The sequence below is a fragment of the Rutidosis leptorrhynchoides genome, chromosome 7 (genome assembly GCF_046630445.1).
Source record: "Rutidosis leptorrhynchoides isolate AG116_Rl617_1_P2 chromosome 7, CSIRO_AGI_Rlap_v1, whole genome shotgun sequence".
Classification (NCBI taxonomy): Eukaryota; Viridiplantae; Streptophyta; class Magnoliopsida; order Asterales; family Asteraceae; genus Rutidosis; species Rutidosis leptorrhynchoides.
Genome location: NC_092339.1, coordinates 379,101,174 through 379,245,352, shown reverse-complemented (window position 1 = coordinate 379,245,352; position 144,179 = coordinate 379,101,174). Strand labels below are relative to the sequence as shown.

The 144,179-nt window shown below is 33.2% G+C and overlaps 1 protein-coding gene across 1 annotated transcript; it reads right to left on the bottom strand.

Annotated features, from left to right (window-relative positions):
* Positions 1-57,506: 57,506 nt before the first annotated feature.
* LOC139860556 (uncharacterized) lies at positions 57,507-106,674 on the bottom strand. Its single transcript, XM_071849306.1, has 3 exons — positions 106,110-106,674; positions 58,045-58,368; positions 57,507-57,940 (listed from the first exon to the last, which is right to left on the bottom strand). The coding sequence occupies exons 1-3, from the start codon at positions 106,672-106,674 to the stop codon at positions 57,507-57,509; spliced, it is 1,323 nt and encodes a 440-aa protein (XP_071705407.1).
* Positions 106,675-144,179: the final 37,505 nt, after the last annotated feature.

Below are 144,179 nucleotides of genomic sequence, written 5' to 3'. Positions count from 1 at the left end.
CCGTACCCGATTAAGCGTATGTGGTTATATATAGATATGTCAAATTGTAACCTTTATATTAAATTAACGAGGTATCGTTTAGTTAATATAAAGCCCATTAATAGCCCATAGTCTAGTTTCCACAAGTGTCGATCTTTTGTCCAAACCCCAATTATGGTACAAAGCCCAATTACCCCGTCTTAATATTTAGCCCAAAATCACAATTACTTCAGCTTAAATAAGCATAATAATAATTTAGCTACGAGACATTAATTTAAAAAGGTTGAACATAACTTACAATGAGTATTAATCGTGTAGTGTTACACGGACATAATTTCGACTTACAAACATAAAACATTCGCTAACATAACCTTATTATTATTAAACTTAAATTAAAATTATAATTAAAATATAAATATAAATATATATATTTGAGAGATAGAGAGTAGATGGATATATATTGTGTACTAAACTTGTCCGAAAAATGCTGAATTTATAGGCCTGGCCAAACTTTTGGGGCCATGCGATCGCATGGGCTTCCTTTGCATTTTCCATGCGATCGCATGGAGTCTTGGGATAGCTCACAACCTTTTTTTTTCTTGTTTGCCGACGGTTTTTATTTTAATATATAAATATAATTTATATATAATTTATAGAATTATTTATATATTATATTATATTCATGTGCATAGTTGACTTGTAATTTTAGCTCCGTTGCATCACGCGTTGATAGTTGGTTCATGTCCCGGTTCCGGATTTTCGAACGTCCTTTCGTATGATTTAATATCTTGTACTTTGCGTTTCACGGCTTGTACTCTTGTAATTTCTAGACGTTTCTCATCAATAAATTGAACCTCTTAGATTGTACTTTGTACTCTTTAGCGTTTTGGTCGTTTGCGTCTTCAAATCGTTGAATCTGTCTTTTGTCTTCACCTTTTATTATTTAAACGAATATCACTTGTAAATAGAACAACTTCAACTAAAAGCTTGTCTTTCTTGAAGGATAATGCTATGAAATATGTGTTCGTATTTAGCATTATCAATAGCACACAATAACTTTGATACAAAATAGTTGTGACAACAATCCTAGTTAATACGCAAGTCGTTCAGCAAAGGCAATAAAAACACGTAATTCATAAGTCCAGAAACAAGTCATGCATTCTGGTTTTACTAAGACTACTTCCCATCCTTGGTCTTGTGGAACATAACCGTTGTGTCCGTTGACAAGACAGCATGTTGTAACGTTGTCAAAGGGACGAGGGTTTCGTAATGCCCAACAACCCCGTCATAATCTAAAAACCTTGTTTATCACCCCAAATACTGAATCCGTCCCTTGTGGGAAGGTTTTATTTAAAAGTTGTAATTCGATGTTCTTTTTCTCACTTTGGTGAGAAGCGAACATCACTAACCCGTAAGCATAACATGCTTCTTTAAGTTGCATGTTAGAAGCTCTTTCTAACTCACGAAGTCCTACATTAGGATATGTTGAGTCAAAATAGGTTTTTAACCCGTAGCGTAAAATTGCATTTGGGTTCCCCGTATTTAACGCTTTAAAGAAAACACGGCGTAACTTACGGTGTCCCCAATGTGATATACCCTATCTTTTAAATGAAAGCCTTTTATAAACTAAGGCATGCCTGGAACGTTCTTCAAATGTTCTACAAACTTATTTTGCCATAAATAATTGTACCGACGAATTCTGACCGACTTTAGACAAGATTTCATCAATCATGTCCCCGGGTAGGTCTTCTAAAATTTTTGGTTGTCTATCCTTAACGTCCATTGTGTTTTTATACTGTAAAAACAGACGAGAATTAGATTTGTAAAAGATAATTATCAAATAATACAATAAATTTTCACATACAACAAGAAAAGTACAAGCACACTTATTTTACATATTTTACACCTCATGATTACAACTCTTTATTCCGACTCACTAGTTTCTTCCTCTTCGGACCTGTTTCGTTTTGCTAATTTTATAGGGATATATGATGTTCCTCTGATACGAGCCGTTGTTTTCACAAATGGTTTAGAAAAACCTGGTGGCTTAGAGGTTCCCGGGTTATTGTTACAACTTAAGAAATACGGGTGTTGACGATACATATAAAGTTCATCGGGGTTGGAATCAGGTTCCTCTATTTTGATGCCCTTTCCCTTATTATTTTATTTTGCTTTTTCAAATTGGGTCGAGGTAATTTCTATAACATCATCATAATCCTCATCGGGATCGGATTCATCGAAAAATTGGTAATCTTCCCAATATTTTGCTTCCTCGGTGGAAACACCATTGACCATTATTAATTTTGGTCCATTCGTTGAGGGTTTTCTTTTACTTATATGTTTTTCTGTGGTTCTTAATATTTCCTCCTCCGGAACCTCTTCTTCTTCCAGTTCCTCTTCTTCCGGTTCCTCTTCGGGAATTTGTGAATCTTCCCAATATATATTCGATTCTTCATTATTATTAGGTGAGTCGATGGGATTTGTACTAGAGGTAGACATCTATCACACAATATCAAACATGTTAAGAGATTAATATATCACATAATATTTACATGTTACAATTTGTAGTTTCCAACAAAAAAAATATTAAGCAATCATTTTTAAAGAAAACACGGTCGAAGTCCAGATTCACTAATGCATCCTAACAAACTTAATAAGACACACTAATGCAAATTTTCTGGTTCTCTAAGACCAACGCTCGGATACCAACTGAAATGTCCCGTTCATATTGATTATAAACGTTCCATATTAATTGATTTTGTCGCGAGGTTTTGACCTCTATATGAGACGTTTTTTAAAGACTGCATTCATTTTTAAAACAACCATAACCTTTATTTTATCGATAAAGGTTTTTAAAAATTTTTTTACATAGATTATCAAATAATGATAATCTAAAATATACTGTTTACACACGACCATTACATAATGGTTTACAATAAAAATATATTACATCGAAATAAGTTTCTTGAATGCAGTTTTTACACAATATCATACAATCATGGACTCCAAATCTTATCCTTATTTTAGTATGCAACAGCGGAAGCTCTGAATAATCACCTAAGAATAAACATGCTTAAAACGTCAACAAAAAATGTTGGTGAGTTATAGGTTTAACCTATATATTATCAAATTAATATAATAGACCACAAGATTTCATTTATTCAATAATCTTACACTCGCAAGTGTATAAAAATCATTCTATGATGAACAGCTGGTAACCGACATTAACATAATGCATATAGAATATTCCCCGCATACTCGCAAGTATGTCATAAATTGGCAATCGCAATCACCATATAAATCGAAGTATTAAGGCATTCCAAATTCCAGAATGGGGTTTGTTAGGCCCATAGATCTATCTTTAGGATTCACGTCAATTAGGGGTCATTTCCCTAATTCTTAGGCTACCAGACTTGAAGGGCCAATATTCGTTTTAATAATCCAACCATAGAATGTAGTTTCGCATACTTGTGTCTATTTTGTAAAACATTTATAAAGCTGCATGTATTCTCATCCCAAAAATATTAGATTTTAAAAGTGGGACTATAACTCACTTTCACAGATTTTTCCTTCGTTGGAAATAAGACTTGGCCACTGGTCGATTCACGAACCTATAACAAATATGTACATATATATCAAAGTATGATTTAAATATATTCACATCATTTTTTATTACGTTTTTATGATTTAAGTTTGTTAAGTTGGCAGTCCTCGTTAGTAACCAACAACTAGTTGTCCACAGTGAGATGTACTGAAATAAATCAATATATATTATCTTGAATCAATCCACGACCCAGTGTATACAAGTCTCAGGCTAGATCACAACTCAAAGTATATATATTATTTTGGAATCAACCTCAACCCTGTATAGCTAACTCAAACATTACTGCATATAGAGTGTCTATGGTTGTTCCGAAATATATATATAGATGGGTCGATATGATATGTTAAAATATTGTATACGTGTCTATGGTATCCCAAGATTACATAATATGTATAATATAATATAAATTAGTTAGGATATGTTTAGTCTAGATTTGTTACAAAATTTTCGTAGCTAAAACTAGCAAATTTATCCAATTTTGTTTTACCCGTCATTTCTTCGTTTCAAATCCGTTTTGAGTGATTCAAGTTGCTATAGTTTCATAATGAACTGACATTTATGAAACTAAATAAAAAAAGTATAAGTTTATAGTCGAAAATACAGGTTACAAGTCATTTTTTAAAGAGGTAGTCATTTCCGTCGAAAGAACGACATCTTGATGACCATTTTGATAAACATACTTCCACGTTGAGTTTAACCATGATTTTTGGATATAGTTTCATGTTCATAAGAAAAATCATTTTCCCAGAAGAACAACTTTTAAATCAAAGTTTATAATAGTCTTTAATAATCAAACCCAAAACAACCCGCGGTGTTACTAAAACGGCGTATGTCCGATTTTACGGTGTTTTACGTGTTTCCAGGTTTTAAATCATTAAGTTAGCATATCATATAGATATAGAACATGTGTTTAGTTGATTTTAAAAGTCAAGTTAGAAGGATTAACTTTATTTGCAAACAAGTTTAGAATTAACTAAACTATTTCTAGTGATTACATGTTCAAATGTTCGAATAAGATAGTTTTATATATATGAACCGAATGATGTTATGAACATCATTACTACCTTAAGTTTAGTAGGTAAACCAACTGGAAGTGAAAAAAATTGATCTAGCTTCAAAGGATTCTTGGATGGCTTGAAAGTTCTTGAAGTAGAATCATGACACGAAAACAAGTTCAAGTAAGATTATCACTCGAAATAAGATTGTTATAGTTATAGAAATTGAACCAAAGTTTGAATATGAGTATTACCTTGAATTATAAAGATATATTACTGTAAATAAGAAAGATTTCTTGAGATTGGATGATCACTTGAAATGGATTAGAAAGCTTGGAAGTAGACTTGTAAACTTGAGAGTATTCTTGATTTTATGAAACTAGAACTTATAGAATTTATGAAGAACACTTAGAACTTGAAGATAGAACTTGAGAGAGATCAATTAGATGAAGAAAATGGAAGAATGAAAGTATTTGTAGGTGTTTTTGGTCGTTTGTATATGGATTAGATATAAAGGATGTGTAAGTTTGTTTTCATGTAAATAATTCATGAATGATTTATAATATTTTTTGTAATTTTGTGAGATATTTCATACTAGTTTCCAAATGATGGTTCCCACATCTTTAATGACTCACATGGGCTACTAAGTAGCTCATCATTGAAGTATATATACCAATAGTATATACATCTAGAAGCTGTGTATTGTACGAGTACGAATACAGGTGCATACGAGTAGAATTGTTGATGAAAATGAATGAGGATGTAATTGTAAGCATTTTTGTTAAGTAGAAGTACTTTGATATGTGTCTTGAAGTCTTTCAAAAGTGTATAAATACATCTTAATACACTACATGTATATACATTTTAACTGAGTCGTTAAGTCATCGTTAGTCGTTACATGTAAGTGTTGTTTTGAAACCTTTAAGTTAACGATCTCATTTAATGTTGTTAACCCATTGTTTATTATATCTAATGAGATGTTAAATTATTACATTATAATGATATTATGATGTATGAATATATCTTAATATGATATATATACATTAAAATGTCGTTACAACGATAATCGTTACATATATGTCTCGTTTCGAAATCCTTAAGTTAGTAGTCTTGTTTTTACATATGTAGTTCATTGTTAACACACTTAATGATATACTTAATTATCATTTTATCATGTTAAACATAGTGTATCTATATCTTAATATGATTCATATGTATTTAGTAAGACGTTGTTATAACGATAAACGTTATATATATCGTTTCAAGTTTCTTAATTCAATAATCTCATTTTTATGTATATCACTCATTGTTAATACACTTAGTAAGATACTTACTTATCATAATCTCATGTTAACCATATATATATATATATATATATATATATATATATATATATATATATATATATATATATATATATATATATATATATATATATATATCATGTAGTTTTTACAAGTTTTTAACGTTCGTGAATCGCCGGTCAACTTGGGTGGTCAATTGTCTATATGAAACTCATTTCAATTAATCAAGTCTTAACAAGTTTGATTTCTTAACATGTTCGAAACATTTAATCATGTAAATATAGTTTTCGTTTAATATATATCATGGAAAAGTTTGGGTCACTACACATCGTGAGTATTGGGCGTTATGTCATAAGATTATGACTTATTGAGGATATGGGTGAACAGAACTACAAATCAATAGTGTCTCGTTAGGTGACTCACAAGTCGGTGACTCCTCATGGTGGTTCCCAAGGCGGTAACCCCTTTAGTATTTCGTTAGTAGACTCACAAGTCGGTGACACCTTTGGAGGTTTACAAGTCGGTGTCCTCGTATGTAATGGAGGGTGTTTCACAAGTCAGTGACACCCTATAGTGCTTCACAAGTTGGTGACACTTCATAGTGTTCACAAGTCTGTGACACTAGATGGTGAATCACAAGTCGGTGAAACCATAAGTCGGAGAAGTGATTCACGAGTCGGTGACATTTCGTAGTGCTCACAAGCCGGTGACATTAGGTGGTTCTTCAAGAGTCGGTGACGCCACATGGCATTCACAAGTCGGTGACCTATAAGTATTAGTGGGTAGTTCACAAGTCGGTGACACCCTTTGGTGATTCACAAGTCGGTGACACCTTATGATGATCAACAAGTTGGTGATATCATACGAGTGAGACTCGACGTTATTGATTGTCTACAAGTCGGTAGTGCCATAGCGGGGAACGGTTTGGTATGTTTGTGCATTGTATTGATTTAGTATATTATTGTGTTGAGTTATATACTAACGTTGTTGATTGTTATATGCGGGAATGCTAGATTGCTTATACATTTCATACGTGTTGTGTGTTGGGGTATACGCGTAGGTAAATTACATATGTATATGTATAAGTATTGCATTCACTAAGTATTAGCTTACCCTCTCGTTGTTTACATTTTTAGGTTCGGAAGCAGATTCGGTAAGGGTATGCTCGGGATTTAGTTGATCTCCCATTTTGATGCTTGCCTGGATTACTTTTGCATTCAACCTAGGATTGAGTAGTTTATCCCCAAACATCATGCTCGTAGTTGTTTGGAACTTAAACTCATTTGATTAAGATTGTTATTATTATTATATTTACCATTATCATTAATATTAGTAATTTTAATCTAATATATTTATTAATATCATTGTTATAAGTATCATAATTTTTTTTATGCTAGTACATTTACAAAATTATTATTTATATCATCATTATTAATATTAGTGTTTCTATTTTTATTATTAGTATCTCTATTATTATTATTAGTATTTTTATATAATCAGTATTAATATTACCAGTATATTTATTTAATTATTATTAATAATAAATAATATATATATATATATATATATATATATATATATATATATATATAAAGAAAAGAGTACCAGTTTGTTGCATGTAACTATCATTACTGTGTTTAAATTTGTTTCCTGTCTGATTTTGTTATACGTCCATATCAATCCATCTAATTGATCAATGATACTCTGATTATATATACTAATTTTTGTAAATCATAAGAGAAACCAAAAAGAAACCCAGAAAATAAGCTCAACACTCTGTACATTCATCTTTTGCACCATATTTTGATCTATAACAAATTTTTAAAATGTAATAATGCAGTCTTGTTAGGAATCGTCTATCTAAACTATCTGTAAGTTTTCAATCCTCAATTCTTTCTATTAATTTCTAATTTGAGAGTCAAAGTTTTGGTTTTCGAAGTCAACTAAGTGTTCTTGAATCAAATTCGAGTTTGTTTTGATATCTTCAGTTAATTTGATGATCCATAAAGATTATAGGAATAATTTGCAACACAATTCATGTTGTAATCATAACCTATAACACTCTTAATCTAAAAATCAATTTTTGAGTTCTTGAGTTCTTCACAGTGATATACACTAACATGAATTCGAAACAAATTTCAAAAACTAAAAATGTAGAGTTGTTAGGAATCATTTACTTAAACTTCCTGCAAAATCCCAAATTCCAATTCTTGATAACGAATTCGAATTTGCGAGTCAAAGTTAATTTGTCAAAAGTCAACTGCTTTGTTCTTGGAGAAATTAGAGCTTGTTTTGATGTTTTAAGTTCAATTGACGATTCCAGTAGTTTATAGATATAATTTGCAAACTATTTCTTGAAGAAAGCGAGTCCTAAAACCAACTAAAAATCGAAAACATTTATTTTTTTTAAAAAAATGACGAGCAGCAGCTGTAGGCTTTTTTTTAATTTTTTTTTATTTAAAAACACTCTTTTTCTAGTTTAGATGTTGTCTACAAGTCCTTAGTTCAAAACCTTGTGGATTGTTTTTAGTAATTCGCCTCCGTTTGATTTTAATTCATGGATGAAGAAGATGATGAACATGGTTTTAGGAAGTATTAGATAAGTATATTGTAGTGACCCGAACTTTTCCATGTTTATATATATTAATTGAGATTGATATTTACATGATTAAATGTTTCCAACATGTTAAGCAATCAAACTTGTTAAGACTTGATTAATTGAAATATGTTTCATATAGACAATTGACCACCCAAGTTGACCGGTGATTCACGAACGTTAAAACTTGTAAAAACTATACGATGATATATATATGGATATATATATATATATATATAGTTAACATGATACTATGATAAGTAAACATATCATTAAGTATATTAACAATGAACTACATATGTAAAAACAAGACTACTAACTTAATGATTTTTAAACGAGACATATATGTATCCATTATCGTTGTAAAGACATTTAATGTATATATATCATATTAAGAGATATTCATACATGATAATATCATGATAATATAATAATTTAAAATCTCATTTGATATTATAAACATTGGGTTAACAACATTTAACAAGATCGTTAACCTAAAGGTTTCAAAACAACACTTACATGTAACTACTAACGATGACTTAACGACTCAGTTAAAATGTATATACATGTAGTGTTTTAATATGTATTTATACACTTTTGAAAGACTTCAATACACTTATCAAAATACTTCTACTTAACAAAAATGCTTACAATTACATCCTCGTTCAGTTTCATCAACAATTCTACTCGTATGCACCCGTATTCGTACTCGTACAATACACAGCTTTTAGATGTATGTACTATTGGTATATACACTCCAATGATCAGCTCTTAGCAGCCCATGTGAGTCACCTAACACATGTGGGAACCATCATTTGGCAACTAGCATGAAATATCTCATAAAATTACAAAAATATGAGTAATCATTCATGACTTATTTACATGAAAACAAAATTACATATCATTTATATCTAATCCATACACCAACGACCAAAAACACCTACAAACACTTTAATTCTTCAATTTTCTTCATCTAATTGATCTCTCTCAAGTTCTATCTTCAAGTTCTAAGTGTTCTTCATATATTCTACAAGTTCTAGTTACATAAAATCAAGAATACTTTCAAGTTTGCTAGCTCACTTCCAATCTTGTAAGGTGATCATCCAACCTCAAGAAATCTTTGTTTCTTATAGTAGGTTATCATTCTAATACAAGGTAATAATCATATTCAAACTTTGGTTCAATTTCTATAACTATAACAATGTTATTTCAAGTGATGATCTTACTTGAACTTGTTTTCGTGTCATGATTCTGCTTCAAGAACTTCGAGCCATCCAAGGATCCGTTGAAGCTAGATCCATTTTTCTATTTTCCAGTAGGTTTATCCAAGGAACTTAAGGTAGTAATGATGTTCATAACATCATTCGATTCATATACATAAAGCTATCTTATTCGAAGGTTTAAACTTGTAATCACTAGAATATAGTTTAGTTAATTCTAAACTTGTTCGCAAACAAAAGTTAATCCTTCTAACTTGACTTTTAAAATCAACTAAACACATGTTCTATATCTATATGATATGCTAACTTAATGATTTAAAACCTGGAAACACGAAAAACACCGTAAAACCGGATTTACGCCGTCGTAGTAACACCGCGGGCTGTTTTGGGTTAGTTAATTAAAAACTATGATAAACTTTGATTTAAAAGTTGTTATTCTGAGAAAATGATTTTTATTATGAACATGAAACTATATCCAAAAATTATGGTTAAACTCAAAGTGGAAGTATGTTTTCTAAAATGGTCATCTAGACGTCGTTCTTTCGACTGAAATGACTACCTTTACAAAAATGACTTGTAACTTATTTTTCCGACTATAAACCTATACTTTTTATATTTAGATTCATAAAATAGAGTTCAATATGAAACCATAGCAATTTGATTCACTCAAAACGGATTTAAAATGAAGAAGTTATGGGTAAAACAAGATTGGATAATTTTTCTCATTTTAGCTACGTGAAAATTGGTAACAAATCTATTCCAACCATAACTTAATCAACTTGTATTGTATATTATGTAATCTTGAGATACCATAGACACGTATACAATGTTTCGACCTATCATGTCGACACATCTATATATATTTCGGAACAACCATAGACACTCTATATGTGAATGTTGGAGTTAGCTATACAGGGTTGAGGTTGATTCCAAAATATATATAGTTTGAGTTGTGATCAATACTGAGATACGTATACACTGGGTCGTGGATTGATTCAAGATAATATTTATCGATTTATTTCTGTACATCTAACTGTGGACAACTAGTTGTAGGTTACTAACGAGGACAGCTGACTTAATAAACTTAAAACATCAAAATATATTAAAAGTGTTGTAAATATATTTTGAACATACTTTGATATATATGTATATATTGTTATAGGTTCGTGAATCAACCAGTGGCCAAGTCTTACTTCCCGACGAAGTAAAAATCTGTGAAAGTGAGTTATAGTCCCACTTTTAAAATCTAATATTTTTGGGATGAGAATACATGCAGGTTTTATAAATGATTTACAAAATAGACACAAGTACGTGAAACTACATTCTATGGATGAATTATCGAAATCGAATATGCCCCTTTTTATTAAGTCTGGTAATCTAAGAATTAGGGAACAGACACCCTAATTGACGCGAATCCTAAAGATAGATCTATTGGGCCTAACAAACCCCATCCAAAGTACCGGATGCTTTAGTACTTCGAAATTTATATCATATCCGAAGGGTGTCCCAGAATGATGGGGATATTCTTATATATGCATCTTGTTAATGTCGATTACCAGGTGTTCACCATATGAATGATTTTTATCTCTATGTATGGGATGTGTATTGAAATATGAAATCTTGTGGTCTATTATTATGATTTGATATATATAGGTTAAACCTATAACTCACCAACATTTTTGTTGACGTTTTAAGCATGTTTATTCTCAGGTGATTATTAAGAGCTTCCGCTGTCATATACTTAAATAAGGACGAGATTTGGAGTCTATGCTTGTATGATATTGTGTAAAAACTGCATTCAAGAAACTTATTTTGTTGTAACATATTTGTATTGTAAACCATTATGTAATGGTCGTGTGTAAACAGGATATTTTAGATTATCATTATTTGATAATCTACGTAAAGCTTTTTAAAACCTTTATCTATGAAATAAAGGTTATGGTTTGTTTTAAAAATGAATGCAGTCTTTGAAAAATGTCTCATATAGAGATCAAAACCTCGCAACGAAATCAATTAATATGGAACGTTTTTAATCAATAAGAACGGGACATTTCATATATATCGGTTGCATAATAAGTAAGAAAGACAAGGCAGAGGGAATGGTTAAGTGTGTTAGTGCGTGGACGAGAGGTCTCGGGTTCGAGCCCTGTTCGGGGCATTCTTTTTATAAAAGCTTCTAAGGTAGGTTTACTTTTTTTTTAAAAATCATCATATTTATTATTGTTATTATAATTATTAGTGTTATTGTATTATTATTATTATTATTATTATTATTATTATTATTATTATTATTATTATTATTATTATTATTATTTTTATTATTAGTATTATAATTATCGTTATTACTACTAATATAAGTAACATGAGAAAAATTATCATTTACTATTTTTTTATGATTATAGCTACAAACATATTATTGTTATGAAATTGGTTATAACTTTAAGTTATAGGAACTATAGATATAGATTACAAATTTAACACGAGGATTATGATAAAACTCATTATTACTAACACTTTTATTATTATTATCATTATATTATCAAAGTAAAGTATCATTATTATCAAAGTTATTATTTTTATTAAAACTATCATTTTTATCTTAATATTAAAACTACCATTTCTATTACCATTATTACTATCATAATTATTATTATTTTTACCAATATCAGTATTATTACAAATAGCCACTTTTATATAAAAAAATACATTACAATAGAATTAATAATACATATCACTATATTCTTATTACTAAAATGATATTAATTAAGTTATAAAAGATATCAGTTAATAGATAAATATATATTTTTATCATGTATAAATCCTAAAATAAATTGTTATATTAGCTATATAAAATATATAAACTAAATATATTAAATTTATCTATATAACATATGAGATAACAAATATATTATTAATAATAAATATATATAAACTTGTTCGATTACGATTATATGTTTTAATAGATATACAAATGATATATGTTCGTGAATCCAAGGCCAACCCTACATTGTTCAAATGTCGTCATATATATTTTTACTACAAAATACAGTATAGTGAGTTTCATTTGCTCCCTTTTTAAATGCTTTTGCACTATATATTTTTGGGGCTGAGAATACATGCTCTGATTTTATAAATGTTTGACGAAATAGACACAAGTACTTTAAACTACATTGTATGGTTGGATTACTATACCGAATATAGCCCCTTCAAGTCTGGTAGCCTAAGAATTAAGGAAATCGCCCCTAATTAACACAAATCATAAAGATAGATCTATGGGCCTAACAAACCCCATTCTGGAATTTGGAATGTTTTAGTACTTCGATTTAAATGGTGATTGCGATTGCCAATATTTATGGCATACTTGCAAGTATGCGGGGGATATTCTATATGCATTATGTTAATGTCGGTTACCAGGTGTTCATCATACGAATGATTTTTATACACTTGCGAGTGTAATGTTATTTATGAAAAATGAAATCTTGTGGTCTATTAAAATGATGGAAATGAATGTTTATGATAAACTAATGAACTCACCAACCTTTTGGTTGACACTTGAAAGCATGTTTATTCTCAGGTATGAAAGAAATCTTCCACTGCACATTTGCTCATTCTAGAGATACTACTTGGAGTCATTCATGACATATTTCAAAAGACGTTGCATTCGAGTCGTTGAGTTCATCAAGATTATTATTAAGTCAATTATAGTTGGATATATTATGAAATGGTATGCATGGCATCAACTTTCGATGTAATGAAAGTTTGTCTTTTAAAAATGAATGCAATGTTTGTAAAATGTATCATATAGAGGTCAAGTACCTCGCGATGTAACCAAATGTAATGTATTCATCTAGATGGATTAGGATGGGTCATTAGAGTTGGTATCAGAGCAGTGGTCTTAGCGAACCAGGTCTGCATTAGTGTGTCTAACTAATAAGTCGTTAGGATGCATTAGTGAGTTTGGACTTCGACCGTGTCTTCATGTCAAAAGTTTTGCTTATCATTTTGTGTGGAAAATTACCTGCTTATCATTCTTAGGGAATCATTTGCTTATCATTCTTAGTCTAGACACATCTTACTGCATTGATTGCATAAATAGTGTATAGACAAAATTCATATCTTAGCGTATCTGTTACTGTAAACTTTGCCTGACATATTCCGTAAATCCCTCCGTAATCTACGAAATCTTTTGCTCTATATATATAGATATTCTATGTAATTAGAATACCATCCGACATCCGAAAATCATTTTAAATCGAAAAATCCTTTATTCAATTGTACGAAATGGAATTCGTCGTTAGTTCAAGTCCCTCGGATTCCGAAAGGGAATCCCACTCAAGCTCCGAAAGCAGTGTGACCGGAATGGATCAACCAATCAGTCATCATCTATTCTGGATGAATTGGGGATGGGTTCATAGCCTCCTCAATCATTGGAGACAAGAAGAAGGTAATCCCTTCCATCCACCACATTGTCCTCTTGGCGAAGAACCTGAAGAACTTACCGGCGAACCTGTCCGAAACACCATTTTCTCTCTCATTTCTAGAGTATCTCGTCATGATTATATACTATACCAAATTCTAGATTTTATTTATCCGCTCGTCCGAACCGACAATCACCCCGGTGTAATAGAAGAAGTCAACGAACTTCGTGCTCGGGTAGTGGCTTTGGAGAATATGGTGCAAAGGTTACAAGCACCAGCAACAGCACCGAAAGCAACAGTACCACCAGCAACAATGCCAACAGTACCATCACCACCACCAACAGCAACATCCGCATCCCACACCTCGACATCACAATCTGTACCTCGAGCATCAACATCGTACTTACCATAGATACCAAGGAGTACTAATAAGAATCAACGATGAAGTATTGATTCATAACTTCATTGGAGAACTATTAGGCGGTGATTATGTAATCTCTAAAGTCTTAGAGATTATTTATTTTAGCTCAAACCAAAAAGCAAATGAGATTAATATCATATTAACTCATAAATCCATGATTACATCTGAAGAAAATATACATGTATATATGTTTTCATAAGGATTGTAATTAAAAATTCTTTTGTACAAACTGTTAATGGTAAAAATATTTTAACGGGTAGGTAATACTCGAGGAATATTTAGATTTCACATTAATAAGTTACACTGTACATTCTTCGAATCTGATTCAACAGTCATTTACTATCCTACTTACATCCACAGATATACGAATCCGTTCACCACAGAATAACCAATTTCATTCAATTTCATATTTGGATTTTGACTTATCAGAATCTAACAAGTGGCATAATGAAGAAAAACATTGGACAAAATAAAAAAATTTTAGAAACAAACAAATTAACTATGAGAAAAATTTTGTTAAGAATCCACGCTAACTGTTCCTAGCTAACTGTTCCTAGCTAACTGATTACATTTTATTTATCTCAAATTATTTATCGCAATTTATATTCTCGTAATTTTATTTATCGTCATTTAATTTCTGTTATTTATTTTACGCACTTTAAATATCGGGACACGTATACAAGGTTTTGACATATCATATCGACGCATCTATATATATTATTTGGAATAACCATAGACACTCTATATGCAGTAATGATAGAGTTAGCTATACAGGGTTGAGGTTGATTCTTCAATAATATATATACTTTGAGTTGTGATCGAGTCTGAGACATGTACACAGGTCACGATACGTATTAATTAATTCGAATATTATATATTAAACTATATATGAATTATTGGACTGTTAACTGTGGACTATCGACTGTGGACTAATAACATTGGACAATTAAAATGAATTAAAATATTGATTATAACATATGAAACTAAACATTTCTTCAAGTTTGCCACTTGATTTCATCTTAAACCTCATTTGTATCATGACGATTACAATTTGTGTTCAAACCTTTCATGATTCTTGAAAACACCTCAATCGAGAGGATGAACCAACTGCACTTCATCTACGGAAAGAAAATATTGATGCATATATTCATGCACCTGAAAACACTCGGAACCTGAGTAAACGTTTAACACGTAGCTATGTTAATTCCTTTAGCATTATTATTATCCAAGATAACTTTACAATTCCTTTCTAAAGTAGCCAATTTTATTACAGCTCCAGCAAATCAACTTTGACTTTCATTCAAATTAAACTTATTATAACTTTGATATATAAGCTTACCTTTCGTCATTGTTATCGAGAAAACCGATTATATTCCACCACATTAGCAGTAAACTTACCAACAACTTCATTGATCTTTGAATTTCCGAAAAATCATTGTATTTATCGAAATCCTATCATATACTCATTCGCATCTTATAACGAGAATTTCCATACCAATTATCGAGAACTAGCAATCGGTATTTTGAAATCTCGCAGCATTACTACATCAACAGTTATATATATACATATAACCTTTATCTCTTAGAATTATGATCTTCCATTCTGAAATTCTGATAAGCTCCTAGTCTACGAATCAATACTTGGAAAATTTGAAAAGTTGAATGAAGCAACAAAAACTGTAAACGACCTTAACCGTCAGAAGTTTGATGATAAAGAATAGTATGTTGGCAAAGATGAGAAATTTGGTATTGAAAAATAGATTGAGCAAACCATGAAGGAGACCAAGTCCAAATACAAGGACCATACCATATATTCAAAGAATCCAGGTAATTCTGGATCCGATGAAACCTTCAACCAATATCTTGCTCCGTACTCATGTTAAAATCTTGCGGAAAATCTTTCTTCATCAACCATCGAACTTAGAAATTCCAAAATATCATCATAAATATCTTCGATATTTCTGAAGATATTTTCATAAATATTCTCGTCCAAAATTATATACCTTTTTGCGCTATCTGTGTTACATCGTAAAAGAAACTGTTTTAGTTTCTAAATTCTGGACCCTTCGAATTTAAAACATGAATGATTTTGAAGTAGTGTTGGAAATTGATGCATGAGTTAGTATAATATAATGACACTTGATTTACGTGATTATATTACAGTAAGTCATGCTGAGTTTCTAATGGAACGTGATGATTCACAGACCATAACGTCATCATGTGCCATGTTACACGACTCTTACATTCTATCTAGTCTCCAAACATATCAAGAACATATTTTCTTGATAGTCCCATCTTTTCCCTTGAATTCTGGTAATTTGACAAATCAAAATCGTGCCATTACGATTTTCTTCTTAGAACATTAACTAAGTTCATTCCAAATTTCATATCTACAAATTCTTGACCATTATTCGCTTGACTTAGAGTCGAGAAGAGAATAAAAAGGCAAATAGCTCCAAAATATAAAGGAGAATATAAAGCCCAATAACAACACATAAATTACAAACCGTGTATATCGATGTTTATCGCAACATAAAGACACGGGAGAATTAAAAACACTATAACCCCAAGGGCGAAGTAGAAGAAAACAGATTCCTCCAGTGGAAGTTGGAAAAGGAGAATGATTGTTGCGATAGTAAGGATAAGGACAAGGATCAGAACTGGATTAAGCATTTTCACAATCTTTTGAATTTGGGAATTGAGTATAGGAGTGATAAAAGTAATGGGACGGAAGAAGTTAATTTATAGTGAAATATCTGATAAAGAAATCAAGGCAGAAAATCGCATTTAATTAAAGAGATTTTATTCACCAAAGAATCAAATCTTTCAGATCTCAACGATTTTCTCTAAATCCCTTGAATTCCGAAAATCAACCATATCTACGTCAAAAGATTTGACGAAACAATATTTACTCATCTCACTCTTTTGTGATAGCTTCACTCATACGCTTCGAGTAATCGAATCATTTTATCCATATTACAATACGGTAATAAAATTCTATTTTATCAACTCATATTCGTCAGGAAAACATATTTATTATCAGCCATGACCATCTAGATCAAATTTCGGGACGAAATTTCTTTAACGAGTAGGTACTGTGACGACCCAGAAATTTCCAACCAAATTTAAACTTAATCTTTGTATGATTTCGACACGATAAGCAAAGTCTATTAAACCGAATCTCAAAAAATTTTGAACTATTTACATGATTTAGTTGACCTTCGACTATTTCCGACGATTCACGAACAATAGTTTATGACTAGATGTGTATATATATATAATAACTTGCAAGACTATAACAAAGTATTAAATGTTATATTCTTAGATTATTTGTTTCAATACGTATATAATTAATATAATTATTTACTATATATATATATATATATATATATATATAAATATATATATATATATATTCATTGTATGAATATTATAATGTATAAATATTAAATATTCAACATGAGATAGTATATAAATGTTACATAAGTATTAATAGGTAAAAAATAATAATTTAAATTTAATTACAAGTTAAACTATTGTTGTTATATTAATATTATTATTACATTCATTATTATTATAAATATTAATATTAATAATAATATCAATATTATTAATATTGATATCTAAATTATTATGATATTATTATTACTAATATTATTACTATCATTATTAATATCATTAATATATTATAATGAGTAGTACAATTTTGATTAAGATTGTTATTATTATTATATTTACCATTATCATTAATATTAGTAATTTTAATCTAATATATTTATTAATATCATTGTTATAAGTATCATAATTTTTTTTATGCTAGTATATTTAAAAAATTATTATTTATATCATCATTATTAATATTAGTGTTTCTATTTTTATTATTAGTATCTCTATTATTATTATTATTATTAGTATTTTTATATAATTAGTATTAATATTACCAGTATATTTATTTAATTATTATTAATAATAAATAATTTATATATATATATATATATATATATATAATATTATTATTACATTCATTATTATTATAAATATTAATATTAATAATAATATCAATATTATTAATATTGATATCTAAATTATTATGATATTATTATTACTAATATTATTACTATCATTATTAATATCATTAATATATTATAATGAGTAGTAAAATTTTGATTAAGATTTTTATTATTATTATATTTACCATTATCATTAATATTAGTAATTTTAATCTAATATATTTATTAATATCATTGTTATAAGTATCATAATTTTTTTTATGCTAGTATATTTACAAAATTATTATTTATTTCATCATTATTAATATTAGTGTTTCTATTTTTATTATTAGTATTTTTATATAATCAGTATTAATATTACCAGTATATTTATTTAATTATTATTAATAATAAATAATTTATATATATATATACATATATATATATATATATAAAGAAAAGAGTACCAGTTTGTTACATGTAACTATCATTACTGTGTTTAAATTTGTTTCATGTCTGATTTTGTTATACGTCCATATCAATCCATCTAATTGATCAATGATACTCTGATTATATATACTAATTTCTGTAAATCATAAGAGAAACCAAAAAGAAACCCAGAAAATAAGCTCGATACTCTGTACATTCATCTTTTGCACCATATTTTGATCTATAACAAATTTTCAAAATGTAATAATGCAGTCTTGTTAGGAATCGTCTATCTAAACTATCTGTAAGTTTTCAATCCTCAATTCTTTCTATTAATTTCTAATTTGAGAGTCAAAGTTTTGGTTTTCAAAGTCAACTAAGTGTTCTTGAATCAAATTCGAGTTTATTTTGATATCTTCAGTTAATTTGATGATCCATAAAGATTATAGGAATGATTTGCAACACAATTCATGTTGTAATCATAACCTATAACACTCTTAATCTAAAAATTAATTTTTGAGTTCTTGAGTTCTTCACAGTGATATAGACTAACATGAATTCGAAACAAATTTCAAAAACTAAAAATGTAGAGTTGTTAGGAATCATTTACTTAAACTTCCTGCAAAATCCCAAATTCCAATTCTTGATAACGAATTCGAATTTGCGAGTCAAAGTTAATTTGTCAAAAGTCAACTGTTTTGTTCTTGGAGAAATTAGAGCTTGTTTTAATGTTTTAAGTTCAATTGACGATTCCAATAGTTTATAGATATAATTTGCAAACTATTTCGTGAAGAAAGCGAGTCCTAAAACCAACTAAAAATCGAAAACAATTATTTTTTTTAAAAAAAATGACGAGCAGCAGCTGTAGGCTGTTTCTTATTTTTTTTAAATTTTTTTATTTAAAAACACTCTTTTTCTAGTTTAGATGTTGTCTACAAGTCCTTAGTTCAAAACCTTGTCGATTGTTTTTAGTAATTCGCCTCTATTTGATTTTAATTCATGGATGAAGAAGATGATGAACATGGTTTTAGGAAATATTAGATAAGTATATATCGGTTGCATAATAAGTAAGAAAGACAAGGCAGAGGGAATGGTTAAGTGTGTTATGCGTGGACGAGAGGTCTCTGAAAGGATCCGAAACTAATCGTCCGGACGTTGTCCATATTGATTACAAACGAATTACAATAGTTGATAACATTGCGAGGTACTTGCCCTCAATATGATACATCTTACAAACGTTGCATTTATTCTTAAAAGGCAATCTATGGTTACATCCATAATTGACATATTCGCCTGACATTTCATAATATTCAAATGACTTAAACCGCCATTTACTTAATAATAGTCTCTATGAATTTCAATGACTCGAATGCAACGCCTTATGATATAAGTCCTTAATGGCCTCAAGTAGTATCCTTAGTACGAGATAATGCACAGCGGAAGACTTAATTCATACCTGAGAATAACATGCTTTAAAATGTCAACATAAAGTTGGTGAGATATAGGTTTAATGTCGACAGCGATATAAATATAGACCACAAGATTTCATATATAAACATTTTAATAAAAATATTCTAAGTGGTTGAGCACTTGGTAACCATACTTAACAATTAATCACGTCACATATTCCCTTTAATATGAAATCTTACTACACTGTACCAAGTGTAGTCACGAAACGAAGTACTGTGCAACCGTTGAATACTGGTCGTCCAGTCCGGTTGGGGTTGTCAGGCCCGATAGATCTATCAACAGGATTCGCGTTTACAATACCGCTGTAAATATTAGTTACCAAGCTATAGGGAAGTATGCCAGTGGTACAACTCAACGTAGAATATATTTTTCAGTTACTTGTGTCCATAACGTAAAACATAAAATACATGTATTCTCATCCCGAAATATTTAGAGTTTAAAAGTGGGACTATATACTCACTTTCGTCTTGAAGATATATATAATTTGACTTGGTCTCCGGTTGATATCACGAACCTATCCATATATAATATATCAATACCTTTTCTTTTTAAACAAACGTCACATATATATACTTGTTATACTTTTAATACTTAGAATAATTCCTTAGTCCGTAGTTAGCAGCTCGATGTTAGTAATTCAATTTTAATGGTTCATTTTTAGATGTTTAATATACCCGCAATGAAATAAATAAAACCCCCAACGAAATAAATAAAACCCCATCGTATATGTATTGGTCGAGATTAATCTTGACCCACGGTACCGGTGTTGTCAAATGACGTGTTGCGTACATAAAGTACCGGTGTTGTCAAATGACGTGTTGCGTACAAACATGGGATCTTATGATTAATCTTCTCGTGTTGTTTACGGGTGATCCTGAACCATATAAAATTGAATTATAAGTACATATATATAAAATATCATGTTATCTTAGAAATATGTGATTTATTTAATTTTTCCCAATTAATCCCGAAGTTAAACAAGTCTAGGATAACCAATTTTGTTTCGGTCATAGTTTCTTCGTTACAAATCCGTTTTCGTTGATTCAACTTGCCATCTCCTTGGATCGAGTCCCTCTTTAAGACTATGAACTGAAAATACCTTGGTTTGTATTCAAAATCACACGGCATAGGTGAAACTTTAGTGAAACTTATGAAGTTAAACATTTTTGTTACAAAAAAAATAACACTTAATGACCATTTTTCTAAAAATACTTATACTTTGAATTAAATCATGAAATTTTTATGTGTTAACATATTTATAGTAAAAATCATTTTTCCAGAACATAAACCTCCAATTCAAAGTTTAAGATAGTTTTTAATTATCCAACCCAAAACAGTCCCCGGTTACACTCTGACGTCGTAAAAACAGTTTTTAAGATATTCTTTGAAAAACCAAGTTATACCTTGTTAAGTTAGCATATATTTAAGTTATATTACAGGTCTTGAAGTATTTTAAAAGTTAAGTTAGAAGGATCTATTTAGTTTGCAAACAAGTTTGAAAACTTTCAAACTATGTTCTTGTTGTTAAAATTGTATACCACAAAATATGATAGCTATATATATATGAATCGAATAAGGTTATGAACATAGATACTACCTCAAGTTCCTTGGACAAGGTTGCTGTAAAATAGGAGTAAAAAGCTAGAACCAAAAGGGTGATGGAATTGGATGAAAGATTGGAAGTAAGTTTGTGTTCTTGGAAGGATTTCTTGAAGTGTTTTTGTATGGTTTTCTTATGGTGTTTAAGTAAGGTTTTTGAAGCTAAATGATGGGGAAAATGCTTGGAGATGATCAAGTATGAAGTTAAGAGTATTTTGAGAGAGAAATGGAAGTGTAAGTATGAGAAAATGGGGTGAAGAAATGGTGTGCATGCATAAAAACGTTTTTAGGTTATAAAGGAAAAAAAAGATACCTAACTTTGTTTTCTTGCTAAATAATTCATGCTACTTGACAAATGGTTGGTTCCACATGTTTCTTAATCATTTAAGGCTGCTAAGGAGCAGATTTTTATTGGTATATACCAATAGTAAATACATCTAGAAGCTGCGTATGATACGGGTACATATACCCTAGGTATACGTATAGAAATCTTTGAGAAAACGGAACGAGGATTCAAATATAGCTATCTTTTGTAAATATACTTATATTGTTTTATGTATTTAAGTCTTTAAAAGTGATTAAATACATTACTTATACGATATATGTATAAACATTATAGGTCATAAGTATTTAAGTCAAATAACGTTACGTATGGTTATCGTTTTGAAAACTTAAGTTAGTAGTTTCAAAATATACTTATAACTTATTGTTATTAATACAAAATGAGATATTAAAACATTCTTAGATCATGTTAAATATGTATATATATATATATATACACAAACGTATAATTATCATATATTGTATAGTTCGTGATATCATCGGTCAAACTAGACGGTCAAACGTTGTGTAAAACTCTTTTCGAAAACATAAGTCTCAACAATTTGGATTGCTTATCATGTTGGTAAGGTTTAATTTATGTAAATATTAATCTTATAAGTATAGAACGATCGAAAAAGTGCGGGTCAACTTTAGGGTTTTTGCTTATCGTGTCGGAACCATATAGAGATTAGAGTTTAAATTTGGTCGGAAATTTCCGGGTCGTTACAGTACCCACCCGTTAAAGAAATTTCGTCCTCGAAATTTGGTAGAGGTTGTCATAAATAACAATAGGAATGTTTTCATGACGAATATGAGGTAATAATGAAATTTTATCATTATTGAAAGATTTAGATAAAACGATTCGGTTATGTGAGACGCACGAGCGAAGCTATCACAAAAGAGTGAAATGAGTAAATATAGAATTGTTGTAACCGATGACGTGATTATGATCGATTTCCGGGATTTAAGGGTTTTAAAGAAAATCTTATGTAATAAGATTTAGTTTTGCGGCGATCAGGTTCTTCTTTGATTTAACGCGGCAATCTGTTTTGATTTCTTTGTCGAATATTTCACTATAAATTTACCTCCTTCCCTTTCTTTCTTCCCACATCTTCTATTCTTTCTCTTTAGTTCCTACTTTAAGGCATTCACTAATATGCTCCATCCCATTCTAATCCTTGTTATATTTCTAACTTTCATATCTTTCATTCTTCTTTTTCATCTATCACCAGAAGAATCTATTCTCTTTTATCCTTTCCTTGGAATTATAATTTTTTTAATTCTCCCGTGCCTTTACGTTGCAATACGTATTGATATGCAAGGTTTGTAGTTTCGGGGTTGTTGTTAGGTTTTATACCTTCCCTTATATATCGATGTTCCTACTCCCGTCCCTTAAAATCATTGTCATCCACAGTTAATGCTCTCTCTTATTTGCTGTGGTTTATGTTCCTATTTCTATTCTGATGTTTTGTCCCTTCGTTTCTTCTTCCTGTCCTCGAGCCAAGCGAACAATGGTCCGAAATTCGTAGGTAGGAAATTTGGAATGAACCTAGCTATTGGTTTTAGAATGAAATTGTAATGGCACGATCTTGATTCGTTAAATTACTCGAATATTCCGGAAAAATAGAACTATCAAGGTGATACGTTCTAATATGTTTGGAGACTTGATAGAATGTAAGAGCCGTGTAACATGGCACATGATGACGGTACTGTGAATCATCACATTCCATTAGAAACTTAACATGACTTACTGTAATATAATGAAGTTGATCAAGTTTCATTATATTATACTAATTCATGCATCAGTTCCCAACACTACTTCAAATCATTTATATTTTAATCTCGGAGGTTTCAGAATTTAGAAATTAACACAGTTTCTTTTATATTGTAACGCAGATGTTACGGAGAGATAAATGATCGCAGATAGGAATAGTTGTAAAAATATCTCCAGAAATATGAAAAATATGTATAACGAATGATATGAAGATATCTTATAATATCTAAGATAAGATGATGATGAAAAATATCATCCGGGCAGGGTTTTGAATAAAGAGTAGGGTTCTTACTGACGGTTTCAGCAGGTACGGAATCGTTTGTATTCTTTGAGAGCAGGTTCAGTCCCTGTGATTTATCCACAGCCTCTTTCATACTTTGCTTCATCCGTTTTCTAGTTCCAAACTTTTTTTATTTTTCAGCTTTACCACCTTACTATTCTTTGTCATCAAACTTTTGACCGTTAAAGTCGTTTACAGTTTTTGCTGCTTCGTTAGCATTTCAAGAACTATTTCATAGTCCCGGGTGTTTTTCAGAAACTTCACGTTCAGATTATGAAATTCTTAGGGATAGACATTATAGATATGATGGAAGAAGTTCCGCGAGATTTTCAAAATACTGATTGTTGATTTCGCCAAAAGGATAACGATCTGCTGGTGCACCTGTTGATGTTGTCGAGGGATATAAAAGGTTTTCCGGTAATGATGGCGAAAGGACAAGGTATAAATATCATGATTATAATAGAAATAATCTCACTGAAAAGTCGAAGTGGAGCTGTGACAAAATTAGCTTCTTGAAAAGGAATTGTAGGGTTGTTCTTGCTAATAAATGGCAAAGGATTCAATACGTTATGTGTTAAATTATGAATTTGGGTTCGAGAGTTCTTCAGGTGTATAACTGTATGTATAATCTTCATTCCGTAGGCGAGGTGCGGCGGGTTCAACTTCTCGGTCGAGGTGTTTTCAGGAATCATGAAAGGATTTGAATGCGAATTGTAATCGTCAAGTTACGAATGAGGTTTAAGATAAAATCAAGTGGCAAGCTTGAAGAATTGTTTAGCTTCATATGTTACAATCAACATTTTAATTCATTTTAATTGTCCAGAGTTAGCCGGAACAGTTAGCGTGGAATCCTTAATAGATTTTTAATTAGTTAAATCGTGTGTTTCTAACAATTTTTTTTTTATTTTGTCCAATGTTTTCTTCTTTATGCCACTTGTTTGATTCTGGTAGGTCAAAATCCGAATATGAAATTTGATTGAAAATGGTTATTCTGGGGTGAGCGGATACGAATATCGGTGGTTGTAAGTAAGATAATAGATAACCGTTGAATCAGATTCAAGAATGTACAATATAACTTATTAATGTGAATTCTAAATATTCCTCGGGTACTACCCACCCGTTAAAATATTTTCATCATTAATAGTTTGTACGAAGGAATTTTTAATTACTATCTTTATGAAAATATACTTGCATATATATTTTCTTCAGAGATAATCATAGATTTAATGAGTCAATAAGATATTAAACTCATTTGATTTATCATTAATTCTAGATTACATAATCTCTAAGACTTTAGAAATTACATAATTGTCATACGATACGTAAAGCGAAGATAATCGATGTAGAACGATATATAGAACGAAGATCATACTCGAAGTATAGATATTGAGTCGTGTGATGTTGATATTCGAGATACAGATTGTGATGTTGAGATTTAAGGCGCGGTTGTGATTGGGGTGATAAAGGTACTGTCGACGTTGACGATGGTAGTACGGATTATGCTGCTGGTGCTGCTGTTGGTGTTTGTAACCTTCGCACCATATTCTCCAAAACCACTACCCGAGCACGGAGTTCGTTGACTTCTTCTATTATACCGGGATGATTGACGGTTGGAACGAGCGAATGAACAAGATTTGAAATATGGGATAGTATGTAATCATGACGAGATACTCTAGAAATGAGCGAGAAAATGGTGTTTCGAATAGGTTCGCCGGTAAGTGCTTCAGGTTCATCGTTAAGAGGACAATCTGGTGGATGGAATGGATCACCTTCTTCTTGCCTCCAGAAATTTAGTATATTACGAACCCATCCCCAATTCATCCAGAATAGATGATGGGAAATTGGTTGATCCATTCCGGTAACGCTGTTCTCGGAGCTCGAATGGAAATCCATATCGGCGAAGCTATCGAAGTCGGAGGAATTTGAGCTGGATGAAGAATCCATCTTGTATGGTCGGAGAAATGAATTTTTGGTTTGGAATAGATTATAGGAGTTGGGTTTGGTACTCTTCAATACATAATTTACATATGTATATATAATATCAAAATCCCATGAATTACGGAGAATCTTTGAAATACGTCAGGCAATGTCTATAGTAACAGATACGCTAGGATGTGAATTTTGTCTATACACTATCGATGCACTAAATGCAGTAAGACGTGTCTAGACTTAAGAATGATAAGCAGGCAGTTCCCTAAGAACGATAAGCAGATGATTTCCGACTAGGATTGATAAGCAAAACTTTTGACAGGCAGACAAGGTCAAAGTCCAGACTCACTTAATGTATCCTAACAACTACTAGTTAGACACACTAATGCAAGGCCTGGTTCGCTAAGACCAACGCTCTGATACCAACTGAAAGGATCCGAAACTAATCGTCCGGACGTTGTCCATATTGATTACAAACGAATTACAATAGTTGATAACATTGCGAGGTACTTGCCCTCAATATGATACATCTTACAAACGTTGCATTTATTCTTAAAAGGCAATCTATGGTTACATCCATAATTGACATATTCGCCTGACATTTCATAATATTCAAATGACTTAAACCGCCATTTACTTAATAATAGTCTCTATGAACTTCAATGACTCGAATGCAACGCCTTATGATATAAGTCCTTAATGGCCTCAAGTAGTATCCTTAGTACGAGATAATGCACAGCGGAAGACTTAATTCATACCTGAGAATAACATGCTTTAAAATGTCAACATAAAGTTGGTGAGATATAGGTTTAATGTCGACAGCGATATAAATATAGACCACAAGATTTCATATATAAACATTTTAATAAAAATATTCTAAGTGGTTGAGCACTTGGTAACCATACTTAACAATTAATCACGTCGCATATTCCCTTTAATATGAAATCTTACTACACTGTACCAAGTGTAGTCACGAAACGAAGTACTGTGCAACCGTTGAATATTGGTCGTCCAGTCCGGTTGGGGTTGTCAGGCCCGATAGATCTATCAACAGGATTCGCGTTTACAATACCGCTGTAAATATTAGTTACCAAGCTACAGGGAAGTATGCCAGTGGTACAACTCAACGTAGAATATATTTTTCAGTTACTTGTGTCCATAACGTAAAACATAAAATACATGTATTCTCATCCCGAAATATTTAGAGTTTAAAAGTGGGACTATATACTCACTTTCGTCTTGAAGATATATATAATTTGACTTGGTCTCCGGTTGATATCACGAACCTATCCATATATAATATATCAATACCTTTTCTTTTTAAACAAACGTCACATATATATACTTGTTATACTTTTAATACTTAGAATAATTCCTTAGTCCGTAGTTAGCAGCTCGATGTTAGTAATTCAATTTTAATGGTTCATTTTTAGATGTTTAATAAACCCGCAATGAAATAAATAAAACCCCCAACGAAATAAATAAAACCCCATCGTATATGTATTGGTCGAGATTAATCTTGACCCACGGTACCGGTGTTGTCAAATGACGTGTTGCGTACATAAAGTACCGGTGTTGTCAAATGACGTGTTGCGTACAAACATGGGATCTTATGATTAATCTTCTCGTGTTGTTTACGGGTGATCCTGAACCATATAAAATTGAATTATAAGTACATATATATAAAATATCATGTTATCTTAGAAATATGTGATTTATTTAATTTTTCCCAATTAATCCCGAAGTTAAACAAGTCTAGGATAACCAATTTTGTTTCGGTCATAGTTTCTTCGTTACAAATCCGTTTTCGTTGATTCAACTTGCCATCTCCTTGGATCGAGTCCCTCTTTAAGACTATGAACTGAAAATACCTTGGTTTGTATTCAAAATCACACGGCATAGGTGAAACTTTAGTGAAACTTATGAAGTTAAACATTTTTGTTACAAAAAAAATAACACTTAATGACCATTTTTCTAAAAATACTTATACTTTGAATTAAATCATGAAATTTTTATGTGTTAACATATTTATAGTAAAAATCATTTTTCCAGAACATAAACCTCCAATTCAAAGTTTAAGATAGTTTTTAATTATCCAACCCAAAACAGTCCCCGGTTACACTCCGACGTCGTAAAAACAGTTTTTAAGATATTCTTTGAAAAACCAAGTTATACCTTGTTAAGTTAGCATATATTTAAGTTATATTACAGGTCTTGAAGTATTTTAAAAGTTAAGTTAGAAGGATCTATTTAGTTTGCAAACAAGTTTGAAAACTTTCAAACTATGTTCTTGTTGTTAAAATTGTATACCACAAAATATGATAGCTATATATATATATGAATCGAATAAGGTTATGAACATAGATACTACCTCAAGTTCCTTGGACAAGGTTGCTGTAAAAGAGGAGTAAAAAGCTAGAACCAAAAGGGTGATGGAATTGGATGAAAGATTGGAAGTAAGTTTGTGTTCTTGGAAGGATTTCTTGAAGTGTTTTTGTATGGTTTTCTTATGGTGTTTAAGTAAGGTTTTTGAAGCTAAATGATGGGGAAAATGCTTGGAGATGATCAAGTATGAAGTTAAGAGTATTTTGAGAGAGAAATGGAAGTGTAAGTATGAGAAAATGGGGTGAAGAAATGGTGTGCATGCATAAAAACGTTTTTAGGTTATAAAGGAAAAAAAAGATACCTAACTTTGTTTTCTTGCTAAATAATTCATGCTACTTGACAAATGGTTGGTTCCACATGTTTCTTAATCATTTAAGGCTGCTAAGGAGCAGATTTTTATTGGTATATACCAATAGTAAATACATCTAGAAGCTGCGTATGATACGGGTACATATACCCTAGGTATACGTATAGAAATCTTTGAGAAAACGGAACGAGGATTCAAATATAGCTATCTTTTGTAAATATACTTATATTGTTTTATGTATTTAAGTCTTTAAAAGTGATTAAATATATTACTTATACGATATATGTATAAACATTATAGGTCATAAGTATTTAAGTCAAATAACGTTACGTATGGTTATCGTTTTGAAAACTTAAGTTAGTAGTTTCAAAATATACTTATAACTTATTGTTATTAATACAAAATGAGATATTAAAACATTCTTAGATCATGTTAAATATGTATATATACATATATATACACAAACGTATAATTATCATATATTGTATAGTTCGTGATATCATCGGTCAAACTAGACGGTCAAACGTTGTGTAAAACTCTTTTCGAAAACATAAGTCTCAACAATTTGGATTGCTTATCATGTTGGTAAGGTTTAATTTATGTAAATATTAATCTTATAAGTATAGAACGATCGAAAAAGTGCGGGTCAACTTTAGGGTTTTTGCTTATCGTGTCGGAACCATATAGAGATTAGAGTTTAAATTTGGTCGGAAATTTCCGGGTCGTTACAGTCTCGGGTTCGAGCCCTGTTCGGGGCATTCTTTTTATAAAAGCTTTTAAGGTAGTTTTACTTTTTTTTTTAAATCATCATAATTATTATTATTATTATTATTATTATTATTATTATTGTTATTATAATTATTAGTGTTATTGTATTATTATTATTATTATTATTATTATTATTATTATTATTATTATTATTATTATTATTATTATTATTATTATTATTAGTATTGTAATTATCGTTATTACTACTAATATAAGTAACATGAGAAAAATTATCATTTACTATTTTTTTTATGATTATAGCTACAAACATATTATTGTAATGAAATTGGTTATAACTTTAAGTTATAGGAACTATAGATATAGATTACAAATTTAACACGAGGATTATGATAAAACTCATTATTACTAACACTTTTATTATTATTATCATTATATTATCAAAGTAAAGTATCATTATTATCAAAGTTATTATTTTTATTAAAACTATCATTTTTATCTTAATATTAAAACTACCATTTCTATTACCATTATTACTATCATAATTATTATTATTTTTACCAATATCAGTATTATTACAAATAGCCACTTTTATATAAAAAAAATACATTACAATAGAATTAATAATACATATCACTATATTCTTATTACTAAAATGATATTAATTAAGTTATAAAAGATATCAGTTAATAGATAAATATATATTTTTATCATGTATAAATCCTAAAATAAATTGTTATATTAGCTATATAAAATATATAAACTAAATATATTAAATTTATCTATATAACATATGAGATAACAAATATATTATTAATAATAAATATATATAAACTTGTTCGATTACGATTATATGTTTTAATAGATATACAAATGATATATGTTCGTGAATCCAAGGCCAACCCTACATTGTTCAAATGTCGTCATATATATTTTTACTACAAAATACAGTATAGTGAGTTTCATTTGCTCCCTTTTTAAATGCTTTTGCACTATATATTTTTGGGGCTGAGAATACATGCTCTGATTTTATAAATGTTTGACGAAATAGACACAAGTACTTGAAACTACATTATATGATTGGATTACTGATGTGCTGAGACTATACCTTTATTTATGAACGGATTTGAGTTATTTTGTTACACGAATTGATTTATTGTATGTATAGTGTTTTAATGAATTCGGGTTAATTTCACACATATATAGGCAACTAGTCCTATCCGTGTAGTTTAGTTTTATAGGTAAATCTGATTCGTTCCACAGGGAGATGGAGTGTTTAATGGTTTTTAATAGTCTTTGAAGTAAAACTTAATTAAAGAGGGTTTTGGATTAGGATTATATAATATAATAATGAAAAATAACTTAATTAAACTAACTTACTTGATAAATAAAATTACAAGATTACAGAATTTATAATCATTAAATTATAAGTGAACTAAATGAAATTATATTATTTGTGATAAAACAATTGTATTACTGAATGGTAATAAGTAAAACAATAACTTGCAATAAAACTAAATGATTAGGAATTTGTTTTAACCAATAAAATAAAATACAAATTATTTAAATTAACTAAATAATAAGTTTTAATTAAATTAAAGATAAAAGAAAGGAAATTATAGTAATTAAACTAGTTATAAATTAAATACTTTAAAGTAATAATAAATATTACTTTAATTAAAACTTGGAATTAAACAAAATTCGTAACAGTACTGTATTTATATGCACGCGTTTCGCGTGTATATATACGCGTTCCGCGTATGTTTTGCAGATACGCGTTTCATGTGGAAGTATACACGATCCGCGTATGTTATATCCGATGTGACAAAACAGTACATATTAAGACTGAAGGAGGTTGATTTTATTTTAATTTTTCTGAATAATAATACATAAAAATAATAATAATAATTTGCAATATATAGATGGGAGTGTTCACTTAAATGTTTCACCTCTAGATTCATGGATTGTTTTGAATTTAAGCCCTATTAAAATGTTTTAATATACAACTTAATATTTTCTTTCGAATATATAAAGTTTCAACTAACTAAATTAAATCTAATTTTCATTTGATCTTATTTAGATAGTTACTATTCCCAAAGTATCTAAATTGAGACCTAACCTAGTTTTGACTTTCGCCAAAACCTAAATCGTAAAGGTTTCCCTTTTTACAATTTCACTATTATATAACTAATGATATTACCCAAACCACCGAACTTTATTTCTAAATTAGTGTTAATAACTTATCCATAAGTTCGTCTAAATCACTTTTAGTGTTAAAGCTTAATTTATATTAATAGAAATAACTTTCGCTATTTATATCTAACAAATTAAGTGATAAGGATTAAATATCTAATCGTATAACAATGGTTCTTTTGACTAAGCTCAATGTTAAAAATACTTAAGCTACATTTTAATATTTACAAAAGATAACAATCCATTTCACTAGGGCTCTACATCTAAGTAAACACTATGGAAACTTAGCTACTCATTATACTAGGGTAAACATAAAAATATAAGTATACAAACATAATAATAACGATAAAAATTGATAACGATAATTTTAATAGAATAAACTTACGAAAATCTTCACTTTCATTAACTTCAAATGGTAGAAAATTACAATAACAACACCCTTGCACTCGAACAATAATACCCTTAATCACGAACAATACACCTTTAATATTGAAACTATCCTAAATCTTGAACCTTAAAATTAATATGGAATGATACAGAAACTGAGTACTCGAAAATAAATTAAAACAGTAGATAAATAATGATAAGTGGTGATGTGTGTTGACTGTGATATTCTCTGTATATCTTCTATATTATTGTGTAATGTCTCTCTGTGTCTCCTTAGTACTCCGTATTATATCCTTAAGAATTGAAAAAGAGGCACCAATTGTTTAGTCCCCTTGGTAACTGTCCTTGATAAAGAATACATATTAAATTTGAGGCGAGCTAGTAGATTCATATAATAACTTAAAAGTGGCCGTCCCATGTGAATTTTGGATCTGAATCTGGTCTCAACATTATGTGTTTCGCGTAGTAGTTCACACGTTCCGCGTAAGAGTAAACTGAAATCTGGATTTATGTCACAACATTACGTGTTTCGCGTAAGGTATTACGCGATCCGCGTAAGAGTAAACCGCAGTTTTTTTAATTTTTGTTTTCTGTTGACCCATTGTAGACGTGTACTATCTTGGACGATTTGTTTTAACTCTTTTTCTTCGGTCTTCTTCGATCATCTTGAACTTGCATATTTTTCGTCTTTTATTCTTGATTTCGGATAGACGTTTTCTCGATATATAATTGGTTTAAATTCGTCGTTTATCGTCGTTCCTTTAACTTTAAGCTCGTGTTTACTTTAGTCATTTTTCTCGTGAATTATGCATTGAATGTCTTCGTAAACGGTAAAAACCTATGAAATATAAATGATATTGCGTCGAAATATATGTATGTTTAAAGCAATATCAAAATACCCCACACTTACAGTTTTTAATAATAATCGAAATGTTTGTAATACAACATTCCACATGAATCACACATTTTTTTTCGCACACACACCACACGAATTGAAAACACACGCTTTATGAGATAAATTGGAAACACTACACAATATTTATTGGATCACACGCACACTACACGAAATAAAATTCTGACAACAGAAACAAAGTTGAAACTCGTGATTAAGGTTTAAAAATTTGGATCCTAAGGGAAAATTGGACCTTGTGAAAAACGTTTTATGATTTTTATAAAATGTCATGCTAGTTTTTACACTAGACACGTTTTCCGGTTTTAACCTCAAATTCCGGTTGAGGGTAACTGAAAACCGTAGTCTCAGTCAGTGATTAGCAAGCTATCCGCCCCCATGATTGTAGTATCATGGAACTCTTAACCGGACGCCCCCTGACACGATATTTCTATCGGTCTTTTACGACAATTTGTACAATTTAATTCAAGGGTTAAAACTGCGGAGACTGAGCTATCGCACGGGACAGATCCTGCTCCAGCTTATACACCGTAATCGGTTTTACACTGGAAAGCTCCTTAGATTTACCCTACCAAGTTTATTTTCGGGTTTGAAAGTTCAAGACTTTCTCTTTCCACGGTACTTTTATATCGTGATATGATATTAGTATGAAATGATATAGTTTAGGAAGTATGCTATACCAAGTAAAACGACATTCGGAAGACTTTACTTCCTTAAAGGATGGACTTGATTCATCCTTTATTACTCGCATCAATGGGATACTCAGGTTTATACATTCCAAAGCAATGATATCTGCAATAAACTTCATAGAAACACGTGATAAATGGTTCTAAACATATGGGTTTATGAATTCTGTTATACTTAGTTTTCTTTTATATGTTTTAATCAAATAAACTTATGTATTTTTAATGTATGGAGACAATAATTTCGGTTTTTTTTTTACACCTAATCTTTAATTTCTCGTAATTACCTTAAAAATTGACTAGATATATTTGTTTAAAAATTTTCAAAATTTTCATAAAAACCACCAAGTTATAAGTTCTCGAGAATTTATATCCCCACCCCACACTTAAGATTATGTAATGCCCTCATTACATAAAATCAGATAATAATGTATAAATTTGAGAGGATAAAAAGTGTAAAGGTAGTTAGAACTTCCTTGGTTAAAAATTGGAGATCGTAAAATACTTATCGTATGAATATATCCAATCCCTTAATTACAATATAAATCTGGTGTTTCGTTATGTCAAATGCATCATCATCATAAGTACCTGTCAACAACATGTTAATCACACACAAGATGGGGTTGTACTTCAATAGTACAAAAATTTTACCCCACACTTAAAATTTTTGTATATATAAAAACAAAAAAATGAAAGTAAGAGTAAATACTTAACAAAAACCATAAAAATCATTTTTTTTTACAAACAATATAAAAAAACAAATTGTTTTAAAACTAAAAACTAGAAAAAAGGCCATATTGGCCTCCTTGATTTTCCTCTTCATGTTGCTGTTGCTGCCGCTGTTCATTTTAGCGTTATTGTTCATAAAAACACCGATAAGCATCCTGACTTGCAGCTAGAGCGGCATTGGGGTCATAAGGTGGAGGGAGAGGATCATCGTGTGCTGCCATGGGGTGTATGAAGGAAAGACTGAGGGTGCGTAATTCTGTGGGTTAGCTGCGTATAGATATGCCTGATGATGTGCCCACTCAAGTTGTACTCCCTGGCCCCTTTGATCATATCAGATGTTTTCTAAAATATTACCCTGATCTAGTTAGGTTTGCCTCACGTCCCCTAATTGCCGAGACAAACTAGTGTACTGGTTTTCTGATCTCTGTCCCCAATTTTCATATGAGTTCCTTACATCTAAACTCAATGAATTAAACGAATTTTGTAACATATCGAAATCAGAAGTACCTACATTAGACGAACTAGCCTGATATGGCTATCTCCGTCTTCTCCTAGTTTCTCGATCAGGTTCATCATCTTCCTCCATAGGAGCGGGAGCAACAATTTCTTGTCGTCTTAAACTACGTACCCCACCCCTCACTTGTATTTCTTTTGCCGTTTTATAAACATCCAATCCTAAACTTCTAACACCTTGATCTACAGGTATGATAGGTGGTACGGATTCACTCGGGTCGAGTCCTTTAGGGGCCAGGGAATGATCGGTAAAAACAATCGTTTTGGATAACACAAGATATGATCTAAATTTATCAAAAGGAAATACAATTGCAAGGAGTTCTTTTTCGGTAGTTGTATAGTTGAATTGTGCTCCTGTTAGTGTTTTACTTGCATAATATATTAGTTGAAATTTGTTATCTTGGCCTTGTCCTAAAACGGCTCCTAGTGCGAAATCACTAGCATCACACATTAGTTCAAATGGTTTGGACCAATCGGGAGATACTATGATAGGTGCATTCGTAAGTTTATCTTTTAGAATGGAGAAAGCTTGTAAGCATTCGTCATTGAAATCGAATGTACTATCTTTCTCAAGAAGTTTAGTCATGGGTCGAGCGATTTTGGAAAAGTCCTTTATGAATCGTCGATAGAATCCCGCATAACCTAAGAAACTACGAATTCCTTTAACGTTAATTGGAGGAGGAAGCTTTAAGATTACATCGATCTTAGCTTTGTCTACTTCCATTCCATCTCGAAAAATCTTGTGTCCTAAAACAATGCCTTCCTTCACCATGAAGTGGCATTTTTCCCAATTTAAAACAAGATTTAATTCCTCACAACGAATTGACATTCGTTCGAGGTTTGAAAGGCATGAATCGAAGGAGTCTCCAAAAATAGAGAAATCGTCCATAAAGACTTCCATACTTCGTTCTATCATGTCATGAAATATTGCCATCATACACCTTTGAACGGTGCCTGGCACGTTGCATAATCCGAACGGCATTCATCGGTATGCGAATGTACCAAATGGACAAGTAAAAGTTGTCTTGTCTTGGTCTTTTGGATCAATGGGAATTTGAAAATAACCGGAGAATCCATCAAGGAAACAATAGTACACTTTTCCCGCTAAATGTTCTATCACTTGGTCAATATAGGAAAGCGGGAAATGATCTTTCCTTGTGGCATCGTTTAAACGACGGTAGTCTATACAGACTCTCCAACCAGTGACTGTTCTTGTAGGAACAAGTTCATTCTTATCATTAAGGATGACAATTGAACCCCTTTCTTGGGTACTACTTGAACAGGACTAACCCACGGGCTATCGGATATAGGGTATATTAACCCAGCATCAAGTAACTTGATAACCTCCTTCTTGACAACTTCTTTCATGTTAGGGTTTAACCTTCGTTGCCTTTGTACCACGGGTTTAAAATCTTCTTCCATAAAAATCTTATGAGTACAATAAGCTGGGTTAATCCCTGGAATATCGGTAGTTTTCCAAGCAATTGCCCTTTTGTGAGTTTTTAGAACGGACATTAACCTACTCTTTTCGTTATCGGAGAGTTTTGATGAAATTATAACAGGTAATTGTGACGTACCTTGGAGATAAGCATACTCCAAATGTTCTGGGAGTTCTTTAAGTTCCAAGATGGGTGGTTCTTCCAAGGAAGATTTTATCCAGAACCTGTTACCATCGGTAATTTCTTCAAAGGGTTCATCTTCCTTGGAAATTTCTTCCTCAACGCAATCTTCATCGATGACTACTTTCAACAATTCGTCAAGTTCAAGCTCTACATCAAATTCATTACTTTCACTCATTGGGGTGAAGTTCAAGGTGTCTACATTTAGTAATTCTTGCAATTCTTTTTCAACACAACAATCAACAATGTCTACCTTATAACATTCGTCATCGGAGGAGATAGGTTGTTTCATAGCTTTATCTATGTTTAAGGTAACTGTATCTTTCCCTACACCTAGACTAAGTTTTTTATCTTTAACACGCACAATCGCGTCGGCGGTATTTAGAAAAGGTCGCCGTAGAATTAGGGGAACCTTGCTATCTTCTTCCATTTCAAGGACAACGAAATCGGTAGGAAAGATTAAATGATTAACTTTAATCGGTAGGTTTTCGGCAATACCAATAGGATAGTTAAAAGTTCTATCGGCTAGGTGTATACACATCCTAGTTGGTTTTAGATCACCTAGGTTTAGTTCTAAGTACAAGGAGTGTGGCATAAGATTGATACTTGCGCCTAAGTCAGCTAATGCATCGTACATTACTGAATCTCCCATCAGACATGGAATAATGAAACTACCAGGATCTCCGAGTTTCGGTGGCATCTTTTTCTTTTGCAAAATTGCTTAGCATTCCTCATTGAGGAATGTGGTTAAAACTTCTTCATATTTACCTTTATCGGCTATGAGATCCTTGATAAACCTTCCATAATTTGGCATACCCGCAAGAACATCTACAAGTGGTACATTGACACACATTTGCTTAATCATTTCGGCAAACTTGTTGTACTGTGCTTGTAATTTATCTTTCTTCAAACGTTGTGGGTATGGAATTGGATGTTTGTATTCTTTTAATGGCGGTTGAGTTTTAGGTGCACTTGTGGTTGGCACTTTATCCTCTTCCACGGAAGAATCTTTTTAATTTGGAATTGGATTAGAAATAGGAACATGAGGCTTTAGAACATCGAGGTTAATAGTTAACCCACTTCTCGTGGTTATGGAATTTACTTGCTCATTCCTTGTGTGACTGTTGTTGGGATTCACTTGAGTATTTGAGGGGAGAGCGCCTGGTGGTCTCTCTGCTAGTAACTGTGAGATCCTTCCAACATCTCTTTCTAAATTCTGTATCGTAGCTTGTTGATTTCGAATTTACTGAGTTTGAAGTTCCGCAGTTTGCTCGTGCTTAACCATAAAATCTATCAAAAGATCTTCTAAACCGGATTTCTTCTCGGGTTGTGGTTGTATAGGTGCTTGTGGTTGTGGTTGTGGTTGTGGTTGATTGTGTTGGAAATTATTTTGGTAATTTCGTTGAGGTTGATTTCGGTTGTTTAGGTGATTGTAACCCGGTGGTGCATTTCTTTGATTTTGATTTGAGAAATTCCGGTTATTTTGGCAAACCGGATTTCCTCCTTGGTAATTATTGTTTAAACCTAAAGGTCCTCCTATTTGGTAACTGTTGATAGGAGGATATTTCCGGTTCATTGCTTCAACCGCCGGAAAATCGTTGAAATTCATTTCACCTTTTCGCAAGTAACCTAAGAAATTCGCTTGCTCTTCCATTGTTGTTTGATCACAATCTCTAGTAAGGTGAGGACCTTGGCACAATTCACACCCTACCCTAATAGCATGCATTTCCTTGGTCACCTTATCAATTTACCTTCCTTGATTTGCCAATTGAACTTTTTAAGCAGCGATTTCATCGTTGCTTTCGCAACAGTTGTTGACCTAGAGGACTCCATCTCTTGACGCCAATTATGAGAATGTGCTGCTATATTGGCAATGATTGTGTGAGCTTCTTCGGGCATTTTTTCATGATTGATCCTGATTGATCCTCCTGCTGCAACATCAATATCCTTTCGAGTAGCCACATTGACTCCTTTATAGAATATTTGGACCTTTTGGAATGTATTCAACCCGTGTTGAGGACATACCCTAAGCATTTTATTGAATCGGGTCCAAACTTCATAAAGAGTCTCATTAGGCTTTTGCTTGAAGTGATTTATATCACTTTGCAATTTTACTGCTTTTGAAGCAGGGAAGAACTCTGACAAAAAATTGTCCATCATATCATTCCAATCTTCGATATAACCTTCTGGTAATGAGTCTAGCCAATCTCTTGCATCATCCTTTAATGACCATGGAAAGATTTTTAAACATGCGATATCATCGGTGACATCTTTGATCTTGAATAGCTTGCAAATGCTTACAAACTTACGAATATGCTCGTTAGCATCCTCATTTGGAACTCCACCGAATTGGCATGTATTAGTCACCATGTAGAGAAATTGACCCTTTATTTCAAACCCGTCAGTCATCGTAGGTTGAATAATTGTGTGGCCTTGACCTGTTCTTGTTGCCTTCATTAATGCATCCATCGTTTGATTTGTAGCAGCCATCTCTTCTTCTTCTTCTTTAATAACTGGCTCTATGATTTGTTGCATAACTGGTTCAGAGTTAGAATTTAATGAAAGTGATTCTAAACCCTCAGCGAGAGACTCTACTTCTTGAGCTCTTAAGCATTCGTGAAATTCCCTTTCGGGTTCAGGATATGAAGGAGTTAAATCAGTATTGGAAGAACGTAAATTCATGCATTAATTTCTATTGTGCAATCACAACACCAAAAGCTTTTCTAAGAATTAAATTCCTACAAAAGGATCGAATAACATAAAAACAATGATAAAAACCTTTAAACAAACAGATTTTCCTTCTGATTTTGCTCACGTTTCGAATAGCCAAAAGATGCAGCAGAGGGGCAGGATTCGTTTGGTCCCAATATAATTGGGTACTGTTTGGCTCCAATAACCCAGTCCACGTACAAATCCAACTACTACTACAAATCAGAAAAATTATCTATTTATTTAACTACCAACTCCCCGGCAGCGGCGCCAAAAAGTTGATGTGCTGAGACTATACCTTTATTTATGAACGGATTTGAGTTATTTTGTTACACGAATTGATTTATTGTATGTATAGTGTTTTAATGAATTCGGGTTGATTTCACACATATATAGGCAACTAGTCCTATCCGTGTAGTTTAGTTTTATAGGTAAATCCGATTTGTTCCACAGGGAGATGGAGTATTTAATGGTTTTTAATAGTCTTTGAAGTTAAACTTAATTAAAGAGGGTTTTGGATTAGGAATTATATAATATAATAATGAAAAATAACTTAATTAAACTAACTTACTTGATAAATAAAATTACAAGATTACAGGATTTATAATCATTAAATTATAAGTGAACTAAATGAAATTATACTATTTATGATAAAACAATTGTATTACTGAATGGTAATAAGTAAAACAATAACTTGCAATAAAACTAAATGATTAGGAATTTGTTTTAATCAATAAAATAAAATACAAATTATTTAAATTAACTAAATAATAAGTTTTAATTAAATTAAAGATGAAAGAAAGGAAATTATAGTAATTAAACTAGTTATAAATTAAATACTTTAAAGTAATAATAAATATTACTTTAATTAAAACTTGGAATTAAACAAAATTCGTAACAGTACTGTATTTATACGTACGCGTTTCGCGTGTATATATACGCGTTCCGCGTATGTTTTGCAGATACGCGTTTCGTGTGGAAGTATACACGATCCGCGTATGTTATATTCGATGTGACAAAACAGTACATATTAAGACTGGAGGAGGTTGATTTATATTTTAATTTTTCTGAATAATAATACGTAAAAATAATAATAATAATTTGCAATATATACATGGGAGTGTTCACTTAAATGTTTCACCATTATATCCATGGATTGTTTTGAATTTAAGCCCTATTAAAATGTTTTAATATACAACTTAATATTTTCTTTCGAATATATAAAGTTTCAACTAACTAAATTAAATCTAATTTTCATTTGATCTTATTTAGATAGTTACTATTCCCAAAGTATCTAAATTGAGACCTAACCTAGTTTTGACTTTCGCCAAAACCTAAATCGTAACGGTTTCCCTTTTTACAATTTCACTATTATATAACTAATGATATTACCCAAACCACCGAACTTTATTTCTAAATTAGTGTTAATAACTTATCCATAAGTTCATCTAAATCACTTTTAGTGTTAAAGCTTAATTTATATTAATAGAAATAACTTTCGCTATTTATATCTAACAAATTAAGTGATAAGGATTAAATATCTAATCGTATAACAATGGTTCTTTTGACTAAGCTCAATGTTAAAAATACTTAAGCTACACTTTAATATTTACAAAAGATAACAATCCATTTCACTAGGGCTCTACATCTAAGTAAACACTATGGAAACTTAGCTACTCATTATACTAGGGTAAACATAAAAATATAAGTATACAAACATAATAATAACGATAAAAATTGATAACGATAATTTTAATAGAATAAACTTACGAAAATCTTCACTTTCATTAACTTCAAATGGTAGAAAATTACAATAACAACACCCTTGCACTCGAACAATAATACCCTTAATTACGAACAATACACCCTTAATATTGAAACTATCCTAAATCTTGAACCTTAAAATTAATATGGAATGATACAGAAACTGAGTACTCGAAAATAAATTAAAACAGTAGATAAATAATGATAAGTGGTGATGTGTGTTGACTGTGATATTCTCTGTATATCTTCTATATTGTTGTGTAATGTCTCTCTGTGTCTCATTAGTACTCCGTATTATATCCTTGAGAATTGAAAAAGAGGCACCAATTGTTTAGTCCCCTTGGTAACTGTCCTTGATAAAGAATACATATTAAATTTGAGGCATGCTAGTTGATTCATATAATAACTTAAAAGTGGCCGTCCCATGTGAATTTTGGATCTGAATCTGGTCTCAACATTACGCGTTTCGCGTAGTAATTCACACGTTCTACATAAGAGTAAACTGAAATCTGGATTTATGTCACAACATTACGCGTTTCGCGTAAGGTATTAGATCCGCGTTAGAGTAAACGGTAGTTTTTTTAATTTTTGTTTTCTGTTGACCCATTGTAGACGTGTACTATCTTGGACGATTTGTTTTAACTCTTTTTCTTCGGTCTTCTTCGATCATCTTGAACTTGCATATTTTTCATCTTTTATTCTTGATTTCGGATTGACGTTTTCTCGATATATAATTGGTTTAAATTCGTCGTTTATCATCGTTCCTTTAACTTTAAGCTCGTGTTTACTTTAGTCATTTTTCTCGTGAATTATGCATTGAATGTCTTAGTAAACGGTAAAAACCTATGAAATATAAATGATATTGCTTCGAAATATATGTATGTTTAAATCAATATCAATTACTATACCGAATATAGCCCCTTCAAGTCTGGTAGCCTAAGAATTAGAGAAATGGCCCCTAATTGACGCGAATCCTAAAGATAGATCTATGGGCCTAACAAACCCCATTCTGGAATTTGGAATGCTTTAGTACTTCGATTTAAATGGTGATTGTGATTGCCAATATTTATGGCATACTTGCGAGTATGCGGGGGATATTCTATATGCATTAAGTTAATGTCGGTTACCAGGTGTTCATCATACGAATGATTTTTATACACTTGCGAGTGTAATGTTATTTATGAAAAATGTAATCTTGTGGTCTATTAAAATGATGGAAATGAATGTTTATGATAAACTAATGAACTCACCAACCTTTTGGTTGACACTTGAAAGCATGTTTATTCTCAGGTATGAAAGAAATCTCCCGCTGTACATTTACTCATTCTAGAGATACTACTTGGAGTCATTCATGACATATTTCAAAAGACGTTGCATTCGAGTCGTTGAGTTCATCAAGATTATTATTAAGTCAATTATAGTTGGATATATTATGAAATGGTATGAATGCCGTCAACTTTCGATGTAATGAAAGTTTGTCTTTTAAAAACGAATGCAATGTTTATAAAATGTATCATATAGAGGTCAAGTACCTCGCGATGTAACCAAATGTAATGTATTCATCCAGATGGATTAGTACGGGCCATTAGAATTTTCAGATAGTTAGGTTTGAGTAGATGACTTTTTGTTTAAGACTCACCTAAATCCAATATACGGTTTAGGATTTATAGCCTTCCGAAAATCACTACGCCTTCGTAATGACGTGCTGAAATTTCTGACCTACTCGCGCTTGAACCGTCACCACGGTCAAACGATATCGAGTTAGGATCTGAAAACTGGAGAGCGGTAAGAGGACTCACAAACGGAGCCTTGGCCACTGGCCACGCGTCATTTCAGTTTGTATAGAGGTCGTAGCAGCTTTCCGAAGTCAGCCCTTTGTTTCAATCTCTATTCTTGTTGAAAACTTACTTTATCTTTTACGTAAGATGATGATAATGATGATGCTTATGACTTAACTTATTTACTTTGAAACCTTTTGGAACGATTTACTAACTTAGCAACCATTGACCTAGGTTGAGGACCTTTTGGATCGACCAACTTACTTGTTTGGACCGACTTACTACTTGCTTACGTTTTCGTATCGATTTTACCGCACATTCACTGTGAGTTATAGCTCCATTTTTACTTTAACTATTTTTGGGACTGAGAATACATGCGCTTTTTATGTTTTTACATACCAGATACGAGTACTTAAACTTTATATATGTGTGGGTGATATAACGGCACAAATATTCCCCTTAGCACGGTAACGTTTAACTATTGGTTTATGAACCGGTAGACGTGAATCTTAGATATGGATCCATCGTGTTTGACATCCCCACTCGGGCTAGTCGCGCTAGCATTTAACGGGTGTTTAATACTTCGAGAACATACGCACTCGCCAAGTGTACTTTTAGGGGGTGATATATTATTTTACGTTAAGTTAGTTACCGAGTGCCCACGGATAAGCATATACTTTACCATACGGATTTGAGATACTGTTTTGAATACGAAATCTCGTGGTCTACATTACATTGTTGCTTACAATCAAACTATAACTAACCAACATTCGTGTTGACTTTTTAAAGCATGTATTTCTCAGGTGCTTAGACGTTGTTGCTTCCGCTGTTAGACTTGCTGTTATAGTCTTGGTGTTATAGACTTGCTATTACAGACTCGCTGTGTTAGACTTTCGCTGCATTGTTTAGAGATGTCTCAATCATGGAACTTTTACTTTGCATTCATAACTTATGTTTCAATTGAACAATGGTTTTGTAATGACCTTTGTGTCACGTACTTATGTTAATGCTTTCTTTTCGTAGAAGCACGTTATCCTTATAAAACATTTGACGTTGGTAAAGACGTCATCTTTTGTAAAACATTTGACTTTGGTAAAGATGTCATCTTTTGTAAAACATTTGACGTTGGTAAAGACGTTATCTTTTCATGAATGCAAAACTTGTTTTTAAACAGCATATAGTGTTGTAACCGTGTAAAGATCTTGTTGTTGATGATCCGTACACGTTGATTTTGTATGGTGCGTCACATTTGGTATCAGAGCATTGGTTGTAGGGAATTAGGTTGCATTAGTGTGTCTTGACCGAGTCGGGTAGGATTCACTAATAGGACTAATCTATAACTTGCTCGTTTACTTGTTTCTGCGAAACTGCTGCATGCTACTGTTATATATTACTGCATGTTACTGCTTATTACTACTGCATGCTACTGGTTACCTGATACTACTGCATGACACTACGATCTACTACAGTTTTGTGTACTGCAATAGACTACCTAGATTATTGTTGATGTTGTTTCTTGCTACATGTATGCTATTCGCTGTACCGACTTGGAAAATTTATCTTTCCTAGTTCAGATGTTTTTCTGAATCCTTTTCCCACTCGTCTAATCCTAAGGACTAGTATTGTAATCTACCTGTTACTACCGTTCCACCGTTCCAGAGATCAAAACATTAATTCACGAAATCTAGGAAGAGTACCCCTCGGATTACACGCCCACTAAAGTTGATCCTCGGAGGAGGAGATATGTGAGGACTTGTTGGAGTAACCTTACCTCGCCCCACCCCCCGAGCTTACCCTAATTAGCCACGTACAACGTATGAACATTAGAAGGTTGTTCAGTTTCCACAAGTTGACCCTTATCCCGTACGCTTTCATGACCGTCACTTATCTCTTTCATTCTTCACCACTACTCGACGATCTAACGACACTTCTGGACTTAGGTCCCTAGTACTCTTAGGCATTGGAGAATTCGGGAAGGCATCTCCTTTCACAAGGTCAGAGTGTCTTCTACTGATGCTCATCCATACCCAAAGACTTGGGAGTCGTCTCAAGACAAATCGTATTACTACTTCCTACACGTATAACTCAACACGAGACCCAGATTGAATTTCTAGAAAGGAACCTAACGACATTACCTGAACCCGAACATTTTGAAGAAAATTGTGGGACATTTAGGCATTGATGCATGACCTATGGAACCTACGCACCCACACCGAGGAATCATTATCTCATCTATGGAGACTCACATGGATCCTGATTTTAGTTAGGGTACGTTTAGTCACAACGTTTTATTATCTCGAAGTTGTTTAATACTAGAGCAATAGAGACCTTATATCTAAGAACCTTAGTGTTATGACTAATAAGCCATTAATAACCATGAGAGTTAAGTATTCTATAGGATAAGTTAATGGTAAGCTGGCAGAGATAGAGGAGTAATTTAAGGTAGTACCTTAAAATTTACAGGAGGGTCATTTGGAGATGACCTCATGTCAACAAAACTTGGAAGTTTTAAAGTAATAGTTGGAAAGGATTAGTTACCTACGCACAAGCAGATGTTATTTGAGAAGACTGATAGAATTTTGCACGGTAGTATAATAAGATTTGGTTGGAATGAACCTTATGATTAACCTAACACCCATCAATTTGAGAAGCTTGATGTAATAGTTGGAATGGACTTTAGGATTAACCTAATACTCGTCAAGTTAGGAAGCTTTGATGTAATAGTTGGAATGGACTGGCTTTCAAGGATGAAAGCGAAAGTTATTTATAGTAAGAAGATTATTCGTATACCTCGCGAGAATGGTGAGCCATTAATAGTTTACGGGGAGAGGAGTAGCCTGAAGCTGAACCTTATTAGTTGCATGAAGGCATAAAAGGTCATGAGAAAAGGGCATTTTGCTATTTTGGCACATGTGAAGAAGTTGGAGACTGAGGAGAATATTGCTCAAGAACGCTTGAACATTCTCGTCTCTCGATTCGAGGTTAAAGAGACCAGACTCCGATATTTCGTAGGAAGAATTTAGGTACCTAGTTGTGAGGATTTACGAGGCCTTATTCTAGACGAGACCCATAAGTCACGGTATTCGATTCATCCCGGAGCTGGTAAGATGTACCACGATCTCAAGGAACAATATTGTTGGCCGAACCTTAAAAAGGACATTGCTACTTTTGTTGAGAAGTGTCTGACTTGTTCCAAGGTCAAAGCCGAATGCCAAAAGCCATCTGGGTTACTTCAACAACCCGAAATCCCACAATGGAAATGAGAAGGAATAACAATGGATTTCATCACGAAGATACCTAAAACGGTAGGCGGTTATGACACTATCTGGGTTATTGTTGACCGTCTCACCAAAACTGATCACTTTCTAGCCACAAAGAAACCGACAAAATGGACAAACTTGCACAACGATACATGAAGGAAATTGTATCCCGTCACTTCAGCGATTCAAATTCTATATTAAAGACTACCCAAGAATTTTATTTGATACTCATTCTTACCGACTCTAAATCCTAACTTATTCCGAGAGATTTCTTATTTGATGATAATCACACCATCACCCTTCTTACTTCGATATTAGTGATACCAGTTCAAAAATTTTCCAAAATCAATGGGTGGTTAATTCTCATCCTCATACTCTCCCATTCGTATCTCATTTATAAGCAACAGCTTCACACTTAAGCATTTTTGGTCGAAGGACTTATGCCCTACTAATAGTCATCAACCACATTTAAAATCAATAGTTTTCATTTCCTCGTAACATTGTTGCTCAAATATCACCGGAAGTTTTCAAAAATCTTTTACTCGATCCTCATCAATCTTTTTCCAACTTGTAACCTCCGTTATATGAAAATTTTGTTTGCCAAAATTTTTCACACACCATTTTACTGTGCGATCCTCTCAAAGTTTATAAAAATAAATTTATTTCATTGCCATTCGTACAAATTTTAGAAATCGTATATGTTATATATAATAAAGTAAATAATTACTTATTTTCGACTAGTACATATGAAATTTTACTTTCACTTTTACAAATCAATTCTCTTTTATTCAAAAGATATTTTACTTAGAATAGTACATGTTGTACATAACCCTAGTTTACTAAGAACTACTTTTCTTTTCTTACATTGTCACCTTAAACGATTTCTATAAAATTTTCGTTGCTTGTTATATAAAATTTTTCGTGTTATTCGTATCCAAGTCATCATGAAGACTTTACAACCGTCGAAATCGAGAGATTCATGTGTGTGTGTGTGTGTGTGATAAAGGCACTTACTACCACGTCATGCGGAGCCTTTGGGCATTCACTAACACTTAAACCATTCAAAATTATTGTGTTACCCCAGGGATCTTATTTGCCACACCTGTTGGAGCGATGCTCTTTCTTACATAATTCTAAGGCCTGACTTATTTCAAGAGATTCTCATTTAGTGATATTAACACCATTAGTATTCCGACTTTAATATTAGCCATAACCTGTTTGGCATTTTACAAAGTCAAGAAGCGATTAACTTCTTGTCCTCATGCTCTATCCTTCATACCTCACTTTTTAGCAAAGGCTTCGCACGTAAACATTTTTGGCTCAAAGACTTATGTCCTGATAATTATCAAAACTACATTTAATTCATTAGTTTTCATTACCTAGTAACATGTCACCCGATGATTCAAAGATTTTTCACTCGATCTTTTTCAACTCGTAACCTCTGAAATACGAAACACTATGTTTATTAAAATTTTTACACGTTGTTTATTTGTGCGGTCCTCGCGAGATTTATGGACAAATGAAAGTAATAAAATTTTTCTGTCACTTATGCGATTTATAGAATCATATATGTATGTATATAATTAAATTAATAAATTTACCCTTACTTATTTTGGTTAGTACATACTAAGTTATACCTTCAAATTATTTAAAAATCGCTCCTTTATTGAGTTGTTTAACTTAAGTCAAATAGTTTTGTGCAAAATGGTACTCGTTGTACATACTTCTAAATTTACCAGGAACTTCGTTCTGTTTATGTTGTCACATCAAACGTTTAAAGGTTTTTCAAAACTTCCTTGGTTGATTTTATTAAAGGTTTTCGTATTAGTCTACACCATGTATGGATCGCATTTCTTCTCATCCTCCGTTTAGGGATGAAGCTTACCATTAAGATCTTTGTTAAAAACTCTTGAGCCACTTTGGATGGCAGTCTTATAAAATTTGTTAGGAAGTCTTTGCGCTCATAAAATGTTCCTGTTAAGGTTAGACATGGCAAAAACGCGAGCCGATAAATCAGTTTTCTGAGGTACACTCAGTGGTCACCCTATTGTAGGAAAGGTACTAGGTAGGTTTCTACTCTCAATATTTCACGGCTAATTATCCAGTATGATCTAGTATGTTGAGGTACAAGATATCATTTTTGAGATTCTTTTCACTTGGAGTAAACCATTCTTTATGACCAAGGGTTCACATATCTTCTCATCCGCGCATCCCCTTAAGTATAAGGATAAATTCAGATCAACTCGCTCGTTATACGAAGAGTTCACTCTTAAAGATCACACCTTTCGTGCGATTTTCTTTCAGAAATGTAATGTAAAATACTTTAAAAATCTATGAATCTTGTTATCCTCTTGGAAGGGACTGCTTAAAACGTCTATAACACTGATGTAGTTACTCTATATATTTCTTCTTTCGTTGGTTGCAACTATATGTTGTTCTAGTCGATGTTAACCCTAACTTCAGCATGTAACTGAAAGCGTATAGTTACATTATGGAATTGTGCTTTCATTCCATCCCAGGATAAGTTCACCTGCAGTATGTTAAACTTTGTGATATCTTTCATCGTTCGTTCAAACCATCCTGAAGACACTATAAATAATTATGGCTTGCAATGCATGTAAGTCTAATTAGTCACTCTCAACTAAAATTTCAATTCATTTATTCAAATGAAACGTTTCTTAAATATCGGGTTCTTTATGCCTATGGTCTCCTTCCGAAATTAAGGGGTTAGTAAAATCCGTGGCTAACACTATCCAGACATCAAATCACATGGTTGTGATCACCATGTTTTCCATTCTATCTGTCAGCTTTGTATTGTGACATAAGCGCTCAATGTTTTAGATGAGTTTGGTAACATTCATGATGCATTTCATGCATCCAGCTTACTGAAGACGACTGTAAGGCTAAAAACATCATCTTTCCTTTTGTGGATATATATTCAGATGACATATTCATGTTAACAAGAAACGAAATCAATTTGTTGATCTTTAGGTCAAGAGACTTAATTAATGGCATATACCTATTCTTACTTTTATACGCCCAAGTACCTTTCAAGGTAAATAGCTCACTTCTGAGCCTACGAGTCTCTCGGAATTTTGATACGCTCCTTCTTCTTCAAACTCGGTACCGTTGTGGTCACTCCTCAAAATTTCGGGATGAAATTTTCTTTAACGGGTGGGTAATGTAACGACCCGACTTTTTCGACTTATATTTTTGTGTGCTCTATACTTTCACGAAACTGCGTATTTGTGCGTACTGTGTTTGATTATATTATTGGATCATTATTCATGTTAATTACTTTCGTTAATACCTTACAATGTGTTATTAAGTGCGTAATCACTTAACTTGATCCTCGAATGCTTCTATGACCGTTAGTGTCACTTGACGTTTAGAACGAGCTATGTACTTTGTACACGTTAAACTTTTGTCATAATTGGAATATTAAAATATTATGACTACATAATACTAATTGTTATTTTCTAATGACAATTACTTGGCTTATTGGTTGCTTAATTACGCTTAGTAATTTACTAATGCACACTAGTTAGTCTTAATAGACTTTTTACCTTAACGGACTTAGTCCACCCTACTCTAGCTAATGGACTTTTAAGTTAGCCCAATTTTAATGGAATTATGACCCATTAAAATGTAAGACAAAAACCCATTTAGGTGAGCCAACATACTAGCATTTTTGTTAGCGATTACTACACATGTTGCATGGGATCCCAACAACAAGCACCACCTTTAGACCACCACCATGCAAAAAACAAAGTTTGTCTCCCCCCTTGTCCCTTAAACCCATGGCCAAACCCCCACCACCACCACTATAAATATCAAGCCTCATTCTTCATTTCACACTTCATGTCATTCTCATTTTTACACACACTTGATCTCTAATTTTCTCTCTAGTCTTTCTCACACTAAAATTGTAAGTTCTTAAATTTCATTTCTTCTTCTTTTTCTTCTTTAATTTCGACATCATCATCATCATCATCATCAAAGGATCAAGCTTTTTAGCTTTTTGATCTTGTTATATCTTGTAGATTCAAACTTTCATTTGTATCCTTCAAGAACATGAAAGATTCAAGCTTTCTAGCTTTGGATCTTCATTACTTTGATGGATCTAAGCTTTATAGGTTAAGATCACTTTATTTTGTTAAAAGATCAAAACTTGTGTTTATGATCTTCATGTAACTTGTAGATCTAGCTTTTTGTTTTAAGGATCTTCAAGAACATTAAAGATCCAAGCTTTCTAGCTTAGGGTTTCATTATTTTGTTTAGATCTAAGCTTTTTAAGTTTATGATCTCATTATTTTTACTAGATCTTAGCTTTCTAGCTTATGGTCTCATTAGTCTTGTAAAGATCCAAGCTTTCTAGCTTAGGGTTTCTTAACACTTGAGATCTAAGTTATTATTGTAGATCTCACTTACTTGGAACTTTTCTATGAGTTTATTGGTGATAAAAATCAAGTCTTCATCATCTCATATGATAAAGATGCATAAACTTGTGTCAAAAGGACAAAGGTTGAAGCTTTATTGTGTTTATATAATAAAGAGACAACTTTGATGTTCAAAACTTATAGAAAGTTAGCTTTTATTTTTAGTTTTGTGTTGATGGTTAAAATTTGGTCATAATGATGCTAAAACATCAAAGAGTTGTACACTTGAGGCTTATACGCATCAAGGATGAGAACCGTGATGAGCATCAAGCACCAAGAAACCCACCGGAGCACTTGTTTCTATTTTTCAGGGTCTGATCAGACTCCTGGTGTAGAGACCCATCCTAATCCATCCGGACGAAGTCCATATCGATTATAAATGATTCACAATAGTTGATTACATCGCGAGGTACTTGACCTCTATATGATACATTTTACAAACATTGCATTCGTTTTTGAAAAGACAATCTTTCATTACATCGAAAGTTGACGGCATGCATACCATTTCATAACATATCTAACTATAATTGACTTAATAATAATCTTGATGAACTCAACGACTCGAATGCAACGTCTTTTGAAATATGTCATGAATGACTCCAAGTAATATCTCTAAGATGAGCAAATGCACAGCGGAAGATTTCTTTCATACCTGAGAATAAACATGCTTTAAAGTGTCAACCAAAAGGTTGGTGAGTTCATTAGTTTAACATAAATAATCATTTCCATCATTTTAATAGACCACAAGATTTTCATTTCTCATAAATATACGTCCCATGCATAGAGACAAAAATAATCATTCATATGGTTTGAACACCTGGTAACCGACATTAACAAGATGCATATAAGAATATCCCCTATCATTCCGGAAAATCCTTCGGACATGATAAAAACAACATCGAAGTACTAAAGCATCCGGTACTTTGGATGGGGTTCGTTAGGCCCAATAGATCTATCTTTAGGATTCGCGTCAATTAGTAGATCGGTTTACTAATTCTTAGGTTACCAAGCAAAAAGGGGCATATTCGGCTTCGATCATTCACCCATATAATGTAGTTTCAATTACTTGTGTCTATTTCGTAAAACATTTATAAAAAATTGCGCATGTATTCTCAGCCCAAAAATATAAAGGGTAAAAAGGCAAATGAAACTCACTATACTGTATTTTGTAGTAAAAATACATATGACGACATTGAACAACTGAACAATGCAGGATTGGCCTCGGATTCACGAACCTATATCATTCATATATATATTAATACCTATACTTGTAATCGAACAACTATGTATATTATTAGTAATATAAGTTTTAATATCCATAACTTATATGTTTCATTATATTTATTTTATTTATTTCAATAAATAAGATATTAATATAGTTTACTTTTGTATATTAAATATTTTGTTATATGAATATCATGTGTTAGTTAATTTAATGAAAATATTAAGATATGGGTAATAATACTATTAGATTTAACGATAATAATAATGATTATTATGCAAATTTTATATACTATGACAAGTCTAATAATATTTATAGTGTTAATGATAATAATACTACTTAGTTTTTAATACAATTATAATAATGATACTTATAATGTTAATAATAATGATTACCTCTAATATTAATGATAACGGTAATAATACTGATATTAATAATAACTATAAAAATAATCATTTTGTTGCTAAAGATAATAGTTTTAGTAGTAGTTCATTAAATGATACTTATGTTATTAATAATAATAATAATAATAATAATAAGAATAATAATAATAATAATGGCTTGATACTAATACTAATATTAATGATAATAATAATATTTTGCATTATTTTCGTAATAACAATATTCATAATAATCATATTCATAATAATCACGTTTATATCAATGATAATAAGAATACTATTAATACTTAATGATATTACATAATAATAACTAAAATGATAATAATAACAATAATATTATTAATCACATTAATACTAATTATAATAATATTCATAGTAAACCTAATAATAATGATATTATTAATTATATAATGATATTAACTCTATTAATAATAATAAGGATAACTTTATTAAAAATGATGATACTAATAATAAGAATGATAATGATAATCTTTAATAATAATAATAACGATAAGTTATTTTATTTTTTTACAACAATATTGATAATATTATTTAATACTTATAACGAGTAGTAATAACACTAATATTAACTATAATGATGATAGGTTGTATTGTTTTTCTAATTATGGTAGTAATAATCATAGTAATAATAATAATGATAATACTTATAATAATAATTATAATGATAATACTAATATTCATAATGATAATACTAGTATTATTAGTAATACATTTAATAATAATAATGCTAAGAACAACATTAGTAATAACAATAATAAAGATAATAATCATCATAATAATAATAATAATAATAATAATAATAATAATAATAAATAATGATAATGATAATAAAAATAATAAGGAAATTAAATGACTACATCAAAAGGAGCTTTTAAAAAAAACATTGTTACGAACCAGATTCGAACTCCCGACCTCTAGGTTACCCGTCACCTCCTTAAACCGTCTGGGCTGAAGCCCGTTTTCTGATTTATTAATGAACCTATTTCCTTTAACTCATTCTGTCATTTGTTCATCTTCTTCCCTCTTACTAACAAATATCTCACTCGACAGGAAACAAAATTTCATCACAATTTGTTTTCGATTTAGATCAGACTATTAAAATCGAACTAGGATTAAACTAATACTTCGGATTTAAATTAACAGAATAAATAAAAAAAAATTAACAGAAAACAATCGCTGTTACATGCTTATGAACTCGAAACCACTTTTTAAATTTGAAAACATTTTAGACTAAATTTATAAAATGAAACAGATTCTAATCCTTTCTGAAAAACTTTATAAATCCTCAATTGAAACAGAAACCTTAAAAACGAGCTTGAATTTTACAAAGAACACTACGTTTAACTTTTTAAATTAAAAGTTTGACTCTCAAATTAAAACTCAATTTGAGGAATTGGAATTTGATAGTTTGCAGAAAGATTACATATACAATTCCTAACAAATATGCGTTTAAGGATTTTTCAATTTCATTCAAAATTGGGAGTTGAGTACAAAGATACACGTACAGAGTGCTTCCTTCAGTTTAAAAGAATTTTCTGGTTTTAATTCAAATAATGGAGGCTGTTGTGATTGTTAATTGATAATGGTGATGAAAGATATGAATGAGTAGTCCACATTACTGCACAATCCACTTGGTTTATAGTATAAAGTGATCGACCAGATTAATAGGCAGAAGAAAAAAGAAAAAAAAACTAAATAAGTGTAAATAGCTGTAAGGTCGATGACTAAAGGGTTTTGGATCTATCTGTATGATCGATTATGGGGTGTAACGAATTGGAGGACATAAACAAATTATCAACACAGTTTGATTGTAAGTTGTAACTACTCTGTACGATTTCTTGATTTATATTATATATAATTAATATTAATAACTAGTAAATATAATAATAATTATTATATTAATAAAACTAATAATACTAATATTAATTATATATTAAAAATGATAATAATATTTTGTTAATGATAATAGAAATAATAGTAATTCCAATAATACTAATAATATAATAATTTTATTAATCATATTAATAATAATTATAAAAAATGATAATGATATTGTTAGTAATGATAGTAGTAAAATACTGATTTTTAATGATAATAATATCTAATGATAATATAAATAATAATTATGATATAATGAGTTATATGTATTCAATTTCATATCTCTATATTTTATATTATAAACAATAATATTAATATTACAAATATCAATATTTAACATTACATTAAAGATTAATAATAATAACGAGAGTAATAATAATAATAATATTAATTATGTATATATTCATATATAGATATAGATTCATTTTAATAACAATTTACTTATTTTGTATATTATTTCACATTTTTCAACTCAGATGATTAAACTGTAGCCTATAATTTCAGATTATTATATGCTTATATTTATATTTATATTTATATATACATATATACATATCTATTTACACAAAAATGTTCGTGAATCGTCGGGAATGGTCGAAGGTCAATTGAATATATGAAATAGTTCAAACTTTTTGAGACTCATCATTACAGACTTTGCTTATCGTGTCGAAACATATAAAGATTAAGTTTAAATTTGGTCGAAATTTCCCGGGTCGTCACACCTGGGGCTTCTGGAAAGCTGATTTTCAGATAATTCGGTTTGAGTAAATGACTTTTCATTTAAGACTCACCTAAATCCGATATACGGTTTAGGATTTATAGCCTTCCGAAAATCACTACGCCTTCGTAACGACGTGCTGAAATTTCTGACCTACTCGCGCTTGAACTGTCGCCACGGTCAAAGACATCGAGTTAGGATCTGAAAACTGGACAGCGGTAAGAGGACTCACAACTGGAGCCTTGGCCACTAGCCGCGCGTCATTTCAGTTTGTATAGAGGTCGTAGCAGCTGTCCGAAGTCAGCCCTTTGTTTCGATCTCTATTCTTGTTGAAAACTTACTTTATCTTTTACGTAAGATGATGATAATGATGATGCTTATGACTTAACTTATTTACTTTGAAACCTTTTGGAACGATTTACTGACTTAGCAACCATTGACCTAGGTTGAGGACCTTTTGGATCGACCAACTTACTTGTTTGGACCGACTTACTACTTGCTTACGTTTTCGTATCGATTTTACCGCACATTCACTGTGAGTTATAGCTCCATTTTTACTTTAACTATTTTTGGGACTGAGAACACATGCGCTTTTTATGTTTTTACATACCAGACATGACTACTTAAACTTTATATATGTGTGGGTGATATAACGGCACAAATATTCCCCTTAGCACGGTAACGTTTAACTATTGGTTTATGAACCGGTAGACGCGAATCTTAGATATGGATCCATAGGGTTTGACATCCCCACTCGGGCTAGTCGCGCTAGCATTTAACGGGTGTTTAATACTTCGAGAATATACGCACTCGCCAAGTGTAGAGGGTGATATATTATTTTACGTTAAGTTAGTTACCGAGTGCCCACGAATAAGCATATACTTTATCATACGGATTTGAGATACTGTTTTGAATACGAAATCTCGTGGTCTACATTACATTGTTGCTTACAATCAAACTATAGCTCACCAACATTCGTGTTGACTTTTTAAAGCATGTATTTCTCAGGTGCTTAGACGTTGTTGCTTCCGCTGTTAGACTTGTTGTTATAGTCTAGGTGTTATAGACTTGCTGTTACAGACTCGCTGTGTTAGACTTCCGCTGCATTGTTTAGAGATGTCTCAATCATGGAACTTTTACTTTGCATTCATAACTTATGTTTCAATTGAACAATTTGACGTTGGTAAAGACGTTATCTTTTAATGAATGCAAAACTTGTTTTTAAACAACATATAGTGTTGTAACCGTGTAAAGATCCTATTGTTGATGATCCGTACACATTGATTTTGTACGGGGCGTCACAACTTCTGTTTTGGATTTTGCCTTGGAGGCGCGGCTATTCCTGGCGTGGCGCGGCTTCGTCTGTGAGGAAGTTTCCAAAATCCAGTTTTCTTGTTCCCAAAGCTATTTCTTTGTTTACTTTTGCCTATTTAAGCATCTTATTGTAACCCATACATGTATCCACGAAATTTATCAATAAAAGAACTCTCTTTGGTGGCCGAGGATTAAAGTAATCATTCGTGATTACATATAACCTCGTTAAATTCTATTATTTTTATCGTTTTTGCTAGTTTCTTCATAAACATCAATTATTTTCGTTTATTTTAAGTGGGTTTGATAACCTAGGGTTATCTAGTCTTGTTAGGGCTCACATGCTTTATTCTTAACATTAGATTCGCATTCAGATAACCCAAACGAAAGGTATTTGAACACGATAAAGATGTTTTTACATATTTCATTAACTTGTATAAAATCCAGGTACTACTTTTTTGCTCACAACTTGATATTTGTATGGTCTATTTGATCCTCTCGCCATCATAAACACTTATCAATACGCTTTTTGTGTCTTACAACAAACTTATTTACTAAAGCAAGTGCATTACTAGAAATTTGTGAAACATAATCCTAGCTCGCGAGTTCGGGCTCCAACTCGTTTAAGCTCGGTTCGAATCGAGTATTTAACGAGGCGGGTTCGAGTAGCTCGCGAGTATCTCGGATCATTTCACACTCCTACAAACTAGCCCATCTACTTACAAGTTAGAGGCAAATGGCATTACTGGTTCTTGTATATATATATATATATATATATATATATATATATATATATATATATATATATATATATATATATATATATATATATATATATTAGGGTATTACGGAGTACTATACACATACAAGCATTTATATGGCGGCAGGAATTTAAAAAAAGAAAAAGTTATGTGGCGACAGATACGTGGTGTCAAAGTCGGGATTAATTACAAATAGATGATATATAGTGATATGAATATGTATGAACGCGTGAAATTAAGCTTATACGTGTACTAAAAAGGACGGAGTAAATATTTAGTAAACTAATTTTTTTTTTTTTTTATTAAAAGCAGTAGAATTTTATTAGCTCACAAAAAATAAACAATACAATGTTTATAACGCACACGACATTGGCTTTATAACCCTATCCTCACAATGTTAACTATCGAGGCGTTGAGTTAACAATTTATACAATAATACTTTTAGGATTATGAAGTCACTCATGTCACTCAATCTTTTTTATTTTACAACTTTTCGAAATCCATTCAAACAATTTAACTTGTACTTCACATAGAGTAACCGGAGGTGTCCAACATTTGTTGTTGTAGACATTTTGATTCCGATTCCACCATATGAGATACCCGCATGTCCAAATCATAGCTTGCCACACCATAGAACCAACTTCCGACATCGCAATACTTGGAGAAGCCGTGAACATTTCATTAATACATAGAGACGAAGCCATATTCAAGCCCCACCAATTAAACACTTTAGACCAAACATCAAACGGGTGCTTACAAAATAGGATGTCGTGATCAACTGATTCCACATCGTCGTCACAAAGTGGGCAACGAACGTTGTGTAAATCGATTCCACGCTTATCCAATTCTATAAGTGAAGGGATTCTTTTCTTTCTCGTACGCCAAACAAAGAATTCCACTTTTTTGGAACAAAATTATTTCGTAATGTATCCGCAAAGTTCGACCCGACACATAATTGTTTAGAATCAAGCAGACATGATAATTCTTTTGTAGTGAAATTACCATTCCCGCCTAACTTCCAAACCCATGAGTCCGGTTTATCAATCAATCTGGTACCCGCAATTAAATCGCATAGCTCTTGAAACTGACCTCTCGTTCGACCTGCAGGATCACGGATCCATTCCCACAGTCCGCAGCCATTCCGGTTGATTCTGTCTTTAACCATCGCATTAGGGTCTCGATCAATCCGAAAAAGTCTTCTGAACCTGTTTTTGAGGGTGGACGAGCCCACCCAATTGTCTGACCAGAACCTTGTGTTGTACCCGTTGCCGATTGATTTACTGAAAGAGTCTTTAAACGAAACACCAATAGAGTCGATATGGTCACCTGCTTTAGTAATATTTGCCCAAGTAGAGTTACATGTAATAAGTTTATATTTTCGGTCCAAATCAAACCCACCCGAGGGACCATAAATGCTCGAAATAACTTTGACCCACAAAGTGGTGGGTTCACCATTTGCCGATCAAAGCCAAATTTTTGCTTTTTAAAGAACCCAAGTGTAGCGACCCGAACTTTTCCATGTTTATATATATATTAAATGAAATTGTTATTTACATGATTAAGTGTTTCCAACATGTTAAGCAATCAAACTTGTTAAGACTTGATTAATTGAAATAGGTTTCATATAGACAATTGACCACCCAAGTTGACCGGTGATTCACGAACGTTAAAACTTGTAAAAATTATATGATGACATATATATGGTTATATATATAGTTAACATGATATTATGATAATTAAACATATCATTAAGTATATTAATAATGAACTACATATGTAAAAACAAGACTACTAACTTAATGATTTTGAAACGAGACATATATGTAACGATTATCGTTGTAACGACATTTAATGTATATATATCATATTAAGAGATATTCGTACATCATAATATCATGATAATATAATAATTTAAAATCTCATTTGATATTATAAACATTGGGTTAACAACATTTAACAAGATCGTTAACCTAAAGGTTTCAAAACAACACTTACATGTAACGACTAACGATGACTTAACGACTCAGTTAAAATGTATATACATGTAGTGTTTTAATATGTATTCATACACTTTTGAAAGACTTCAAGACACTTATCAAAATACTTCTACTTAACAAAAATGCTTACAATTACATCCTCGTTCAGTTTCATCGACAATTCTACTCGTATGCACCCGTATTCGTACTCGTACAATACACAGCTTTTAGATGTATGTACTATTGGTATATACACTCCAATGATCAGCTCTTAGCAGCCCATGTGAGTCACCTAACACATGTGGGAACCATCATTTGGCAACTAGCATGAAATATCTCATAAAATTACAAAAATATGAGTAATCATTCATGACTTATTTACATGAAAACAAAATTACATATCCTTTATATCTAATCCATACACCAACGACCAAAAACACCTACAAATACTTTCATTCTTCAATTTTCTTCATCTAATTGATCTCTCTCAAGTTCTATCTTCAAGTTCTAAGCGTTCTTCATAAATTCTACAAGTTCTAGTTTCATAAAATCAAGAATACTTCCAAGTTTGCTAGCTTACTTCCAATCTTGTAGAGTGATCATCCAACCTCAAGAAATCTTTCTTATTTATAGTAAGATATCTTTCTAATACAAGGTAATTGAAATGTCCCGTTCTTATTGATTAAAAACGTTCCATATTAATTGATTTCGTTGCGAGGTTTTGACCTCTATATGAGACATTTTTCAAAGACTGCATTCATTTTTAAACAAACCATAACCTTTATTTCATCAATAAAGGTTTAAAAAGCTTTACGTAGATTATCAAATAATGATAATCTAAAATATCCTGTTTACACACGACCATTACATAATGGTTTACAATACAAATATGTTACAACAAAATAAGTTTCTTGAATGCAGTTTTTACACAATATCATACAAGCATGGACTCCAAATCTTGTCCTTATTTAAGTATGCGACAGCGGAAGCTCTTAATAATCACCTGAGAATAAACATGCTTAAAACGTCAACAAAAATGTTGGTGAGTTATAGGTTTAACCTATATATATCAAATCGTAACAATAGACCACAAGATTTCATATTTCAATACACATCCCATACATAGAGATAAAAATCATTCATATGGTGAACACCTGGTAACCGACAATAACAAGATGCATATATAAGAATATCCCCATCATTCCGGGACACCCTTCGGATATGATATAAATTTCGAAGTACTAAAGCATCCGGTACTTTGGATGGGGTTTGTTAAGCCCAATAGATCTATCTTTAGGATTCGCGTCAATTAGGGTGTCTGTTCCCTAATTCTTAGATTACCAGACTTAATAAAAAGGGGCATATTCGATTTCGATAATTCAACCATAGAATGTAGTTTCACGTACTTGTGTCTATTTTGTAAATCATTTATAAAACCTGCATGTATTCTCATCCCAAAAATATTAGATTTTAAAAGTGGGACTATAACTCACTTTCACAGATTTTTACTTTGTCGGGAAGTAAGACTTGGCCACTGGTTGATTCACGAACCTATAACAATATATACATATATATCAAAGTATGTTCAAAATATATTTACAACACTTTTAATATATTTTGATGTTTTAAGTTTATTAAGTCAGCTGTCCTCGTTAGTAACCTACAACTAGTTGTCCACAGTTAGATGTACAGAAATAAATCGATAAATATTATCTTGAATCAATCCACGACCCAGTGTATACGTATCTCAGTATTGATCACAACTCAAACTATATATATTTTGGAATCAACCTCAACCCTGTATAGCTAACTCCAACATTCACATATAGAGTGTCTATGGTTGTTCCGAAATATATATAGATGTGTCGACATGATAGGTCGAAACATTGTATACGTGTCTATGGTATCTCAAGATTACATAATATACAATACAAGTTGATTAAGTTATGGTTGGAATAGATTTGTTACCAATTTTCACGTAGCTAAAATGAGAAAAATTATCCAATCTTGTTTTACCCATAACTTCTTCATTTTAAATCCGTTTTGAGTGAATCAAATTGCTATGGTTTCATATTGAACTCTATTTTATGAATCTAAACAGAAAAAGTATAGGTTTATAGTCAGAAAAATAAGTTACAAGTCGTTTTTGTAAAGGTAGTCATTTCAGTCGAAAGAACGACGTCTAGATGACCATTTTAGAAAACATACTTCCACTTTGAGTTTAACCATAATTTTTGGATATAGTTTCATGTTCATAATAAAAATCATTTTCTCAGAATAACAACTTTTAAATCAAAGTTTATCATAGTTTTTAATTAACTAACCCAAAACAGCCCGCGGTGTTACTACGACGGCGTAAATCCGGTTTTACGGTGTTTTTCGTGTTTCCAGGTTTTAAATCATTAAGTTAGCATATCATATAGATATAGAACATGTGTTTAGTTGATTTTAAAAGTCAAGTTAGAAGGATTAACTTTTGTTTGCGAACAAGTTTAGAATTAACTAAACTATGTTCTAGTGATTACAAGTTTAAACCTTTGAATAAGATAGCTTTATTTGTATGAATCGAATGATGTTATGAACATCATTACTACCTTAAGTTCCTTGGATAAACCTACTGGAAAATAGAAAAATGGATCTAGCTTCAACGGATCCTTGGATGGCTCGAAGTTCTTGAAGCAGAATCATGACACGAAAACAAGTTCAAGTAAGATCATCACTTGAAATAAGATTGTTATAGTTATAGAAATTGAACCAAAGTTTGAATATGATTATTACCTTGTATTAGAATGATAACCTACTGTAAGAAACAAAGATTTCTTGAGGTTGGATGATCACCTTACAAGATTGGAAGTGAGCTAGCAAACTTGAAAGTATTCTTGATTTTATGAAACTAGAACTTTTGGAATTTATGAAGAACACTTAGAACTTGAAGATAGAACTTGAGAGAGATCAATTAGATGAAGAAAATTGAAGAATGAAAGTGTTTGTAGGTGTTTTTGGTCGTTGGTGTATGGATTAGATATAAAGGATATGTAATTTTGTTTTCATGTAAATAAGTCATGAATGATTACTCATATTTTTGTAATTTTATGAGATATTTCATGCTAGTTGCCAAATGATGGTTCCCACATGTGTTAGGTGACTCACATGGGCTGCTAAGAGCTGATCATTGGAGTGTATATACCAATAGTACATACATCTAAAAGCTGTGTATTGTACGAGTACGAATACGGGTGCATACGAGTAGAATTGTTGATGAAACTGAACGAGGATGTAATTGTAAGCATTTTTGTTAAGTAGAAGTATTTTGATAAGTGTATTGAAGTCTTTCAAAAGTGTATAAATACATATTAAAACACTACATGTATATACATTTTAACTGAGTCATTAAGTCATCGTTAGTCGTTACATGTAAGTGTTGTTTTGAAACCTTTAGGTTAACGATCTTGTTAAATGTTGTTAACCCAATGTTTATAATATCAAATGAGATTTTAAATTATTATATTATCATGATATTATCATGTATGAATATCTCTTAATATGATATATATACATTAAATGTCTTTACAACGATAATCGTTACATATATGTCTCGTTTAAAAATCATTAAGTTAGTAGTCTTGTTTTTACATATGTAGTGCATTGTTAATATACTTAATGATATGTTTACTTATCATAGTATCATGTTAACTATATATATATCCATATATATGTCATCATATAGTTTTTACAAGTTTTAACGTTCGTGAATCACCGGTCAACTTGGGTGGTCAATTGTCTATATGAAACATATTTCAATTAATCAAGTCTTAACAAGTTTGATTGCTTAACATGTTGGAAACATTTAATCATGTAAATATCAATCTCAATTAATATATATAAACATGGAAAAGTTCGGGTCACTACAGTATCTACCCGTTAAATAAATTTCGTCCCGAAATTTTAAGCTGTTGAAGGTGTTGACGAATCTTCTGGAAATAGATGCGGGTATTTCTTCTTCATCTGATCTTCACGCTCCCAGGTGAACTCGGGTCCTCTACGAGCATTCCATCGAACCTTAACAATTGGTATCTTGTTTTGCTTAAGTCTTTTAACCTCACGATCCATTATTTCGACGGGTTCTTCGATGAATTGAAGTTTTTCGTTGATTTGGATTTCATCTAATGGAATAGTGAGATCTTCTTTAGCAAAACATTTCTTCAAATTCGATACGTGGAAAGTGTTATGTACAGCCGCGAGTTGTTGAGGTAACTCAAGTCGGTAAGCTACTGGTCCGACACGATCAATAATCTTGAATGGTCCAATATACCTTGGATTTAATTTCCCTCGTTTACCAAATCGAACAACGCCTTTCCAAGGTGCAACTTTAAGCATGACCATCTCTCCAATTTCAAATTCTATATCTTTTCTTTTAATGTCAGCGTAGCTCTTTTGTCGACTTTGGGCGGTTTTCAATCGTTGTTGAATTTGGATGATCTTCTCCGTAGTTTCTTGTATTATCTCCGGACCCGTAATCTGTCTATCCCCCACTTCACTCCAACAAATCGGAGACCTGCACTTTCTACCATAAAGTGCTTCAAACGGTGCCATCTCAATGCTTGAATGGTAGCTGTTGTTGTAGGAAAATTCTGCTAACGGTAGATGTCGATCCCAACTGTTTCCGAAATCAATAACACATGCTCGTAGCATGTCTTCAAGAGTTTGTATCGTCCTTTCGCTCTGCCCATCAGTTTGTGGATGATAGGCAGTACTCATGTCTAGACGAGTTCCTAATGCTTGCTGTAATGTCTGCCAGAATCTTGAAATAAATCTACCATCCCTATCAGAGATAATAGAGATTGGTATTCCATGTCTGGAGACGACTTCCTTCAAATACAGTCGTGCTAACTTCTCCATCTTGTCATCTTCTCTTATTGGCAGGAAGTGTGCTGATTTGGTGAGACGATCAACTATTACCCAAATAGTATCAAAACCACTTGCAGTCCTTGGCAATTTAGTGATGAAATCCATGGTAATGTTTTCCCATTTCCATTCCGGGATTTCGGGTTGTTGAAGTAGACCTGATGGTTTCTGATGCTCAGCTTTGACCTTAGAACACGTCAAACATTCTCCTACGTATTTAGCAACATCGGCTTTCATACCCGGCCACCAAAAATGTTTCTTGAGATCCTTGTACATCTTCCCCGTTCCAGGATGTATTGAGTATCTGGTTTTATGAGCTTCTCTAAGTACCATTTCTCTCATATCTCCAAATTTTGGTACCCAAATCCTTTCAGCCCTATACCGGGTTCCGTCTTCCCGAATATTAAGATGCTTCTCCGATCCTTTGGGTATTTCATCCTTTAAATTTCCCTCTTTTAAAACTCCTTGTTGCGCCTCCTTTATTTGAGTAGTAATGTTATTATGAATCATTATATTCATAGATTTTACTCGAATGGGTTCTCTATCCTTCCTGCTCAAGGCATCGGCTACCACATTTGCCTTCCCCGGGTGGTAACGAATCTCAAAATCGTAATCATTCAATAATTCAATCCACCTACGCTGCCTCATATTCAGTTGTTTCTGATTAAATATGTGTTGAAGACTTTTGTGGTCGGTATATATAATACTTTTGACCCCATATAAGTAGTGCCTCCAAGTCTTTAATGCAAAAACAACCGCGCCTAATTCCAAATCATGCGTCGTATAATTTTGTTCGTGAATCTTCAATTGTCTAGACGCATAAGCAATCACCTTCGTTCGTTGCATTAATACACAACCGAGACCTTGCTTTGATGCGTCACAATAAATCACAAAATCATCATTCCCTTCAGGCAATGACAATATAGGTGCCGTAGTTAGCTTTTTCTTCAATAACTGAAACGCTTTCTCTTGTTCATCATTCCATTCAAATTTCTTCCCTTTATGCGTTAATGCAGTCAAGGGTTTTGCTATTCTGGAAAAGTCTTGGATGAACCTTCTGTAGTAACCAGCTAGTCCTAAAAACTGGCGTATGTGTTTCGGAGTTTTCGGGGTTTCCCACTTTTCAACAGTTTCTATCTTTGCCGGATCCACCTTAATACCTTCTTTGTTCACTATGTGACCGAGGAATTGAACTTCTTCCAACCAAAATGCACACTTTGAAAACTTAGCGTACAATTCTTCCTTCCTCAATACTTCTAACACCTTTCTCAAATGTTCACCGTGTTCTTGGTCATTCTTTGAGTAAATAAGTATGTCATCAATGAAAACAATGACAAACTTGTCAAGGTATGGTCCACACACTCGGTTCATAAGGTCCATGAACACAGCTGGTGCATTAGTTAAACCAAACGGCATGACCATAAACTCGTAATGACCGTAACGTGTTCTGAAAGCAGTCTTTGGAATATCATCTTCTTTCACCCGCATTTGATGATACCCGGAACGTAAGTCAATCTTTGAATAAACAGACGAGCCTTGTAGTTGATCAAATAAGTCGTCGATTCTCGGTAGTGGGTAGCGGTTCTTGATGGTAAGTTTGTTCAACTCTCGGTAGTCGATACACAACCTGAATGTACCATCTTTCTTCTTGACAAACAAAACAGGAGCTCCCCACGGTGATGTGCTTGGTCGAATGAAACCACGCTCTAAAAGTTCTTGTAATTGGCTTTGCAGTTCTTTCATCTCGCTGGGTGCGAGTCTGTAAGGAGCACGAGCTATTGGTGCAGCTCCTGGTACAAGATCTATTTGAAATTCAACGGATCGATGTGGGGGTAATCCCGGTAATTCTTTCGGAAATACATCGGGAAATTCTTTTGCAATGGGAACATCATTGATGCTCTTTTCTTCAGTTTGTACTTTCTCGACGTGTGCTAGAACAGCATAGCAACCTTTTCTTATTAGTTTTTGTGCCTTCAAATTACTAATAAGATGTAGCTTCGTGTTGCCCTTTTCTCCGTACACCATTAAGGGTTTTCCTTTTTCTCGTATAATGCGAATTGCATTTTTGTAACAAACGATCTCCGCTTTCACTTCTTTCAACCAGTCCATACCGATTATCACATCAAAACTCCCTAACTCTACTGGTATCAAATCAATCTTAAATGTTTCGCTAACCAGTTTAATTTCTCGATTCCGACATATATTATCTGCTGAAATTAATTTACCATTTGCTAATTCGAGTAAAAATTTACTATCCAAAGGCGTCAATGGACAACTTAATTTAGCACAAAAATCTCTACTCATATAGCTTCTATCCGCACCCGAATCAAATAAAACGTAAGCAGATTTATTGTCAATAAGAAACGTACCCGTAACAAGCTCCGGGTCTTCCTGTGCCTCTACCGCATTAATATTGAAAACTCTTCCACGGCCTTGTCCATTCGTGTTCTCCTGGTTCGGGCAATTTCTAATAATGTGGCCTGGTTTTCCACATTTATAACAAACTACATTGGCATAACTTGCTCCGACACTACTTGCTCCGCCATTACTCGTTCCGACACTATTTGTTCCTTTCGTTCTATTAACCCCTGGTCCGTAGACCTCACACTTCGCCGCGCTATGACCATTTCTTTTACACTTGTTGCAAAATTTGGTGCAGAACCCCGAGTGATTCTTTTCACACCTTTGGCATAGTTGCTTCTGATTGTTGTTGTTGTTGCGGTTATTATTGTTGTTGGGATGATTGTTGTAGTTGCTGTTGTTGTTGTTGTTGTTGTTGGGCCGTTTGTTGTAGTTGCGATTGATGTTGCGATTGTTGGGATAATTGTTGCGATTATTGTTGTAATTGCTGTTGTTGTTGTATTGGTGATTCTTATCACCGTTTTCCTCCCACTTTCTTTTGACTTGCTTCAAATTGGCCTCTTCAGCAGTCTGTTCTTTAATCCTTTCTTCAATCTGGTTCACTAGTTTGTGAGCCATTCTACATGCCTGTTGTATGGAGGCGGGCTCGTGTGAACTTATATCTTCTTGGATTCTTTCCGGTAATCCTTTCACAAACGCGTCGATCTTCTCTTCCTCATCTTCGAACGCTCCCGGACATAATAGGCACAATTCTGTGAATCGTCTTTCGTACGTGGTAATATCAAATCCTTGGGTTCGTAACCCTCTAAGTTCTGTCTTGAGCTTATTGACCTCGGTTCTAGGACGGTACTTCTCGTTCATCAAGTGCTTGAATGCTGACCACGGTAGTGCGTACGCATCGTCTTGTCCCACTTGCTCTAGATAGGTATTCCACCATGTTAACGCAGAACCTGTGAAGGTATGTGTAGCGTACTTCACTTTGTCCTCTTCAGTACACTTACTTATGGCAAACACCGATTCGACCTTCTCGGTCCACCGTTTCAATCCAATCGGTCCTTCGGTTCCATCAAATTCCAAAGGTTTGCAGGCAGTGAATTCTTTGTAGGTGCATCCTACACGATTTCCTGTACTGCTAGATCCAAGGTTATTGTTGGTATGTAGCGCAGCCTGTACTGCGGCTATGTTTGAAGCTAGAAAAGTACGAAATTCCTCTTCATTCATATTCACGGTGTGTCGAGTAGTCGGTGCCATTTCCTTCAAAATAGTCAAATGGAACAAGTTAATCATACAGAATATTAAGAGTAGTTAATAGTATTTCGTAGCATAATATGAACTCATTTATAAAAGCTTTTTCTTCATATTAGCGTTTTATAAGTTTAAATTCGGGTAGTACCTACCCGTTAAGTTCATACTTAATAGCTAATATACAATTCAACTACTACAATTCTATATGAAAAACTGATTGTAATAATATTTCGCGTTCAAACTTTTATACAATATTTTACAAACTTACAATACCGCTTATTTTACATAAAGCATGAAATATAGCACACAATAACTTTGATACAAGATAGTTGTGAAGACAATTCTAGCTAGTACACAAGTCGTTCGGCAAAGGCAATAAAGACACGTAATTCATACGTCCAGAAACAAGTCATGCATTCTGGTTTTACTAGGACTACTTCCCATCCTTGGTCTTGTGCAACATAACCGTTATGGCCGTTGATAAGACAGCGTGTTGTAACGTCATCAAAGGGACGAGGGTTACGTAATGTCCAACAGTCCCGTAATAATCTAAAAACCTCATTTCTTACCCCAATTACCGACTCCGTCACTTGTGGAAACGTTTTGTTTAATAGTTGTAGCCCGATGTTCTTGTTCTCACTTTGGTGAGAAGCGAACATTACTAATCCGTAAGCATAACATGCTTCTTTATGTTGCATGTTAGCCGCTTTTTCTAAATCACGAAGTCCAATATTCGGATATATTGAGTCAAAATAATTTCTTAACCCGTTGCGTAAAATAGCATTTGGGTTCCCCGCAATATATGCGTCAAAGTAAACACATCGTAACTTATGGGTTTCCCAATGTGATATCCCCCATCTTTCAAACGAAAGTCTCTTATAAACCAAGACATTCTTGGAACGTTCTTCGAATGTCTTACAAACTGATCTCGCCTTAAATAGTTGTGCCGAAGAATTCTGGCCGACTCTAGACAAGATTTCATCAATCATGTCTCCGGGTAGGTCTCTTAAAATATTGGGTTGTCTATCCATTTTGTGTTTTTTAAACTGTAAAATAGACAAGAGTTAGATTCATAAAAAAAAATACTTATTAATACAAGCAATTTTTACATATATCATAAAGCATAAGAACACTATATTCCATATATTACACCACACGAATACAACTATCTTATTCCGACTCGCTCGTTTCTTCTTCTTCGGTTTTGGTTCGTTTTGCCAAGTTTCTAGGGATATATGATGTTCCCCTAATACGAGCCGTCGTTGTCCACATTGGTTTAGAAAAACCTGGTGGTTTAGAGGTTCCCGGGTCATTGTTACAACTTAAGGACTTCGGGGGTTGACGATACATATAAAGTTCATCGGGGTTGGAATTAGATTTCTCTATTTTTATGCCCTTTCCCTTATTATTTTCTTTTGCCTTTTTAAATTCAGTTGGGGTAATTTCTATAACATCATCGGAATTCTCGTCGAAATCCGATTCATCGGAGAATTGGTAATCCTCCCAATATTTTGCTTCCTTGGCGGAAACACCATTGACCATAATTAACTTTGGTCGGTTGGTTGAGGATTTTCTTTTACTTAACCGTTTTATTATTTCCCCCACCGGTTCTATTTCTTCATCCGGTTCCGATTCTTCTTCCGGTTCCGATTCTTCTTCCGGTTCCGACTCTTCTTCCGGTTCCTCTTCGGGAACTTGTGAATCAGTCCACAAATCATTCCAATTTACATTTGACTCTTCATTATTATTAGGTGAGTCAATGGGACTTGTTCTAGAGGTAGACATCTATCACATAATATCAAACACGTTAAGAGATTAATATATCACATAATATTCATATGTTAAAAATATATAGTTTCCAACAAAAATGTTAAGCAATCGTTTTTAAAGAAAACACGGTCGAAGTCCAGACTCACTAATGCATCCTAACAAACTCGATAAGACACACTAATGCAAATTTTCTGGTTCTCTAAGACCAACGCTCGGATACCAACTGAAATGTCCCGTTCTTATTGATTAAAAACGTTCCATATTAATTGATTTCGTTGCGAGGTTTTGACCTCTATATGAGACATTTTTCAAAGACTGCATTCATTTTTAAACAAACCATAACCTTTATTTCATCAATAAAGGTTTAAAAAGCTTTACGTAGATTATCAAATAATGATAATCTAAAATATCCTGTTTACACACGACCATTACATAATGGTTTACAATACAAATATGTTACAACAAAATAAGTTTCTTGAATGCAGTTTTTACACAATATCATACAAGCATGGACTCCAAATCTTGTCCTTATTTAAGTATGCGACAGCGGAAGCTCTTAATAATCACCTGAGAATAAACATGCTTAAAACGTCAACAAAAATGTTGGTGAGTTATAGGTTTAACCTATATATATCAAATCGTAACAATAGACCACAAGATTTCATATTTCAATACACATCCCATACATAGAGATAAAAATCATTCATATGGTGAACACCTGGTAACCGACAATAACAAGATGCATATATAAGAATATCCCCATCATTCCGGGACACCCTTCGGATATGATATAAATTTCGAAGTACTAAAGCATCCGGTACTTTGGATGGGGTTTGTTAAGCCCAATAGATCTATCTTTAGGATTCGCGTCAATTAGGGTGTCTGTTCCCTAATTCTTAGATTACCAGACTTAATAAAAAGGGGCATATTCGATTTCGATAATTCAACCATAGAATGTAGTTTCACGTACTTGTGTCTATTTTGTAAATCATTTATAAAACCTGCATGTATTCTCATCCCAAAAATATTAGATTTTAAAAGTGGGACTATAACTCACTTTCACAGATTTTTACTTTGTCGGGAAGTAAGACTTGGCCACTGGTTGATTCACGAACCTATAACAATATATACATATATATCAAAGTATGTTCAAAATATATTTACAACACTTTTAATATATTTTGATGTTTTAAGTTTATTAAGTCAGCTGTCCTCGTTAGTAACCTACAACTAGTTGTCCACAGTTAGATGTACAGAAATAAATCGATAAATATTATCTTGAATCAATCCACGACCCAGTGTATACGTATCTCAGTATTGATCACAACTCAAACTATATATATTTTGGAATCAACCTCAACCCTGTATAGCTAACTCCAACATTCACATATAGAGTGTCTATGGTTGTTCCGAAATATATATAGATGTGTCGACATGATAGGTCGAAACATTGTATACGTGTCTATGGTATCTCAAGATTACATAATATACAATACAAGTTGATTAAGTTATGGTTGGAATAGATTTGTTACCAATTTTCACGTAGCTAAAATGAGAAAAATTATCCAATCTTGTTTTACCCATAACTTCTTCATTTTAAATCCGTTTTGAGTGAATCAAATTGCTATGGTTTCATATTGAACTCTATTTTATGAATCTAAACAGAAAAAGTATAGGTTTATAGTCGGAAAAATAAGTTACAAGTCGTTTTTGTAAAGGTAGTCATTTCAGTCGAAAGAACGACGTCTAGATGACCATTTTAGAAAACATACTTCCACTTTGAGTTTAACCATAATTTTTGGATATAGTTTCATGTTCATAATAAAAATCATTTTCTCAGAATAACAACTTTTAAATCAAAGTTTATCATAGTTTTTAATTAACTAACCCAAAACAGCCCGCGGTGTTACTACGACGGCGTAAATCCGGTTTTACGGTGTTTTTCGTGTTTCCAGGTTTTAAATCATTAAGTTAGCATATCATATAGATATATAACATGTGTTTAGTTGATTTTAAAAGTCAAGTTAGAAGGATTAACTTTTGTTTGCGAACAAGTTTAGAATTAACTAAACTATGTTCTAGTGATTACAAGTTTAAACCTTTGAATAAGATAGCTTTATATGTATGAATCGAATGATGTTATGAACATCATTACTACCTTAAGTTCCTTGGATAAACCTACTGGAAAATAGAAAAATGGATCTAGCTTCAACGGATCCTTGGATGGCTCGAAGTTCTTGAAGCAGAATCATGACACGAAAACAAGTTCAAGTAAGATCATCACTTGAAATAAGATTGTTATAGTTATAGAAATTGAACCAAAGTTTGAATATGATTATTACCTTGTATTAGAATGATAACCTACTGTAAGAAACAAAGATTTCTTGAGGTTGGATGATCACCTTACAAGATTGGAAGTGAGCTAGCAAACTTGAAAGTATTCTTGATTTTATGAAACTAGAACTTTTGGAATTTATGAAGAACACTTAGAACTTGAAGATAGAACTTGAGAGAGATCAATTAGATGAAGAAAATTGAAGAATGAAAGTGTTTGTAGGTGTTTTTGGTCGTTGGTGTATGGATTAGATATAAAGGATATGTAATTTTGTTTTCATGTAAATAAGTCATGAATGATTACTCATATTTTTGTAATTTTATGAGATATTTCATGCTAGTTGCCAAATGATGGTTCCCACATGTGTTAGGTGACTCACATGGGCTGCTAAGAGCTGATCATTGGAGTGTATATACCAATAGTACATACATCTAAAAGCTGTGTATTGTACGAGTACGAATACGGGTGCATACGAGTAGAATTGTTGATGAAACTGAACGAGGATGTAATTGTAAGCATTTTTGTTAAGTAGAAGTATTTTGATAAGTGTATTGAAGTCTTTCAAAAGTGTATAAATACATATTAAAACACTACATGTATATACATTTTAACTGAGTCATTAAGTCATCGTTAGTCGTTACATGTAAGTGTTGTTTTGAAACCTTTAGGTTAACGATCTTGTTAAATGTTGTTAACCCAATGTTTATAATATCAAATGAGATTTTAAATTATTATATTATCATGATATTATCATGTATGAATATCTCTTAATATGATATATATACATTAAATGTCTTTACAACGATAATCGTTACATATATGTCTCGTTTAAAAATCATTAAGTTAGTAGTCTTGTTTTTACATATGTAGTGCATTGTTAATATACTTAATGATATGTTTACTTATCATAGTATCATGTTAACTATATATATATCCATATATATGTCATCATATAGTTTTTACAAGTTTTAACGTTCGTGAATCACCGGTCAACTTGGGTGGTCAATTGTCTATATGAAACATATTTCAATTAATCAAGTCTTAACAAGTTTGATTGCTTAACATGTTGGAAACATTTAATCATGTAAATATCAATCTCAATTAATATATATAAACATGGAAAAGTTCGGGTCACTACAGTAATACTCATATTCAAACTTTGATTCAATTTCTATAACTATAACAATCTTATTTCGAGTGAAAATCTTACTTGAACTGTTTTCGTGTCATGATTCTGCTTCAAGAACTTTCAAGCCATCCAAGGATCCTTTGAAGCTAGATCCATTTTTCTCATTTTCAGTAGCTTAATCCAGAAAACTTGAGGTAGTAATGATGTTCATAACATCATTCGATTCATACATATAAAGCTATCTTATTCGAAGGTTTAAACTTGTAATCACTAGAACATAGTTTAGTTAATTCTAAACTTGTTCGCAAACAAAAGTTAATCCTTCTAAATTGACTTTTAAAATCAACTAAACACATGTTCTATATCTATATGATATGCTAACTTAATGATTTAAAACCTGGAAACACGAAAAACACCGTAAACTCGAATTTACGCCGTCGTAGTAACACCGCGGGCTGTTTTGGGTTAGTTAATTAAAAACTATGATAAACTTTGATTTAAAAGTTGTTCTTCTGGGAAAATTATTTTTCTTATGAACATGAAACTATATCCAAAAATCATGATTAAACTCAAAGTGAAAGTATGTTTTTCAAAATGGTCATCAAGACGTCGTTCTTTCGACTGAAATGACTACCTCTTACAAAAATGACTTGTAACTTATATTTCCGACTATAAACCTACACTTTTTCTGTTTAGATTCATAAAATAGAGTTCAATATGAAACCATAGCAATTTGATTCACTCAAAACGGATTTAAAACGAAGAAGTTATGGGTAAAACAAGATTGGATAATTTTTCTTGTTGTAGCTACGTGAAAATTGGTAACAAATCTATATTAATCATATCCTAGCTAACTTATATTGTATTTGTGATGACCCGGAAATTTCTGACCAAATTTAAACTTAATCTTTGTATGATTAACATTTCAGACACGATAAGCAAATTCTGTAAAACTGAATCTCAAAATTTTTGAACTACTTTTATATATTTAAATACCCTTCGGTTGTTTTCGACGATTCGCGAACAATTATATGTAAATAGATACATATATACTATAACTTGAAAAAAAAAAATAACAATGTATTAATTGTTTGATACTGTACATTAAACTTATTGGTTTAAATATCTAATTGAATATATATGATAGGTTGAAATATTTATTATTAAAATTAATTATAAATAACTTCCAATGTGTATTTAAAAACTGATCTATGTATATCAAAGAAAGATATATACATATATATAATTTCAAGTTATTTAGTAAACGATAGTAACATTCGTTTGTTAATTCGATTGATATTTAGATAAGTGAACTAAAACGTTTAAGATGAACCAGTAAAACACTAATTTGCTACAGTATTTTCAAATTGCTACAGTACCCAAAATGCTATAGTGTTTTCAAAAATCACTATTTACTACAATGAAATTGACTTTGCTACAGTGAATTGCTACAGTAAAAATTGACTTTGATACAGTAACTTTGCTACAGTAAAACACTATTTCAAAATGAAAATGTATGTATTATATATATATATATATATATATATATATATTAACAAATAGCGAGACGATGATTTATAGAAGTAAATGACCAAAACACTCAAGTGTATAAGTTACAATTCTAGTGATATAGTTTATAGATAATTTAAGGTTATATTTAGACAAAGGTACGTGTCACGAAACATAAAATACGAGTTTTTTAAGCGTACGAAAATGCGTTCGAGAAACCGGAAGCGGGACATAAGTCGAGCGTAAACGTACGAGTCATCGGAACAAAAAGTTCAAGTCAACTATGCATGTGAATTAAATATAATATATAATTAATTATATAAATTAAATATTATATATATATATATATAATATAAAAATATGTCGACGAGGAAGAAGTTAAACAAACCTGAGCTGGAAAAAGAGGCCATGCGATCGCATGGCCATTGTGCCTCAGACCCATGTGATCGCATGGAGGGCTGGGACAAGTCAGGATCTATAAATTCAGCCGAAGTTAGTTCATTTTATTTACACACATACATATTACACTCATATACATATTTATTAATTATATTATTATTATTATTATTATTATTATTATTATTATTATTATTATTATTATTATTATTAAGATTAATATTATTATTAGTAGTATTATTATTAATTAGTATTATACATAAAATACTACGACGAGGTCATGAGCGTGTCACTTTCAAAATGGTTTTCAAGCGGGATAGAGCTAAGAAAATTATGGGTTATTGCCAAGGAGATTATGGGTAATGTTCGGGGGTATATTTGTGAATCAAACCTAGTGTTTATCATCTCCGTTGCGTCTACGTACTTTCCTACAATATTGAATCTCAATATTGATACGTTGAAATCTACGGTTATTTGGTAATCCGTGTTTCGATCACATTTTGGTGAACGACTTTATATGCTGCTAAGGTGAGTTTCATATGATCCCTTTTACTCTCTACATTTTTGGGCTGAGAATACATACAAATGCTTTATAAACTGATTTACAATATTTATATGCGTGAGTTTCATTTGCTCCCTTTTTAATTGCTTTTGCAATATATATTTTTGGGCTGAGAATACATGCACTTTATTTTAAACACAATGGATACAAGTACATACTAAATTCTACACTGAGTTTGAACGGAAAATCCCTTAGCTTTGGTAACTAGTAACTGCCAGTTATAAGAACTGGTGGGCGCGAGTAGTAGTATATGGATCCATAGGGCTTGATATCCCCGTCCGAGCTAGAGCACTAGCCTTTTAAGGGACGTATGCTATTTGAGAAGCGTACACGTTGGTTTGCGTGTATTATTAAGATGATTATACAAAGGGTACAAATTATATATACGTTAAGTTTAGTTACCAGGGTGCTCAATTTCGTAGAATATTTTGATAAACGTTTCTGGATGAAACAACTGAAATCTTGTAATCCATCTTTATATACAGATTATACGAAACATTAAAACTATGAACTCACCAACCTTTGTGTTGACACTTGTTAGCATGTTTATTCTCAGGTTTCCTAGAAGTCTTCCGCTGTTTACTTAGATGTTAGACAAGCTATGTGCATGGAGTCTTACATGACATATTTTTCAAGGAAACGTTGCATTCACCAAATCATCACCATGTATCTTATTTTGACTGCATTGTCAACGGAAGTACTGTTGTAAACTATTATTTATGGTGATTGTCTATATGTAGAAATCATTATATGTCGAAAACCTTTGATTTAAATATTCATCTATGGTGTGCCTTTTCAAAAGAATGCAATGTTTACAAAACGTATCATATAGAGGTCAAATACCTCGCAATGAAATCAATGAATGACGTGTTCGTCCATATGGATTTGGAGCGATCGTCACAGTTGGTATCAGAGCGTTGGTCCTAGTGAACCAGGTCTTGCATGAGTGTGTCTAACTGATAGTTGTTAAGATGCATTAGTAAGTCTGGACTTCGACTGTAGTGCCCCGTCTTAATCCATCCGGACGAAGTCCATATCGATTATAAACGATTCACAACAGTTGATTACATCGCGAGGTACTTGACCTCTATATGATACATTTTACAAACATTGCATTCGTTTTTGAAAAGACAATCTTTCATTACATCGAAAGTTGACGTCATAATATATCCAACTATAATTGACTTAATAATAATCTTGATGAAATCGACGACTCGAATGCAACGTCTTTTGAAATATGCCATGAATGAATCCAAGTAATATCTATAAAATGAGCAAATGCACAGCGGAAGATTTCTTTCGTACCTGAGAATAAACATGCTTTAAAGTGTCAACAAAAAGGTTGGTGAGTTCATTAGTTTAACATAAATAATCATTTCATGATTTTAATAGACCACAAGATTTCATATTTCCATTTCTCATAAACATACGTCTCATGCATAGAGACAAAAATATCATTCATATGGATTGAACACCTGGTAACCGACATTCACAATATGCATATAAGAATATCCCCATCATTCCGGGATCCTCCTTCGGAGATGATATAAATTTCGAAGTACTAAAGCATCCGGTACTTTGGATGGGGTTTGTTGGGCCCGATAGATCTATCTTTAGAGTTCGCGTCAATTAGGGTGGATGTTCCCTAATTCTTAGATTACCAGACTTAATAAAAAGGGGCATATTCGACTTCGATAATTCAACCATAGAATATAGTTTTGATTACTTGTGTCTATATCGTAAAACATTTATAAAAGCAGCACATGTATTCTCAGTCCCAAAAATATATATGAAAAGGGAGTAATGAAAACTCACCTAATGTATTTTGTAGTAAAAATACATATGACGACATTGAACAATTACAGGGTTGGCCTCGGATTCACGAACCTATACCATTTGTATATATATTAAAACGTATTCTTGTAATCGAACAATTATATATATATATATATATATATATATATATATATATATATATATATATATATTCATTAAAAAAATGATTTTTATATTCATTTTGTTATATTAGTATATCTATAATTATATGTTTAGTTCTTTATTTAGAACCGATAGTTTGTTATAAGTAGATATTTTTATAAGTAATGTGCATAATAATAATATTAATGATAATAATTTAATACTATACTATACTAATACTAGTGAAAATAATAATAACTGGTATTATTTTCATAATAATAATAATAATAATAATAATAATAATAATAATAATAATAATAATAATAATAATAATAATAATAATAATAATAATAATAATAATAATAATAATAATAATAATAATAATAATAATAATAATAATAATAATAATAATAATAATAATATAATAATAATAATAATAATAGAATCAATAATAAAACTACCTTAGAGACCTCTAAAAAAAATGCAGCATGTTAGGCTCGAACCCAAGACCTCTCGCTTTTCTAAAACACCCATAACCACTACTCCAATGTATCTTTCTTGAATTAATTCCCGTATTAATCATATTAACCGCTGGCCTGGTATTAATCAGCTTGATAATTGGGCCGTAGCCCACTTCAACAACCCAACAGAAAAACGAAGTGTAGTGGCCCAACAGTTTCTATTAATGATTAAAAAAAACTATAGGCAGCCGGCTAGGTTTGATCCAGGGACCTCTCACTCATCATCCCACCTCCAAAACCATCGAGCTACTAGCTCGTTTATGATATTATATAAATCTTAAATATATATAACTCGTCACTATTTATTGTCTTCCTCAACAAAACCCATAACTATTCATCATCATCAAAACTAATTTACTTCATTAACATCATCGTTCATCTTAACCATCGTCATCATCTATATCGTACACCATCGTCATCATCCTTTCCATCTTCATATCATTCATTCGTCATCACCATCATCTTCATCTTCCTTGCTCATCATCGAAACTATCATCATCTTCGAGTCATCATCAAAATCTCATCATCAACATCATCATTACCGCATCATCATCATCCTTATTCATCATAATAATCACTTCATCGTCATCAACTCAGCATCATCTCATCGTAATATCATCCTCATTATAACATCACCGTCGCCACCATAATAACAACATCATCATCGTTATCATTCATAATCACTTGTCACCATTCATCATTATACATCTTCTTCGTGATTCCTCCACTTCGTAACCCTTGATAGGATATAGCAGCAGCACAAAATGATGTTGACGTGGGAGTTGGTTCGGTTATAACAGAAATAGTGAAACAACCGTAATTAATATTACAAGTTGCAAGTTTTTTTTTTATATGGGTTTTACGGTGGTGGGTGTTGTCGGCTGTACAGGCGGCAGATGGCGGTGGTTGGTGATGGTGGTCTCATGATAGTTTCAAGGTGTTGGTGGTGATGATTGTCCTTGATCCCGGGTTTACAACGATCCATAGAGAAGAAAAAAAAAATACAAATAGAGAGAGAGAGAGGTTCGTGTCTTACAACAGAAGGAGAAAGAACAAGATGGAGAGAAGAGAGAAGGGGAGGTGATTGTAGGTGGTGACGGGTGTTTGGTGGTGGAACCGTGGTGTCACGGTGGTGAGGAGAGAGGTGGGTTTATGATATTCATTCAATCAAGAGGAAAGGAAATAAACGAAGAAGGAAGATAATGATGGTGGTTTTTAGTGGTGGACGGTGGTGAGGAGAGAGGTGGTGGTGGTTGATCGTGCATGGTATTGGTGATTGCTTTGGTGTGGTTTTATCATTCTCTGGATCACCCTTACATATATGTGCATATAGGTATATAAATATAGAATATAAATATGTAAGTCATAGAATAGATCATAATATAATAATAAATTACTTTAACATGTAAATAGAAAAGAACAGTGAAGCAGCCAGCTTCTTGTTTGCTTCTACCGACAGTTTCTCGAAGCGTGTCCATTGCTAAACAGTTAACGTATAAAAGTGTTCCTAAAAATCCCAAATTCTTAGATTAATTATATTTAATTATTTCACTCATTAACTGTTTGAAACCTGATCAAAAAGGTTCGATAATTATTTATTTTATGTTCCAATTTATGTGTACGGAGTACTAATATTTAAACTTAAAAAGGTAAAAATATTTTTAACAAATCTAACATCTTCGTAATCGATTTACAGTTCAACTTTGATTTCGATCCATCATGAACATGTATTATTTTTATATTAAAACTAACGAAATGTCAACCGAGTATTACTGACGTTTACTAATTAGGCCCGAAATTATTCATTTTCAATATACTATACATATGTATATATATATATATTATAAATAACAAGTTTTATTACATAAATGACTTTACTAATTATATATATATATATATATATATATATATATATATATATATATATATATATATATTTTAAAACAAATAACTTTAATATTATTATTCATATATGTATATATAATAATTTCATTACTTAGTATTTTATTTTACATAATTATTTATAACAAAAATTTCATTCAATAGATAAATATCAGTTCAAGTTATAATATAAATATATTTATTTATATATATCTATATACATATCTAGTTACAATTAGTTGTTCGTGAATCGTCGAGAACAGTCGAAGGTCAATTGAATATATAAAACAGTTCAAAATTTTTGAGACTTAACATAACCGACTTTGCTTATCGTGTCAAAGATCATTTAAAGATTAAGTTTAAATTTGAACGGAATTTCCCGGGTCATCACAGTACCTACCCGTTAAAGAAATTTCGTCCCGAAATTTGAGTGAGGTCATCATGGCTAACAATAAATATGTTTTCCTGAAGAATATGAGCTGATAAATAGAGTTATATCATTATTGAATAATACAGATAAAATAATTTGATTATTCGAAGAGCATGAATGAAGCTATCACAAAAGAGGAAAATGAATAAATGAAGTTTCGTTTTAACTTTTGACGTAGAGAGTTGAATTCCAGAATTCAAGGGATTTAAAGAAAATCTTCGAAATCTAAAAGATTTGATTCTTCGACAAATAAGGAAATTAAGATCTCTATAATTAAATACGGTGATCTATCTCGATTACTCTGTCTGATGTTCCCATTATAAATTAAACTCTTCCGTTCCATTTTTCTCACCATTCTTATACTTTCCTTCTTGTTTCATACATCCAAAAGATTTTGAAAATGCTTAATCCAGTTCTGATCCTTGTCCTCATCCTTACTATCACAACAATCATTCTCTTTTTCCAACTTCCATCGGAGGAATCTGCTTTCTTCTACTTCACTCTTGGGGTTATAGTGTTTTTAATTCTCCCGTGTCTTTATGTTGCGATAAACATTGATATACACGGTTTGTAGTTTATGTGTTGTTATCGGGCTTTATATCTTCCCTTATACTTCGAAGTCCTTGCTCATGTTTTCTATAATCATTGTCATCCCCAGTTAATACTCCCTCCTATTTCTATTTCAGAGCTTTGTCCCTTCATTTCTTTTTCTTACGATTGGGCATCTCTTGTAATGGTCCAGAATTCGCAGATATAAGTTTCGGAATGAACATTGTTAATGTCCTAAGAAAGAAATGGTAATAGCACAATTTGACTTGTCAAATTACCAGAATTCAAGGGAAGATAAAACTATCAAGAAAAATAGGTTCTTGATATGTTTATAAATTAGACAGAATGTAAGAGTCGTGTAACATGGCACATGATGACGTTATGATCTGTGAATCATCACGTTCCATTAGAAACTCAGCATGAATTACTGTAATATAATCACGTTGATCAAGTGTCATTATGTTATACTAACTCATGCATCAGTTCCCAACATAACTTCAATAACATTCATATTTTAAGCTCGAAAGTTTACAGAATATTGAAACTAACAGTTTCTATATGATGTAACACTAATATCATGAAGAGATTAATGCTTTTAGATAAGAATAGTTATGAAAATATCTTCAGAAATATGGAGGATATTTATAATGAAAGATACGATGATATCTTGGAAATTCTAATATCGATGGATGATGAAGAATATTTATCCGTAAGGGTTTAGATTCGGAAGCAAGGTATACACTAAAGATTTCATCAGAAATAGAATCATTTGGATTCTTTGAAGTCAAACTTATTCTTTGTGGCTTGTCCACGGCTTCCTTCATAGTTTTTCATAATCCGCTTTTCGGTACTAAATTTTCTATTGAATGTTTCCAATATAATGATACACAGGAAGCACGAGGAGGTATATAATTTCGGACGAGAATATTTATGAAAATATCCTCAGAAATATCGAAGATATTGATGATGATATTTTAGAATTTCTAAGCTCGATGGTTGATGGAGAAAGATTTTTCGCCAGATTTTAACATGACTTCAGAGCAAGATATTCTCTAAAGATTTCAACGGATCCAGAATTACCTGAATCCTTTGAATATAGGATTTGGTCCTTGTATTTGTCCTTAGTCTCCTCCATGGGTAGCTCAATATGTTTTTCAATACCCAATTTTCTATCGAGCGTTCCTAACACTCCTTTCTTTATCATCAAACTTTTGGCCGTTTAGACTATCTAAAATTTTTCTGTTTCCTCTGCATTTAATGCTACGATATCTGAATCATCGGTTATCATTCCGAAGTGGTTTTCAAGAGAATTCTGTTTTTAGATGATTAAACGCTGATGGTAACACGGTGGAATATGAAAGGTTCCCCTGTAACAATAAAAGAGCACGCATATATATCAAAGTTATAATAAGGTTGTTTCAAACGAAGAGTCGAAGTTGATTTGCTAGAGCTGTGACAAAATTGGCTAATTTGGAGAGGGATTGCAAAATTATTTTTGGTAATAACAACGCTAAAGGAGCTATCACAGATACGTGTTAAATGTTTACTCAGGTTCCGAGAGTTTTCAAGTGCATAACTATATGCATCAATCTCTTCTTATGTAGATGAAGTGCGGTTGGTTCATCCTCTCGATTGAGATGTTTTCAGGAATCATGAAATGTTTGAACGCAGATTGGAATCGTCAAGATACAAATGAGGTTTAAGATGAAATCAAGTGGCAACTTGAAGAATTGTTTAGTTTCATATATTATAATCAATATTTTAATTCATTTTAATTGTCCAATGTTATTAGTCCATAGTTGATAGTCCAATAATTCATATATAATTTAATATATAATATTCGAATTAATTAATACGTACCGTGACCCGTGTACATGTCTCATACTCGATCACAACTCAAAGTATATATATTATTATAGAATCAACATCAACCCTGTATAGAGAACTCGATCATTACTGCATATAAAGTGTCTATGGTGAATCCAAATAATATATATAGATGCGTCGATATGATATGTCAAAACCTTGTATACGTGTCCCGATATTTAAAGTGCGTAAAATAAATAACAGAATTTAAATAACGATAAATAAAGTGCATAAAGTAAATAACAGAAATTAAATGACGATAAATAAAATTGCGAGAATTAAAATTGCGATAAAATAAATTGCGATAATTAAATTGCGATAATTAAAATGTAATACGGAATTAACAGTTAGCTAGGAACAGTTAGCTAGGAACAGTTAGCGTGGATTCTTAACAAAATTTCTCTTAATTAATTTGTTTGTTTCTAACAAATTTTATTTTGTCTAATGTTTTCTTCATTATGCCACTTGTTGGATTCTGATAGGTCAAATCCAAATATGAAATTTGAATGAAAAAGGTTATTCTGTGGTGAACAGATTCGTATATCTGTGAATGTAAGTAGGATAGTAAACGACTGTTGAATCAGCTTCGAAGAATGTACATTGTAACTTATTAATGTGAAATCTGAATATTCCTCGGGTATTACCTACCCGTTAAAATATTTTCACCATTAACAGTTTGTACGAAAGAATTTTTAATTACAATCTTTATGAAAATATACTTTCATATATATTTTCTTCAGATGTAATCATAGATTCAATGAGTTAATATAATATTAATCTCATTTCATTTACCGTTATAACTAGAATACATAATCTCTAAAATATTATAGATTACATAATTGCCGTGAAGAACGAAGATAATTGATGTAGAACGATACATAGAACGATGATTGTACTCGAGGTACTGAATGTGATATTGAGGCAAGGATTGTTGATGATACAGGTGCTGTTACTGATGGTACTATTGGTGTCGGTGATGTTGCTGAAGCTGGTAAGTTTTGCACCATGTTCTCCAAATTGATTACTCGAGCGCGAAGCTCGTTGACTTCTTCGATTACTCCGGGATGATTGTCGGTCAGAATGAGCGGATGAATAAAGTTCAGAATTGTGGATAGAATATAATCTTTTCGAGTTACCCTGGAAATGAGACTGAAAATGGTGTCTCGAACAGGTTCGCCGGTAAACGCTTCAGGTTCATTATTAAGAGGTGAATTTGGTTGGTGGAAGGGATTGCATTCTGCGCGTTTCCATTAATTAAGTCGACTACGAATGCATCAGATGAATTGGGAATAGCTGATTAATTGATTCATTCTGGTGACATCGCTCTCGGAGCTTAGGTGAGTATCCATGTCGGAATAGATGTCGGAATAACTGTCGGGATAGCTATCGAAATCTGAGGGACTCGAACTGGTTGCAGGATTCATCTCGTACGATCAGATGACGGATTTTCGATAAGAAATAGATTATAGAATGTAGATTAGTACCCTGCAATACATAATTCACATTTGCATATATAATACTAACATCCCATATGTTACGGAGGAATCTACAGAAGTTGTCAGGTAAAGTTACAGTAACAGATACGCTAAGATATGAATTTTGTCTATACACTATTCATACAGTCAATGCAGTAAAACGTGTCTAGACTAAGAAAGATAAGCAAATGATTCCCTAAGGATGATAAGCAGGTAATTTTTGACACGAATGATAAGCAAAACTTTTGACATGAAGACACGGTCGAAGTCCAGACTCACTAATGCATCTTAACGACTATCAGTTAGACATACTAATGCAAGACCTGGTTCGCTAAGACCACCGCTCTGATACCAACTGTAGTGCCCCGTCTTAATCCATCCGGACGAAGTCCATATTGATTATAAACGATTCACAACAGTTGATTACATCGCGAGGTACTTGACCTCTATATGATACATTTTACAAACATTGCATTCGTTTTTGAAAAGACAATCTTTCATTACATCGAAAGTTGACGTCATAATATATCCAACTATAATTGACTTAATAATAATCTTGATGAAATCGACGACTCGAATGCAACGTCTTTTGAAATATGCCATGAATGAATCCAAGTAATATCTATAAAATGAGCAAATGCACAGCGGAAGATTTCTTTCGTACCTGAGAATAAACATGCTTTAAAGTGTCAACCAAAAGGTTGGTGAGTTCATTAGTTTAACATAAATAATCATTTCATGATTTTAATAGACCACAAGATTTCATATTTCCATTTCTCATAAACATACGTCCCATGCATAGAGACAAAAATATCATTCATATGGATTGAACACCTGGTAACCGACATTCACAATATGCATATAAGAATATCCCCATCATTCCGGGATCCTCTTTCAGAGATGATATAAATTTCGAAGTACTAAAGCATCCGGTACTTTGGATGGGGCTTGTTGGGCCCGATAGATCTATCTTTAGAGTTTGCGTCAATTAGGGTGTCTGTTCCCTAATTCTTAGATTACCAGACTTAATAAAAAGGGGCATATTCGACTTCGATAATTCAACCATAGAATGTAGTTTTGATTACTTGTGTCTATATCGTAAAACATTTATAAAAGCAGCGCATGTATTCTCAGTCCCAAAAATATATATGAAAAGGGAGTAATGAAAACTCACCTAATGTATTTTGTAGTAAAAATACATATGACGACATTGAACAATTACAGGGTTGGCCTCGGATTCACGAACATATACCATTTGTATATATATTAAAACGTATTCTTGTAATCTAACAATTATATATATATATATATATATATATATATATATATATATATATATATATATATATATATATATATATATATATATATATATATATATATATATATATTCATTAAAAAAATGATTTTTATATTCATTTTGTTATATTAGTATATTTATAATTATATGTTTAGTTCTTTATTTAGAACCGATAGTTTGTTATAAGCAGATATTTTTATAAGTAATGTGCATAATAATAATATTAATGATAATAATTTAATACTATACTATACTAATACTAGTGAAAATAATAATAACTGGTATTATTTTCATAATAATAATAATAATAATAATAATAATAATAATAATAATAATAATAATAATAATAATAATAATAATAATAATAATAATAATAATAATAATAATAATAATAATAATAATAAAATCAATAATAAAACTACCTTAGAGACCTCTAAAAAAAATGCATCATGTTAGGCTCGAACCCAAGACCTCTCGCTTTTCTAAAACACCCATAACCACTACTCCAATGTATCTTTCTTGAATTAATTCCCGTATTAATCATATTAACCGCTGGCCTGGTATTAATCAGCTTGATAATTGGGTCGTAGCCCACTTCAACAACCCAACAGAAAAACGAAGTGTAGTGGCCCAACAGTTTCTATTAATGATTAAAAAAAAACTATAGGCAGCCGGCTAGGTTCGATCCAGGGACCTCTCACTCATCATCCCACCTCCAAAACCATCGAGCTACTAGCTCGTTTATGATATTATATAAATCTTAAATATATATAACTCGTCACTATTTATTGTCTTCCTCAACAAAACCCATAACTATTCATCATCATCAAAACTAATTTACTTCATTAACATCATCGTTCATCTTAACCATCGTCATCATCTATATCGTACACCATCGTCATCATCCTTTCCATCTTCATATAATTCATTCGTCATCACCATCATCTTCATCTTCCTTGCTCATCATCGAAACTATCATCATCTTCGAGTCATCATCAAAATCTCATCATCAACATCATCATTACCGCATCATCATCATCCTTATTCATCATAATAATCACTTCATCGTCATCAACTCAGCATCATCTCATCGTAATATCATCCTCATTATAACATCACCGTCGCCACCATAATAACAACATCATCATCGTTATCATTCATAATCACTTGTCACCATTCATCATTATACATCTTCTTCGTGATTCCTCCACTTCGTAACCCTTGACAGGATATAGCAGCAGCACAAAATGATGGTGACGTGGGAGTTGGTTCGGTTATAACAGAAATAGTGAAACAACCGTAATTAATATTACAAGTTGCAAGTTTTTTTTTATATGGGTTTTACGGTGGTGGGTGTTGTCGGCTGTACAGGCGGCAGATGGCGGTGGTTGGTGATGGTGGTCTCATGATAGTTTCAAGGTGTTGGTGGTGATGATTGTCCTTGATCCCGGGTTTACAACGATCCATAGAGAAGAAAAAAAAATACAAATAGAGAGAGAGAGAGAGAGGTTCGTGTCTTACAACAGAAGGAGAAAGAACAAGATGGAGAGAAGAGAGAAGGGGAGGTGATTGTAGGTGGTGACGGGTGTTTGGTGGTGGAACCGTGGTGTCACGGTGGTGAGGAGAGAGGTGGGTTTATGATATTCATTCAATCAAGAGGAAAGGAAATAAACGAAGAAGGAAGATAATGATGGTTGTTTTTAGTGGTGGACGGTGGTGAGGAGAGAGGTGGTGGTGGTTGATCGTGCATGGTATTGGTGATTGCTTTGGTGTGGTTTTATCATTCTCTGGATCACCCTTACATATATGTGCATATAGGTATATAAATATAGAATATAAATATGTAAGTCATAGAATAGATCATAATATAATAATAAATTACTTTAACATGTAAATTGAAAAGAACAGTGAAGCAGCCAGCTTCTTGTTTGCTTCTACCGACAGTTTCTCGAAGCTTGTCCATTGCTAAACAGTTAACGTATAAAAGTGTTCCTAAAAATCCCAAATTCTTAGATTAATTATATTTAATTATTTCACTCATTAACTGTTTGAAACCTGATCAAAAAGGTTCGATAATTATTTATTTTATGTTCCAATTTATGTGTACGGAGTACTAATATTTAAACTTAAAAAGGTAAAAATATTTTTAACAAATCTAACATCTTCGTAATCGATTTACAGTTCAACTTTTATTTCGATCCATCATGAACATGTATTATTTTTATATTAAAACTAACGAAACGTCAACCGAGTATTACTGACGTTTACTAATTAGGCCCGAAATTATTCATTTTCAATATACTATACATATGTATATATATATATTATAAATAACAAGTTTTATTACATAAATGACTTTACTAATTATATATATATATATATATATATATATATATATATATATATATATATATATATATATATATATGTATATATATATATATTAAAACAAATAACTTTAATATTATTATTCATATATGTATATATAATAATTTCATTACTTAGTATTTTATTTTACATAATTATTTATAACAAAAATTTCATTCAATAGATAAATATCAGTTCAAGTTATAATATAAATATATTTATTTATATATATCTATATACATATCTAGTTACAATTAGTTGTTCGTGAATCGTCGAGAACAGTCGAAGGTCAATTGAATATATAAAACAGTTCAAAATTTTTGAGACTTAACATAACCGACTTTGCTTATCGTGTCAAAGATCATTTAAAGATTAAGTTTAAATTTGAACGGAATTTCCCGGGTCATCACATCGACCGTGTCTGCATGTTAAAAGTTTTGCTTATCATTTCTTGTCGGAAATTACTTGCTTATCATTCCTAAGTCTAGACACATCATACTTCATTTACTGCATAGATAGTGTACCGACAAAATTCATATCTTGGCATATCTATTACAGTAAACTTTGACTGCCATCTTTCAAAAATTTCTCCGTAATTTACGGGATTTTGGTATTATATATACATATGTAAATTATGTATTGAAGAGTACCAATCTAAATTCTATAATCTATTTCATATCAAAAATCATCTCTCTAATTATACAAGATGGATCACGTATCTAGTTCAAATTCCTTAAATTCCGACAGCTATTCCGATATGGATATTCACCTGAACTCCGAAGACAGTGTAACCGGAATGGATCAACCAATTAGCCATCATCTATTCTGGATGAATTGGGTATGGGTTCGTAGCTTACTTAGTCATTGGAGACAAGAAGAAGGCGATCCCTTCCATCCACCACATTGCCCTCTTGGCGAAGAACCTGAAGCACTTACTGGCGAACCTGTTCGTAATACCATTTTCTCTCTCATTTCCAGAGTATCTAGTCATGATTATATACTATCTCACATTCTAAATCTTATTCATCCGCTCCTCCGAACCACCGATCATCCCGGTATAATAGAAGAAGTCAACGAGCTTCGCGCTCGGTTAGTGGCTTTGGAGAATATGGTGCGAAGGTTACAAATACCAGCAGCAACACCAGCAGCATAACCAGTACCACCATCATCAACAACAACAGTACCATTACCACCACTAACAACCACATCCGCATCCCACACCTCAATATCACATCTAAAAACTGTACTTCGGATATCACCATCATACGCACCGTAAATACCAAGGAGTGCCAACAACAATAAATGATGAAGTATTGATTCATAACTTCATCGAAGAAATATTCTAAGGCGATTATGTAATCTCTAAAATCTTAGAGATTATTTATCTCAGTTCTAACCGTAAATCAGATGAATAGAAGGAAGAATAGAAACCCTGACAAGAATGATGCGTAAGGTACAAGCTAGACTTGTTTTACCAACAACATCAATAGTACCCTTAGCCTCACCAGCACAGTCAGTGCTGTCAACATCATTAGAATCATCAGCACCTCTAACATCACAAGCTCCGCCAGTTCAAGAAAGCACCGTGGATATTATTACAAGTCAACAACGCGTATATTTGTATCAATGAGTTATAAAATATTAACTCATTCCCTCTGAAGAATTTATATGTATATCTTATATATATTTTAAAACCATCATAAATCTTTTCGTACTAAGCTATTAAGTATGAATTGAAAAAGGGTAAATACTACTCGGTTAAATTCATATTACTAATATGCTATGATGTACATCCTTCGTTAACAACTTAACCTTCGTTAACTACAATCTCTGTTTAAACCCAATGAATTCCATTTCATAATAAACCAAGTGTATTAATCAATTACATGATTAATTTTACATTTTCAATTTCGATATACTTGAAACTTTCCAGAAAACATCATCTGTGTCTTGTAAGGTTAACAAAAATTCCACGAGCACCAACATCCTTCATCGAGGAATATCAATAAGAATAAATAATGAAGTGTTGATTTCATTAGTGAAAAACTCCGCAAAGATTATGTAATCTTTAATATTTTAGAGATTAATCATTTCTAAGTCAAGCTGAAAATCAAATGAGCTTAATATGATATTAACTCATTAAATCCGTATTACATCTGAAGAAATATACATACATATATTTTCATAAAGACTGTAATGAAAATTCTTTTGTACAAAATATTACTTGTGAAATCTTTAACGGGTAGGTAATTCCTGGGAAATATATAAGTTCACAATTAATATGTTATATTGTACATTCTTCAACTTTGATTCAAAAATTATTAACTATGCTCACAGCGATATACAATCATTTCCATACAAATTCAATTACATATTCTGATATTGACGGATCAAAATCCAAGTCAAGATTTAACGGGTGACATCATTCTTAGATCTCTACATCTTTCAAAGCTATACTTTGACTTTAAATCTGTGCAAGATCCTTTAGCATTGTTTTTACCAAAAATAACTTTGCAATTCCTTTTCAAAAGTATCCAGTATTATCAACCGTTCAACCAGTCAACGACGACCTTTCAGACTTGTAACTTTGGCATATACGTTTTTGTTACTGGGGAACCTTTCATGTTGCATCACATTAACAGTAAAGGTACCAGCAAATTCAATAATCTGTGACGTAAAGTCTCTCCGAAAAACCATTATAATTGTTCATTGAAACCATATCATGTACTCATCCACATCTTGTAATGGTAATTGCCATTACAACTATCGGGAATTAACAATCAGTATTTTGAATCTCGCAGCATTTTCTACGACAACAGTTATATATAGATAACATCGATCTTCTAGATTTACAGATTTCGAATGTGAAGTTTCTGAAGAACACCTTAAACTACGAACTAGTTCTCGAAATCTTGAAAAATGCTGATGAAGCAGCAAAAACTGTAAACGACCTTAACAGTAAAAAGTTTGATGATAAAGGATAGTGTGCTGGCAAAGCTCAGAAAAAGAGAAAGTTTGGAACTGAAAAACGGATTGAGCAAAGTATGAAGGAGGTTGTGGATAAATCGCAAGGACGAAACCTGCCTTCAAAGAATCTAAAAGATTCAGTATTTACTGAAGCCATTAACGAATACCTTGCTTCCGAATCTAAACCCTTGAGGACAATATTCTTCATCATCCTCTGATATTAGAAATTCTAAGATATCATCGTATCTTTCATTATAAATATCCTCCATATTTCTGGAGATAATTTCATAATCATTCGTATCAGAAATCAATTTTCTCCTTGCGATATCTGTGTTACATCATAAAAGAAACTATTTTAGTTTCTAAATTCTGAAACTTTCAAGTTTAAAATATGAATATTTTGGAAGTGGTGTTGGGAGCTGAAGCATGAGTTAGTATAATATAATGACACTTGATCAACGTGATTATATTACAGTAAGTCATGCTGAGTTTCTAATGGAACGTGATAAAGGTTCACAGATCATACCCTCATCATGAACCATGTTACATAACTCTTTCATTCTATTTAACCTCTAAACATATCAAGAAAATATTTTTCTTGATGATTCGGTCTTTTCCAGATATTCTGGTAATTTGACAAATCAATATCGTGCCATTACAATTTCTTTCTTAGAACATTAACTATGTTCATTCCGAACTGTATAGCTACAAATTCTGGACCATTATTCGCTTGACTTAAAGTCAGGAAGAGAACGAAAGCATGAAGCTCCAAAATATAATGGAAAATATGAAGCCCGAAAATAACCCCGAAATGACAAACCGTGTATATCAATACGTATAGCAATATAAAGACACAGGAGAATGAAAAACAATATAACCCCAAGGTAATAGTAGAAGAAGATAACCTCCTCTGGTGGCAGATGAAAAAGGAGAATGAATGATATGATAGCCAAGAAAATATCAAGAATCGGAACTGGATGAAGCATTTTCACAAATCTTTTGTAAGTATGAAATAAGGAAGAAGATTATAGGAATGGTGAAAATAAATGAAACGGAAGTGGTCAATTTATAAGCGAAATATCAGACATAGCAATCGAGGCAGATTACGCATTTAATCAAAGAAAATCCTAATTTCCGCAAATTCTGAAGAATCAAATCTTATTTAGATTATGAAGATTTTCTATTCCTTAAAATCCGGAAATCAATTGTTACTACATCAAGAGATAAGACGCATCTCTATTCTCCATTTCACTTGATTACGATAACTTCTCTCATACGCTTCGAGTAATTGGATTATTTTATCCATATTATTCAAACATAGATAAAACTCTATTATCAACTCATATTCGTCATTAAAACATTTTTATTGTTAGCCATGATGACCTCACTCAAATTTCGGGACGAAATTTCTTTAACGGGTATGTACTGTGATGACCCGGAAATTTCTGACCAAATTTAAACTTAATCTTTGTATGATTAACATTTCCGACACGATAAGCAAATTCTGTAAAACTGAATCTCAAAATTTTTGAACTACTTTTATATATTTAAATACCCTTCGGTTGTTTTCGACGATTCGCGAGCAATTATATGTAAATAGATACATATATACTATAACTTGAAAAAAAATAACAATGTATTAATTGTTTGATACCGTACATTAGACTTATTGGTTTAAATATCTAATTGAATATATATTATAGGTTGAAATATTTATTATTAAAATTAATTATAAATAACTTTCAATGTGTATTTAAAAACTGATCTATGTATATCAAAGAAAGATATATACATATATATAATTTCAAGTTATTTAGTAAACGATAGTAACATTCGTTTGTTAATTCGATTGATATTTAGATAAGTGAACTAAAACGTTTAAGATGAACTAGTAAAACACTAATTTGCTACAGTATTTTCAAATTGCTACAGTACCCAAAATGCTATAGTGTTTTCAAAAATCACTATTTGCTACAGTGAAATTGACTTTGCTACAGTGAATTGCTAAAGTAAAAATTGACTTTGATACAGTAACTTTACTACAGTAAAACACTATTTCAAAATGAAAATGTATGTATTATATATATATATATATATATTAACAAATAGCGAGACGATGATTTATAGAAGTAAATGACCAAAACACTCAAGTGTATAAGTTACAATTCTAGTGATATAGTTTATAGATAATTTAAGGTTATATTTAGACAAAGGTACGTGTCACAAAACATAAAATACGAGTTTTCTAAGCGTACGAAAATGCGCTCGAGAAACCGGAAGCGGGACATAAGTCGAGCGTAAACGTACGAGTCATCGGAACAAAAAGTTCAAGTCAACTATGCATGTGAATTAAATATAATATATAATTAATAATATAAATTAAATATATTATATATATATAAATATTATATATATATATATATATATATATATATATATATATATATATATATATATATATATATATATATATATATAATATAAAAATATGTCGACGAGGAAGAAGTTAAACAAACCCGAGCTGGAAAAAGAGGCCATGCGATCGCATGGCCATTGTGCCTCAGACCCATGCGATCGCATGGAGGGCTGGGACAAGTCAGGATCTATAAATTCAGCCTAAGTCAGTTCATTTTATTTACACACATACATATTACACTCGTATAAATATTTATTAATTATATTATTATTATTATTATTATTATTATTATTATTATTAAGATTAATATTATTATTAATCTTATTATTATTAGTAGTATTATTATTAATTCGTATTATACAGAAAATACTACGACGAGGTCATGAGCGTGTCACTTTCAAAATGGTTTTCAAGCGGGATAGAGCTAAGGAAATTATGGGTTATTGCCAAGGAGATTATAGGTAAAGTTTGGGGGTATATTTGTGAATCAAACCTAGTGTTTATCATCTCCGTTGCGTCTACGTACTTTCCTACGATATTGAATCTCAATATTGATACGTTGAAATCTACGGTTATTTGGTAATCCGTGTTTCGATCACATTTTGGTGAACGACTTTATATGCTGCTAAGGTGAGTTTCATATGATCCCTTTTACTCTCTACATTTTTGGGCTGAGAATACATGAAAATGCTTTATAAACTGATTTACAATATTTATATGCGTGAGTTTCATTTGCTCCCTTTTTAATTGCTTTTGCAATATATATTTTTGGGCTGAGAATACATGCACTTTATTTTAAACACAATGGATACAAGTACATACTAAATTCTACACTGAGTTTGAACCAAAAATCCCTTAGCTTTGGTAACTAGTAACTGCCAGTTATAAGAACTGGTGGGCGCGAGTAGTAGTATATGGATCCATAGGGCTTGATATCCCCGTCCGAGCTAGAGCACTAGCCTTTTAACGGACGTATGCTATTTGAGAAGCGTACACGTTGGTTTGCGTGTATTATTAAGATGATTATACAAAGGGTACAAATTATATATACGTTAAGTTTAGTTACCAGGGTTGTCAATTTCGTAGAATATTTTGATAAACGTTTCTGGATGAAACAACTGAAATCTTGTGATCCATCTTTATATACAGATTATACGAAACATTAAAACTATGAACTCACCAACCTTTGTGTTGACACTTGTTAGCATGTTTATTCTCAGGTTTCCTAGAAGTCTTCCGCTGTTTGCTTAGATGTTAGACAAGCTATGTGCATGGAGTCTTACATGACATATTTTTCAAGGAAACGTTGCATTCACCAAATCATCACCATGTATCTTATTTTGACTGCATTGTCAATGGAAGTACTATTGTAAACTATTATTTATGGTGATTGTCTATATGTAGAAATCATTAGATGTCGAAAACCTTTGATTTAAATATTCATCTATGGTGTGCCTTTTCAAAAGAAAACAATGTTTACAAAACGTATCATATAGAGGTCAAATACCTCGCAATGAAATCAATGAATGATGTGTTCGTCCATATGGATTTGGAGTGATCGTCACAGTATTATACATGTATTCCAATATATTATGTAATCTTGGGATACCATAGACACGTATGCAATTGTTTTGACATATCATATCGACCCATATGTATATATTATTTGGAACAACCATAGACACTCTATATGCAGTAATGTGGGAGTTAGCTATACAGGGTTGAGGTTGATTCCAAAAATATATATACTTTGAGTTGTGATCTAGCCTGAGACGTGTATACACTGGGTTGTGGATTGATTCAAGATAATATATATCAATTTTTTTCTGTACATCTAACTTTGGACAACTAGTTGTAGATTACTAACGAGGACAGCTGACTTAATGAACTTAAAACATCAAAATGTATTAAAAGTGTTGTAAATATATTTTGAACATACTTTGATATATATGTACATATTTGTTATAGGTTCGTGAATCGACCAGTGACCAAGTCTTACTTCCCGACGAAGTAAAAATCTGTGAAAGTGAGTTATAGTCCCACTTTTAAAATCTAATATTTTTGGGATGAGAATACATGCAGGTTTTATAAATGATTTACAAAATAGACACAAGTACGTGAAACTACATTCTATGGTTGAATTATCGAAATCGAATATGCCCCTTTTTATTAAGTCTGGTAATCAAAGAATTAGGGAACAGACACCCTAATTGACGCGAATCCTAAAGATAGATCTATTGGGCCTAACAAACCCCATCCAAAGTACCGGATGCTTTAGTACTTCGAAATTTATATCATATCCGAAGGGTGTCCCGGAATAATGGAGATATTCTTATATATGCATCTTGTTAATGTCGGTTACCAGGTGTTCACCATATGAATGATTTTTATCTCTATGTATGGGATGTATATTGAAATATGAAATCTTGTGGTCTATTGTTACGATTTGATATATATAGGTTAAACCTATAACTCACCAACATTTTTTGTTGACCTTTTAAGCATGTTTATTCTCAGGTGATTATTAAGAGCTTCTGCTGTCGCATACTTAAATAAGGACAAGATTTGGAGTCCATGCTTGTATGATATTGTGTAAAAACTACATTCAAGAAACTTATTTCGTTGTAACATATTTGTATTGTAAACCATTATGTAATAGTCATGTGTAAACTGGATATTTTAGATCATCATTATTTGATAATCTACGTAAAGCTTTTTAAACCTTTATTGATGAAATAAAGGTTATGGTTTATTTTAAAATGAATGCAGTCTTTGAAAAACGTCTCATATAGAGGTCAAAACCTCGCAACGAAATCAATTAATATGGAACATTTTTAATCAATAAGAACGGGACATTTCAGTTGGTATCCGAGAGTTGGTCTTAGAGAATCAGAATTTTGCATTAGTGTGTCTTATCAAGTTTGTTAAGATGCATTAGTGAGTCTAGACTTCGACCGTGTTTACTTGAAAAATGATTGCTTAACAAATTTTGTTGGAAACTATATATTTTTAACATGTGAATATTATGTGATATATTAATCTCTTAACGCGTTTGATATCATGTGATAGATGTCTACCTCTAGAACAAGTCTCATTGACTCACCTAATAATAGTGAAGAATCAAATGTAAATTGGAATGATTCATGGACTGATTCACAAGTTCCCGAAGAGGAACCAGAAGAAGAGTCGGAACCGGAAGAAGAATCGGAACCGGAAGAAGAATCGGAACCGGAAGAAGAAATAGAACCAGTGGGGGAAATAATAAAACGGTTAAGTAGAAGAATATCCTCAACCAACCGACCAAAGTTAATTATGGTCAATGGTGTTTCCGCCAAGGAAGCAAAGTATTGGGAGGATTACCAATTCTCCTATGAATCGGATCCCGACAAGGATTCCGATGATGTTATAGAAATTACCCCAACACAATTTAATAAGGCAAAAGAGAACAATAAGGGAAAGGGCATAAAAATAGAGAAATTTGATTCCAAACCCGATGAACTTTATATGTATCGTCAACACCCGTATTTCTTAAGTTGTGACAATAACCCGGGAACCTCTAAACCACCAGGTTTTTCTAAACTAATGTGGAAAACGACGGCTCGTATTAGGGGAACATCATATATCCCTAGAAACTTGGCAAAACGAACCAAAACCGAAGAAGAAGAAACGAGCGAGTTGGAATAAGATAGTTGTATTCGTGTGGTGTAATATATGTAATATAGTGTGCTTATGCTTTATGATATATGTAAAAATTGCTTGTATTAACAAGTATTTTTTTTATGAATCTAACTCTTGTCTATTTTACAATATAAAAACACAAAATGGATAGACAACCCAATATTTTAAGAGACCTACCCGGAGACATGATTGATGAAATCTTATCTAGAGTCGGTCAGAATTCCTCGGCACAACTATTTAAGGCGAGATCAGTTTGTAAGACATTCGAAGAACGTTCCAAGAATGCCTTGGTTTATAAAAGGCTTTCGTTCGAAAGATGGGGGATATCACATTGGGAAATTCATAAGTTACGATGTGTTTACTTTGACGCATATATTGCGGGGAACCCAAATGCTATTTTACGCAACGGGTTAAGAAATTATTTTGACTCAATATATCCGAATATAGGACTTCGTGATTTAGAAAAAGCAGCTAACATGCAAAATAAAGAAGCATGTTATGCTTACGGGTTAGTAATGTTCGCTCCTCACCAAAGTGAGAACAAGAACATCGGGCTACAACTATTAAACAAAACGTTCCCACAAGTGACGGAGTCGGTAATTGGGGTAAGAAATGAGGTTTTTAGGTTATTACGAGACTGTTGGTAATTACGTAACCTTCATCCTTTTGACGACGTTACAACACATTGTCTTACTATCGGTCACAACGGTTATGTTCAACAAAACCAAGGATGGGAAGTGGTATTAGTAAAATCAGAATGCATGACTTGTTTCTGGACGTATGAATTACGTGTCTTTATTGCCTTTGCTGAACGCCTTATTTATTAACTAGAATTATCTTCGCAACTACTTTGTATCAAAGTTTTATGTGCTATATTTCATGCTATATGTAAAATAGCGGTATTGTAAGTTTGCAAGTTATTATATAAAGGCTTGAATATGATATATGTTTATTTTTTTTTGTTTTTGTGATTAGTTTTTCATATAGAATTGTAGTAGTTGAAATGGTATGTTAGCTACTAAGTATGAACTTAACGGGTAGGTACTACCCGAATTAAAGAGTATAAAACGCTAATATGAAGAAAGAGCTTTTATAAATAAGTTTATATTACGCTACGAAATACTATTGACTACTCTTGATATTCTATATGATTAACTCGTTTCATTTGACTATTTTGAAGGAAATGGCACCGACTACTCGACACACCTTGAATATGAGCGAAGAGGAATTTCGTGCCTTTCTTGCTTCAAACATAGCCGTAGTACAGGCTGCGCTACATACCAACAATAACCTTGGATCTAGCAGTACAGGAAATCGTGTAGGATGCACCTACAAAGAATTCACTGCCTGCAAACCTTTGGAATTTGATAGAACTGAAGGACCGATCGGATTGAAACGGTAGACCGAAAGGTCGAATCGGTGTTTGCCATAAGTAAGTGTACTGAAGAGGACAAGTGAAGTACACTACGCATACCTTCACAGGTTCTGCGTTAACATGGTGGAATACCTATCTAGAGCAAGTGGGACAAGATGATGCTTACGCACTACCGTGGTTAGCATTCAAGCACTTGATGAACGAGAAGTACCGTCCCAGAACCGAGGTCAATAAGCTCAAGACAGAACTTAGAGGGTTACGAACCCAAGGATTTGATATTACCACATACGAAAGACGATTCACAGAATTATGCCTATTGTGTCCGGGAGCGTTCGAAGATGAGGAAGAGAAGATCGACGCGTTTGTGAAAGGATTACCGGAAAGAATCCAAGAAGATATAAGTTCACACGAGCCCGCCTCCATACAACAGGCATGTAGAATGGCTCACAAACTAGTGAACCAGATTGAAGAAAGAATTAAAGAACAGACTGCTGAAGAGGCCAATGTGAAGCAAGTCAAAAGAAAGTGGGAGGAAAACGGTGATAAGAATCACCAATACAACAACAACAGCAATTACAACAATAATCGCAACAACTATCCCAACAATCGCAACATCAATCGCAACTACAACAAACGGCCCAACAACAACAACAACAACAACAACAACTACAACAATCATCCCAACAACAATAATAACCACAACAACAACAACAACAATCAGAAGCAGCTATGCCAAAGGTGTGAAAAGCATCACTCGGGGTTCTGCACCAAATTTTGCAACAAGTGTAAAAGAAATGGTCATAGCGCGATGAAGTGTGAGGTCTACGGACTAGGGGTTAACAGAACGAAAGGAACAAATGGTGTCGGAACGAGTAATGGCGGAGCAAGTAGTGTCGGAGCAAGTTATGCCAATGTAGTTTGTTATAAATGTGGAAAACCGGGCCACATTATTAGAAATTGCCCGAACCAGGAGAACACGAATGGACAAGGCCGTGGAAGAGTTTTCAATATTAATGCGGCAGAGGCACAGGAAGACCCGGAGCTTGTTACGGGTACATTTCTTATTGACAATAAATCTGCTTACGTTTTATTTGATTTGGGTGCTGATAGAAGCTATATGAGTAGAGATTTTTGTGCTAAATTAAGTTGTCCATTGACGCCTTTGGATAGTAAATTTTTACTCGAATTAGTAAATGGTAAATTAATTTCAGCAGATAATATATGTCGGAATCGAGAAATTAAACTGTTTAGCGAAACATTTAAGATTGACTTGATACCAGTAGAGTTAGGGAGTTTTGATGTGATAATCGGTATGGACTGGTTGAAAGAAGTGAAAGCAGAGATCGTTTGTTACAAAAATGCAATTCGCATTATACGAGAAAAAGGAAAACCCTTAATGGTGTACTGAGAAAAGGGCAACACGAAGCTACATCTTATTAGTAATTTGAAGGCACAAAAACTAATAAGAAAAGGTTGCTATGATATTCTAGCAAACGTCGAGAAAGTACAAACTGAAGAAAAGAGCATCAATGATGTTCCCGTCGCAAAAGAATTTCCCGATGTATTTCCGAAAGAATTACCGGGATTACCCCCACATCGATCCGTTGAATTTCAAATAGATCTTGTACCAGGAGCTGCACCAATAGCTCGTGATCCTTACAGACTCGCACCCAGCGAGATGAAAGAACTGCAAAGCCAATTACAAGAACTTTTAGAGCGTGGTTTCATTCGACCAAGCACATCACCGTGGGGAGCTCCTGTTTTGTTTGTCAAGAAGAAAGATGGTACGTTCAGGTTGTGTATCGACTACCGAGAGTTGAACAAACTTACCATCAAGAACCGCTACCCACTACCGAGAATCGATGACTTATTTGATCAACTACAAGGCTCGTCTATTTATTCAAAGATTGACTTACGTTCCGGGTATCATCAAATGCGGGTGAAAGAAGATGATATTCCAAAGACTGCTTTCAGAACACGTTACCGTCATTACGAGTTTATGGTCATGCCGTTTGGTTTAACTAATGCACCAGCTGTGTTCATGGACCTTATGAACTGAGTGTGTAGACCATACCTTGACAAGTTTGTCATTGTTTTCATTGATGACATACTTATTTACTCAAATAATGACCAAGAACACGGTGAACGTTTGAGAAAGGTGTTAGAAGTATTGAGGAAGGAAGAATTGTACGCTAAGTTTTCAAAGTGTGCATTTTGGTTGGAAGAAGTTCAATTCCTCGGTCACATAGTGAACAAAGAAGGTATTAAGGTGGATCCGGCAAAGATAGAAACTGTTGAAAAGTGGGAAACCCCGAAAACTCCGAAACACATACGCCAGTTTTTAGGACTAGCTGGTTACTACAGAAGGTTCATCCAAGACTTTTCCAGAATAGCAAAACCCTTGACTGCATTAACGCATAAAGGGAAGAAATTTGAATGGAAGGATGAACAAGAGAAAGCATTTCAGTTATTGAAGAAAAAGCTAACTACGGCACCTATATTGTCATTGCCTGAAGGGAATAATGATTTTGTAATTTATTGTGACGCATCAAAGCAAGGTCTCGGTTGTGTATTAATGCAACGAACAAAGGTGATTGCTTATGCGTCTAGACAATTGAAGATTCACGAACAAAATTATACGACGCATGATTTGGAATTAGGCGCGGTTGTTTTTGCATTAAAGACTTAGAGGCACTACTTATATGGGGTCAAAAGTATTATATATACCGACCACAAAAGTCTTCAACACATATTTAATCAGAAAGAACTGAATATGAGGCAGCGTAGGTGGATTGAATTGTTGAATGATTATGACTTTAAAATTCGTTACCACCTGGGGAAGGCAAATGTGGTAGCCGACGCCTTGAGCAGGAAGGACAGAGAACCCATTCGAGTAAAATCTATGAATATAATGATTCACAATAACCTTACTACTCAAATAAAGGAGACGCAACAAGGAGTTTTAAAAGAGGGAAATTTAAAGGATGAAATACCCAAAGGATCGGAGAAGCATCTTAATATTCGGGAAGACGGAACCCGGTATACGGCTGAAAGGATTTGGGTACCAAAATTTGGAGATATGAGAGAAATGGTACTTAGAGAAGCTCATAAAACCAGATACTCAATACATCCTGGAACGGGGAAGATGTACAAGGATCTCAAGAAACATTTTTAGTGGCCGGGTATGAAAACCGATGTTGCTAAATATGTAGGAGAATGTTTGACGTGTTCTAAGGTCAAAGCTGAGCATCAGAAACCATCAGGTCTACTTCAACAACCCGAAATCCCGGAATGGAAATGGGAAAACATTACCATGGATTTCATCACTAAATTACCAAGGACTGCAAGTGGTTTTGATACTATTTGGGTAATAGTTGATCGTCTCACCAAATCAGCACACTTCCTGCCAAGATGGAGAAGTTAGCACGACTGTATTTGAAGGAAGTCGTCTCCAGACATTGAATACCAATCTCTATTATCTCTGATAGGGATGGCAGATTTATTTCAAGATTCTGGAAGACATTACAGCAAGCATTAGGAACTCGTCTAGACATGAGTACTGCCTATCATCCACAAACTGATGGGCAGAGCGAAATGACGATACAAACGCTTGAAGACATGCTACGACCATGTGTTATTGATTTCGGAAACAGTGGGATCGACATCTACCGTTAGCAGAATTTTTCTACAACAACAGCTACCATTCAAGCATTGAGATGGCGCCGTTTGAAGCACTTTATGGTAGAAAGTGCAGGTCTCCGATTTGTTGAAGTGAAGTGGGGGATAGACAGATTACGGGTTCGGAGATAATACAAGAAACTACCGAGAAGATCATCCAAATTCAACAACGGTTGAAAACCGCCCAAAGTCGACAAAAGAGCTACGCTGACATTAAAAGAAAAGATATAGAATTTGAAATTAGAGAGATGGTCATGCTTAAAGTTGCACCTTGGAAAGGCGTTGTTCGATTTGGTAAACGAGGGAAGTTAAATTCAAGGTATATCGGACCATTCAAGATTATTGATCGTGTCGGACCAGTAGCTTACCGACTTGAGTTACCTCAACAACTCGCGACTGTACATAACACTTTCCACGTCTCGAATTTGAAGAAATTTTTTGCTAAAGAAGATCTCACTATTCCGTTAGATGAAATCCAAATCAACGAAAAACTTCAATTCATCGAAGAACCCGTCGAAATAATGGATCGTGAGGTTAAAAGACTTAAGCAAAATAAGATACCAATTGTTAAAGTTCGATGGAATGCTCGTAGAGGACCCGAGTTCACCTGGGAACGAGAAGATCAGATGAAGAAGAAATACCCGAATTTATTTCCAGAAGATACGTCAACACCTCCAACTGCTTAAAATTTCGGAACGAAATTTATTTAACTGGTAGGTACTGTAGTGACCCGAACTTTTCCATGTTTATATATATATTAAATGAAATTGTTATTTACATGATTAAGTGTTTCCAACATGTTAAGCAATCAAACTTGTTAAGACTTGATTAATTGAAATAGGTTTCATATAGACAATTGACCACCCAAGTTGACCGGTGATTCACGAACGTTAAAACTTGTAAAAACTATATGATGACATATATATGGTTATATATATAGTTAACATGATATTATGATAAGTAAACATATCATTAAGTATATTAATAATGAACTACATATGTAAAAACAAGACTACTAACTTAATGATTTTCAAACGAGACATATATGTAACGATTATCGTTGTAACGACATTTAATGTATATATATCATATTAAGAGATATTCGTACATCATAATATCATGATAATATAATAATTTAAAATCTCATTTGATATTATAAACATTGGGTTAACAACATTTAACAAGATCATTAACCTAAAGGTTTCAAAACAACACTTACATGTAACGACTAACGATGACTTAACGACTCAGTTAAAATGTATATACATGTAGTGTTTTAATATGTATTCATACACTTTTGAAAGACTTCAATAAACTTATCAAAATAATTCTACTTAACAAAAATGCTTACAATTACATCCTCGTTCAGTTTCATCAACAATTCTACTCGTATGCACCCGTATTCGTACTCGTACAATACACAGCTTTTAGATGTATGTACTATTGGTATATACACTCCAATGATCAGCTCTTAGCAGCCCATGTGAGTCACCTAACACATGTGGGAATCATCATTTGGCAACTAGCATGAAATATCTCATAAAATTACAAAAATATGAGTAATCATTCATGACTTATTTACATGAAAACAAAATTACATATCCTTTATATCTAATCCATACACCAACGACCAAAAACACCTACAAACACTTTCATTCTTCAATTTTCTTCATCTAATTGATCTCTCTCAAGTTCTATCTTCAAGTTCTTAGCGTTCTTCATAAATTCTACAAGTTCTAGTTTCATAAAATCAAGAATACTTCCAAGTTTGCTAGCTTACTTCCAATCTTGTAGAGTGATCATCCAACCTCAAGAAATCTTTCTTATTTATAGTAATATATCTTTCTAATACAAGTTAATACCCATATTCAAACTTTGATTCAATTTCTATAACTATAACAATCTTATTTCGAGTGAAAATCTTACTTGAACTGTTTTCGTGTCATGATTCTGCTTCAAGAACTTTCAAGCCATCCAAGGATCCTTTGATGCTAGATCCATTTTTCTCATTTTCAGTAGCTTTATCCAGAAAACTTGAGGTAGTAATGATGTTCATAACATCATTCGATTCATACATATAAAGCTATCTTATTCGAAGGTTTAAACTTGTAATCACTAGAACATAGTTTAGTTAATTCTAAACTTGTTCGCAAACAAAAGTTAATCCTTCTAACTTGACTTTTAAAATCAACTAAACACATGTTCTATATCTATATGATATGCTAACTTAATGATTTAAAACATGGAAACACAAAAAATACCGTAAAACCGAATTTACGCCGTCGTAGTAACACCGCGGGCTGTTTTGGGTTAGTTAATTAAAAACTATGATAAATTTTGATTTAAAAGTTGTTCTTCTGGGAAATGATTTTTCTTATGAACATGAAACTATATCCAAAAATCATGATTAAACTCAAAGTGGAAGTATGTTTTTCAAAATGGTCATCAAGACGTCGTTCTTTCGACTGAAATGACTACCTCTTACAAAAATGACTTGTAACTTATATTTCCGACTATAAACCTACACTTTTTCTGTTTATATTCATAAAATATAGTTCAATATGAAACCATAGCAATTTGATTCACTCAAAACGGATTTAAAACGAAGAAGTTATGGGTAAAACAAGATTGGATAATTTTTCTTGTTGTAGCTACGTGAAAATTGGTAACAAATCTATATTAATCATATCCTAGCTAACTTATATTGTATTATACATGTATTCTAATATATTATGTAATCTTGAGATACCATAGACACGTATGCAAATGTTTTGACATATCATATCGACCCATGTGTATATATTATTTGGAACAACCATAGACACTCTATATGCAGTAATGTGAGAGTTAGCTATACAGGGTTGAGGTTGATTCCAAAAATATATATACTTTGAGCTGTGATCTAGCCTGAGACGTGTATACACTGGGTCGTGGATTGATTCAAGATAATATATATCAATTTTTTCTGTACATCTAACTTTGGACAACTAGTTGTAGGTTACTAACGAGGACAGCTGACTTAATGAACTTAAAATATCAAAATGTATTAAAAGTGTTGTAAATATATTTTGAACATACTTTGATATATATGTACATATTTGTTATAGGTTCGTGAATCAACCAGTGGCCAAGTCTTACTTCCCGACGAAGTAAAAATCTGTGAAAGTGAGTTATAGTCCCACTTTTAAAATCTAATATTTTTGGGATGAGAATACATGCAGGTTTTATAAATGATTTACAAAATAGACACAAGTACGTGAAACTACATTCTATGGTTGAATTATCGAAATCGAATATGCCCCTTTTTGTTAAGTCTGGTAATCTAAGAATTAGGGAACAGACACCCTAATTGATGCGAATCCTAAAGATAGATCTATTGGGCCTAACAAACCCCATCCAAAGTACCGGATGCTTTAGTACTTCGAAATTTATATCATATCCGAAGGGTGTCCCGGAATGATGGGGATATTCTTATATATGCATCTTGTTAATGTCGGTTACCAGGTGTTCACCATATAAATGATTTTTATCTCTATGTATGGGATGTATATTGAAATATGAAATCTTGTGGTCTATTGTTACGATTTGATATATATAGGTTAAACCTATAACTCACCAACATTTTTTGTTGACGTTTTAAGCATGTTTATTCTCAGGTGATTATTAAGAGCTTCCGCTGTCGCATACTTAAATAAGGACAAGATTTGGAGTCCATGCTTGTATGATATTGTGTAAAAACTACATTCAAGAAACTTATTTCGTTGTAACATATTTGTATTGTAAACCATTATGTAATAGTCATGTGTAAACTGGATATTTTAGATTATCATTATTTGATAATCTACGTAAAGCTTTTTAAACCTTTATTGATGAAATAAAGGTTATGGTTTGTTTTAAAATGAATGCAGTCTTTGAAAAACGTCTCATATAGAGGTCAAAACCTCGCAACGAAATCAATTAATATGGAACGTTTTTAATCAATAAGAACGGAACATTTCAGTTGGTATCCGAGCGTTGGTCTTAGAGAATCAGAATTTTGCATTAGTGTGTCTTATCGAGTTTGTTCGGATGCATTAGTGAGTCTGGACTTCGACCGTGTTTACTTGAAAAATGATTGCTTAACAAATTTTGTTGGAAACTATATATTTTTAACATGTGAATATTATGTGATATATTAATCTCTTAACGCGTTTGATATTATGTGATAGATGTCTACCTCTAGAACAAGTCCCATTGACTCACCTAATAATAATGAAGAATCAAATGTAAAAGAACCTCCTCTAATTTGACTCAAGAAATTTTTGAGTCATTCCCCGTCCCGCCCTAAAAAAATTACGTCTCACACTCTCGAGTTTTTTGATCACGCACATCGGGCCACGGAAGAGTGAGAAGAAGTACAGCGGAAGACTATTTAGCACCGATTTAACAAGAGTTAGGCGCCCACTAATCGACATCATACCTGCTTTCCAATCTGAAAGCCTTTTTGTGAACTTTTCGATAACCGGTTCCCAACTACTTATTTTATTTGATTTTGACCCAATTGGTAACCCAAGATATTCAAATGGCAATGTATCAAAATCACACCCTAATTGTTTTGCCATAGTCTCGACTTCACAATTATTAACTCCCACACCATATAATTTACTCTTTTTATAGTTAACTTTAAGGCCCGAAGTTAGTTCAAAATATTTAAGGAGTTTCATCAAGTTCCGAAAGTTTTGTGAACTCCATTCTACAAAATAAATTGTATCATCCGCGTATGGAAGATGTGAGACACAAATTTTATCACTTCCAATTTCGGAACCAACAAAAAGATTCGAGTTAACCGCGGCTTTAGTAAGTGCATTAAGACCTTCGGCCGTAAGAATAAAAAGAAAAGGAGAAAGTGGGTCTCCTTGTCGCACACCTCTTTCCAACTTAAACTCACTAGTTAGGGAGCCATTAACTAGAACCAAAATTGGGGTCGATTTAAGACAAGAAAGAATCCAGTGACGCCACCGAACACCAAACCCCATAAATTCCATCACTTCTAAAATAAATTCCCAACTCAAACAATCGAACGCTTTCTCAAAGTCCACCTTGAAAATGAGACTTTTCGAACGTGTTCTTTTTAAAAAAATCTAGAGTTTCGTTTGCGATTAAAGCTCCGTCTAAAATATTCCTACCTTTTATAAAAGCGCTTTGCTCATGGCCCACAAGTTTTGGAACTACTACTTTACGAAGGTGATTTGATAACAATTTTGTGACTATTTTGTAGTAACTCCCAATCAAGCTAATCGGCTGGTATTCATTTAGAGACATTGGATCCGTCTTCTTGGGAATAAGAGTAATAAATGACGCATTGCAACCATTGGAGAATTCACCCTTATCCCAAAAAGAGTTGATTGCATTCGAAAGATCGCTTTTGATTAAATCCCAATATTTTTTGTAGAAACTTAGATTGAAACCGTCGGGACCCGGAGCCTTTGAACCACCACATTCCTTAATTGCTTCCTAAATTTCCTTTTCACTAAATGTTTCCTCTAACCCACCAGCTACTTCGGCCGTGAGTTGGCCCACAGACCCCCCAGCAGGCCCGTCACCCAGAACAGGCCCAGACCCACTGAACCAGTCCATTAGCTGTGGCCTATTGCTATTTTTACCCCAAAAATATGTTGGAATTGGAGCATGATGTAATCTTTGACCTCAATCGGATTATCGTTCCATTCGTCGTTGATATTAAGACCTCGAATATTGCATTTGTTATATTTTCTTTTGATCGAAGAATGAAAGAACTTTGAATTATCGTCCCCCTCAATGATCCAACGGTTTCTAGCTTTTTGCTTCAACATGTTTAACTTTGTGTTTTCTTTCTCCAACCAATTTTTCCTAGTTTCTAACCACAATTTTCTCACATTGTCATCAAGAGGACATATTTCGGCCTTTTTCTCCCATTCATTGACTTTATCCTTAAGGTTGTTAATCTCATTATCAAGATTACCAAACTCTTTATTACTCCATTCCAAGTGCGAATTTAACGTTTTTCAATTTATCCCGGAATATGCAATCAAGACGTCTACTAGTAACCGGTTTACCCCACGCACCTTGAATGATAATGTCTACCCCATCCTTTTGAAACCACACATTGAACACTTTAAACGGCTTTGGACCGTAATCAACAATTTTATCTCTCAAGATTAGAGGGCAATGGTCCGAAATTCTTCTATCTAATGGAGCCACCGAGAGGTCTTTCCAAAGATCGAGGAACAAATCGGAAATGAGAAATCTATCTAGCTTACTAAACTTAACCCCGTCGTCACTTATTCTAGTGAATTTCCTACCGTTAATAGGAATCTCAGTTAGCTTGTTTCTATTGATGAAATCATTGAATCTAGAAGCCCTCCTTCGATTAAATTCGCAATTCTTTCTATCCGACTCATCCCTAACCTCATTAAAGTCACCGCATAAAACTCATGCGAATCAATTCCCATCAAAATACAATTTAAGGATCTCCACATTACTTTTTTACTTGCATCATCATGAGGCCCATAAATGTTAACAATAATTGATTCTTTTCCCGACCCAACCCAATTACCACAAGCCGCCAAAAAGTAATCACTACACATAGTACTTGAAGCTCTAAAAGATTTTGTATCCTAAACTAATAACATCCCACCTGAGTTTCCAACCACTTCTTTTTGTATGTACCCAAAATCACTACTACCCCATAGTAACCCAGCCCATTGTTCATTTAAATATTTACATCTCGTTTCTTGAAGTGCAATAAAATCCAGTTTCTCACTAAAACACAAGTTCTTTACCCACCCGAATTTCCCTTTGATCCCAAACCCACGCACATTTAGAGTAAGTATCTTCATAAAAAAAGATGAACAAACGAAAGGGGGAGATGGCACTTACTGTGGGTTGAAGGCATTCCACCTTAACCCAATTTGGTTGCCGAAATCCCTGATTTCTTCCTCACTAATCGAATGTAGATGAGATTCGGAACACCTACTGGAACCTCTAGGTTTTGACTTCGCTTTAGTACCACAAGACTTACACTTATGAGTATCGTCGAGGTTAATACCCCTCCTGGCCATTTCTTTCATTCTCTTTATTCTATAAGAGGCTATGTGGTTACCAGTTGCAATCCAGTAGCAATTATTACATAATGATATCTCAGACCCATGTTTCGAACTGGAAGTCGCTTTGGAGTTACGACTGGAGCCTGGACGTGTATGTTGACTGGAATAGGAGTTGGGAATGCTTAGAGTTGGGCCATTATCTTTATTCACATAACTCTTTTTGGGTGTACCTTTTTTGTTAACTGCAGGCCCAGCCTTATTCGAGTCACTCCCAATGCTATTATCATGATTTTGGACTTCTGTTCTCAGTCCACAGTCCTCTTTTGGGGTTGACTCCCCCAAATCACCTATATTCTCAAGCCCATTTTGTAGAGACCCGTCCTAATCCATCTGGACGAATACATTACATTTGGTTACATCGCGAGGTACTTGACCTCTATATGATACATTTTACAAACATTGCATTCGTTTTTAAAAGACAAACTTTCTTTACATTGAAAGTTGACGGCATGCATACCATTTCATAATACATCCTACTATAATTGACTTAATAATAATCTTGATGAACTCAACGACTCTAATGCAACGTCTTTCAAAATATTTCATGAATGACTCCAAGTAGTATCTCTAAAATGAGCAAATGCACAGCGAAAGATTTCTTTCATACATGAGAATAAACATGTTTTAAAGTGTCAACCAAAAGGTTGGCGAGTTCATTAGTTTAACATAAATAATCATTTTCATCATTTTAATAGACCACAAGATTTTCATTTCCATTTCTCATAAATATACGTCCCATGCATAGAGACAAAAATAATCATTCATATGGATTGAACACCTGGTAACCGACATTAACAAGATGCATATAAGAATATCCCCTATCATTCCGGGAAATCCTTCGGACATGATAAAAACAAATTCGAAGTACTAAAGCATCCGGTACTTTGGATGGGGTTTGTTAGGCCCAATAGATCTATCTTTAGGATTCACGTCAATTAGGCGTGCACTAATTCTCAAAATTAGTGATGTTCCCTAATTCTTAGGCTACCAAGCAAAAAGGGGCATATTCGGCTTCGATCATTCAACCATATAATGTAGTTTCGATTACTTGTGTCTATTTCGTAAAACATTTATAAAAGCGCATGTATTCTCAGTCTCAAAAATATATATTGCAAAAGCATTTAAAAAGGGAGTAATGAAACCCACAATATTGTATTTTGTAGTAAAAATACATATGACGACATTGAACAACTGAACAATGCAGGGTTGGCCTCGGATTCAAGAACCTATATCATTCATATATATATATATATATATATATATATATATATATATATATATATATATATATATATATATATATATATATATATATTAACACATATATTTGTATTTGAACAAATTTATTTATTATATCTTAAGTTTTATATCTTATATATTGAATAAATATTATTTTTATAGTTTTATATATAATTCGTATTATATTAAAAATCAATGATTTATTATATGTAAAATTTTATATAAATAGTTTTTAATATATATGGTTATATGTAATATTATGGTAGTTGTAAAAAATATACTTTTATATGGGAAATATTTAATTGTATTAATAATATTGTTAATATGAAAATATTAATAATAATAATAATAATATTGATAATAATAATATTCTTAATGATAATTTTAGTAATAATGATAACTTTGATAAAATTTAGATAATCCTTAATAGAAATGATATTTTTAATAAAAATTATAATGATAATAATAATAATGATTTTAATAATAATAATAATATCAGTATTAATGATAATACTTATAATAATCGTGTTAATAATGATACTAATATCAATATTAATGATAATTCTACTAATGATATTAATATTAGTATTAGTAATGATAATAATGATTTTAGTGATATAATGTTAATAATACTACCAGTAACTATAGTAACAATTTTATTAATAACGATAATAGGTATAATAATAATAATGTTAATAATTGATAATAATGATACTAATAATAACTCTTAGGTTAATAATAATAATAGTAATTATAATGATAATAGTAATAATAATAATAATAGTAATAATAATAATAATAATAATAATAATAATAATAATAATAATAATAATAATAATAATAATAATAATAATAATAATAATAATAATAATAATAATAATAATAATAATAATAAAAGAAATAGAATAAAAGAGTATACCCTTGTAAAAGGATCTCTTAAAGAAACGCCGCGAACCGGACTCGAACCCGAGACCACTCGCTCACCCAAATCAACACTCAGCCATCCCTCTACCTCATGTTTTTCTCATATCAACTGCCCTTTAAATCTTTTAACCAAAAAAAAAATCTGTTTCTCTCTTCTTCATCTTCGGCCCAACAATAAGCAGTCCACGAGCCAAGGTTTATCTCAGACCAAGTGCCATTTAAGGCCCAACATGAAATTCTAGTCTAATAATGGACCTAACAGCATGTTGTTTTTAAAAAAAATAATTTTATAGCAGTCTAGGATCGAACACCCGACCTCTCGAATAAGCACACAGACTACTAACCACTGCTCCGCTATTCCTTTTATGTTTTAATCATCGGATTAAATCCTTATAACCTGTACGTCCTTCTTCTTCTTTATGCCCACCGTCATCCTTTAATCTTCATCATCATCATCATCATAACCGTAACCATCCTCATCATCATACATCACATAATCAACTCGTCATTCCTTTATCATATATATCGTGATCATCCCGTCATTATCATAATCATCATCATGATCATCATATCTCATTCATCATCATTACGATATCATAATCATCTTCTCTTTTCACCATCATAAATACTCTCGCTAAACAGAATCTGAAGAGGATGCAGCCCTAAGGAATTTGCTGCAATATTAAAAAAAAAAAAAAACTATTCATCGTCTTCTTTGTAACATCGTCATTTTATCTTCATCATATCCTCGCGTCTTCCTTTTGTCCGTAAACCATAAACAGATATAAAGTAGCTGCAGAAGCAGCGTGCTAGTAGCAGCAAAGAAATAATTGAAACATAATCGTAGTAGTAGTCCGCTGGTTTATGGGTCTTGATCGAACGGGGTTTTTAAAAATATATAACCACTGTATTTGGACAGCAATGGTGACTGTTTGATGACAAAATAAACCGTGAAACAACAATATATCGTAGCAATAAGTTTCACGATTAAATTTAAGAGAGAGAGAGGGGAAAAAGAAAGTTGTTTGCGTTGGTTATAGTGGTGTTTCAAGGTGGTTAAAGTGATGGCCGATTTAGTGGTGGTGAGTGGTGTAAAAGTTGATGGCAAGTGATGGTTGTGATCAAATTAAACAAGAGAAATAAGATAATAAGGTGGCGGTTCTCTATGTCAACGATGATGGTGATCAATGGTTGTGGCCTCGGTGGTTGTTCATGGTGGTGATGGTGGGCTGCAGTGGTGTTCTAGTGGCGGTGGGGTTCGCCGGATGTGGTAGTAAGGGAGGAGGTGAAGTGAGGGAGGTGATGAGTGTATATCCCTCTATCTGTTATGTATATGTAGGTATGTATGTATATATGTATGTATATATATATATATATATATATATATATATATATATATATATATATATATATATATATATATATATATATATATATATATATATATATATATATATGTAATTTACATATTAATAATAATAATAATTAATAATAATAATTAAATAATAATGAAAACACACATGTGCAAAACTCATAGCAGCCATGAATAATTGTACCGACAGTTTTTCTGGGACTGGTATATCGTGTCCATTGCTAAACAGTTAACGTATAAAAGTATTCCTAAAAATCTCAAATTTTCAACTTAAATATATTTAATTATTTCCATCATTAACTGTTTGAAACCTGACCAAAAAGGTTCAAAAATTATTTATTTTCTATTTCAATTTATCTGTACGGAGTACTAATATTTAAATTTAAAAACGTAAAAATATTTTTAACAAATCTGAAATCTTCGTAATCGATTTACAGTTCAACTTTTATTTTAGATCTTCATAAACTCATGTTAAATCTATATGAATGCTAACAAAATGTCAACCGAGTAATACAAACTTTGACAAATTAAGCTCGAAATCATTTATATTTAATATAATTTCTCTATATATATAAACAGTTTTTTTTTTAATAGAAAGTTTTACTACATAAATATATTATATATTTTTAAACAAATAGATTTAATATAATTTTATATATTTACAAGTAATATATATATATATATACATACATATATATATATATATATATATATATATATATATATATATATATATATATATATATATATATATATATATATATATATATATATATATATATATATTATAATAGTTTTAATTACATCACATAATTATAATTATTTCAAACAATTAAATCATATATTATTTCAAATAATAAATTAGATTATAATATATATATATATATATATATATATATATATATATATATATATATATATATATATATATGTTAATAGTTGTTCGTGAATCGTCGAAAATAGTCAAAGGGTAATTGATTATATAAAAGTAGTTCAAAATTTTTTAGATTCAACTTTACAAACTTTGTTTATCGTGTCGGAACCATATAAAGATTAAGTTTAAATTTGGTCAGAAATTTCCGGGTCGTCACACATCTGTACCTAATTTCACTAGCCCATTATCATTTCCACGCATATCAATTGGGTTATTAACTGGCCCATTACCATTTTGAACCAAAACAGGAACGTTATTATTGTTTACACACGAAGATAGCCCACCTCCATAATCATTGCATATTCTATTGGAACAAGAAGAGTCCGTTACATCTTTTTTGGGACTAGGGTTTACAAAATTGCAACTCATCGTTTCTGCCACCACGTCATCATTATTGTTACTCTCAAAAGGTTCAACAGTTCCCATGCAACCTGACTGTAGATCTTCCACCGGAGAATTGGCCACTGGTGAGTTAAAAGTTACCGGAATATCCACATCACCATCGTTAAAGTCATCATACCCATCGTCGTCATCTTCATCATTGAAATTAGACACATTATCCTTATCGACATCACCTTCTGATACACTGAAAGATCTCTCGTCGTCTGAAAAATCATCGTGACTATTTGCACATTCATCAGAATCAATAAAATTCGAACTATAGTATGTATCCTCATCATCAGAGGAATAATCAAGAATTGACCAATCTTTCCTTTCTTCCTTGACTCTAATGAAAGAAATCTTCGAACGGTACACTAGTTTTAGATTACACTTAACCTTGTCAGGAGCATTAAGTTTGACATAAACTCTCCCATGATTGAGAGTTTGATGACCTACAAAGGAACAATTATCTAATTCATATTGAACCCCCCCCCCCCATAGGTTAGCGATAGCCATGAAAGTACCATCAGTCCAACAATGGATGGGTACAACAGTGATCCTTAACCATACCATTCTACCTTCTGGCCAAAATTCATCATCCCATAGTTGAACCTTATGAATCCATTTCTTGAGAGAATGGGTAGTTTCGTGGACCACCATGGAAGTTGTAGCAACATCATTGAAGATGATTAACACACTAAGCCCCCCCCCCCCCCCCCCCAGAAATATAATCTGAATATCCCCATCTTCTTCGAAACAAAATGTTCTCGAGATATTTCAACAATCTATCTCCGTCAATCACATCACCAAATCTGATAAACGCGTATCGATGGCCGTTACGAAGAGGTTTGGATGGGATGAAGACATCTCGTACCGCTCCATGTGGTTTGAAAAGTTTCCACAAATCAACGACAACCCAATCTTTCGGAAAATTGAAACACATATAAGATGTTAATCGATTTCTGCCTGAACCCTTGTTTTGTCGCCTGAAGTCACCGCTGAACTCGCTACCGCGTCTGCCCGTGCCCGCCTTCTCTCTCCACACTCTCTCTCTATTTTCTCTCTTCACACTCTCTCTCCCCATTTTCAAAAGTGAGATTGTGGTTCCGGCGACACATGTCAGTAAACTATTTAATTGCCATATGCATTACAAACCAACATGAAAGTAACGTTAGTTTGTCTATAAAACTTTAAATATCATGACTTAGATACATCTAAATTGTGCTGTTTGTGGTTAAATTTGCCCAAGTGGTGGAACCTAATTAACCTCACATATTATGAATTGCTTAAAAGCAAATATATATGATCGAGGATACAAGAATAATAGACACTGGCAATTTTTTTAATTAAGAAAATGATATCTATGTCATATAAGATAAACTAAAATTCCAAATCAATGTAAGTTTTTAATAGTACGGAGTGATATATAATGTATATAATACACAAAAACATATAAATGAATAAAAGTGATAAGGTTGTTTTGATCAGGTTATTTGGGGAGGCAGGTATTTTTACTTTAGTATATAAATATTCATTTTAATTTTAAATTTGTGGTTAATACTTCGTGGTGAAATATAAAAAAGAGAAAGTCGTTAGATGTTTATGTCAAAGCTTACAGGTTGGAGAGCATAAAACATTAATTAAATTTGTCTAAAATTTTTGAGCAAAAGATTGCTTAACTTAATTGTATCTCAACTGTATCTTGAATTAGTGTCCACTTGAGTCCCTATATATACTAGTAGTTTAGTATGCTTTTACACACACTTCATTATCGGTAGCAAAATCATTAACATTTTACATATGATGAATTCTAAGTTTTTAATTTTAGCATTAGTGGGTTTTATAATTTCCAACACTAGTTTTGTTGGTTGTAGGAAGCTTTCCCCAGAGGACAAAAAGACATTCACTAACCATGGTGGGGGTGTAGGTGGTGGAGCGGGATTTGGAGGTGGTATTGGTGTTGGTGGAGGCATTGGTAAGGGGGGTGGTGGTGGTGGTGGTGGAATAGGAGGTGGTTCTGGTGGTAGTGGGGAAGGAGGTGGAATCGGTAAAGGTGGTGGTGGCGGAATAGGAGGTGGTTCTGGAGGCGGACTTGGTGGAGGAGGAGGAGAAGGAGGTGGAATTGGTAAAGGTGGTGGTGGCGGAATAGGAGGTGGTTCTGGAGGCAGAGTTGGTGGAGGAGGGGGAGGTGGAATTGGTAAAGGTGGTGGTGGCGGAATAGGAGGTGGTTCGGGAGGCGGAGTTGGTAGTGGAGGGGGAGGTGGAATTGGTAAAGGTGGTGGTGGTGGAATAGGAGGTGGTTCCGGAGGTGGAGCTGGTGGTGGTTCTGGAGGTGGAATTGGTAGTGGTGGCGGAATAGGAGGTGGTTCTGGAGGTGGAGTTGGTGGTGGTTCTGGAGGTGGAATTGGTAAAGGTGGTGGTAGCGGAATAGGAGGTGGTTCTGGAGGTGGAGTTGGTGGTGGATCTGGAGGTGGAATTGGAAAAGGTGGTGGTGGCGGAATAGGAGGTGGTTCTGGAGGTGGAGTTGGTGGTGGATCAGGAGGTGGAATTGGTAAAGGTGGTGGTGGTGGAATAGGAGGTGGAGCTGGTGGTGGAGAGGGAGGTGGAATTGGTAAAGGTGGTGGTGGTGGAATTGGAGGTGGAGCTGGTGGTGGAGAGAGAGGTGGAAATGGTAAAGGTGGTGGTGGCGGAATCGGAGGTGGTTCAGGAGGTGGAATTGGTAAAGGTGGTGTCGGTGGCGGAGTTGGAGGTGGTTCTGGAGGGGGAGTTGGTGGTGGATCAAGAGGTGGAATTGGTAAAGGTGGTGGTGGTGGAATAGGAGGTGGTTCTGGAGGGGGAGTTGGTGGTGGTTCAGGAGGTGGAATTGGTAAAGGAGGTGGTGGTGGTGGTGGAATAGGAGGTGGTTCTGGAGGGGGAGTTGGTGGTGGAGGGGGAGTCGGTGGTGGTTCAGGAGGTGGAATTGGTGGTGGTGGTGGTGGTGGAATAGGAGGTGGTTTTGGAGGTGGAATTGGTGGTGGAGCTGGAGGTGGTTCCGGAGGTGGATTTGGTGGCGATTCTGGTGGTGGAGCGGGAGGTGGTATTGGTGGTGGAGGTGATGGAGGAATAGGTGGCGGTCATGGTTCAGGTACGGGAAGTGGTTTCCGAAATTGAGGTTGAAATGCAGTGAAAGAAGGTTGAGTTTGAAACATGAGCTGTAACCTAAAACGAATGGGAATGAAGAAATTATACTAATAATCTCTTTAAATATAGTCATAAATAAACATGCATTCTATGATTTCATATTGAGGATGCATGTTTTATATCTATCTTTTTAATGTTATGTATTTTGTATTTGTAATGTAATATGAAAATATTAATGAAGCAATAAAAGATATAAAGCCTACATTCCTTCATGCGGCAAATGCTTCATGCAGTCTTTCTCATGTTTATATTATTACCATTATTCCAATCCCTAGAATTGAACTCCAATTCAAAATGAACCACGCCCCTGCCCTTATTAAAGATTCAAATGTCAAGACAATAAACTCAAAGATGAATGAGACTGAAAGATAAACTGTCCCGGGATCGGTTGTGATACGATTTGTTTAAGGCTCGGGCTTAGTTAACTTTTGCTCTTTGGTGAGTATTAGGGTTGTTCATTGCCTTCGAGCCTTGTAGTGTTTTTGTCTCGTTTGTATCTTTTGTTAGTCTTTTTCAATTATCGATGGAAAGAATTTGTTTTTATGTTATCGTTATTTTGAAGAAGAAAAAAAAAATATCAAAGATGAATGAGACCAGGGGCGAAGATGGTATGGGGCAGGGGGGCGGGCGCCCCCGGTGGATTTTTTTTTTCAGTGTAAAAATTTTGGGTTTTTCGACTTTGCCCCCGGTGGATTTTTTTTTTGCCCCCAAACCTACATATTTTGCCCCAAAACTTTCAAATTTTGCCCCAAATTCTCCAACTTTTGCCTCAAAATCTTCAAATTTTGCCCCAAAATCTTCAACTTTTGCCCAAAAATCTTCAAATTTTGTCCAAAAAAATTGCTACGGTTAAAACTTTTTTTTTTTTGCCCCCGGTGAAAAAAATCCTAGTTTCGCCTCTGAATGAGACTGAAAGATAAATTACACGGATTTTGGGTGATGAACTCGAGATTCGTGAGCTAATGAACATATAGAGCTCTGTCAAAATCACATGTGGTTTCTAAATCTAAGGCAACTTACTGATATATATTTGCATCACCAAAGGAGGAAAACAGGTATGGACCCCTTTAATACCCATTAATCAGTTGTCATTTTCAAACAAATTAGTTTAGACGTACGCTAGTATAGTAAATAGTAGTAAAATTCAAATAATAATACTCCCATAAATGCTACTAAAAGCTTAAAGTCCAAGAAGGGACCCCCTTCCATGTGATCCAAGACCTAGCTACTTAGCTAGCTTGATTCACTATGATCATTCATCGTATTTATTCAATAATCAACTATTTCTATCATGATCAAGATCATCATATCGTATAGTATGTGTGTTACACTTGATGTTAGAGTTATATAATTACATATAATTAGCTTCAAAATTGATGCAATCTTCAAATTTTAAAAGGTGTTTGGACTCTAGCTGTTAGTGTGGTTTCCTAACATCATGTCACGATTCACTTGTTACATAAAAAATTTCAGGACATTGTGCAAGCCCATTTTTTTTTTTTAACGGCGATTTTTTTGGCATCAGTAGATCATTTATTACAACGACCCTCATCATTTGCACGTAACACACACGTTCGGGCGGAAACCCGAACTCGATTGAGGTACTCGGGAAACACATCCATTCGGACAGTGGTCCGGATAGAGGTCCGTGAACGAATCCGGTAAAACCTCCCTATAGGGTAAATATATACCACCACTATTGGTGTTCAATTGGTTTAAAGAAAATTATGTCATCCCTAAGGGTCGAACCCATGACTTCTCCATATCCCATGACACACAGTACATGGGTAGAACCGTTGGGATATGCCCGCAAGTTCTGTGCAAGCCCATGTACCTTACGAAATGGCTAATGATATATTTATTCATGTTTTTGATAATGGCAAATTTATCAAACTATAAGTGGATATATGTTAGGAATTTAGCGAGTTCTTACAAGAACTTAATAACCTTAGTTATCAAACTCATTGCGCAACAAACAGATAATATTAAACAAGGAAAGACATAACATTACAATAGTGTTTTCACAAATAGTTCGTCCCAACAAGTCTATTTGGAACATATTGCCCACCCAATAAGTATTTTAATAAACAAAAAAAAAAGAAACGAAACAGAAATTACTCTCAACGTAAGAACATGTCTCCACAATAGGTAATTTCGTTAAATTTTAGGTGTTTCATGATAAAATTTACATATGTGTTGATATATATTTTAATCAAAAAATAATAATAATGATGATGATAATAATAATACCATTTTACGAGGAAATATCGATCCTACTCGTCAATGTCCTCACACTATAAATATTTTTTTAATTGAGAACTATATGTCCTCGTCATTATAAATTAACTACAAATACTAGTAGAGTTATGTTGTATTTGCAGCTTCTCGCCCACTTTCCCCAATCCTTTATCTAATTTGTTTCAACAATAGTAAAATTAACGCATATTGTTCAAATAAATAAAATATAATATACATTATCTGGCGAATTTTTCCTAAAGACAATGTAAACAATAAAAACAATCTCAGGGATCTAGCCAAACGTCATAGTCCGCCTTCTCATTTTCATCTTTGGAATCGTTCTCGTCCTCATAAATGATGTTTATATCAATTTGGGCCAAAGTAGATATGACTAGACTCATATGATTATTTGTGAGTGTTAAAATTTAATGAATATTTTTAAGGATGTTATCGATTGGGACCATCGATGTCACCAATGAACATCACTGGACCATCTTTATAATAAAAAGCACACGGACCATCCTAGTAATCTAATACAAACTGCAAATATTATCTATGTAAATTTGTCTATAACTAATTTACAAATCAATTTGGTCAAAATATTATATAAAATATTAAAACTTTTTAATGATTATTATATATATGTATAAAGTAATGATACACTGAGTTGAGAGCAGTTTTACTGAGCTAATTAAGGGTGTGTTTGGTAGAGGAGCTTATGGAAGCTTATGAGAGCTTATAGGAGTTTGAGCTTATGATTTTAATAAGCTCCAAGTAATAAGTTTTGTTTGGTAGACATAAAAAGTAGAGCTTATGAAAATCATAAGCTCTAGAAAAATAAGCTACTTCTAGTAGCTTATGAAAAAAAGTAGAGCTTATGAACTAGAAAATAAGCTCCAGCTAGTTTAATAAACACTTATAAAAAATAATAAGCTCCAACTACCAACTTTAAAAATAAGCTCCAGCTCTAGTCCATAAGCTCCAGCTCCAGCTATAAGCTTCAGCTCCAGCTAGTTTCATCCAAACACACCCTAAGAGTAGTTTTTTTCTTAGAAAGTAAGTAACTATTTTCAAGGTAAAACTAAATTAAAAAAAACCATTATTTTAACTATAAAGTCCTAAATAATATAATGAGTTTTCTAATGATAACTTTAAAGATTATCTTTAAAAAAAAAGTTGTACATAAATTAATAGTGATGGAAAAATCGTGTGTACTTTTAAATCAAATTAATGCAGCGGATAGTTAAAATAATAATCAATTATTATTTTATAAACTATTTACAAAATTAAATATTCATATATTTAAATTTAATAAAACATGTACATGATTAACGATCTCAAAGATCCAGTTACACCACTAATAATTGTCAAAATATGTAATTCACAAAGTGAGTAAACGATATACCTTTCTTGAAGAAACTGATTGAATGAGAGAAATCTTTCTTGAAGAAACTGATTGAAGGAGAGAAACCTACGATCAAAAATATGTCCGTCTCTTAGGATAGTCCACACTACACTTCAAACAAACTTCAATGGATACTAGTCCAAACTTAAGTAACAATTAATCAACCTTTGATTAATTTATTGAAACAACAAAATAGTAATACTCCGTATGTTATGATTCATCTTCAAAGAACCAAAAATAAGAATGAATGTTTGGTAGTTTGTTTTTTTTTCAGTGGCTAATCATATAGGAGTATCTATATCAATATGAAACTTATTCTCTTATCAATTTATGTAGAGCCTTTTCAAGAGAAAAAGTGAAAACAATTTGTCTTCTTAGAAAATAATGCATCTAACTTTCCTATATATTATTTAGAGAAAACACCACCCGTGAACCCTTTTCATTTTATATTATATTCACTATATTAACCCGTGAATCTTTTACTTTTAGAAAGAATGAAAGATAGGATATTGTTTTCAAGATGTAATATCATAAAGTCGTATTTCTCAAATACTTTAGGGGTATGTTATTTAACTTATGATTAATAATTTCTATCATATCGCTTTCATGTGAATAGTAAATTAATTAATTTCAATTCATTTACTATTCATATGAATAGTAAATGAATTAATATCGATTCCAAATAACTAAAATATTTAATTAAATATTTTAACTTATTTTGTTACTTGAGTAATATATACATCATATATATATATATATATATTTTATTTGACGTCTCGGTGTATATGTGTGTGACCCCGAAGGCTCAAATAAATTTAGCCATATAATTATATGTTGTACCTTGCACATTAATCTTACAAATAGTACGAGAAAGTTATTAACTTGGTGATTAGTTAATCAATATGGTATTAGGGGTTATCACCAAAATGCCCAAATATTTTTTACCCCTTGCACCAGAGCCAAAAAAAAAATTGACAAAATGCCCTCGCAAGGCGCAAGGTACCTTGCGACCTTGCGTTCTTGCGTCCTTGCGTATTCTTTTAATTTCCATCACGGTTAAATGACATGTTTAAACGCCCGCGCAAGGTACCTTGCGTACACACTGGCGCAAGTACTCAATCCTCCTTGCGTCCTTGCGTCCTTGCTTCCTTGCGCCTTTATCTTATCAGGAAAGGATTTTCAGGATAAGATTTTATTAGATTTTTTAGATTTTCATGGATAGAATTTCGATCCTATATAAAGAATGTCCCGGGAACTTGTAATTTATCATTTTCTAACAACTCATTCCAAAAGAATTTCAGTGATTATTGGCTACACAAGGTACATTTTCAAGCATTTTTTTCACTACCTAAATATTTATGAATTATGTTAATGAAGATAAATTTGTTGTTCATATATATTGTGGGGTTCTTTTGAGTATATTAACAACATTCCCAAGTATTTACCCCAAGATTGTTTTAGAATTCGGCTAAAACTACCTGTTGCACCTGTAAAACTAATGAATCAGAGAATATTATTAAAAAAATGTTCTTAAAAAAATACAAATGCCACCCAATTCACCTGTTTCAATGAGATACATTTATAATAACCATGTTTTTGATATTACGGATGATTATGAAAACTTTCAAGAGTTCTTACAATATGCAATTGTAAATGCTCCGATTGATATTTATGTTGTTGAGAAAGTACGAATGAATCTACCACAACGAAACCCAGAAACACACGTACCACAACGAAACTACGAAAAACACCAACCACAACGAAACCCAAAAACACTCCAACCACAACCAAACCCAGAAACACACTCAACACAAGTCACTGAACCAAACCTTCATAATTTAGAAGCGGGAGAGCCTGAAATGCCACCTCCAAACACTGAAGAGTTTGATATGTTTAACTATGGTGTTGAAAACGTATGTAAAATTAAAGAAGGAGACCACCCGTTTGAGATATCTGTTTAGTGATTCAGATGGAGAAAAAGACGGAGACGAAGACGAAGAAGATCAATATGAAGAAGAAAAGCAAGATTTATTCTGGAATATGCCACCTCTATTGAGTCAGCAAGAGCAAGAGCCTGAATTTACGACACAAACACCAACCATGTATAGGGTATCAGATTTAATTAAAGTTCGTCAAACTTTTTTGAACAAGGCCGAGTTCATAAACACTCTATTTACAAAATGTCTTGAAGAAAACTTCCAAATTAAGCCTGTAAAGACGGACAAATCTCGATACACCGCTAATTGTGTGTTGCCAAATTGTGAATGGAAAATTAGTGCTTACAAAATACGGAACACTGAAAACTTTATGGTAAAGAAATTTCATGACGTACACACATGCTCACGCACACTAATTATGGGAAACAATAAACATGCTACCAAAAAGGTGTTGGGTAGTATGCTTGTGGATTCTTTCAAGTCTGCAAACCGGGAATACAAAGCAAATGATATACGTGCGGATATAGGACAACGGTTCGGTGTCAGCATATCTTACAACCAAGCATGGAGGGCCAAATGTCATACATTACAGATGCTTCGTGGCAGCGCTGAGGACTCGTTCCGAATGCTTCCCCTTTACCTATATAACATTAGGATCCACAACCCGGGAAGCGTAAGTAATTTGGTCACCAACAAAGAAGATAGATTTTTGATGTGTTACTATTCCCTTGGCGTAGTTGTAAGTATCGATAATCTCTCTCATTTTTAACTTATAATTGACCTTATTATAATTGAACACTTTTGACCTGCTAAAATCTATGTAGGTTCGATCATTTGTTCAACATTGTCGCCCGGTAATCATCGTCGATGGTGCGCATTTGAAGGCAGGGTACTCGGGGACAAATTTAGTTGCCGTTGCGATGGATGGCAATAATGGAATTCTGCCATTGGCCTACGGAATTGGTGGCAGCGAGACAAACAAGATTTGGTCATGGTTCTTAGGTAACCTAGGAGATCATTTAATGAGTTATGGTATGAGTGATCGTATTTCAGAGCTTACTTTTATTTCTGATCGTGCTGCTTCAATAGCACATGGTGTTTCAACTGTGTTTCCTGAAGCCTTTCACTGTTTTTGCGCACGTCATTTGTTTGGAAGCATCAAGACTAAATCTAACAAATTCAAATATTTCGAATGGCATTATTGGAAAATGGTGAAAGCTTACCATGGATCGGATTTTGAGGATCATCTTAGTGTATTTCGAAGAAGATTGAGAGTATCTTACAATTATTTAGAACAAGTTGGTTTCCACAAATGGTCCAGAAGTAGAGCTGAACATGTTAGGTATTCATACCTTACTAGCAACAGTGTAGAGTCTGTTAACGCACTATCCAAACATGCTCGAAAACTACCTGTTTGCATGTTGTTTAAGTTTTTTCGCGCTTCAGTACAAGATTGGTATTTCAAACATCGCAACCAGTCGGTTAGTCTTACTTCAACGGTTACCCCATATGCTGAACGTAAACTAGGCAAGAGGACGAGAAAATCTAGAAGATGGCAAGCAATTCCATCTACAAACAATCTAATAGAAGTGCGAGATGGCAGAAAAAATGGAATGGTTAATCTCGACGATAAAGTATGTTCATGTGGGCAGTGGCAGTTATCGAGGATACCTTGCGGTCATGGTATTGCAGCAGCACGACTTTTCGGCGTGGAGGATGTTACTCAATTTGTATCACACTGGTTCACAACTCAAACTTATATAAATACGTATTTTGAACACATCCTTCCTTTGCCCCATCGGTCAGAATGGTCGTATCCGTCGCCCGGCGTTTTACAAATTGTAAACCCTCCCATTAAGGAGAAAAGAGCCCCTGGACGCCCTAAAAGTACAAAACGTATTCCGTCGAAGGGTGAAGATACTGAAAAAATCGTAAGAACTTGCACTCGTTGCAAAGAACCAGGTCATGGTAGGGATACGTGCACAGCTTCTTATGACCGAACAGGTGAATCAACTTCTAAAAGAGTAGTAAAAACATCGGCCCCAAAATCGAAGAAGGGTAAGGAGAAGGCCACAGATGCTGAAGCTTTTAAGGCATATCAGTCTCAGTTTTATGCAACGTGCAATTTAGGGAGCGATAATTAGTAACACTATCGCATTTGGAATGTCAATTTTATTTTTAACTTATTGTTGGATTTCGTTTGTTGTAATGTATTGTTGTATTTCCCTTGTATTCTAGGTACCTACTGTGTTATTTTATGTAATAAATGTAATTTGTTTTACAAAACACGCAAGGCTTTGCTTTCCTACGCAAGGCTTTTGCTTGCGTACGCAAGGCTTCGCTTGCGTACGCAAGGCTTCGCTTGCGTACGCAAGGCTTCGCTTGCGTACGCAAGGCTTCGCTTGCGTACGCATGATGACGAAAGTATACACACGCAAGGACGCAAAACATTCCTTGCGTACCAAAAATATATACACGCAAGGACGCAAATCTAAGCTTGCGTCCTTGCTTGTGGTGTCAAATACAACTGTTGCAAAAGTGAATTTACCAGCAACCTATTTACACCAAATTTGCATACAAGACCTGCTACCTATTAGCTACAATGTATCAATCAACCTGAATCTCTACTGGTGGAGTTGGTGGCGGCGGTTCTTGTGTATCAAAACGTGCACGAAAAAACGTTCTTGCCATTCTGTTTCTATACTGCTCTGCAGCCTTTTTAGCATCTCCAATGTTGTCAACCTCCTCCCTTCCATAAATAATCCTCTCCATATGTATGCACACCCAAACCTCACAATCACCATGACCACCAGTCTGCATTGGCACAACGGGACCAGGTTCAATCATCAACTCCACACTCTCTTTATTTTCATAGTATCCGACAATTTGGGAGTCTTGCGTCTTGTTAAAATAGTCAATCGCCTTCAAGTACACTGGCAAGTTGTCACTCAAAATCTTGAAAACTTCGTCAAGTTTTTTTTCACTGACATGTCCGGGTAAACTGTCGTACACAAAAACCTTCATTTCTTCTAACTTCAACTGAAGCAGCAGGAAATGTTCTTCTTTCCAAAAATGTAATGGGATCAAGACCTGTAACAGACAGGCAGAAAGGTTAAAACAAAACAAGGACGCAAGGACGCAAGATAAACCTTGCGAAAACCCAAAACTTACGCAAGGACGCAAGGTTAACCTTGCGACAACGGGACGCAAGGACGCAAGATAAACCTTATGTTTCCAAAAACACACGCAAGCCGCAAGGTTGAACAAGGACGCAAGGACGCAAGATAAACCTTGCGAAAACCCAAAACTTATGCAAGGACGCAAGGTGAACCTTGCGACAACGGGACGCAAGGACGCAAGATAAACCTTGCGTTTCCAAAACACACGCAAGCCGCAAGGTTGACCTTGCGACATAGACACGCAAGGACGCAAAGGAGAACTTGCGTCCAGTAACAAAGACGCAAGCTCGCAAGAATGTCCTTGCGTCTGCTCCAGAACAAAAATTTGCTGTAAAAATTCTTGTGTTTACCTGATCACAGTCAGCCCAAGATGGATATAGGTCAACACTGCCGTCTCCAAGTCCAATTAAGTACATGTAATCTGGAGGATTTTGGCCAATAATTCCCTCTCCATCTGTTGTAGATTCCTCATGTGTGCCCACCTCCTTCTGAGTATTGTCAAAATAAGTTTTGAACCTCTCAAACATGTTCAGGAATCCCAGTGGCATAATAGTCCATCTAGAACTAGCCTTAAGCACCTCAGCTGGAAACTCAGGAGTGGCATAAACTTGACTGGCTCGGGGGAGAAATCTCTGACGATATCTCAACAGAAATGTAGCCCAGCCGTCAATGTGCTATAAATATAACAAGTTAACATATACAGTGTAACCTTAGTAAAATTTATAAATTGTATAAAATTATATAAAATTAACAAAAGAATAACAAAATAACAAACTTACAAACTTACCAAGTTATCCAAATAACCAGAATGCCCTAATGCCAGTAATCGAAGCCAAAAGTCTTGATTTATAAAAATGAATTGCTCATTTTGAAAGATGAACATGCAACGCGTCTCTTGCTTGCTCTCAATCATTGTCTTTGGATCTTTTGCTGGACCTGCATGCTTTCTACCATCTCTCCAGGCATTAGGTGGCGGTGGTTGGAGAGTTCCTTGATCATTTATAAACCTGTCAATCATCCCCCAAATTTCTTCCTCAGTAGCCCAGTCTTGTTCCTTTCTTTTTCTCTTACTCACTTTAACAGGCTGCTTATCAACACTAACCTACAATAATTATGGGAAACAAGGTTAATATAAATTAATTCAAACAGACGCAAGGACGCAAACATAATCTTGCGTGTGTGGAATAGACCACACGCGAGGACGCAAGCACAACCTTGCGCCTAAAAGATAACGGACGCAAGGACGCAAATGATGGTTTGCGCCAGCCAAACTCACCTCTGCTGCTGCATCTGTGTCCATGGGTACCACATCCTCATTAATTTGTTGTTGACCTTGATCTTCTTCAGTCCCTAACTTTACAGCATTCATGCTTTCCACTTTCTCAATCACATCTTTTGACAACTGAGTAAAATACATAAACAACAAAGTAAACAAACATACGCAAGGACGCAAACTCAACCTTGCGACAAGCCCACGCAAGGACGCAAGTACAACCTTGCGTGCCTAGAAGCCAAGACGCAAGAACACTCTTGCGACACGCAAGGACGCAAGGCATGTCTTGCGTCCGAGACAGTAACAGAAAACAACCTTAAATAGCCATTGTTTATTGCAATAATTTAACATACAACTTTTTTAATTTGCTGGGCTGTACCTTCTCAATGGGTTTTCTGTACCCAGGTGTTGTGAATGGGGACCTTAATACACCAGTTGGCTTTCTTTCTCTGATTCCACGTCGAATGTGCATTGGAGACGGCCTTTCAGTCTCATTATCAGACAAAGATCGATTGAAACACATATCATCATCCTAAACACAATAAATAACATAAGTAATAAATAAATCAATAAATCAATTCAATTAATACCAAAATAATAATAAATAAATCAACATAAATCAATTCAATTCAATGTACCTGATATTGTTGTTGTTGTTGCGATAAAAGTTCTTCGTGTTGCATAACAAGTTTTTTGCAATCAATTAACTCTTTCTCTTGTTTGTCCACCCGCTTTGTCAACAACTCTAACATACGATGTAAATTGTGTACATCGTGAAGGCCCTCTGTATGAACATCTCCTGTTGAATGCTTGTGGTGTGTCTGCTCAGACCCATCAACAACTGGATCATCTGTATCAACTTCATCATCCTGGACCTCAACCTCGATCTCATCTTCTGGTACCTTTCCTCCTCTAAAGTACACGTCACTCTGAATCCACCATTGACAACTCTGCTCTGTTTCAGTTGGCTGCAGACCACGAAAAGGTCTCTTTTTCTTGGGACACTCATCCTACAATTAATTATTCATATTAAATAATTATCAAATAAGAATATTAGCAGAAACCAATAATCAAAGACGCAAAGAAAAGCTTGCGTCCGTGTACGCAAGGACGCAAACAACTCTTGCGTTGAAGAACAAAAACACACACAAGGACGCAAGGTCCACCTTGCGTCTACCTTAAAACACACGCATGGACGCAAGTGATACCTTGCGCCCATACCAGAACCTGTCTGTAAACAGATAACAGTTTACCATGTACGCAAGGACGCAAACAACTCTTGCGTTGAAGAACAAAACCACACGCAAGGACGCAAGGTAGACCTTGCGTCTACCTAAAAACACACGCAAAGACGCAAGTGATATCTTGCGCCCATACCAGAACCTGTCTGTAAACAGATAAAAGTTTACCGCGTACGCAAGGACGCAAACAACTCTTGCGTTGAAGAACAAAAACACACGCAAGGACGCAAGGTCTACCTTGCGTCTACATAAAAACACACGCAAGGACGCAAGGGATACCTTGCGCCCATAACAGAACCTGTCTGTGAACAGATAACAGATAAACTATGCAACAATTTAGGATAGGCTAACATTTTAAAAATGTAACTAACCTGAATATGTAGGAGTTTAAGGTATTCAGACATTCCAAATGACTCGGCAGATGAACGCTTCCAAAAAAGAGCCCTCGGTACTCCATTCTTGTCAGTCTTTTTTGCAAACGGTTTAATGGTACGACGGTAAGACTCGAGAATCCAAATCTACAAATAAAAAAACAATTAATTTAATTTATGTTACATCTTAAATATTAACATTAAATAACAAATGTTCAACCATTTACCTTGAAAGCCCACATAAATCCCGCCAAAGTGTACGCCTTTCCACTCTCTAATTGGCTTTCACGAATAACAAAACCTTCACTAACCGCTTCGTAAGTTGGCTCCCAAATACGAGACCCCCATGGGTACTGATTAACACGTGATAACTCTTCGACTAGCCATAAAAACTTTTTATTCACAACATGGATCCCTTGTTTACCCATAAAACTGTAGTGACCCGAACTTTTCCATGTTTATATATATTATTTGAGATTGATATTTACATGATTAAATGTTTCCAACATATTAAGCAATCAAACTTGTTAAGACTTGATTAATTGAAATAGGTTTCATATAGACAATTGACTACCCAAGTTGACCGGTGATTCACGAACGTTAAAACTTGTAAAAACTATATGATGACATATATATGGTTATATATATAGTTAACATGATATTATGATAAGTAAACATATCATTAAGTATATTAACAATGAACTACATATGTAAAAACAAGACTACTAACTTAATGATTTTGAAACGAGACATATATGTAACGATTATCGTTGTAACGACATTTAATGGATATATATCATATTAAGAGATATTCGTACATCATAATATCATGATAATATAATAATTTAAAATCTCTTTTGATATTATAAACATTGGGTTAACAACATTTAACAAGATCGTTAACCTAAAGGTTTCAAAACAACATTTACATGTAACGACTAACGATGACTTAACAACTCAGTTAAAATGTATATACATGTAGTGTTTTAATATGTATTTATACACTTTTGAAATACTTCAATACACTTATCAAAATACTTCTACTTAACAAAAATTCTTACAATTACATCCTCGTTCAGTTTCATCAACAATTCTACTCGTATGCACCCGTATTCGTACTCGTACAATACACAGCTTTTAGATGTATGTACTATTGGTATATACACTCCAATGATCAGCTCTTAGCAGTCCATGTGAGTCACCTAACACATGTGGGAACCATAATTTGGCAACTAGCATGAAATATCTCATAAAATTACAAAAATATGAGTAATCATTCATGACTTATTTACATGAAAACAAAATTACATATCCTTTATATCTAATCCATACACCAACGACCAAAAACACCTACAAACACTTTCATTCTTCAATTTTCTTCATCTAATTGATCTCTCTCAAGTTCTATCTTCAAGTTCTAAGTGTTCTTCATAAATTCCAAAAGTTCTAGTTTCATAAAATCAAGAATACTTTCAAGTTTGCTAGCTCACTTCCAATCTTGTAAGGTAATCATCCAACCTCAAGAAATCTTTGTTTCTTACAGTAGGTTATCATTCTAATACAAGAACTTCGAGCCATCCAAGGATCCATTGAAGCTAGATCCATTTTTCTCTTTTCCAGTAGGTTTATCCAAGGAAATTAAGGTAGTAATGATGTTCATAACATCATTCGATTCATACATATAAAGCTATCTTATTCGAAGGTTTAAACTTGTAATCACTAGAACATAGTTTAGTTAATTCTAAACTTGTTCACAAACAAAAGTTAATCCTTCTAACTTGACTTTTAAAATCAACTAAACACATGTTCTATATCTATATGATATGCTAACTTAATGATTTAAAACCTGGAAACATGAAAAACACCGTAAAACCGGATTTACGCCGTCGTAGTAACACCGCGGGCTGTTTTGGGTTAGTTAATTAAAAACTATGATAAACTTTGATTTAAAAGTTGTTATTCTGAGAAAATGATTTTTATTATGAACATGAAACTATATCCAAAAATTATGGTTAAACTCAAAGTGGAAGTATGTTTTCTAAAATGGTCATCTAGACGTCGTTCTTTCGACTGAAATGACTACCTTTACAAAAACGACTTGTAACTTATTTTTCCGACTATAAACCTATACTTTTCTGTTTAGATCCATAAAATAGAGTTCAATATGAAACCATAGCAATTTGATTCACTCAAAACGGATTTAAAATGAAGAAGTTATGGGTAAAACAAGATTGGATAATTTTTCTCATTTTAGCTACGTGAAAATTGGTAACAAATCTATTCCAACCATAACTTAATCAACTTGTATTGTATATTATGTAATCTTGAGATACCATAGACACGTATACAATGTTTCGACCTATCATGTCGACACATCTATATATATTTCGGAACAACCATAGACACTCTATATGTGAATGTTGGAGTTAGCTATACAGGGTTGAGGTTGATTCCAAAATATATATAGTTTGAGTTGTGATCAATACTGAGATACGTATACACTGGGTCGTGGATTGATTCAAGATAATATTTATCGATTTATTTATGTACATCTAACTGTGGACAACTAGTTATAGGTTACTAACGAGGACAGCTGACTTAATAAACTTAAAACATCAAAATATATTAAAAGTGTTGTAAATATATTTTGAACATACTTTGATATATATGTATATATTGTTATAGGTTCGTGAATCAACCAGTGGCCAAGTCTTACTTCCCGACGAAGTAAAAATCTGTGAAAGTGAGTTATAGTCCCACTTTTAAAATCTAATATTTTTGGGATGAGAATACATGCAGGTTTTATAAATGATTTACAAAATAGACACAAGTACGTGAAACTACATTCTATGGTTGAATTATCGAAATCGAATATGCCCCTTTTTATTAAGTCTGGTAATCTAAGAATTAGGGAACAGACACCCTAATTGACGCGAATCCTAAAGATAGATCTATTGGGCCTAACAAACCCCATCCAAAGTACCGGATGCTTTAGTACTTCGAAATTTATATCATATCCGAAGGGTGTCCCGGAATGATGGGGATATTCTTATATATGCATCTTGTTATTGTCGGTTACCAGGTGTTCACCATATGAATGATTTTTATCTCTATGTATGGGATGTGTATTGAAATATGAAATCTTGTGGTCTATTGTTACGATTTGATATATATAGGTTAAACCTATAACTCACCAACATTTTTGTTGACGTTTAAAGCATGTTTATTCTCAGGTGAATATTAAGAGCTTCCGCTGTTGCATACTAAAATAAGGACAAGATTTGGAGTCCATATTTGTATGATATTGTGTAAAAACTGCATTCAAGAAACTGATTTCGATGTAACATATTTGTATTGTAAACCATTATGTAATGGTCGTGTGTAAACAGGATATTTTAGATTATCATTATTTGATAATCTACGTAAAGCTTTTTAAACCTTTATTTATAAAATAAAGGTTATGGTTTGTTTTAAAAATGAATGCAGTCTTTGAAAAATGTCTCCTATAGAGGTCAAAACCTCGCAACGAAATCAATTAATATGGAACGTTTTTAATCAATAAGAACGGGACATTTCAGTTGGTATCCGAGCGTTGATCTTAGAGAACCAGAAAATTTGCATTAGTGTGTCTTATCGAGTTTGTTAGGATGCATTAGTGAGTCTGGACTTCGACCGTGTTTTCTTTAAAAATGATTGCTTAACATTTTTGTTGGAAACTATATATTTTTAACATATGAATATTATGTGATATATTAATTTCTTAACGTGTTTGATATTATGTGATAGATGTCTACCTCTAGAACAAGTCCCATTGACTCACCTAATAATAATGAAGAGTCAAATGTAAATTGGAATGATTTGTGGACCGATTCACAAGTTCCCGAAGAGGAACCGGAAGAAGAGTCGGAACCCGAAGAAGAATCGGAACCGGAAGAAGAATCGGAACCGGATAAAGAAATAGAACCGGTGGGGGAAATAATAAAACGGTTAAGTAAAAGAAAATCCTTAACCAACCGACCAAAGTTAATTATGGTCAATGCTGTTTCCGCCAAGGAAGCAAAATATTGGGAGGATTACCAATTCTCCGATGAATCGGATTCCGACGAGAATTCCGATGATGTTATAGAAATTACCCCAACTGAATTTAAAAAGGCAAAAGAAAATAATAAGGGAAAGGGCATAAAAATAGAGAAATCTAATTCCAACCCCGATGAACTTTATATGTATCGTCAACCCCCGAAGTCCTTAAGTTGTAACAATGACCCGGGAACCTCTAAACCACCAGGTTTTTCTAAACCAATGTGGACAACGACGGCTCGTATTAGGGGAACATCATATATCCCTAGAAACTTGGCAAAACGAACCAAAACCGAAGAAGAAGAAACGAGCGAGTCGGAATAAGATAGTTGTATTCGTGTGGTATAATATATGTAATATAGTGTTCTTATGCTTTATGATATATGTAAAAATTGCTTGTATTAATAAGTATTTTTTTATGAATCTAACTCTTGTCTATTTTACAGTTTAAAAACACAAAATGGATAGACAACCCAATATTTTAAGAGACCTACCCGGAGACATGATTGATGAAATCTTGTCTAGAGTCGGCCAGAATTCTTCGGCACAACTATTTAAGGCGAGATCAGTTTGTAAGACATTCGAAGAACGTTCCAAGAATGTCTTGGTTTATAAGAGACTTTCGTTTGAAAGATGGGGGATATCACATTGGGAAACCCATAAGTTACGATGTGTTTACTTTGACGCATATATTGCGGGGAACCCAAATGCTATTTTACGCAACGGGTTAAGAAATTATTTTGACTCAATATATCCGAATATTGGACTTCGTGATTTAGAAAAAGCGGCTAACATGCAACATAAAGAAGCATGTTATGCTTACGGATTAGTAATGTTCGCTTCTCACCAAAGTGAGAACAAGAACATCGGGCTACAACTATTAAACAAAACGTTTCCACAAGTGACGGAGTCGGTAATTGGGGTAAGAAATGAGGTTTTTAGATTATTACGGGACTGTTGGACATTACGTAACCCTCGTCCCTTTGATGACGTTACAACACGCTGTCTTATCAACGGCCATAACGGTTATGTTGCACAAGACCAAGGATGGGAAGTAGTCCTAGTAAAACCAGAATGCATGACTTGTTTCTGGACGTATGAATTACGTGTCTTTATTGTCTTTGCTGAACGACTTGTGTACTAGCTAGAATTGTCTTTACAACTATCTTGTATCAAAGTTATTGTGTGCTATATTTCATGCTTTATGTAAAATAAGCGGTATTGTAAGTTTGTAAAATATTGTATAAAAGTTTGAACGCGAAATATTATTATAATCAGTTTTTCATATAGAATTGTAGTAGTTGAATTGTATATTAGCTACTAAGTATCAACTTAACGGGTAGGTACTACCCGAATTTAAACTTATAAAACGCTAATATGAAGAAAAAGCTTTTATAAATGAGTTCATATTATGCTACGAAATACTATTAACTACTCTTAATATTCTGTATGATTAACTTGTTCCATTTGACTATTTTGAAGGAAATGGCACCGACTACTCGACACACCGTGAATATGAATGAAGAGGAATTCCGTACTTTTCTAGCTTCAAACATAGCCGCAGTACAGGCTGCGCTACATACCAACAATAACCTTGGATCTGGCAGTACAGGAAATCGTGTAGGATGCACCTACAAAGAATTCACTGCCTGCAAACCTTTGGAATTTGATGGAACCGAAGGACCGATCGGATTGAAACGGTGGACCGAGAAGGTTGAATCGGTGTTTGCCATAAGTAAGTGTACTGAAGAGGACAAAGTGAAGTACGCTACGCATACCTTCACAGGTTCTGCATTAACATGGTGGAATACCTATCTAGAGCAAGTGGGACAAGATGATGCGTACGCACTACCGTGGTCAGCATTCAAGCACTTGATGAACGAGAAGTACCGTCCCAGAACCGAGGTCAATAAGCTCAAGACAGAACTTAGAGGGTTACGAACCCAAGGATTTGATATTACCACGTACGAAAGACGATTCACAGAATTGTGCCTATTGTGTCCGGGAGCATTCGAAGATGAGGAAGAGAAGATCGACGCGTTTGTGAAAGGATTACCGGAAAGAATCCAAGAAGATATAAGTTCACACGAGCCCGCCTCCATACAACAGGCATGTAGAATGGCTCACAAACTAGTGAACCAGATTGAAGAAAGAATTAAAGAACAGACTGCTGAAGAGGCCAATGTGAAGCAAGTCAAAAGAAAGTGGGAGGAAAACGGTGATAAGAATCACCAATACAACAACAACAGCAATTACAACAATAATCGCAACAATTATCCCAACAATCGCAACATCAATCGCAACTACAACAAACGGCCCAACAACAACAACAACAACAACAACAGCAACTACAACAATCATCCCAACAACAATAATAACCGCAACAACAACAACAATCAGAAGCAGCTATGCCAAAGGTGTGAAAAGAATCACTCGGGGTTCTGCACCAAATTTTGCAACAAGTGTAAAAGAAATGGTCATAGCGCGGCGAAGTGTGAGGTCTACGGACCAGGGGTTAATAGAACGAAAGGAACAAATGGTGTCGGAACGAGTAATGGCGGAGCAAGTAGTGTCGGAGCAAGTTATGCCAATGTAGTTTGTTATAAATGTGGAAAACCAGGCCACATTATTAGAAATTGCCCGAACCAGGAGAACACGAATGGACAAGGCCGTGGAAGAGTTTTCAATATTAATGCGGCAGAGGCACAGGAAGACCCGGAGCTTGTTACGGGTAAGTTTCTTATTGACAATAATTCTGCTTACGTTTTATTTGATTCGGGTGCGGATAGAAGCTATATGAGTAGAGATTTTTGTGCTAAATTAAGTTGTCCATTGACGCCTTTGGATAGTAAATTTTTACTCGAATTAGCAAATGGTAAATTAAGTTCATCAGATAATATATGTCGGAATCGAGAAATTAAACTGGTTAGCGAAACATTTAAGATTGATTTGATACCAGTAGAGTTAGGGAGTTTTGATGTGATAATCGGTATGGACTGGTTGAAAGAAGTGAAAGCGGAGATCGTTTGTTACAAAAATGCAATTCGCATTATACGAGAAAAAGGAAAACCCTTAATGGTGTACGGAGAAAAGGGCAACACGAAGCTACATCTTATTAGTAATTTGAAGGCACAAAAACTAATAAGAAAAGGTTGCTATGCTGTTCTAGCACACGTCGAGAAAGTACAAACTGAAGAAAAGAGCATCAATGATGTTCCCATTGCAAAAGAATTTCCCGATGTATTTCCGAAAGAATTACCGGGATTACCCCCACATCGATCCGTTGAATTTCAAATAGATCTTGTACCAGGAGCTGCACCAATAGCTCGTGCTCCTTACAGACTCGCACCCAGCGAGATGAAAGAACTGCAAAGCCAATTACAAGAACTTTTAGAGCGTGGTTTCATTCGACCAAGCACATCACCGTGGGGAGCTCCTGTTTTGTTTGTCAAGAAGAAAGATGGTACATTCAGGTTGTGTATCGACTACCGAGAGTTGAACAAACTTACCATCAAGAACCGCTACCCACTACCGAGAATCGACGACTTATTTGATCAACTACAAGGCTCGTCTGTTTATTCAAAGATTGACTTACGTTCCGGGTATCATCAAATGCGGGTGAAAGAAGATGATATTCCAAAGACTGCTTTCAAAACACGTTACGGTCATTACGAGTTTATGGTCATGCCGTTTGGTTTAACTAATGCACCAGCTGTGTTCATGGACCTTATGAACCGAGTGTGTGGACCATACCTTGACAAGTTTGTCATTGTTTTCATCGATGACATACTTATTTACTCAAAGAATGACCAAGAACACGGTGAACATTTGAGAAAGGTGTTAGAAGTATTGAGGAAGGAAGAATTGTACGCTAAGTTTTCAAAGTGTGCATTTTGGTTGGAAGAAGTTCAATTCCTCGGTCACATAGTGAACAAAGAAGGTATTAAGGTGGATCCGGCAAAGATAGAAACTGTTGAAAAGTGGGAAACCCCGAAAACTCCGAAACACATACGCCAGTTTTTAGGACTAGCTGGTTACTACAGAAGGTTCATCCAAGACTTTTCCAGAATAGCAAAACCCTTGACTGCATTAACGCATAAAGGGAAGAAATTTGAATGGAATGATGAACAAGAGAAAGCGTTTCAGTTATTGAAGAAAAAGCTAACTACGGCACCTATATTGTCATTGCCTGAAGGGAATGATGATTTTGTGATTTATTGTGACGCATCAAAGCAAGGTCTCGGTTGTGTATTAATGCAACAAACGAAGGTGATTGCTTATGCGTCTAGACAATTGAAGATTCACGAACAAAATTATACGACGCATGATTTGGAATTAGGCGCGGTTGTTTTTGCATTAAAGACTTGGAGGCACTACTTATATGGGGTCAAAAGTATTATATATACTGACCACAAAAGTCTTCAACACATATTTAATCAGAAACAACTGAATATGAGGCAGCGTAGGTGGATTTAATTATTGAATGATTACGACTTTGAGATTCGTTACCACCCGGGGAAGGCAAATGTGGTAGCCGATGCCTTGAGCAGGAAGGACAGAGAACCCATTCGAGTAAAATCTATGAATATAATGATTCATAATAACATTACTACTCAAATAAAGGAGGCGCAACAAGGAGTTTTAAAAGAGGGAAATTTAAAGGATGAAATACCCAAAGGATCGGAGAAGCATCTTAATATTCGAGAAGACGGAACCCGGTATAGGACTGAAAGGATTTGGGTACCAAAATTTGGAGATATGAGAAAAATGGTACTTAGAGAAGCTCATAAAACCAGATAATCAATACATCCTGGAACGGGGAAGATGTACAAGGATCTCAAGAAACATTTTTAGCAGAATTTTCCTACAACAACAGCTACCATTCAAGCATTGAGTTGGCGCCGTTTGAAGCACTTTATGGTAGAAAGTGCAGGTCTCCGATTTGTTGGAGTGAAGTGGGGGATAGACAGATTACAGGTCCAGAGATTATACAAGAAACTACCGAGAAGATCATCCAAATTCAACAACGGTTGAAAACCGCCCAAAGTCGACAAAAGAGCTACGCTGACATTAAAAGAAAAGATATAGAATTTGAAATTGGAGAGATGGTCATGCTTAAAGTTGCACCTTGGAAATACGTTGTTCGAGTTGGTAAATGAGGGAAATTAAATCCAAGGTATATTGGACCATTCAAGATTATTGATCGTGTCGGACCAGTAGCTTACCGACTAGAGTTACCTCAACAACTCGCGGCTGTACATAACACTTTCCACGTCTCGAATTTAAAGAAATGTTTTGCTAAAGAAGATCTCACTATTCCGTTAGATGAAATTCAAATCAACGAAAAACTTCAATTCATCGAAGAACCCGTCGAAATAATGGATCGTGAGGTTAAAAGACTTAAGCAAAACAAGATACCAATTGTTAAGGTTCGATGGAATGCTCGTAGAGGACCCGAGTTCACCTGGGAGCGTGAAGATCAGATGAAGAAGAAATACCCGCATCTCTTTCCAGAAGATTCGTCAACACCTTCAACAGCTTAAAATTTCGGGACGAAATTTATTTAACGGGTAGGTACTGTAGTGACCCGAACTTTTCCATGTTTATATATATTATTTGAGATTGATATTTACATGATTAAATGTTTCCAACATATTAAGCAATCAAACTTGTTAAGACTTGATTAATTGAAATAGGTTTCATATAGACAATTGACTACCCAAGTTGACCGGTGATTCACGAACGTTAAAACTTGTAAAAACTATATGATGACATATATATGGTTATATATATAGTTAACATGATATTATGATAAGTAAACATATCATTAAGTATATTAACAATGAACTACATATGTAAAAACAAGACTACTAACTTAATGATTTTGAAACGAGACATATATGTAACGATTATCGTTGTAACGACATTTAATGGATATATATCATATTAAGAGATATTCGTACATCATAATATCATGATAATATAATAATTTAAAATCTCTTTTGATATTATAAACATTGGGTTAACAACATTTAACAAGATCGTTAACCTAAAGGTTTCAAAACAACATTTACATGTAACGACTAACGATGACTTAACGACTCAGTTAAAATGTATATACATGTAGTGTTTTAATATGTATTTATACACTTTTGAAATACTTCAATACACTTATCAAAATACTTCTACTTAACAAAAATGCTTACAATTACATCCTCGTTCAGTTTCATCAACAATTCTACTCGTATGCACCCGTATTCGTACTCGTACAATACACAGCTTTTAGATGTATGTACTATTGGTATATACACTCCAATGATCAGTTCTTAGCAGCCCATGTGAGTCACCTAACACATGTGGGAACCATAATTTGGCAACTAGCATGAAATATCTCATAAAATTACAAAAATATGAGTAATCATTCATGACTTATTTACATGAAAACAAAATTACATATCCTTTATATCTAATCCATACACCAACGACCAAAAACACCTACAAACACTTTCATTCTTCAATTTTCTTCATCTAATTGATCTCTCTCAAGTTCTATCTTCAAGTTCTAAGTGTTCTTCATAAATTCCAAAAGTTCTAGTTTCATAAAATCAAGAATACTTTCAAGTTTGCTAGCTCACTTCCAATCTTGTAAGGTGATCATCCAACCTCAAGAAATCTTTGTTTCTTACAGTAGGTTATCATTCTAATACAAGAACTTCGAGCCATCCAAGGATCCATTGAAGCTAGATCCATTTTTCTCTTTTCCAGTAGGTTTATCCAAGGAAATTAAGGTAGTAATGATGTTCATAACATCATTCGATTCATACATATAAAGCTATCTTATTCGAAGGTTTAAACTTGTAATCACTAGAACATAGTTTAGTTAATTCTAAACTTGTTCACAAACAAAAGTTAATCCTTCTAACTTGACTTTTAAAATCAACTAAACACATGTTCTATATCTATATGATATGCTAACTTAATGATTTAAAACCTGGAAACACGAAAAACACCGTAAAACCGGATTTACGCCGTCGTAGTAACACCGCGGGCTGTTTTGGGTTAGTTAATTAAAAACTACGATAAACTTTGATTTAAAAGTTGTTATTCTGAGAAAATGATTTTTATTATGAACATGAAACTATATCCAAAAATTATGGTTAAACTCAAAGTGGAAGTATGTTTTCTAAAATGGTCATCTAGACGTCGTTCTTTCGAATGAAATGACTACCTTTACAAAAACGACTTGTAACTTATTTTTCCGACTATAAACCTATACTTTTCTGTTTAGATTCATAAAATAGAGTTCAATATGAAACCATAGCAATTTGATTCACTCAAAACGGATTTAAAATGAAGAAGTTATGGGTAAAACAAGATTGGATAATTTTTCTCATTTTAGCTACGTGAAAATTGGTAACAAATCTATTCTAACCATAACTTAATCAACTTGTATTGTATATTATGTAATCTTGAGATACCATAGACACGTATACAATGTTTCGACCTATCATGTCGACACATCTATATATATTTCGGAACAACCATAGACACTCTATATGTGAATGTTGGAGTTAGCTATACAGGGTTGAGGTTGATTCCAAAATATATATAGTTTGAGTTGTGATCAATACTGAGATACGTATACACTGGGTCGTGGATTGATTCAAGATAATATTTATCGATTTATTTATGTACATCTAACTATGGACAACTAGTTGTAGGTTACTAACGAGGACAGCTGACTTAATAAACTTAAAACATCAAAATATATTAAAAGTGTTGTAAATATATTTTGAACATACTTTGATATATATGTATATATTGTTATAGGTTCGTGAATCAACCAGTGGCCAAGTCTTACTTCCCGACGAAGTAAAAATCTGTGAAAGTGAGTTATAGTCCCACTTTTAAAATCTAATATTTTTGGGATGAGAATACATGCAGGTTTTATAAATGATTTACAAAATAGACACAAGTACGTGAAACTACATTCTATGGTTGAATTATCGAAATCGAATATGCCCCTTTTTATTAAGTCTGGTAATCTAAGAATTAGGGAACAGACACCCTAATTGACGCGAATCCTAAAGATAGATCTATTGGGCCTAACAAACCCCATCCAAAGTACCGGATGCTTTAGTACTTCGAAATTTATATCATATCCGAAGGGTGTCCCGGAATGATGGGGATATTCTTATATATGCATCTTGTTATTGTCGGTTACCAGGTGTTCACCATATGAATGATTTTTATCTCTATGTATGGGATGTGTATTGAAATATGAAATCTTGTGGTCTATTGTTACGATTTGATATATATAGGTTAAACCTATAACTCACCAACATTTTTGTTGACGTTTAAAGCATGTTTATTCTCAGGTGAATATTAAGAGCTTCCGCTGTTGCATACTAAAATAAGGACAAGATTTGGAGTCCATATTTGTATGATATTGTGTAAAAACTGCATTCAAGAAACTGATTTCGATGTAACATATTTGTATTGTAAACCATTATGTAATGGTCGTGTGTAAACAGGATATTTTAGATTATCATTATTTGATAATCTACGTAAAGCTTTTTAAACCTTTATTTATAAAATAAAGGTTATGGTTTGTTTTAAAAATGAATGCAGTCTTTGAAAAACGTCTCCTATAGAGGTCAAAACCTCGCAACGAAATCAATTAATATGGAACGTTTTTAATCAATAAGAACGGGACATTTCAAAAACCTCTCTCTACAATCAAGATAATTGCTAATCGCACCACATCATCGTCACTAATACGGCTGTGATCAGATTTTAAAAGCATCTTTTCAACATCACTAATCAAAACATTTTGAGAATCTTTAAAACCCTTAAATAAACGTCGTCTAATAGGTGCGGTCTGGACGTCATAATTCTTCGGGATGTAATGTGCCATGTCCGTCCGGCTACTAAACAAAAAACCCGTAACAAGACAAAATTCACGGCGACCAAATCTAATCGAAAAATTGTTCTGTAAATGAAACCATATATCCTCATGCTCATCGGGGTACTTAACATTATCTAGTCTATCCGGCCGCACACTCTTCCATTGGAGCATGCAATGTACAAGCCCGGGATCATTACCAAAGTATTCTAGATCTAACCATGGACCGAAACACGTTTCTTTAAACTTTTTAATTTGATTCTCAGTCATGACCTTCTTCACATCCCCTATAACGCTCAACTTATTCTTCATCGTTAACTTTCCTTCCACAAATCCCTGCATAAGTAACAATAAAATCAGCAGAAAGTAACAGGACGCAAGAACGCAAGATAAAACTTGCGTCCGTTTAATTGACCATCGCAAGGACGCAAAGACAAGCTTCTGGTACACGCAAGGACGCAAAGACAACCTTGCGTCCAGTAGCTTTGCGTACGCAAGCACGCAAACTATGTCTTGCGTCTGGTCAATTTCCCTAATTCTACGAGCAGTTAATGTATGTTTCACTCGAACATATAACCCAAAATACAGTTGCATGTCATAAAACAACGGTTGTACTTCGTTAAACACAAATACACCTCGAACAGACATTTCATAGAGCAGTTGGTGTGCACATTTATACAATTCGCATCGAAGATAAAATAAACAGATAACACACACATAAACAACAAAGTAATCACTAACCTGGGTGCTTGCCATCGTTGCAAGGTTGATTCCTTGATTATTTGCTTGATTACTTCGTGAAAACCCGATTTCTTTTGCGTGAAAACCCTAATACTTTGTGAAAACCCTTGTAGGCTAGTATAAGAAGTCACGGTGGTAGCAAGAGGGGTTAGGTGGTGGTGGAGATGATGAAGGAGGAGAATCTGGTAGTAGTAATTGAAGAGGGTTTGCGTTTGTGCTTGCGTTGTTGCGAATCGCTTGTGTGACTTTATTTGCGTGTTTGCGAATCGGATGAAAGTGTGGAGTGACAGGTTGAAAAATGTCATTTAACCGTAGTTTTTTTAGAAAAGACGCAAATACGCAAGGTCGCAAGGTCGCAAGGTGCCTTGCGCCTTGCGAGGGCATTTTGTCAAAATTTTTTTTTTTTTGGGCTCTGGTGCAAGGGGACCAAAATATTTGGGCATTTTGGTGATATTCCCATGGTATTATTAGTAAGGTACGGACATATAATGTATGTCTTAAAATGTTAAAAATATAGTTATAATTATTAATAACTTTTTTAAAGACTGCTTTAAGGACTGTGTTCAAAAAATTCAAACATGTAACACCCCGTTTTTTCCCGTACATGATTTACAGGTGTATCGCGTATGTACGACAGGTGTATGAAGGAATTGAGACATGTTCGTGCGTTAAAGTTCTTGTATACGAAAAGTGATCAGACCAAGTTAAAGGTCGCGGCGCGGAGGAGTGGGTCGCGGCGCGACATTACAAACAAATCTGGATCAGGAGGCATGGTAAGGAAGGCACCTGACCACGCCTTGGGTCGCGGCGCGACAAGGCTCGTCGCGGCGCTGTATTTCACTGGTTTCAATTTCAGGAGGCTCGACAAACAAGTATTAAAACACACGTATTCTCGCGGCGCGACGAAGAGGGCCGCGACGCGGCGTTCTAGGCGGACTGACACCAGATTTTTGTAATATTAAATAAGGTTCAAGGGCGTTTTGGTCATTTCGCGTGTGAGCCAGATTGGGATCTTAAATCTCATCCATCCATTTCATTTCCTTTTTATCTTTTTCCTTTTCTTCTTCCTTTTCTCTCAAAAACTTCAAACCCCAATTGATTCTAAGGGATTTTTAGAAAGGAAGAAGCGGGTTTTGATCGAAAGCGTAAGAGACAAGTTTGTTCTCCTCGTTCTTAGCTACAAGGTGATACTAGTGATAAGCTCTAACTCCGAAATTCGTTTTTTTGTTCATCATTCAAATTTAGGGCTTTTAATTGTATGTTCATACATGGAACCTCACTAGTTGTTAATGCAGGATAATAACTAGGATTCGATTTTATTAGTGATGAAGGCGGGTTTTGAGTTGGTTGATGATTTAGCCTTGTTTAGGGCTTTAAATTGAGTGTAATCACTATGATTAGTGATTATGGAAGTGTTGGAACTCATTTTGGTGTGTTTGGTTGACTAATTTTGAAATGGGTCAAAATTAGGGTTTTGGTGTCAAATTGGGCAAGACAAGTGTTTAACATTTGTGTTCGGGTTTAATTAGCTTATTAGGAACATTGTCACTAGTGTTAGTGATTATTGGTTAGTTTGAGCGCGGTTTGTGCTTGGAGTTGCATTTGGGTCGAGATTGCACTAGTTGTCAATTTGGGTTGGTTTGTAAATCCTCCCTAATTGTGTTGTTGTATTTGTGATTATGGAATAGGTACATTCCATCAGCGAGTTGCGGATTATTCGGTGGCATTCATCAAGGAGACAAGGTGAGTGTTAATATCCTATGTGCATATGTATGTGTAGGATGGGTGCGGGTCGGGTGAAGTGGTTCTTGGTTATAGAGCCCACTTCACATATAGGTGGGTTTGATGGACTTGTGTATAGGTCCAATTGGCACGGTTGTGCGCTTTGGTTGACCACCTTTGGCGAGGTGCACACTTTGTGTGTACGTTATCACATGTGCTTGTGATGCGGATTATATAACCCTAATGGCGAAGGATTGGTATTGAGTTGCGGATGAGTAACCCCGAT

What these genes read in the sequence shown, in the direction of transcription:
- LOC139860556 (XM_071849306.1), bottom strand. Translation starts at nt 106,674, where the DNA reads ATGGAATTTATGGGGTTTGGTGTTCGGTGGCGTCACTGGATTCTTTCT. An exon ending in GCTTTCAGATTGGAAAGCAG is followed by an intron (nt 58,369 to 106,109) that starts GTATGATGTCGA and finishes TTACTAAAGCAG; the next exon opens with GTGACCATATCGACTCTATT. An exon ending in TTGGAAGTTAGGCGGGAATG is followed by an intron (nt 57,941 to 58,044) that starts GTAATTTCACTA and finishes GTTCCAAAAAAG; the next exon opens with TGGAATTCTTTGTTTGGCGT.